This window comes from Haemaphysalis longicornis, unplaced genomic scaffold (genome assembly GCF_048455015.1).
Source record: "Haemaphysalis longicornis isolate Haplotype H1 unplaced genomic scaffold, Haemaphysalis longicornis Haplotype H1 scaffold_1, whole genome shotgun sequence".
NCBI classification, from domain to species: domain Eukaryota; kingdom Metazoa; phylum Arthropoda; class Arachnida; order Ixodida; family Ixodidae; genus Haemaphysalis; species Haemaphysalis longicornis.
Window position 1 is genome coordinate 317,812,851 of NW_027526203.1, and position 144,179 is coordinate 317,957,029.

The window sequence follows — 144,179 nt, forward strand, 5'->3', positions numbered from 1 at the left end:
TTGATTGAATAAAAAGTGGGCTGACCTGCTGTCCGCTGGAAAGCGGAAAAATTTCGCTGTGCTATTCCTTCCCGAGTTGTCCCACCGCACAGCAGAAAAGCACGCATTGTATCCTTTTTTCGGTGTCTCTGATATTTTGAGCCTGTCCGCACTCACACACACACACCCAAATTTCCACCTTCAAGGCATACTAAAAAACTTCTACACGTGCACACAGTGAAAGCGGCAGGAGAAGACGGACAGGATGGCAGCAGAACAGATAAGAGCGAAAGCGCCACCCGTCGGCGCAACAAATGAAGCGATTAAACAAATTAATAGGGTGTCAAAAAAAGTAAATAGCCAAGAACACATTTTATTTCTACACATAATAGCATCACTTCACTTTATTGCTGCGTATGTTCAAAAGATAAAGCCACGTAGGCAAAAGTTGCTTAGTTCCCGCTTGGCTACCAGCGTCATGGCGGCACTTTATTTCCAATACAGAAACTTGTCGAAGTGTCCGGCCCCTGGTTTAGCTAACCCACTAGCTGTTGGATGCCGCAGTGTTGCTTTCTTGTATTTACCGCATTGTAGTAGATGTTATCTTAACTGCGAAATAAGGCTTACGTAGGTCATGCTCCCCTGTTACAGCAAAGCTGTCTATGGCTAGGATCCAGCAGATTATATGTGATTTGATTGATTGTAAGTTTTAACGCGCCGACGCAACGTAGGCGATGAGGCGCGCCGTAGTGGAGGGCTCCGGATTAATTTTGACCACCTGGGGATCTTTAACGTGCGCTGAAATCTCGTACACACGGGCGTTTTTGCTTTTCGCCTCCATCAGAAAAGCGGCCGCCGCGGCCGGGAATCGAACCCGCGACCTCGTGCTCAGCAGCGCAACGCCTTAGCAGCAGATTATATCCGGCAACCATGCCGGCAACAGAGCGATATAAGAACCGCACACGAGAGTAGTGCCACCTTGCGGCACCCATTCCAATCTTCGAGATCGTAAAAGTGCACAACAGTGTCAGCGTGTAAAAAAAGTCATAAAAAATGTAATAAAAATGTCCCAGAGAATTCATATTTTGATATAAGACGGCTTATATTGCCCGTCGATAAATGCCTTCCCGAAAATGCCTTTGTGTTTAAAAGTGAAGTCGACTTTAGGGGCTCGGTAGTCAGTGGTAGTCACGGAAAGGGGACTACCACTGACGCACTGTCTATCCAGCAAGGCGAATTACCCAGAGTGAAGGAATATAACTATTTGGGAGTGTGTATAAACGAAGGGGATGACTAGTTAGGAACTCACGAGGAGCAACTTAGTGTAAGGGAAAGCGAAAGCAGCTATAATGAAGCATAGAGCTCTGTGGGGGTATATAACAGCTATGAAGTAGTGAGACGAATTTGGAAAGGAGTAATGCTTCCGGGTCTCACATTTGCGAATGCTGTACTCTGCTTAAAATCAGACGTTCTATCAGGCCTTGAAGTGAACCAACGAACGGTAGGCCGTTTGGCCTTATGCGCGCATGGAAAAACGACTAACGAAGCAGTGCAGGGAGATATGGAATGGTTGTCGTTTGAAGTTCGAGAAGCGCAGAGAAAAATATGTTTTGAGAAGAGGCTGAGAGCAATGGATCAACGTAGGTGAGCAGCTAAGGTTTTTAGGTACCTATACTTGAAAAGGGTGGACACGCAGTGGTGAAGGAAGGCTAGAAGGATACCGGTGAAATACGGAAAGTGCAGTGGAGAATTCAAAACAGCCAAGGCAACCAAAAAAGAGGCAAGGCAGATAGAAACGAATAAATGGAGAGAAAAAATGGAAGCTAAAACGTCGTTAGAGATGTACAGGGCTGAGAAATTGGACATCAGAAAGGAAAATTTCTACGATAATTCTCAGGGCAGCGCTTTGCTTTTAGAGGCTAGAGCAAGCCGCTGGCGAACTAAAAGCTCTGTGGGGAAGTATTCACAAAATGATGGTATATGCGTAGTCTGCGGAAAAGAAACAGAAACTATGCGGCACATAGAGTTAGAATGCGAGGGTATCCATCCAAATCTACATGAGGGAAATATTCGGCTTCAAGAAGCCTAAGGATTTAAGGGTAGCACAGAGGAAGTTAACTAAAAAGGCTGTCGAGGCGACGAAAAGAAGATTAGAATGCTGGTGGACGAAAAGCAGAGAGGAGAATATTGCCTAGAACAGTTACCACCTGTAACAGGAAAAAAAAGTACTTTGTGCCTAATACGTTTATTTGTGCATGCCCTAAGCAGTGCTGGTATTGAACCAATAGTGGAAAACATAGGTATATTAGTCCTTTTTGGTAAGATGACACGTCATCACGCCGCTACAAAGGGGAAGCCAACAGCAATCATCGATCATCATCATGTAAGCTTGGACCTTGCACGCTGGCTTTTGCACATTCCGTGTTGTACGGTGAAGCATGATATGATTATAGAAAATAGATCTAACTGTTGTGTTATCAACAGTATACTGAAACAAATTATATGTAAATTAGTCGCTAAAATCACTGTACTATTACGCCGGGTTTCCTTTACTTCTCCTGATTAGTTCACAGTAAAGTTGTAAACGCTCCAGAATTACGGTCTGCTGTTAATACATGGCCATCGACGGAGGCATTGTGGCTACAGAAAACAGCCGGAACTGCTGTTCTACCGGGACTATCCGGAAAAAAATGATGTGACAATTAGCCGCTAAGACGACTCTATCATTACGCAGCACAGCTTCGCTGGTAATCTTTCCTCAAAGGGTGGAAGAGCACTGATTTTTTTTTTAGAAATCTGTTTTATCATTGACCGCCAACCCTTGCACGGGCCGTTGCCCACACTGTTTGCAATCATCCGTAGCTGCTGTTTTCTTTCGCTAGATGCGTCCAATAAGCAGGTACTGCGTTCAGTACAAAATTTTAGTTGACAGTCAGCGCTGTGTCTATTTGTACCCGTGTTGTGTTTTGTCGTTTCGCGCTGGCTATCCTTTTAGTGGGCTAAGCTAATATAACTACATAACCAACAGAAACGATCAATTAAAGCGCTTCAAAAAACACACTAATCTAAATAAAAAAATGCGTATCCAGATGACCAAGCTTTGAAAAATGCAACCCAGTTCCGCCCAACTTGAAACCTGCTGACGCAGGGGAGCTGTGGTTCTCTTGTGTCGGCTCGAACCTCAACGGGCGCTCTCCCGAGAATGGCAGTGCCGTCTCCGCGCAGATTCTATGGTTCGGAACGATCGCCGGGTGGCGCTGCACTCTCCCCGGAGGGGGAGTACGCCGGGCCGGCGGCCTATTCGGCACGTGCTTTTTTCGCTGCGCGCGTGCTGCATTTCTCGCGCTAGGAAGAGGGCTGGGTAAAATTTTCTTTCGACTTATGAAAGCATACACATTAGCACGTGTCCAGCAAGTTCGGTTTACACGTAGAGTAGCTACTGGGTCCATTTTTGCCGGTGCATGTCTTGTCGTCTGCTAGAGACGCGTCGTCTGCTACGCGCCGCTCGAACGGCCTAGCGCCCCGGCGGTTTCACAGGATAAAGAGTGCTCTTGTGAAGCAGTCGCCTCCCGGCCCGCTCCTCCGCGTCTGGCAAGTGCACGCGCAGCTCGCGCTGTCTCCCGCACCGCCTGAGGCATCCAGCCCCCTACTCACGAATGCGAAGAAAGCGACCGCCTGCTTCGCGAGCCACTTAAGCCAGCACGTACAAAGGGCGGCGGGAACACTCCTCACTCGCCCGAAAGGAAAATATTAACTGAAAGTGAAGCAAACCCCCCATATTGTGGCATGGTCAGCTGCCACGACAGTAACAAGGCGAAAGAAGAGGATCCATTCGTTAAATTCTGCATATTCCCCGCGAAAGCGCACCAAAAGGATAGATGGTAAGCATGGATCACTGCGGTTCGAAAGGTGAAATAAGTTGACACATTTTTGTTTGTATCTGTGTGCTTTCAGTTTACATTACCCGGCTTTGAAAATGCAAACTAGTGTTCTAACGAGTCCTCCCCTCTACACTTTTTTTAATGCATGCTGCCAATGATTGTTTTCCGCTATAATAAATGAACTTCGGAGTTGTTTAGCTGGTGCCGTTCGATATCGTCCATATATAACACAATAGGTTGACATTTTGCATGGGTAAAAAAAAATAGTTTCTAGCGATTTACCTGGCTGTAGTAGCTCTGGTCCGTCTTGTCATTGTGACTTGTGTTCTGGACGGGATTTCTGCGTTGTTCGCTTTTTTCCCACATTTAGCAATACTGGTAATTAGAAGAGGTATACATCAAATTCTGTATATTATAGTAATTAAAAGTTATACGCCACAAGCTGTTCTGTTGTTTCCGCGAACTGTCACGCTAACCCATACTTGTACTCCAAGCGGGTGACAAACATTGCAAACAAAAATTTCTTCAAGGACAAGTAAAATGGAAATGCGGCGCTGTCAGCGCACCCCTTATTAGCGTGTGCCTTTCTAATGCGTTTTTATAAGATGCAGCTGATTGTTTCAAGAGTAAGAAATAACCTATTAACCATAATCAATCACGTTTATCTTACATTTCTTGCAAGCGTCAGTGTTTCTGCAGTCCAGAAAGTCCGGATGTCAGAAGCGCGAGCACGCGAAGGGAGTAACAAACAAGAGAAAAGTACGCTGTAACCAGCTGTACAGCTGTCGCTTTGCAGAAGAAAAGAGCAACCGACGACCGCCGAACAACGCGTTTCCCCCATTAAAATCGGGGCAGTCTGCCGGTCGAGCGGCGGGAAGCAGGCGGCGCGTCTGTAGCAGACGACAAGACAAACGTCGACAAAAATGAACTCAATAACTACTCTACGTGTAAACCGAACTTGCTGGACACGTGCTAATGTGTATGCTTTCATAAGTCGAAAGAAAATTTTACCCAGCCCTCTTCCTAGCGCGAGAAATGCAGCACGCGCGCAGCGAAAAAAGCACGTGCCGAATAGGCCGCCGGCCCGGCGTACTCCCCCGGAGGGGAGAGGGCAGCGCTTCCCTCGCCCGGCAAACTTTAGCTTCGCGAAAGGTCAGCGGCGGGAGGCTCCCTCCCCTCTCCCTACCCCAGTGGGAAGGAGGTTCCGTCCGTGCGAGAACATTCCGCCCTCTGTCCGTGGGTCTAGGAACCGCTGCTTGTGTTTTCGACCAATAGACGCGTGTCTGGTTCATTTTCTGCGTGTTCTTCTGTGTTGTAGGTTGCGTTGCTCTTAAACCTACGTGTTATCATATTGTCATACAGAACTTTATGCTACCCTCATCGCCATCTATTACAAGCACGCATTTATTCCTAAGCGTTACTTTAAACCCCTGAGCCTTGTCGCGCACAGCCCGAATGGTCGGTTTCGTTCCAATACTAGTGTGCCTCTCTTATTTCAAAATGTAGCAGAATTTAATAATTTATTTTTTGTTTCACCATCGGCAGTTTTGCTTGTGAATTCATTGTTTCCTTGGCGGAAAAAGGGACTTATTATTCCCATGTTGCGTCGGCTGCCATCGGCACGAAAGTAACTCGGCAAAACACTCTGGCATGATCATCTGGCACGTACCAAACGGAGTACACGGAGAAACGCCGCTGACGTACAGCTTAAAGCTCCTGCATGTGCTGGTGACGAAAAATTTATTATGACTTACATAATGTTTACTCTATCAAGCAGAACAGATTTTTTGACGGGGTTGGGGATGGATGGGAAGGCGCAATTCTTGAAAATTACTTGGGCGATGATCAATGTGACGACTGCCGTTGGAGTTCGTAGTCTAAACTTGCGAGAGCTATAGCAACAGCAGCTTCGATGACATGCATTTAACGCCAGCCCATGTAGAGCTCAAAAGTGCCTCGCTTCTTTGAGGGAGACCAGCGAATTTCATCGGATGTGTCGTAGAAGCTGGCCGGAGCAAGTAACTACCCTTTGGGGGGTGGTGACTTGACGACCACAGCAGCGGCACCGCCCAAGTCGACCTTCATACCGCCGACATTGGAAGCCACGTGGCCGGTGCCTGCAGAGGCGGCAGCAGCACCCTTAGATTGGCCCGCCTGCGGCGCCGAGCCTGCGACGGACACACCACGATACATCGCGTCGATCTCGCTTTGGTAGAACTTCTGGATCTGGAGGCGCCGTATCTTCAGTGCCGCCGTCACCAACTCCGTCTCTGGCGTCCACACTTCCTTACAAAGCAGGTACTTGTGCGGAATCTCGAACTTCACGAGCCCGGCTGTGCCACGGGGTGGAAGAAGAAAAAAGCAGGTAAATGTGGTGACTGAGGGACGCGAAACCACCAACTGTGTTGGCTAAATTTGAAGCTTCGGCACTCGCATTAGGCGAACCCAAGGACGGAATCACGCGCAGTCTTCGCTGCTGATGAAAGCGTTCGCTGACCAAAAAGAGTCTCGGTGATCTCGAGTGGGTAGTTATAGAGAAAAAATCGGGCGGTGACAAATGATGTCCACGGGAGTGGGTCAGAAAAGATTTGTCCGATAAAACTCGTGTGGCAGATCGTTGAAGAGCAGTGGTCGTCCAAGGCTGGTCTAAATTAAGCCGGAGCCCTCCACTACGGCGTGCCTCGGTGTAGCGTCCGCGTGTTAAACACCAGAATTTTAAAATACATTCTAGAGCAATCCCGTGATGCGGCCTCTCCAGATTGCTCTAGAACTGCCGCCAAGAAAGCAAATCCGACCAATGACTGTAACCTGTGACATTTCACTCCAAACTGTTATCGTTGTAGCATCCTGCAATGCAAAACGCCATGCTTCTATTGCCTGATGTCACAGCGCACACGAAACTTTTGAGTTGAATCGTACGCTCGACAACGTGATTTGCCGAAATTTTACTGTTGGCCGATGAATTTGTCAGTCGAGTTCATTGTGAGGAAGCTGAACCAAAGTATCGTGTTCGAGTTTAAGTGCCGATGTAGACCAAGATTTCCCCCTCAGGTTAAAATTCACGCCCATCAATAGCTCTTTTGTTGCTCACTGGGTTACCTAATGACGTAGGTAAAAAAGAATGTACAGTGCTAACAGGCAAAAGCGAAGTAGGCCGCAGAATGGCGCCGCTACACGTCGTTCTGTGACTTGCTTTGTCCTCGTCTGTTAGCGCGGTACCAACTTTTTTTATGAATAGCCATTTATCGATCTATCCCTCGGTACGTAAAGACTATGTGCGTCTTTCTCACGCTGCCAGAACACACCGAAGCAATGGAAGTGAAAGCCACGCCCCGCCTCGTGCGTGTTCGTCTCGGTGGGTGTCACTGGAATTGATCAGAAGCTCACTTAGACCCGGATAATGTAAGATACAGCAGCACTCTAGGTGCTTCCCCACGGTAGGCGGAAGAAGAGGACAGAGCCGAACTTGCCTTTCACACAGTGAGCCGCCAAAGATTCCGCCGCGGCATTGTTCAAGAGTGGGTCGGCGCAGAGCTGAGCGAAGGTCCCACTGTCGGAATAGTTGTGCGCCTTGGCCAACTGCCGCAGCGCCACCTCGTTCGCCTGGATCAGCGCCACGGTGAAGGTGCTGAGCGAGCTGCCGTACACGCACACGTTATCCACAAGCGAGTGCGACTTGAGCGCCGTCTCCACCTTGCCCAGCGACACGTACTCTCCGTGCTGAAGCTTCACCAGGTCCTTTTTGCGGTCTGCAATGTGCCGGTCGAAGTGTATTGAGGCTCACGGGCCGCCACACCAACCACCTCTCAGGGCTACGGGTTCGATTCCCGGTGGCACATGTATCGTAAAATGAGACCCATGTAGTAATATAAAATCATTTAGCGAAAGTGATGCCACCAAGCTTAGTAGGGAATGAGGAAAGGCACTTGGCCAACGGGGATGACCAATCACTGTCATCAAATGAGTGATGTAGGCCAATGAACTGGCGTGCGGCATTTTTTAGACCGTTATTATGATTGGCATGGTTGCTGATTTTTCATAACGGTGATCCGGGGCTATTCGTTCGAGAAATACGTAACGAGAAACGTTCAATGTATTAATCTCTCTGGCGAAAACGCCACCAGTACCGAATGCAGAGAACGTGATGGGCGCAGGAACTGGGGCTTTTCCGGGCGAAGTGCGACCAGTCGTTTCCCCGGCTGGCCCCTCGGGCGCGGTACGGGGAGGCCACTATTATCTGGTGTAACTCCCCACCCCCCTCCCAACCCCCTCTAGTCGCTTTCATAACTCCATTGGTGCGATACGCGGAAGCCAGTGTTATCTGGTGTGAGATACAGCGGCGCACCCGGCAAGAAGGCGAGCAGCAGCAGCACCGCCACGGACCGGGAGAAGAACCCAACAAAGCTTCGCTTTAATATGTGGCTCTCCCTTTAACATTGTGCAATGCAAGCTCGGTATGTTGTAGTAATGAGTAATTTCACAACGCACATCAGATTTTTAAGTCCACACATATGTTTGCCATTTTTATTCATCAACTTACACTCGTGCATGCAGCGATTGGTCATTCACTTGCATTGTGACAAAATAGATTTACGGACATTTTTCACAGCGAATGTCTATATATTTACATATGTGGAATTTCATCAGCATTTTTTCCCTATTTGATACGTTTGCGTTTTGTCAAAGCGTGAGGCACATAATAAGACAAATCTTTTCTGACATTCTAATGCTCCAGACAATTTTTTTGCATTTATCGGAATTTTATTTCTAGTAGCCTATTTGGTCTTTGGCTTATAGCTTTGTATTTGCCTAAAAATCCAGGCGTTCTTAATTTTTGAAATAACAGCATAACTGCCACGATTGAAGAAAAATAGGGTACCCGAAAGCCTACGTAGCTTCTTTAAAGCTCATCGCTTGATTTTGTTGGAGAACATTGATAGCCTGCTAAGTCCGTAGGCTGCTTTCCTCTCATAAGGTCAGCCTGTGAAAAAATTTAGCCCTTAAATATCGCTTTTCGTGCCTGTCCTGCGGTAAAAAACAGAACTTGAATACCTTGTATGGTCCGGAGCATGGACAAACTTCAATATTTGCATAAACGTTAGAACTCCTTTTGAAGACAATACTCAGAATTTATACTCTTTTTGAAGACTAATATACGGCTACGGTGCCAGGTATTTTAATGTCCGAAAACGAGAAATATGAAGGTACCCCGTATTTTTGAAGTGCAAGGCGTTCGATAGCACGAGGCGTTGGAAAACGAACGCCCCCGTGTGCGTCCCATTATTACGCTGTCACCAACAAAATCCCACCCCGATACAAACATGAACAAGACCCCATCTGATCACTTGGACATGCATTTTGAGTGGATAAGTTCATAGTAGGGAAGAGAGAGAGAGAAACAACTTTTATTGAAGCGAGCTACTACGACGTCTTCTTAGACGCCGTCGATGGAAGTGGTTCCCTCTTCACGTGACCCATATGCTTCTCTAGCCGCCTGGCCCCTGGAGATCAGGATGAGCTGGTATTCCAGGGCGGGGCTGGTTAACAAGGTTGGATGATGGCATCATTTTAAAGATCAAGACATGGATACGCTTATACGCCTCATCAGTTCGAAATGCATTTTGAGGACATTAGTCACCAATCAAGAGATTCAAGATCAGGAGAGTCAAAATAAAAGTATGGGCGTGTATGTATGTGTCTTTCATAGGTATGACCGCCGTTAACGCTCAAAAATTTGCTCATAGATTTCACCTAACTTTTGTGTCACCTCTATGCCGTGTGCTAATCACCTTCGGTTGTCATCCACCTTCACAGAGTGGAATAGCTCATGATTCTTTACGCGGAGTAATAAGCAAGGTTTGCAGACGGAAAAGGTTCATTAGAAGGGCTATTGTAACCATTTGGGGAAATACCGCTGACGAGCGACTTTCCAGCCGCAAAGCGTCAGCCATGTTCGGTTGTTTCGATCCCTCTAAAAAAGAGAAAGTTTGCCTGCAAAAGCATTATGTGCCCCATGAGGCCTAAAACAAGCCATTGCAAGCAGTGGATGGCACAAAGAACTCACGCACCGTCATCTAACCAAAAAGTCGAAAACCCCGCAGGAACGGGATCAAACCCGGAGATGCGCAGTGACAACCAGGTGACTTCGCTAATTAACCACTAAACGCCACACGAAACACGGTTTTCGGGGTACCTTAAAAAGACGGAGAACCTGTACGCTTGTATTTCTTAAGAGACTGGACGACGACGAAGTGAAGTGGTGCTCGGCCTGCTCTGCGCTCTCTGTATTATTTTATGCTATCTCAAGACTTTACACCGATAACGTGGTTATAACAGTGCTCTAAAACGTTCGCGATGCTGCCCGCGGGCTCCGCGGAACCTCCGGGGCTTCCCCATCCGCCCGCTACACATCTTGGCTGGATGGCTGCAGCTGCTCTTGGGGCGCTAGGCCTACCGCCCACTTCTGATGCTCCGCAGAGTGTGCCTCTCCAACATCCTGCTACTTTGCTCTCTACTGGGACAGCACCACAGGATGCGATCGCGGCCACACGCGCTGACATCAACACTAAACGTATATATCACATCAGCGCAATCTATTCCGAGTCTTCGACCACCATGACCTAGGAGTACGCTAATGACGGCACACTCCCATCCAACGAGAAGTTTCAACTTGTCGCGCCTCCCAAACGACGTTGAGGATGTAAAATATATCTATCTGTCATGGCAAAGAGTGCGGCTCCAAGTGCCCCAAAGCATGGCCTTACTGTGATCCTAAAGCCAATGGATTACAAAAATAATATTACTCGCTTCAATCCACTGTCGTGAAAAGAAAGCCTGGAAGGTAAGGCACCGGACGGGTTGCTGCAGCTGCGATCAAATTACAGGCTCAACCTCATGGCTGTATAGACACAAGGAATGCCGATGCCACTGAACATCTCCTGAAAATAACAGCGATCGGGGACATTCCCTTGCGTGCCAACGAACCTCGCCCAGCAAGCTGTGCTGTTGGAGTTATCAGGGGAGTACCCCAGGGCATCTCAAACAGTGAAATACTTAACAGCGTGCGGCAGAGAACACCAGCAGCACAATCGGCGTGACGCATGGGAACGTCAGAGTTTATACAGATAATTTTCCCCGCTGAATATGTCAACCTGACTATGTCAACCTGGGATACACCCGACACCAGGTGTACAACTGCGAAGAAAAACCGATGCAGTGTACGTAGTTCCAGCGTTTCGGTCATATCCAAGGAGGTTATACAACCTCCTTCGTCATATCGCACGAACGTGTAAGTGCAAGTTGCGCTGCCCCCGCTGTGGAGGCGACCATGAGCCGAAGGCCTGCACTTCAGATGAGAAGCGCTGTCCAAACTGTGGCAGGACTCATGAGGCTGACCTACTTTTGTCCAACGTTTCGACAAGAGAGAAGCATCTACAAGTACAAGAGCCAAAACAAAGTGGATTACAAAACAGCGAAAGGCGGCAGTCTCATCCAAGAATTGCTCCATGCGTCGCGACACCAAAAAAAAAAAAAAAAACCGACAGAAGAGAGGCGAAGTCAAACCACCGATTTTGACTTCCCTGAGTTCCCTCAAACCCCTCCAACTGCTCCTGTTGCCCAACGGCAGCGAGCCTGGACACGTGCCAGCCAAGATCGCATGAGCCGGTAGAGTGTGCAACCATCTACGTACTCTAACTCATCAATACTCTCCCTCGTTGACGCCGTACGGACCGTTTTGGGACCTTTCACGTCTCCTGTGACTTGTGCTATTTACTTTACTTGACAAAATTACCCCCTTCCTTGGAAACTGGTTGTAACTTCTACTGTGAGTGCTATGACTGTGACGATGCAAACTCTTCGGAATCAGGCAACAGTGTTCCAGTGGAATGCCTGCCGACTATCATCCCGGTTGTCTGAATTTAGGCAACTCATCAATAAGCACAGATTCCCAGTCATCGTCATTTCAGAGAATCCAAACTGCGTCGGGATGTGCGTCTTTCGGGATACTCTCTGTATCGTTCTTTGGCGAGCTCACAAAACAGCAGAGTGCTCCTTGCAAATCGTAATGGCTTAACTTTTCTAGTGCAGAATGTGGAGCCAGATGACTCCAATGAATATGTCGCTGCGACGGTGAAGCACAATCGGGTGACTTTCACTACACTCACTGATACATTACACCTAAGGCAAAGTTCAAAGTTAAGCGCCTGCTAGCTCTCTTGGACACTACACCGCCGCGGCACTTGCTAACAGGGGACTTCAACGCGCGCCATCCAGCTTGGGGCAGTGTTAACACGACACCAAGTAGAAATCGTCTGCTCGATGTGACCAGACAAGCAGGACTAGCAGTGCTCAACAGTGGTTGTGCCACGTTCTTTCGGGGCAGGGCTTTAAGTGCATTGGATGTGACTATAGTGTACATTTCTCTGCTGCGTGTCGCATCCTGGTATCCAGATATTGAAAGCTTCAGCAGCAACCACATCCCGACGTACACCATGATTGTTGGAGTCCGAGGCAATACCATCAAGCAGCGACTGTCGACTGTAAACTGGACGACGTTCCGAGACATGCTAGAGGATAATGTTGGCGCATTGTCCACGAACGAAGAGCTGGCGGAAGCGATTGCCAGGGCCCAGTCACAGTCAACACGGCGGAGTTTGGTGCCAAAGCGGCGGGCGCCAGTGGACGGAGAGTATTCACGCCTTCGCGCGATTCGCAGGAGAGCAGCAAGTTCTCCGCAGCCTGAGAGCAACACCGAGTCAAGCTGACCCGTTCTTTTCAATAGCTCTCCAGCGTGACGTCGGTGAACTGGACGTAGCTGACGAATTGCGCGCCAAGATTACAGGTCCCTAGAGCTCTGCAGTGATTTCAGAGGTGCTGACTGATTGGCTCTCCACTACGAATTCTACGCTCATTGATGAATTATTCACTGTGCACGAGCTAATCGCGGCGTTATCGTCCATTAACGTGCCTGCTTCACCAGTCGCCGACAGTGTTACATACTCAGCTTTGCAACATCTCGGCAGTAACGCCCTCCGGAAACTTCTTACCTTCTGCAACAATTCGTGGCAAACAGGCCGCATGGAAGCAAGCTGGAAAGTTGCTAACCTAGCAACGGTCATCGAACCCGGAAAACCGCCGACTGACATCAACTCATACCGCCCTATTGCACTACTAAACTGCATAGGGAAGGTAATGGAGAAAATGGTGCTGCAGCGACTCGTATGGGATCTTGAGGACCCAGAAGTGTGTCCCACAGAGATGTCAGGGATCATAGAAGGAAGAAGTAGCATCGAAAACGTCATTGCTTTGGTGAGGGACATTCATGGGCAAAAGGCTGCAATCAAAAGGCTAGACATCAAGGCGGCCTTTGACAGCGTTGCTCATGAAGCTATTCGAAGGGAAATGACATTTGTAGGGCCACGAGGGCGGATGCACACTTGGCTCTGTGACTACTTGCAGAATTGGTATGTCTATATTGTCACGGGACGTGGCGGACAATCCCCGTGGCGCCATGGCCCACCACCAAGGATGATGACGACGAAGAGCTGTGTGCGCGGCGCAGCTAAGCTGTGCTGGTTATGGCTGCCTGTTAATAGTCTTGTAAATACATCGCTTCATCGCCTCATGGTTCATGTCATCTGCCGCCACGTAACAATGAAGGCTACACAATGAAGGCTACCAATGAAGGCTACACAAGGCGGCATGAGATTACACAGAGCGTCCCTCAAGGCGGAGTTATAAGCCCTGTCCTGCTTAGCATGTGCCCCATCCGCATCACGAAAGTGCTACCCGAAGGTACCAATTCATATCTCTCTATGCTGATGACATTTGTGTCTAGGCTTCTGGCAAAAACCGAAGAAGTATAAAATCCAAACGGCAGAAAGCTCTCCTTGCAATTCAAAAGTACCTTAGTACTTGCGGGATGCTAATTTCCCCAAAAAAGTCTGCCGCAGTTGCCTTTACGAGGCGGGATGTATCCCGCTAATCTCTGGTCTGTCATAAATGGCACAGAAATACCACACGTTCAAAATCGTAAATTCCTTGGAGTGACATCAGATCGATCACTATCTTGGGCCCCCATATCTGTCACTTCAGAGAATGCCTGCACTCATTTATTCCCATTTTCCGTATGTTGACAGGAAAAACATGGGGTTGCTCAGTGCATTCACTATAGCGACGTTATAAGGCACTATTTCTTGCCCTTCTGCGGTACAGCCTCCCAGCGCTGATTGGTTTGTGTAAGAGAAACTTCAGAGTGCTAGGGTGTGCACATGCTGAAGTTCTTTGGATCTGATTGGGCCTTCCAAGGTGCACATCCACGAATGGAACTCTCTGCGAAGCAACGCGCATGTCAGCCCAGATACTCCAAGCTCAAGAGTTCCTTCGCACCAGCCTGAGTCCCGTAACCCGGTGTGCTGACCATCCTCTAGCACAGGTGTCTTCTTCTCACGTACGGAGACTCCTACCAGCGAACTTCGAACGCCCAAGCAAGCTTGACTTACCGTCATGGAAATTTGCACCGTGGGATATATGCCTCACCATACCAGGTATAGGCAAGAAATCATCTCTGCCTGAGCCAGCCTTGCGATACTTCACGCTGGAGAAGATCAGCTCACGTTATCTTGGCCAAGTTCAGGTATATACCGACGGATCTGTGAAGTCTGACTCGCAGCTATTGGAGTGCGGATTATGTCGGTGGAACTAACTGTGAAAGAGAAACTCAGTCACAAGGCTTCGTCCACCTTCACTGAGTTAACTGTTGTTGGGGCGGCACTCCTTCATATCACCAACAGTCCCCATCGGCAATGGGTGATCTTAACCGACTCGCGGCCTGCCTTGCAAACGCTAATGAAGCTATCCCACCACTAGAGGCAACTTCTGTGTGAGCTACACGCATTGCACACACTTGGACTACGAGACGGGCACTTCATCTCGCTTCAATAGCTGCCAGGTCATTCCGGCATCCAGGGGAACGTCGTCTTTAACGCAGCAGCGAAAGAGGCGCATGATCTTCTTGTGTCTATTGGAACCCCGTATTCCAGACAAGTTGGAGGTACGGCCGTCTCTGCACTGGGATGGAAAGTGCAGCTGCCAGCTTGGCAGAACCCTCTTAGGATACCCGTGCCTCTGCATGCGATTGACCCTCAGCGCAATTTCCAGTTTCCGCGAGGCCTACAAAAGCAAACTGAGGGTATACTTCCCCGACTACGCCTGAACGTTGCTTTTCCTCGTGGTTCTCATTTTAAGATAGGCTGGGCGGACTCAACATTGTGCTCGGTGAGAGAAGACATACAGCATGTCTTCTGTTACTGCCCGCAGCATACAACTCAACGCGAAACAGCAAAAAGAACTCATGTGCGACTGCAACGCTGAAACGCTTTAGAAGTGCATCACTTTCTTGTCCGTGGCAAAATCACGCTGACGCGGAACGAGGGATAAAGGGTTTTATTTTTTTGTCTGACTCGGGATTAATCGAGGTTCTTTAACCATGAGATCCTCAGATTTTTTTTCATAGTGCTGTATATTTTTTCTATGTTCCGAAATGATTTCATTTCCTTTTCTCTCTTATTCATTGCTGCTTCGTACTTTTTCCCCCTTTTCTTTCCTTTTTTCGCCTCACTATATTCCCCCCATCTGAAGTAGCAAGCCCCGCCGTTTGTGGGGCTAACCTCTTCACTATTCAATAAAGCTTTCTCTCTCTCTCTCTCTCTCTCTCTCTCTCTCTCTCTCTCTCTCTCTCTCTCTCTCTCTCTATCTATCTATCTATCTATCTATCTATCTATCTATCTATCTATCTATCTATCTATCTATCTATCTATCTATCTATCTATCTATCTATCTATCTATCTCTATCTATCTCTCTCTCTCTCTATCTCTCTCTATCTCTATCTCTATCTCTCTCTCTCTATTGCTTAAGATGTGGGCGCGAACTGCTGAGTTTGAGTTCCGAAGTATATATTCTGTGGACGTTGTGGCGGGGCCGGCGCTTGGCCACGTGACACCATCCATTGTTCAGCAGACAAAGCTTGCGGTGGTGACCTGGTTACGGGAGATTCGAATTTTCAACGCCGTGTAATTATACCATATTATATTTGCGAGGTGTAATTTCAAATAAGGACGCATTTCAGTGCGTTTGTCTTCGAAATCTAGGCATTCCAACGGTTTTTTGGGCCTAGCGTACATATATGCCACCTTTTGTAGCTCGTGGACGCAACGTTGGCACCAGCATCGCGACTTTGCTGCGATTGCGTTCATTCGGGGCACGATTAGCTGCTGCCGTGTCTGCTTAGCACCATGCGAGCACCGACGGGGGAGAAGGAAATTTGCTGCGCACGCGCGGCGCTTGATGAAATCACGTATTATTTTATTCTTCTCCGCCGTAGTACCACTGGCGGCGAACTTCTCCTTCTGCACGCCCCCACTGTCTTCTGGCTACCGCCGTCGTCGTTTCCGGTTGGTGGGTACACCGTCGTTCTGCAGCTACTCGATTCGCGCGTCTATTATCCATGACAGCTGCAGGCGCTGGCGCTAACAGAGAATCTCTCAATGAGCCTAGTAACGCTCTTGCGTTGACATGAGCGAAAGGGTGCCAAGAGGAGAAAACGAGCTCGCGTCTTTCGATGTCTTCCCATTAGAAATTTCTGGGGGTTCCAAAGTTCTGTAAATGCAAAAGCATTGCAGCATATTCTGGCGACTCTTTACTGCTGTACCATGAAGGTCCCAATCGTCTGCGGTCTGCTAAACAATGAAGATACCCGCCGCGGTGGCTCAGTGGCTAAGGCGTTGCGGTGCTGAGCACGAGGTCACGGGATCGATTCCCGATCGCGGCGGCCGCTCTTTTGATGGAGGCGAAAAGCAAAAACGCCCTTGTGTACGAGATTTCGCCGCACGTTAAAGATCCCCAGGTGGTCAAAATTAATCCGGAGCCCTCCACACGGCGCGCCTCATCGCCACCGTTGCGTCGGCGCGTTAAACCCCACAATCAAATCAAACAATGAAGACGACAAAAGAAAGCAGAGAAAGAGACGCACACGAGATATAGCAGCAAGCCTGCGACTGCCTGCGATTCACTGCTTAAGCCGCAGCGAATCTCTGCTATTTTTCGCTGACGGCGGTTGTGTACGACATTTCACTTGAGATCCTCGATCCACAGCGCGCCTCCACTGGTCCCCTTACAAGCTGGCTTCTCCTCGGCATGACTCTCGCTGGGGCGAAGCACCATTCGCTCTCAGTGGCTCTCTCGGAATACTTGATCCCCGACCACAAAACGGCGACGACGTGACCGGTCACACGATTAATGGAATGACAGCGGGACGCCGCAAGTAGAGTTCCTGTATATCGCCTAGCGCAAGAGTTGCGCGTCTGAATGCCACATGCCGTGGGTTTCGGTTCGACAGGAAAGCCCGCTTTCAGTGCTGCGCACAAGACCCCGTATTCAGCAGTTCTGCTCAACTGAGCATCGGTGGTTGTGGAAGCGGCGGCAGCGGCGGCCGCTCAGCTGATAAGCAGCCGACTACCGTGCGCCAGTTTTTGTCCGCGCCCCTCCTCGCCACTCCTCCTCGCCGCTGCCGCTTGCACGGCGGCCCGGCGGCAGCTCGTACATGCGAGACGGGTGGCCTTCCGGCACGACTTGGAACTCAAGATGGCGGATGGACGCGCAACTCTGCTCCCCTAGGGGAGCTACATACAGGAACTCTAGCCGCAAGGAAGCAGCATTGCCGCTGGTGGCGGAGTGATAGCAGTGCTGAAAAACTCCACCACGCGATAGCCGGAGTAGCACACAAAAGACGCTTTAAAAATTGCAGAAACGAAGACAGCAAATAAACGATAGGTTGCCTGGAGACTTTAATGCGACACAGCTGCGATACAGCTAAGGGTGGGCGTGTAGCATATTTCCATAACCACAAGAATGACGCCACATTCTAAGGCTAACTTATGGTCATTACCTCCAACTTGTGCTCCCAAGACAGAATAAACGTAAACGCTGACGTGGCAATTAAAAAATTGTGTGCAGTTAACGGTCGGCGAATGTAATGCCACAGCGTATGGTCAGCCGGCATTGATGTCACAATGCCCCTAATTCTCAAAACATGTAGTGTCATCGTGAACGAGGACGATCTAGCCAGTATCATCTCAGAGGACGAAAGCCCGCACTATGAAGCCTGCCGCGTCCTAGAGCATCATTGAATTCGAATGTAGTGATTACATTAAAAGTGGCAAAAATGTCTGACTATGTATTACGGTTTTTGTTAATATTTCCGTAGGGAAGGTTACCGTTTGAACAATGCAATCTCGATTACCAATATATCTTGGCGCACTTTTTCTGTACTTTCTTATTTTATTTGGCGCATGTATGAGTATAAATACTGCATCTATGAGTGCGTCTATGAGTATAAATACTGCGCTTCTAGAGATGCTGCAACACATTAACCACGCGAAGACGAAAGGTTCTGGAGTGTAACTATGCGCCTGTTTTATTGTGAAATGCTAAAACGACGCGAGGTACGTTCTCGTCGGAATTTTACAATCATGCATCGATACACGCGTTCTGTGTACGTTGGTTAAAGCGATACAGGGTTAAATACGCTGAAAGCGTGCTCGCACATCAAACGTCGACGCTGCGTGCAGCATGCTGCCCGACATAAAGTGTAGGCAGAGAAAGAACTGCTAAAGCCTGCCTTTACGTCTCGCCCATGCAGCCCCACCTTTCAACGGGGTGTAGCCATGACACAAGCTTCGTATTCTGGCGTGAGTCTTTAGCTTCTGAGAGTTAGTTAGAAAAGACATCCAGCGCAGCTGATCAGTGTGCGCGTAAATGACTTTTTTAATTTCGCTTTCAGCCAACTGAAGCTGCACATGGGGCGTCTTCTTCTTTTTGTCATTTTTTTAGCGGGGAGGTGCACGTGTAGTCTACTAACATTCGCCCTATTTTATTAGTATTAATGGCGTATTCGGTTGAGCATTTACGAGCGCTCTGGAGTGCTCTGAAAAGCGGCCGCGCCTTCGGTTGGTAGAATTCGAGTGCTCGAACAACTACTTTCGCAGCGTCAGCATCCATCTCGGGGCGCTCCCGACCGCTCTGACTTCGAAGTGACAGTGGCACGATCTGGCCGGAAGGACGGGTCACGTGACACAAAACGCCGCGGTTTACCACGGCCGGACTGGAGGAGCGGCGAGCGCGCACTTTCATATGAAAGTGCGCGCCCGCCGCTCCTTTAGCCCGGCCGTGGGTTTACCCGGCGGCTTCCCGCACTGGCTGCACGGTGGCGCTACGGGCGCGCTGCTCCTAGAGTTCCGGGAGCCATATAGAGGAACTCTAGCTACTCCGAGATCGCCGATGCATTCGGTTGGTACGCTGCCTCTCGCGCTCTGATTGCGAGCCGCCTTGGCGTCTGGCGACACCGAGCCAGAGGACCGGAGCGGCCAACCGAATACGCCATAAGCTTGAATAAGCCACAGCTGCCAAGACTAACTCATAACGTCATGCATGCCAACAACAGGCCCAGTGCTACGATGGCAAATTCAGTGTGAAAAACTTAACGTGCCACGCCGCCAGGCATGCAAAGGAATCGCAGCATGCCTCTACGCACCTATGATCCGCAAAAGGCCATTGGGCAAGAACTCGCCGATGTCCCCAGTGAAGAACCAGCGTATCTGGTTCTCCTCCTTGAAAAACTCTTGGGTCAGCTCAGGTTGTTTGAAGTAGCCGGCCGCTACGGTGGGGCCGCCGATGACTATTTCGCCTCGCGGCAACGGCTTGTCGGTGACACTGTAGCCGCCTATAATAGGTGCGAAACATCGCTGTACCATTTGATGCATGAAGCAAAAGCATTTTTCTTTAAAAGGGGATGGGGGGGGGGGGGGGGGGGATTTTGGGAGCACGCGTCTCAGTATTCGGAATCAGCAACAAGATCATCAAGTACGTGCACTCATATATACTCATATATTGTATCCTCTCATAAGACAGCAAGTGGATGATTATCAGCTGCGGTTCATACACAAGGTGATGTTTTCTAGCTCATATCATCTTCATAGCGTTGCAGTACTGCTGTTTTTCCATCCTGGGGTGATCATGCTACGGTGGTGGCCACTGCTCATAACCTTTGACGGTATGGTATTAAACACCAGATTTGTACCCATTGCAAAATCCACGGAAGTACTTGCAATTGCTGGGCCAAGAACGTAACCTATTACGTTTAAATACCTCATCAGCTAAAGTAACTTACTGCAAACTACCCCAAAAACAAACTACAGTTGCCGACCAATTTTTCGGAGGCCTAATTTTTCGGACATGCCGGATTATTCAGAATTGTTCCCGGAATCAGGACAAACCTTGTACATTCAATGTATTACGCAGCTCCAAATTTCGGGCACGCTAGGACGGGATGTTCGATTTTTCGAACAACGCAAGCGTCAGCCGGGCCGGCTACCACGCATATTGAGGTGTCTCGCCGCCGTTTTGTTTGTTTCCTTTTTCCTCATAGATCCTCGAAACCGGTGGCGGCATTGCGTGCCAGTACGTCCATCAGAAACCTCTGACGCTGGATTGAGGCTCTGGCATAGCGAAGCTTCCGCTTCTCCAACAGCTTCGCTGGCGGCCAAAACGCTTAAGTTTTTTAGCTTCGACTGCCTCTACGTCTTTGTGTTTCTTCGTCAGCTTATGGCGACACGATAACTTTCGCCGACGCTAAGGCGGACCTGCTCGCACGGAAGTGCAGCATGGTTCAGAAGCGCATTCATCTGTTTTTCCACCCAATCACTCAATGGTAAGCAATAAATTGAGCTTTATGAGGGCACATTTCCTTTTTCTGACTGCCTGATTTTTCGGACATTTTCTCGGTCCCTTAGGAGTCCGAAAAATCGGTCGTCGACTATTAGTTACTCTCAAGACGTGTAATTTTAACCTATTTTATAGCGACAAAAAAAGGAAACAAAAGGTTGGCTGCAAACAGACTTCTATGTATATTTTAGTACTTTTTTTGAACACTGTCCATTATAACCTAACAGTTTGAGGGCACTAGCTAGTCAATAATTCATGACGTAAAACACGCAAAAATAAACGATAAGAGATGTTATTTTCTTCGTTTATATACATTCTTGCTGCCTTTCATTCTTCTTCGGCCGCTTTCGCGCTGTTCGCATCAATGCTTAGAAACTGCTTCTCGGTAAAAGGAAAGCTATAAGCGGTTCTGTGATAACACAGTCAGAACCAAAAAACACTCACAATAGCAGATGCAGTGCAACGATAGAAAAAAATTACACATAATATTAAGTACGGAGCGCAGTGAAATAACATTTAGTGTCGTGTATGGGCGTTCTATCAGGGCGGACTATCACAAGCCGGTAGAAGCGTGTGATACGCGGCGCAGCATGATTTCACACCGACAGCAAAAGGACCCGGCACTTCCTCGATTACGACACTACAGTACGCGCTTGGGAAAGAAGCAAGCCAGCGCACCTACCCAGCGCCCATCCCTAAGAACTGCTACAAAGTGCCTTACCCTCTCTAGGGAACACTACCGGGCTCAGGTAAATTAACGGCGTAAAGGCGGGCATTTCCAGCACGGAAAATTCAGCAAGGAAGGGGTGAACCTGGCAGCACGAGGCGACAGCGAAAAGCGAAAAATTTCTAAAGACGCAGCGGACAATATTCAAGTGTGTCTCTCAGCTAGCCCGGTTTTCGATCTTGGTGTGCGACGCAAGGATGCTGCGCTGTTTCTATGGGGTGCGCCTATTGTATACGATGTTCTGCCTGCACCCAGACAATGAGCATGGCCACCCCAGAAAAACAAGGGGTCAACGCGTCAACCGTACACGAATGCTCGTGCATTTCGAGGCCCTCATCCGAAGAGTAACCACAAGCTGCAAGACGACTGATGATTTTTGGTATCGGTAGGCCAGAAATGACATTCGCAAGCTTGCTGTCAGGGCTAGTGGAAGACTCTTTTTATCGATTTTTGTTAATTGTGCAGTGTAGTGTTGTTTAGTGCTCGGCGATCATAGACCTCTTTCTGCGTCGTCGCGACAGGCCTGATCATGGGTAGGTCACAGAGCAGGCTCCGGTTTCCGATCGACTAAGGTGCTTAGATGAGCGCGCCCTCCGCCGCTTGATCGACTACAGCTTTAGACCGACGAAACGTTTTTAGGTGGGGCGTATAGCCAAAAAACTTTGAATCGACGGCACAGCTGCGACGTCTGTCGTGCGGGAAACGAAGTTCCATGATTACTCTCCCCGGGTGCTCGTAGCTGAAGTACTTTTTCGCGTGAGGCAGCTCATTTTTACCGTGCTTTCCCAGCTGTGGCTGTTAGCGGAAACGAATAGGTCCTGTGGCATACACGCTACCGCCAGTGCGGCCTCGATGAACAATGAAGTCAGAAATTCGTACCGCCGCTACAAAGACAATATCAAGAACGAGATGCAAGGCCACAATACACACCGCACTCACAGCGGTCGCGCTTACCTTCTTTCCAATCAACGAGCTTTATGAAGACGCCATTGAGCGGAGGGCCAGCCACACCGACTGTGAGGTCATTTTCTGAAAAACAGAACGCGCACTTTTAACGCACGCAGTCTCTCAGATTACACCTACCAGTTGTACAGTCTGCAGGACTGGGGTAACACACAACGCGGAATGAAGCCCACGTAAGACCGGACCGTGCTCTGGACTGGCCTATGGCGTCTTCCCTACATGTGCGGGTATTTAAACCGTGCAGTGGTCGTGTAAGGCTCTTAAGGCCCAAACGGACCCAGTTTTTACTTTTACCCCCGAACGTTTTCATAGAAGCTGCAAAACGCGATTCAATGTATGCTGGTCTAGAGTACTGCGATCTCTTTGCGACCCACGTGTATTTATACCACCAGAACGTTTCATCACAGTACTGCCACCCACTGTCTCGCAGCATAATTTTTTGTTCGATACCCGTAGTTATGATCTGCGTTGCGAGTGTAAATATCGTTTTTTGTTGTTGTTTTCTTTGTTGTTGTTGTTTTTCGGAACAAGCCTTAGTTCCTGTGTCGCCCAACGAGCCTTACACACCAGGACGCCTTCGCCACAGTACTTTGCCCTTTTTCACTCAAATGAACTGCTCGATGACGTCCTTCGCCGAATTCACCCATTAGGCCTCATTTTGGAGAACTGCGGTGAAACCCATGCGGGGTCTTCTCAGAGTGTAGGAGCGTTGGGCAAATGGACATATCCGTTCTTATGCACCTAAAATGGGTCTGCAACGTACATCCTTTAATTTTTGTGGACGTTCGCCGAGCATGTCTACTTTTCTGCAGCTCATGTTTGATCCTGTCCTCAGTGACCTGGCATTGGTGTGTTTTTTGGAATGTAACATCCACTGCACGCATGCGGGCATATGCTTGAGAAGTTCTGATTCACAAGGAATTACGATCGGGGGCAGAAAAATCGCGGTTTCAAGTCTTCACACGGTGAAACAATGAATAACGCTAGGATGAAACAAATTCGTCGTGTTACCACACTCGATGATAAGACGTTGTAATGTTGCTCAAGTAACAAACTCTTGAAAGGTGCATGGAGCTAAAGTATCAAATTATTGAAAACTATGCATCCAGCTTATTAAGAAGTAACTCCTCTATCAAAGTGCACCCGAGATCAACAGAATTTTCATTCCTTTGAAGCCACACGAAGTTCACTTTACACATGTAATTAAGTGTCTTTATCTTGATAGCCAAATTTTTCATCTCAAACAAAATGTGGATTTCAATAAAATCGTGCGCACAATAAGGTAATTGTTACGCAACCATGAAGCTAAACGAAGGTGCTTCGCCTTCTTGTATTGCTGCGTCCTGTAAAGAAAACAGTAAAAAACTAAGGAAGTAAAAGTGTGGATACATCGGTAAATTCCTGTGATGTCAGTACTTCAACCAACCAATCAACAGCGGACGGAAGCGGGATCAAGCATGGGCAGAACTGGGCCGACCGGCGGTGCTTGTCGTCTCATGCTCTGTGACAACCGCTTCGGCAGCAATCATCGAATAAACCAAATAAAACAATCATGTAAAATAAACCAATAATGTGCTTAACGTTGAGCTGCGGACGAATAAGAGGTGATGTTAAGTTAAGATCTCTGGGGCTTAACCCGTGCTTAAATGAGTTTGTCTACTGAAACATCCACCTCAGTGGTGAAGTTGAAAAGGACGATTTGGGTTTGAGGTGAAGTTGAAGTTGGTGCGGTCATTTGCCCAACTCTGGTCGACAGGGCTTTCGTGCACCACTAGCAGCACCGCCGTGTCCCTGTACACTGAAACCTGGCTACTCCCGCCTGGCTCGCCCCACTTGAACCGCCTCCGTCTTGGCCCGCTGTGGGAATGGCAGCGCCAAATAGGCGACGCCTCCCCTTTCTTGTATTTCCGTTTTAGTTTTGCCTCTCCCTCCGTCTGCGAGTGAAATATGGTTGCCGCCGTGGGCCATAGTACTGTTCTCAGAAGGATGTGGCCCACCCGAACTAATGGCGGCGCTAGGTTTCAGACCGCTGAGGTGTTTTACGCCATCGCCGTCGTGCCGAATCCCAGGTTCCCGGCTTTGCAGTTCGCGGGGGGGGGGGGGGGGGGGGGGGGGGGGGATTAACGAAGTCGCCGCTATGGCACTGGGTTCCGGCGGTTGCCCTGGTTGCATAGGCATACCGAAAGTGCCGGGTCTCCGGTTTCATGCAAACTTTAGTAAAGCTTGGTAGCGGGCTAGTTGGTTGAACTTCAATTATAGGACTGTGCTGCGAATAACACAAAACGGACGGGAAAGGACACATAACACTGCGGACACATAACACTGTAAGACTGCGCTGCGTGTTATACGCAGCGCAGCCCTACAAACGCCCTCCGGTTGCACGCGTGGTTCCCCCGAGTTTGTTCAGAGTAGTGACTGCGCGGGGTCGCAAGCGTAACCATGGCTGTTTTTAGGCATCTAGCCCCATGCATTCAGCTAATTACGCTTCGGTTGCGAACCTCCGGGCTTGCGGCCTTCCGTCGGGGAACGCGCGGCGATACCTCTCGCTGCGCTGCGGCGTATTTTGTTTAGCTCAGTTCTTTTTTTAATTCTGTGTAGTCCATGCTTTGTTTTTCAGTGTTCTTACTAAAACTTTTTGCAATACACTCCTTCAGAAGTCCAACTGTCGGTGAGTGTCTTGTCTTCGCTTCCATAATGCCCCTCCATGCCGAACACGCTACTGCAGTCGAAAAATCCAAAATTAGTAGAGTTTTAGCATTCCGTCTGTTCCGTCTGCTCCGTTCGTACCGTTCGTACCGGGACCCGTCTGCGCCTGCGCGCGCGGGCATGACGAAGAGGACACACCCCACCGTAACGAATGAGCGGGAATGGCGAGGGCCGGCCCGCGTAACTAATCCACCCTACCTGAACGAATGATGCTCCTTCCGTTTCGTTCGTACCGTGTTGACCGAGACCCGACTGGAACTTGTGCATTCGTTTCGGTAGGGTGGATTAAGTGCAGGTTGCTGGGCCAGTAGGTACTGTGGGGATCGCGACTTGCTCGCGAACCCCTTTCTGGCTAGCTTCCAATCGCGGCCGGCGTTGCATAATGCGCCTCGCTAGCACGACGGTAGCCATACGGGAGGACGCCAGCGACCGGAGGGTTCGTTGTCGCCAGGGTGGAGGCGTTGACCCTTTTCCCCTCTGCCGTACCCGAGAACCAGTTCTTCCTCCTATACTAGCGCCACCGAATGGCGAGGTATGGTAGGTTGTCGCATGACGAGAGGACGGTCTCTTGTCTTGGGGATGCGGTAGCGAGCGGACGTTTCGGCACGCCGGTCCGGACCTGGGGAACGCGCCACAATGGGACGCGTCCGGGCGAGCTGGGAGACTGCAACCACGCTCGCACGCGCAGCGCTCCGCTGCTCCGGTATGCCATCGGTCAGTCGAACCATCTCGATCTCTAGCGTTGTTTAATGCCTCGCTCACAGTGTTACCGTAATGGCCTACGATCAGTCTGTATGCAGTGTATTTGATTCGCACTTTGCAATAAATGCTGCCATTTATGTTTTGCCCTCGCCGCCTCCTGCCTTTGTCTGTATCCGCAAACAACGGACCCGTCCGCAGCCGGCGCTCGCAAGGCATGTTTTTTGAGCGCGGATGGCTGCGGGGTGGGAAATAACTAGTGTGTGAAATGTTGAATCCCACAGTACATATTTACGGAAGTTCCGCGGGCCGGCCCTCACCATGCCCGCGCATTCATTACGGTGGGGGGTGTCCTCCTCGCCGTGCCCGCGCGCGCAGGTGCAGTCGGGTCCCGGTACGAACGGTACGAACGGAGCAGACGGAACAGACAGAATGCTAAAACTCTCTATTGCCGCGTTCCCTCTCTGTCCTGTGTCGTCTGACCCCCTCCCCCCACCCCTCCTTCTCACTGTTCCCCGATTTTAACCCTCTTCTCTGTGGGGCGTTTTTCTATTGGTTTTGGTTCTACGTCGAAGCTGTTCCCTAGAAGCGCCGCCTGGCGAAACTGCAGCGGATCCTTATTGACGAACTCTTGCTGTGCTCTTTTTTATTTGTTTTTGCCCCTGTTATTTCATTTTCCGTTTAACAGAGCCTTTTTTTTCTTTTTAACTTTCGACATTTACTCATGGAAAAAAGATTCACCATACTGCTGGTGTCGCGGAGGGATATTGGCTAATAACACACTGCATCAAAGGCGTTCGTGCGAGGGCGCGTGCGTGCGTCTGTGTGCGTTCGTGCGTGCGTGCGTGTGCGTTTTGGTATTTCAACGGTGCGGCCCTGGTGAGCTGAAATCGGCCGAAAAAAGCGACAACAGAGAAGCGCACCAAAAAACCGACACCAAAAAATAGACGCCGAAAATCTGCGTGGGTTCATCAAGATAAGCTTCGAATTTAGATGCATCATGCGATTGTAATGAAGCTGTTAACGCCAAAGGGGTTGTTTGTAGTTACCTGCTCTACCATCCGTGCTTGACTTTCTCCTGAAAGAAATAACTGGATATAGTGTCAGCAGACTTGGTACTGCTGGAAGCACCTGCTCAAAAAGAACGGAGTTGCTTAGAACTTCCCTAAGAATGGGAAAGCAAAAGCCAGTTAGACCATATCTTGAACTGCCTTTGAAGTTTCTGTCGATCTTTGCGGCAGACCGTTCGGCAGCACGCTCCGAAGTTCGTTCCGCTCGCTCGTCATCGTCAGGAGCATCCCGTCCGCCCCGTCAGTACCTTGCCTCTCAAGGCGGCTCATATTGAGCGGGCGGCAGCGGCCTTTTGCGCAGCTGATTCCATTTCCCGACGCGCCCAGAGCCGTCCTTTGACCCTCCGCCCACATAGCTGTTTCCCTTTCCTGGCGCGCGATTGTGGGCTCACACTCACGGGCTCCCGCGCATTCCTGGAGCTCGATCCCCGGTTTAAACACCCCAGCTCGCACAAGTTCAACATTTTTTTAACGATTCTGCATACCTCACAATGATTTTTGTACCTCACACGTTCCACGAAACAGAAATGTAAGGCTTTCGCTTTGAAAAAAGTTTTAAAAAATGGCTACAGCTTAGCTCCGCTAACCTTGATATGCAAAACAAAAGCTTGGCTTAATCTGGTTAGTCTTGATTTCGCTCGGTTAACCTTTCATCTAGCTGTATTACTGACACCGCTAAAAGCTCTTCGGTTCCATGCAACGCTCGCAGAATTAGGCCGGGCGAACGCGGCGTTCGCCGGGGGGAAAGCGGCGTTCATTCGTGGCGAACGCAGCACCGTTCCTTTTCGCCGAGCGCGAGACGAGTCACGTTGCCCGAAACGTCCCAGCGCCGCATGCATGGGAGGCTGCGGAGGTGGTTGGCTGCCTCGGCCGCAGCGGCGGTGGCGACCGCTGTCGGCGCCCGCAGGCGCCAACAGTGGGCCCGGCGAATCACACGATGCGCTTCGAGGGGTGTGTCGCCGGAGTGTGTCTGCCGTCAAAAGGTGACCTTGCATATCCTCCACAAAATCGCTGGACAAAAATAGTAAAGCTTTTCTTTAAAAGCAGACGCGGGTCAAACAAACTTAAGCGCGTCCGTGACCGCCCGATTAAGCACATGCGTGTAGATTTCATGTCCGCCCTCACTCTAGTCCTGTGAGAACAGGCGACGGTTCTCTTGGTTTCCTTTTTGATACTGTTTTTTTTAAAGGCGAAGCTGTAGTGTCCTCACTAATGCCGTTGTACACCAATACGTCCTGCAGGAAAGCCAACTTTCTATGATGATGACGGTGAATGATCGTGGGTGAAGTGAAAGAAAGAAAACGCTTCCCGTGGCCGGAATCGAACCTGGGTCCCTCGCGTTATGAAGCCGGCGTCTATCCCATTGCTCCATTCCGCGATGGTCGAAGCGAACGACAAGCAGCAGGTACCGATTCGCGCCGTACACCCCAAACCCAAACGTTAGGCCTACGGAGTGCACGCCCTAAAGTTGCTGTGGGTATTCTAGAAAAGTGGTGCGTACATCCAGAGTATCACATACTAGCAGTGTGGAATCGGCCAACCAAAGAATCCATCACGAGAAAGCTTCGCGTTCAACTATCGTCGTCCTTAGACGGAGGTGTGCATGATTTTTTTGGAAGATGCTCGCGATTTCTGCATGAGCTTGCCTGCCTGCATTACCACTGCTCGCCCACCCTCCCCACGAGTGCAAGAATGTCAGCTGTAGCGTGCTCTGGCCTTTCGTTTCCACTGTCATCGCTGTGCAATAGGAAGTTTAATTGAGCGATGGAAAGGCAGGGCGAAAATGGGAAGAGCGCAAGGCCAGAGGCTGCAACCCGTACTGTCTTGCAGGGTGGCTCCTGCCGCGGTCTCGGTGAGGCCGTATCCTTGCACCAGGGCGCAGTCGAGGCAGTTGGCGAGGAAGCTCTGCGTGTCTTCAGACAGCGGGGCAGATCCACTCATGACCGCCTTCAGATGGCCCCCCAGGATGAGCTTGGTTTGCTTGAACACGATGCTGCGCAAATGGCCAGATGCGTTGTTTTCTCTGCTCGCTGCTATGACACTAAAAATGTACAAAGCCTAATTTCAAACAGAAGCCAAATAGATGTTAAACATGGGGTTTCAATTTACTATGGGCTATTATGCACACCACAGTTGAGGACTGCAGATTATTTAGGTTGCGCGGAAATCTAAAGAAACCCCAAAACTGCTAGGCCTATATGCAATAGCAGCTGTCTATACGAAAGCGTATTGCAGTCGCAGCAATTGTTCAATGACGCCGAAAATTCATAAAGCGCGGAAACAGGTGATGCTGCCCGTCCGCCTCATTGGGCCACGATTTGGGACGTTAGAAATTGGGCATTTTGGAGTGCACTTGGCGGGGATTGCCAAAGCTCTTTTTCTAAACAAAATGGCCAACGAATATGCTTTACTGTAAAGTGAAGATAGGGTGCAGGTGTTGAGATATGTTTATTATCATGATATTACGTTTTAGTGTGATGATATATAGAGCTTCAAATTCGAACCGAACAAAGGGTAATCACAACGAAAACCAAAGCGTGTTGTCGAGTAACCGCTTCTAGAACACCCTACTGAAACGACAAATTCTTGCAACATCTGGGCGACTGATTACAGTTAAAGTTCGTTTTTTCGAGACGAAAGTGGACGACATCTAATTCCAAATTAACGAAAATTTTAACTAATGCAAGTGAACAATAACAACAGTACACTGCGACTGGGAAGCAGTAGGGCACGTCAAGTCAATGTTCAGATGCTTTGAAAAATACGTGATTGCTACCTGCCTACTGTTACTGATGGCCGCAGGCAGAACTTTTTTCTAACGACTGAATGCAGCGGAAGCCTCCTCTTCGCCTTGTACAAAATTGTAGAAGGGACGTGCAGCATTCCATCCGGCCATAACTTCCAGGAGGGCCGAAGCACTGATGCTTCGTACTTTTCCACCCTGTCATATGTGAGCACACCACACACCACTGCACTCGCGTCCACATCGACGTATCCCCGCCCCGCCCCCCCCCCCTCCACACACACACACACACACACACACACACACACAAAAAGTCTTCCATAACGTTGAGGTTTTGTATTCGCTTTACGTGATTTTAATTTCAACATCGTTTTCTCTCCTTTCCGGAGGCGAAGCCGCCTCGTGTGCTAGCAGCGGGTGCGTTTTTCCGGCCGAGTACCAGGCGCAAAGCCGCCGGAGCGGTGGGGCGTAGTTCGAATTATCCATGGCGGAACCTACTCGCGTTCGAATTAACGAACTTTTCATACATTGAATTCTACGGAGCTTGGCCTGACCAAGTGGTACAGTTCGAATTATCCGTAAATTCAAATTATTGATGTTCGATTTAACTGGTTTTTACTCTATGCGCCGCTCACGAGCCAACATACCACCGACGCCTTCTTCGCACCGCGCCCACCTGGCCCGTTTCAACTGTCCCATAGGCCTCATTGATTTAACTCTCCTCTCCCCATTCGCTTCCCCTGTTCACACCATTGGTCCCCCGTTCTAATAAGAAGTTTTACTACTACTCACGCTCTGCATTGCTACAAAAACAACACTCTCCCAGTTCCGCTCTAGCAGCGCGACTCTCCTGGTAACTTCAGTGACGGAATTGTTCGAGTGGTCGGTTCTTCGATAGATGCACGACCAGCAAGGAGCGAGCCTTAAGCTTTCTGCTCGCTTTACCGACGTTTTATCCGCCTCCTCCAACGATCGCACATGACTGACTGATCGCCACCACCTCCTCCGCTTCCCTTCTTCCCCAACTACGGCCATGTAGTCTTCCCCATCTCAATAAATTTAATTCAATTCAATCCTCCTCCGATTTTCCTGCTATCACCATGCCCTCGGCTTCCTTCACTTTCCTTGTCGCAATCTCTTTACTCACTGCCACGATGGCGAACGCTCCGATAGATGTAGGCCTCGCACTGACTCCGTCGACTTTAGGTGGTCGCTCGGCTCGCTCCGACACCTGCTATTTCGTGTCACAAAAATAAAATATAAGAAAGACGACAGAGGAAATGCCCACAGTGTTTTTTTCTTATGTCTAAACCACTGAGCCGCAGTTTTCTCGTCGTACAGAAGCTGAAAAGCTGAAAGAGCGGTATTTTGGTAATGACAAATATTTGTTCAAGCGTATGGGTATTCCCCCTTCTTAACTGTGTTGTTGGGCTCGTCCCACATTCAAACCACGCCGATCCGTCAACCACGGCAATGCATCGTCGGGCAGCGGGGTCAACTTACAAAAGTGGGCGTGGCTGTTTGGATGCCTACCATAGCTAAGCGGCGACACCTCTTAGGGGGAGTCATCAGCTAAGAGAATCGCCAGCCAACAGGGCCCAGCCGCCAGCAACATCGACGGTACACAAGCAGCAAGCGAATGAGCGCTCGTCCCGCCGCGCCGTGAGATGGCTGATTTTGTTAAAGGGCCCTTCGCGAATGTCTTCCCTCGAGTGCCCTGTTTGGTTATTGTTATGTCCGCGCAGTCCGTGTCAAGCTGACACACGGGTACACTTGAAAATGCGGTTTATTCAGCCAAGAAGAGCACGAATTTTTCGACTGGACTGAAGCGCGGTCCCAAAGCGTTTCCCCGTTCATTGTCCATCTCCCCGCGGAGTCGGGGGCGGCGTCGGCGAGGGTAACGGTAGCCCCTTCGCGGGGGACACTAACTGGCACGCTGTCGGGAGGCGCCCACACATTACTGCGCTTCCGATGGGGAGCACGAACACAACATTTCTTCCCCCCTTAAAAGAGCGCCTGGTAGTGGTCAGGGGGGTGTCGCTGCCTTGAGGATTTGCGTTGGTCGACGGCCTGGTGTTGCAACGAAGACGGGAGGTGGCCGTCTGCGCATGTGGTTGTCGGCGTCGTAGCGGCGCTTTCCATATGAGATGCCAAGCCCTGTTGACGGGTGGTGACGCACTTCCTTCAGAAGGGGCTGGTTTGCTTGAAGACGGCCTCAGCTGGTGGAGCTAATTGAGATGCCGCCGAGTTGTCTTCCCGGAAATCTCGACAAGACACGACCGCAGGCCAATCCGTTTTTTCACGGTCGCTGGGACCCATTCCGGCTTGTGTTGAAACTGGCGGGCGAGCACGCGTTCTCCCGTTTGTATCCCCCGGCTGAGCGGTGGGTCGTGGGCATCCTGTGCCGCCTTTGAAGATGGCTCTGGTCGAACGGCCATGAGAGGCGTTCTCATTTCCCGCGAAAACATTAACCTCGCAGGGGTCTGGCCTGTGGTATTTGCACTGTTGTGTGCTGCTTAAAAAGGAAGCGGGCCCAAGCGTCCCTGTAATGACCCTGTCTCGTCCTTGCAAAGTTCCCTCTTCATTTCGGCCACGTATCGTTCGGCTTGGCCGTTTGTTGCTGGGTGGTACGGGGCGGATGCCACAGCTGTGATGCTGTTGCCTTTGTAGAACCACCTTATCTATGCCGACACAAATGCCGTGCCATTGTCCGAAACCTGCACATGTTGCGGCGATATCGGACACCGCCAAGATGTCTGCCCGCATCCCAAGAAGCCACAAGGCACGGTGCCACAGCTGTGGCACTCCTGATCCAACACCGCAACACACCTTCACTCATCGCTGCAAGCTGTGCGACGGACCCCACCCAACGGCCCACCGCGACTGCCCCAAGCGCTACCGACCCACTCCTCCACCATCTAAGAAGCGTCCGCTTGGCTTGACGAAGACCTCCAGCCGGCCAAGCACCGATGCCCCCGATTTCCCGCCGCTCCAGCCACCGCAGGCATAGCTCAACGAGCACCCTATCTGGCCTCCCCTACCGCAGGTGAGCTGGTCAGTTAAATTATTCATGCCTCCAACTGCTCCTACACTACCAGCCCCTAACCCGTCTCATCCCTCCTCCTCACCCGACCCACTCACTGCCGCCCTCGAAAAATTCAAACAATACTTCCAGCAACAACTTGACGAACTTAAAAAAACAAGTTGACGCCCTCATGCGACTCTCCCTCCGCAGCCCACCCCTCCCCCCTCTCTGAGGACCGCATCATCGAACGTGTAACTGAAATCATCAGTGCACGCATGGCCGCTCAAATTGAGGATGCCGTAGCAAACGTTTTAAATGCCCAAGCCCAAACCCATGCTCCCCTCGTCAAGAGCTTCCAGCTTCTCACAAAAAGCCAAGCCAAATTCAAACTCGCCCTCCAACGCATCCCGGAACACCTCTCCTTTTCCTCTCATAGTCCCCCCCAAGAAACCCAACCACCACCCGTAGCATGCCTAACACCCCCACTGACACCATAACTGTCTGTCAACTCTCCCTCTTCGCCCGAAACGACCCCCCCCATGCCATTGCCCTGCAGGAAACCAACACCTGCACCCCCCGCCTATTACAATACAACGGCTTCACGCAAGATCCCCTATCCCGCACGGCCATCCTCGTTCATTACTGCCACCCGGCACAACCACACCGCCTCAGCCAAACCATCCCCCACACCTTCGTCGAAATTATCTCGACTCGCCCCACACGTCCGAGCGTATACATCCTCAACATATACAGACCCCCGAACAACCACCTCAAGACCATGGAACCACTCTTTCAAGAAGCGGTACAGATAGCTGGATCCCACCCCCTTCTTGTCATTGATGACTTCAACGCCCCTCACTTGACTTGGGGCTACCGCTACGCTTCGAAGAAGGGTACCGCCCTGCTCCGGGCCATCCAAAATCATGACCTCGTCCTCCAAAATGACCTAACCGTCCCGACTAGGACCGGCAATAGCGTTAGCCGTGACACCATACCTGATCTGACCTTTACCAGACACTACCCCTCCGCCTAGTGGCACCGGCTTGACGAAAACCTCGCCAGCGATCACTGCCTCATCACTCTCCGCGTACCCTTCGTTAACAAACCCCTCCGCAGAGGCACTGCACGCCTCACGAACTGGCCCAACTTTCGCAAGGATCCCACCCCCTTACCACCCATTGGCGACAACCTAACGACTGGGCACAAGCCCCAGAACAGAGGGTTTGCGCCCACACTCGATCTATAGCCATCACAGACGCCACGCCGGCGGCTGATCCACACCTCCTCCACATGTGGGATGCCCGTCGGAGCCTTTCTAAAAGATGGAAGCGCCAGCGCCACAATCACCCCTTCAGGAAACGTATAGCGCGCCTGAACCAACAGATCCAAACGTACTCCAGCCAGCTTCACAACAAAACCTGGCGGGGCTTCTGCACCCGCCTGCAAGGTACCCTCCACACCCGCAAGACCTGGCACCGCCTTTGCTCCCTCCTGGACAACCACTCCACTCAACGTCAATCAACGCACCGCATCCATCAACTCATCCGCAACCATTCGCAACCCCCTCGCGAGCTTCTCCGCACCATCAGACATCGTATCTTTGGTGATCCGGTCAGCCATCCCCCTGCCCCGAACCTTCAATACACCGAACCTCCCAACGCCGACATGGACCTCCCCTTCACCATGACCGAACTCCACGCCATCCTTGCCCGCCTCACCCGTAACACCACCCCGGGCAGAGACCACATTACCTATAGAACTGTCCGCAACCTCCCGGGCGACACCCTTGAAGACCTCCTCACTTATTACAACAGCCACTGGGAAGCCGGCACGTACCCCTCCCAGTAGCGCCACTCAGACATCACCCTTATCCCCAAGCCCTACAAGCCCGTCTCCGCCAGCACCCTCCAACCCATCGCCCTCACCTCCTGCCACGGCAAGATCTATGAACACCTAGTTCACCAGCGCCTCGCCACCTGCATCGAAGACCGTAACCTGTACCCTCTTACCATGTTCGGTTTCCGCCAACATCTCTCCACCCAAGACGTCCTTATACAAATTAAAGAGCAGCTCCTCGACCACCTCAGCCATGACACCCCCAAAACGCTCCTCACCCTCGATGTCAAAGGGGCCTTCGACAACGTTACGCACCAAGCCATCCTCGATAACCTCCACCAGACCGGTTGCGGCCACCGCACCTACCAATTCGTCTCCGCGTTCCTGCGGGGCCGCACTGCCACCCTCCGGCTCGGCCCCCTCCAATCACCTACCTTCCACACCCCTGCCAAAGGCACACCGCAAGACTCCGTAATTTCCCCCTTACTCTTTAATACCGCCCTCCTCCAGCTTCCCAGTCTCCTGAATGCAATCCCCGGTATCCACCATGCTCTATATGCCGATGACCTCACTATATGAACTACCAGCGGCTCCAGTGGCGCGCAACAAGACGCCCTCCAGCAAGCCATCAACACCATCGTCGCCTACCTTCACCCCAGAGGCCTAACGGTGGAACCAAACAAATCAGCCCTCCTCGTTCTCCGATCCCGCACCCGCGGCCACGCCCCACAACCCACACCGGACCCAGAAGTGACCATCCACGGCACTTTCATTCCCCAAATCACCACCCTTCGGGTACTCGGAGTTCCTTTTCACTACGACGGCTCCGGCGCCATTCTCCTCCCACAGCTCCACAAAACAATCACCCAACTTACGCACCTCATTCGGCGCATCCGCGGCTCCACCTACGGCCTGAAAGAATCCGACACCTGCAAACTCATTTAAGCCCTCCCCATCAGTCACCTCAAGCTGCCCTTTCGTCAACCTCAAGATACAAGAAGCTAACAAGCTGGACGCCCAGATCCGCAAGACCTACAAAGCAGCCTTAGGCCTCCCTACCCACACCTCCAACACACGCCTCCTCCGCTTGGCCTCCACAAAACCCTCACAGAAATCTTGGAAGCCCAACGCACTTCCCACCTGCACCGACTCTCCCTCACACCGGCTGGTCGGCGGGTACTTCAGGTCATCGGACGCACGGCCCCTGCCACCCCACACGCGCCACAACGTATTACCCTCTCCATTCATCAACGCGTCCACGTCCCTCCCGTCCCCAAGCATATGCACCCCTTCTACAACCAAGACCGCCGCAACGCCCGCGTCCGATTCCTCGAAAAACGCTACGGCACGGATCCCAACACCCGCTATACCGACATAGCCCAGTCCTCTACCCGCCACAGTCCTCACCAACGAGAGCCGACTTCCCACCGCGGCCTCCTACCACCACATCCCCACGCTCACCGCCGAGTCCCTCACCATCGCCCACGCCGCCCTGACCAACTGCCACCAACCCTACCTGACCATAATCACAGACTCGCAGCAAGCCTGCCGCCTCTACCAAGCCGGCCTCGCCCAGCCAGCAGCCATTCACCTCCTTCAACGCCTCCCTGAAGATATTGACCTCTCCATTGTCTGGACCCCCGGCCACTCCGGCCTGGCAGGGCATGAGGCGGCCCACGCCGCAGCCCACGCACTCATTACCTGGGCACTTCCCTCGCCTCGCCTCGACCAAACAACTCCCCCACCCCCCGTCACCATAGTACTGGCGCTCTTTGGCCTTGATGCCCTTGCGCCAAGAAAATCTAACATCATCATCACCCCGACCCAGCAGCCCTGACACCTCTCGACCCCAAGTAGAACTCCATCCTCTCCCACCACACTAACTCCCGACGGTGATACCCCCCCCCCACACACACAACCGCCCAACAGGCCTACATCATCCGCCGACTACAGACCAAAACGTATACTTTAACCACATCATCCTATCCCACATTTCCCCTTCTTTCTTTCCACCCGACTGCTCACATTGTCACATCCCTCTCAACACCTACCACCTCGTCTTCTTCTGCCCCCAACACCCACATCCCCACCCCTCCTTTCCCCTGAGCAGTGGGAGTCCGAGCTGACCAGCTCCGCACCGAAGCGCCAGGTCGCCCTGGTGCGGCGCGCACTGGAGGCAGCCCGGACAAAAGGCCTCCTGGACTTAGGAGAGGCTAACCACGCCCTTCTACCCCTTCCCTTTGGCTCAATAAACGTTTTGCTACCCGCCCCCGCAATAAAAGTGCTATTCAGCAAACGATTTCCGCTGATCATCTAAATCTCACAAGTAGCCTGCAGCGCTTTGCGTCAAGCCTTTTGTGCGACTGCGTAATTGCGTGCGGTAATACTGCGCCACGCAAAACGACGAGCTTATCTCCCGTGTCACCGCTTACGGCTGCCACCGCGGAAGGGAAGCGTCCCTCGTGGGTGGTGGTGTATGCAAATTAAACGGGCCCATGCGAAATGGCGACACGTCGAGCCTGTCTGAGGTCCGCGCACGCCAATTGCGAGCTATCTCCATCCCAGCAGCCACCAGAAGCCTCGCGCTCGCTTGCACTATACAAGCCTGACGTGCCCTGTACTTATAGCTAACGCTATGCGCCAACTTCTCAACCGGGTAACACCCAGCGTCTGACCGTCTGCATCATGGTCGGTGGCCTGAATGGTCGTAAGATCTAAAAGCACGCGAAAAAAAAACTGCAACGGGTGCATATCGTCCTTCTTTCCCTTTTTTCTGTTCGTCATTATTGGCTGCCTTAATGATTTGTAATCAATGTATATGGTCGTTGTGAGTAGAAGTAGGGCTAGTGATTTTGTTGCCTATTTTGTTCTGACGGGATTATCACGGACGTAACCCGCCGCGGTGGCTCAGTGGCTAAGGCGTTGCGCTGCTAAGCACGAGGTTGCGGGTTCGATTCCCGGCTGCGGCAGCCGCTTTTCTGATGAAGGCGAAAAGCAAAAACACCCGTGTGTACGAGATTTCGGCGCACGTTAAAGATCTCCAGGTGGTCAAAATTAATCCGGAGTCCTCCACTACGGCGCGCCTCATCGCCTGTGTTACAATCGTTACAATCAATCGATCAACTATCACGGACGCCTTGCCGCCAATACATTTGTGGCAAGGCGCCCTAGCAGTGCAGCATTAACCTTTTAGAGCGAAAGGTGGCTGTCGACGGGAGTAACGCACCGGTTGAGGATTGGGGTGTCGAAGCCCCTCTTCTTCCAGTAGGTCTTGTAAGGCTGGGCGAAAGCGAACAGGAACTTCGCCAGGGCCCCCTTTGACTCTAGCACCACCTCGATGCCCTTGCGGATACGGTCCAGCAGGAGCTGCGGGAACAGCAAGTCACCGAGAGGAGAGGGGAGAGAACAGCGTGAGATGGTGACGGATGAGCGAAGCCTCGGCAGTTGCCATTGATGACGGCATCGCAGACACTTCGCCTCGTTTTAACTGTCACACAGGTGAGTGTGTTGAAAAAGATGGAAATTATCTAAGTGGTGGTTTCTGCGCTTCCTTCACTTTATTCACCTACGCGTCATTCAAAGCGTGGCTTTACGTGCCGAACTTGCACCTGGGCTGTAAAATAAAAAGATGACTGCGGCTTAGCTCAGCTAATCTTGGGTATGCAAAGCAAAAGCTTGACTACAGTGAACTAGAATATTCTAGTTCACTGTAGCTTGACTTTGTCTGGTTGAGGCTTGGTTTCGCTTGGTTAACCTTTGATGTATCTGTATAGCCAACCACGGCTCAAAGCCGTTCGGTACCGTGCAACGCTCACAGGAGGAGGCCCGCCGAACGCGGCGAACGCGCCGTTCCTCTTTGCCGGGTGCGAGACAAGTCTCGCAGCCCGAGACGACCCAGCGGCGCATGCGTGGGAGGCGGCGGAGTTGGTCGGCTGACGATTGAGCAGAACGACTCAAAATGGGATCTTGTGTGCAGCGCCGAAAGCGGGCCCGATGAATCACGCGATGCGCTTCGAGGGGTGTGTCGCAGGGGGTGTGTCTCCGGTCAACAGGTCAACTTGCGTATCCGACGCGAAACCGCTGGACGAAACTAGTAAAGCTTTGCTTTAAAAAACTCCCAAGCATTTCCCCGAGGGTGAACATGGTTAAGTGCGAATGCACGGGGTGATGCTATGAGGGGGAGTAAAGTTAAAATCCGTTGGCATTCGCCCGTGAGCGCGCGCGAGCCGACCCACGGAGGTCTGGCAGTTTATCGCTGCATATATAGGGGGGTACGCTGCGCCGAGCGCGCCGAGCCAGGTGGCTGAGAGAGGAGGCGAGCGCAAGGGGAGAGGGACAGCGGCGCACGGCAGCTGCAGCCGAGCGAGGGGGAGAGGAGAGAGTGTGACGTCACGTTGGAGAGAGAGGCGCGCGGCAGCTGCTGGGGAGAGGAGGCGCGCTGTGACGTCATACCATGACGTCACGGCGCGAGGAGCGGTGTGGGGAGCGGCGCGCACCCGCGCAGCCACGGCGAGGAGGCGGAGCGAGCGCGGTCACGTGGTGAAGTGACGTCACCGCGCCGTTGCTACCGACGCTCCTCTCCGCTCCACGCCATTGCTAGGGAGAGGAGGACTGCGGACGCCGCCGCCGCCGCCGCCGCCGGCGGTGGAAGGTTTGGGGTCGCTTATAAAGTGCATTCGCACTTAAAACATGTCTTGTTTACGCAATTCAGGGCCACGTTACACTGACTTCTAAAGCAAAACTTGAGCCACGGGACCCTCGCCTCACAGCCGTGCCCACAGCCCACCGGGGTGTAGCTTTATAGGGACCTTGCAACACCCTCTTCACCTTTTTTCTAAATCCTTAGTACTTTCAGAACGTAGTAAATAAGCATACCCAGTACTCAAAACAGGGGGCCACAAAGTACCCCAGCCAGTAATTTTTGCTGTATGCCCATCAGGTAACTTAGAAACTTGCTCAAAAGATTTTTCTCCCTTTCCCGTTCTTGGCGTTCTTCGAGCGCTCGAATTACGTCATTACAGTTGTGTCGTGGCCATTGGCCGGCTTGCTTTCAGTTGCAGTGATAAACGCATTCCGTAGCCACTTTCAAAAAGACCCACAAAAGCAAAGCAAAAACCGAAAACCGATCTGCTGCTACGAGCAAATCACGCAGTGCCTCTCCGTGCTGGTGATAACTATAGCTTTCGCAGTGCTTCCAGACGCGAAGGAAAGAGTGAAAGCATTTAGCAGAAGTGTTGCAGAGTCTCTTTAACCCATAAATCCCCAATTAAAACAAGTAGATTATGTGGCCACGAAAATTTACATGAGTCGTACTGGCTCTGGGCTCAGCCAAATACTTTGAAACTCGTCGAAAAGATCGGTCCTTCCCCGGGTTAATAAATCCCCGGACATCCTTTGACGCCGCAATGTGTCGCTGCCGCTTCTAATAAGAGCGCAACGAATGCTGAGAACACAGGTAAAAAGTACGGATGACGATGTTGCGGTGAGCCAACGAGAAAGTACCGTGTGTGCTGGCGGCGGCTATAGCTCTCAGACACAAATGAAGGAGCAAAAGATTTTATCTCGCTTGTAAAGGTTAGTTTAATTAAAGCACCTTAGGCAGCCTATATACAGCAATCCCTCGTTATAACGAACTCGCTTTGCTCGAAATAACGCTTTATTCAAAATTTCTTCTGGTTCCATTCCAAATGCATGCATTTTAGGCCGCATTAATCGAAGAGCACGAAGAGCTTGACCCGCTTATAGCGAAGTGGCGAGCGGAGGCGTCGCCGAGCGGCGGCGACTCAGCGCGAGTAAGCTATCAACATGGCGGGTCACCGCAAGCTGGTGTTTCCCCGGTGATTTTCTCGAGCCGGTCATGCTCGATTCGCCCCATCCGACTTTAGACGAACGGTTCAAATGCCTGGTAGGGCCATTGAATTTTGTTCCTGGACATTGGTCAATGGCGTGGACGAGATGGTGCGCAAACACCGACACTCGTTCCATAGAATCAGCAGTGTCGGCAAGGCGCCAAAGAACTCTTGTGTCGCAAGGTTAACGGCTGCACTGCTCGGGAAAAAAATGCCCAGTCATCATGCAAAGCCCCTAGTGTAAAACCGATCGGTTCATGATTGCGCTATGCACCCACAATGAGCGGTTAATCGTTTTTTGGCTCAACAAATACAACCTCACACTCGAGCCAGTGCGTTTGCGGAGATTTCCAGCGCGAACTCGCGTAGCGTTCCGCGACGCCCGCATGCCCCCTACAAAAGTGGCCACTGCCACTGCCACCTTTATGTGCGGCGACCGCAGCGTCATGCAATGCTTGGCCAAATTAGGGCAGCGGTTGCTCTCGCCCAGCAAGAGCTTGAAACAGCCAAAGCTCGCTGAATAAAGTTTTGCTTCACGGAATACATGGTGTTTTGATTCCTCACACCTGTGGCGCAATTAAAGCTCAAATACTTTATAACTTATCTCGAGTTGTCGCTTATATTGGAATAAACGCAAGGAATAAGGGAACGAGAAGTAAGCCTGAGGGAGCCATCATTTTGTAAAACATGTGCGGCATTCTCGTAGCAAGTATCTTGAAACACACATAGGTATACACCTTAAGTGCAGTTTCACGAAGCGGTATGATAGCAGTTTCTCCCAAACACAAGGGACGTCGCACCGGCCCATACACTTCATCTTTCTTGGCGATTTGTTTTCAGGAAAATATGGCAAGAGTCTATAGACGACAGTTTGAAGAACTATGGGTCTCTGCATGTTTTCGGATTCTTTGATAATTATTTTGCATTTGGAGTACACTAAATCTACGATTTTCGACGAAAATTCTCTAGCATATATTGCAAGCTTCGTTAACTTGCTACTCTGGAGCTGACCTATATTGTTATTCATGAAGCAATATACCCGTTTTGCTAAAGATGTAGGCCTACACTTATTTGCCTATATAGAGGCAAATCATCATGGTTCATTTCGCTGGCGTTGTCTGTCCGTAAGACTTATCATTATCCGCCTTTAATTACTTATACGATGGTGTGCGCTCTCGCGTAAACATTTTATGCTCATAAATACAAAATTCTTGAGATAAAGTCAGCTGCATTCTTTGGCCGGGTGGCTGAACCCAGGGACAGACAGACAGAACAAAATTTTTTAAGTACCCAAGAAAGACTATCGTCTTCAAAAGGAGTCGCCGGTCCCGCCGCTCCTCACTAACGCGAGAAACTGAATGACGAGCGGGGCTATTCCTTGGGTGAAACAACAAACTAGACTATTCGCTACTATTCCCTATTAAAGAGACACTGAAGTGATGTGTAAACATTGCAGGATTACTAGCGCAAATTGTAGTCCAGAGTCATAGACCATGTTTCGACCACTCTGAGTGCGTTTACGGGAATTTATTTAATAGAAAAATTAATTCAAAAATGCTGCCCTCCTCTCTGCATCCTCGCCCTTTTTTGCGGCGTTTTCGTGTGACGTCAGGAGTAAAGGACTAGGCTTGACTGTGCTACTGCACGGCTCGCCGACGACCTTCGGAGAGAGTCAGTCGGCCCAGCGTTTAGTCTGCCGGCCGCCGACGAGTTATCGCAATTCGTTCGCTCAGTTGAAACTAAGCCATGACACGTTTGTGAATGGAAGAATGTGCCTTTCTCTATTTTGTTAGTTTGTACACTATATCCAGCTCGAAGTCCAGGTCGCTCCACACAAGCGCTGAACAAGCGCACATGCGACGCTCCGCTGACTGGTACGCTAGTAGGAAAATCTAAGGCTACTTGAAGGAGGGAGAAGAGTCAGCGGAGTCACCATAGGTACTAAGGAAATAGAATCAAGTGATACTTTTACAGTACAGCGTGAAACTAGGGAGCAGGAAGCACTTTTTTGCGCTGGGAGAACAAGCACAGCGGTCAGCAGCACGACCACACATCTGCGAACGCTTTTCCGTCTAAGAAATGCAATTGCTAGACGTGAGATATTGTGGAAGTTTTGGGGACGCTTACTGCACGAGCGCTATACAGCAAATAGTCACCTAAGCTCCTTGAAATGCTAAAACCAAATAAAAATGTGAACTGGTTATACATTATATACCTTATATTTCCAAGGGAGACAGCGTTAGCGATTCTGTTCAATTACTCTCTGTAACTTCTTACCGCCCAATTAGTCTCACAAATGTTGATTATAAAATATACATGAAGGTGTTGGCTAAACGATTGCAAACAGTAACGAATATCATTGTTGGCCCGCACCAAACCTGCGGAATTAAACGAAGAACAATATTCACTAATATACATACAATGAGAAACATCTTAGAGTGTTGCGATGCGGATAATGGACATGTGGCAATACTTCAACTCGATCTTGAAAAATGACCGTGTTGCACATGAAATTTTGTTTTGTATTTTGGAGTACGTGAATGTGGGTGCTGCGATACTGGATGGGGTGAAAATGTGTTATCGGGATTGCTTCGCTAGTCTTATTGTGAATAAGCAAGTTACGCCAGGTATTCAGCTTCTATCGTCGGTTAAGCAAGGCTGCCCTTTGAGTGCTCTGTTGTTTGCCATCTACTTGGAACCGTTTTGTTTAAAGATTAAGAACAGTGGAAAAATAAGTGGTTATAAGTTCTTTGAGAGCGAAGTAAAAGTATTGGCATATGCGGATGATATAGCCATAGTCTGCAGCGACAAAGAAAGTGTTCGAGAGGCAGTAAAAGAAGCTGGAAAGTTTTGTAAACATACGGGTAGTGCTATAAGCTGGAAAAAGTCACTAGGTTTCTGGCACGGGGAGTGGGAAGACACGCCTGAGGTTTTTGGAAATATGCAGTGGACGTTAACTCCGGCCAAATACTTGGGCGTACCACTCAATAACTACAGGCAGCCTACCGAATTTTGGACGCTGGAAACAGAACGCGCAAGAGTTCAGACAACCCGGTGGGGTGGGAAGGATTTGTCGATGTTTGCACGAGCTACTGTGTGCAACTTATTTCGTGTAGCCAAAGTGTTCTATGTCCCTCAGGTGCTGTCCATGACGAGAGTTTCTGTTCAGAAGCTACACAGAGTGTTTGCGGTTTTTATTTGGGGATCGACTTGGGAGCGGACCAGCCGCTCGAACCTGTTCCGCGCGGTTCGAAAAGGAGGCTTGGGGCTCTGCCACTTGTTTCTGAAGCAGATTGTGTCCAGGTTTTGTTTCTTAAGGGATCAGAATAATCCCTTTCTACGTACTGTCATTCAAGTGCGCCTTCGTGATCACATACCTGAGTTTGTTGTGTCCTCTTTTGGGGGTAGACGAACTAGTCTATGTGGTTTCATGCGCGAAGTTGTATGGGCGTTCAAATTATTGAGAGTGAGATTTTCGATTGAGTACTTGAGCAACGTACCACGCAAAAAGTTATATAAGGACCTCATTGATGTTATGTTAGCCATTACCCTATACAGGTCTACGTATGCAGTGGGAAGGGAAGGTGACGTGCTCGGTAGGGTAAAGAGAATGTCCGTGCACGCCTCCGTTAAAAGTTTCTTTTTTCAGCTCCACAGTGGCACGCTTCCTGTAAAGCCATGGCTCCACGAGAAAGGATTAAACATACATTGGAACATTAACTGTCGCATATGCTTAAAGCCTGAAACTATTGACCACATTTTTCTAGACTGCTCAAGAAGTGCAGCTTGCTGGGCCAGTTGGTACATTTTGAAGGTGAAAAAACCAGCGAAATAGACGGAAGACGTAGAAGAGACGAGACAACACACACGCTGGACTAGCAACTGAAAATTTAATTGAAAAACAGAAACAACCAGAGAACGACCAAGCCTACGCATGCGCAACAAGTACGCACGTTCTGATAAAACGCTATCGAAATACACTTTTTTCCGCTCAGCTTTGTAGGAACGCGATCTCTTTATCGCTGAGGGTAAAAAGAGGCATAGCCACATTATGTTTCCGCAGTGCACTCCAAAAAAGCTGTGTCCACGCAATCCAGGAAAGCCTGGACTGTCAGGCTCAGAGGCTAAATGCAGCGGGGTTTCCCAGCACAGTGCTTACGGCAGTCGCTGAGTGCCTCCATGTTAAGCTTAAAAGGCAACAGAAAAGTGAACAAAGGCCTGATGAAAACAAAGAAAAAAGAAAATTTCAAGTGATGCCTTACCTTCATAAAGTGTCACACAACTTAAAGAAAATTGCTTCGCGGCATGGTGTGCGATTAGTGTTTTCCGCGCCATGTAAGCTGTCTGGGTTGTGCACGCGCATTGAAAACGCGGGAAAAAAGAGAGGTGCGTGTAAAACGAAGCATGAAAAGCAATTCGTAAAGTGTGACGAAAGAGTCATTTACAACATTCCGTTGACGTGTGGTAAGGTATATATAGGCCAAACAGGTCGATGCATCAACGACCGGTTACGAGAGCACTGCGCGTTGATCAGAGGGCAAGGAGCCGGTCATCTTTCTTATCACTGTCGTCAGTGCAAACGTCAGGGCAAATGTGAGGCTTTGTTTGAAAAAGTGACGATTCTGGGAAGAGGCAGGACTAAAACAGAGAGGGAAATAATTGAATCGCTCTACATCAGCCAACAGGAAGAAGGAAATTGCGTGAGTGTTTCTTCCATCTCCCTCAGCGATAAAGAGATCGCGTTCCTACAAAGCTGAGCGGAAAAAAGTGTATTTCGATAGCGTTTTATCAGAACGTGCGTACTTGTTGCGCATGCGTAGGCTTGGTCGTTCTCTGGTTGTTTCTGTTTTTCAATTAAATTTTCAGTTGCTAGTCCAGCGTGTGTGTTGTCTCGTCTCTTCTACGTCTTCCGTCTATTTCGCTGGTTTTTTCACCTTAGACTGCTCAGACGCGAGATTTCACTGGGACATCCTACAGCGCACTGTTAAAAAGGACCTGCCCATAAACCCTTTCGGGATCCGTTTTCTGTCTGTGTGGGATACAGGGGGCGTGCCATTCGACATGTTTATGTTGATCAGCATGCACAGCTTGTGGCGCACAAGGACGGCTGACAGGCATACCGATCCCAATGCGGGGCCCGCCAGAGAGTATTTCATTGAGAGTATGGTCAACATACGTGAGGTACACAAAGTGCTAAGCGAACCACCTGAATGGTTACCAATGCTTGATGACCTTGTTCAACTGAAGAGATTTTAAACTTGTGTTTATCGCAAAGGTGGCGAATGTTATAAAATCACTGTAACCTAGTTTTTCGTTTGAGACAAACGGTAATAAAGAAAAGAAAAAAAAAAGCTTGTGGCCGAGTGGTTTGAAGCGCTGCATTTGTTATTTTGCAAGTCGCAAGTTTGAATCCCCCAGGGTAGATTCGTTTTTTTTTGTAAGTTGATTTTTTTCGTTTTCGGCCGATGTTTTCTATACTGAGTTCATCATTTTTGGGCCGTAACGTTCACTGCTCCACGAGCGAGTTCCCAGAACGCGCGCAGACTTACACTGACGCGCTAGCGAGTTCTCGTTGGCGTGCTGTTGCCATAAGCACCGACTACTTGCGGGCAGTGGGCACAGGGTAGAATAAGCAGACCCTTGGCCTGGTGCGAACACTCTTTTTACGATACAGGCATGAGTGAGGTAAGCTCCAAATATGGGGGGAAAGCGCATGGCATTTGAGCGTCTGCGGTGACGCGGATGGTGTTCATCCACTGCGTAAGCCTCGGCTAGTGATTGCTACGATTCCAAGCCGTCCTGGGAGGCTTATCTTAGGCATTTTACAGCCGACAACACGGCAGAAGCGCGGTATGGCGATTACTGAGATATCGAGAATGACCATGCAACGACAACGTCGGATGTCAAGCATGTTGCTTTACAGAACCGAAACCGAACCTTGTTTGAATGCTAATCTTGGACATCGTCCAATCATGGTGCCCCTCCTCCCGACGTCACAGCCTTTAGTTGGTGCGGCCGCCGCAGACCGCGCATGGTAGTTGTTCTTTTTTCGGGCTTTATAAAATAATTACCGACTTATCAACCGGATAAACGATGAAAAGTGTGTTAATTTGAGCCAGTCTACGCAGTGCAAGCAAAAACGGGAGCTTGACAAATTCACTTTAGTGTCCCTTTAAGGGGGTGTTACGAATCGGCCAGCGCCGCCGTACTGTCCCGCATCACTCCTCGGCTGTGCGGCGAAGCCACTCGTGCTCCTTCGAAAACAGGCGCAACCATGTCGGTGGTAAGTTGCGACAAGCCGCGTCAGACGCTTCGCTCTCAGCGCATTTCAAAACTTCGGCGGTTGCTTGCGAGGCTCGTCTCCACGCTCTTCCAGGACACAGAGGCCCCGGCGATCGCAACGGAGTCCTCCTCTCTCCCCTTTCTCGGACTCAACGCGCGCCGAGGCTATGAACGGCTTACGAACTCTGGAAAGAGTGTTGCGTGTGTCTGTGACGTTTGTGCGTGTTCCAGCTTGTTTGCGTTTGACCGTTATCGCTTTTGGGTATAGACGGTTTCGCTGTTTGTAAGCAAACATGAATGCGCCGAACGGTTCGCCCCAGAAGACTTCCGGTGCGGCACTTCCGGTAATGGTTTCTAATGGTCGCGGCCGTCCCGGCGGTGTTTGCCTGTGTGTTTGAGTTTGTTGCTGCATTATTTCTGGCACATTCCTTAAAGGGAAGGTGAAGCGGTTTTAGAATTAAAAGAAAAGTTGACTAGCAGCAAGTACACATTGAATAGTTCATGTGTACGAAATATTTTCGCAATACATGCAATAGAAGCGGCGCAATGAGCAAACAAAAGTGGCCCGATGCCCCGCCCCCATCTCGCCGCGCGATGCCGGAAGACCCAAGAGCGCGGGCGAAAACCGGCTGAAAAACGTCATACCTGGACTTCCGGCCGGATCGGCCGCCTCGGCTATGCTCTTTTCGCCGTGTTTCCTTGTGAATGATACTTGTTGTTGTTGTGGTTGATAGCACTCACTTGTACAATTTTCGTGTTCAAAAAGTATGCACGAACGCCAAACGAGGCATACGTTATCATGCCGTATTCTTAAGCAGAATAATGCCACGCCGGGATGCTTGATAACATACGGAAGCGACAGCCGAGGTGGCCGTGCTTGATGACAGAGAATATACAACACTACGTTAAATACTTTGTAAACCGCTCCAATGCGGTTTTTTTTTTTTTTTTTTTTTTGATGTGACGGACGTGAATGTTCACATTAGATTCTAGATTTAGGAAGGATGGGAAATACTGCTGTACTTTGGCCGGGGATGTTTTGTTCCATTCCAGAAACCAAGTCACATTTGTTCAGGAAATACTTGTTTCATTAAACGCGTCGGTTTTCTTTCTCTATGGGCTCAGGACAGTGTTCAAAAAGGCAATTTTTTGGCGAAACTAAAACAAGGGGCCAATCCTGATAGAAGTTCTCTCCCGGCTAAGAGGTAAACAGTATTCCTAAAAAGTAAAAGAACCAAGACAACCAGATTACTTATTTTGCAAGTATACATGTCACGATAAGGTGATGTTTGTCTGGAATTAAAAAAAAACACCACTCCGAACCACCATCGTGCCATAATTTGTGTTGACTGCGGGGGCCTCATTTTTTGTCCAAGATTCCGTGTGGCTGCATATTATAACCTGAAAAGCACTTGTTTTCACTAAACCTCAAGTGTGCTCCAGTGATAGTCGGTGATATATATAATGATGATGCTAAAAAAAATAGGAGTGAAGAGTAAATATACGGCCTCTGTCCGACTAGCGCGGTAAATGCTTAAATCTAGAAATGCTGAAACAGGCCAACGATTCATTATCACAAACGTTTGGTGATTGTTACCTAAAGTAACGTAACTACAACGTAACTGCCTTGTCCGACTGGTCTGTTAATTATAACGAGGTGGCCGTAATATTGTAGCAGAATGCGCAACGCACAAGCGAAAATCAAGCCCTACTACAGCCAATAATGCTGAGCAGGCACTATTGTGCTGCAGTGTTTTCAGAATAAATGCATGTGAAGCAGTAAGACGCCACTCATCGAAGTGCAGCTAGCAATCGCGGAGGCGCCGTAGCGCCGCTGCCGAAATTGCGCGCGCGTGTGGATCTGTGTACGGGGATGAGTAACGGGGTTGGGGTGGGCGACAACGAACAAAGGAAATGCGGAAGCAGAGTCTGCTTGTTGGTTTATGCGTGTACCGGCAAGATGTGTCTCGCATATACGTTTACAGCGCATGAACGCTATTTTTTCGCGCAGTGCACGTACGTGCTTTTCGCTGGTAGATTGTTTATAAAACGCCCATTAATCTTCGGCATAAATGGTTTTGTGTATAATAAGAAACAGTTAAGGCAGTACCTAATATTAACATAAGGTATAAAATCCCCCTATGCTGGTTGCCTAATTCAAAAATATTTTGATGGAACCCACTAGTCGACGTCACAGTCACTGCTTTGGGGTTCTCTGTCGTGTAAAGCAAATTTAAGCTCCAAGATAATTGAACCAACAGCACGGGAAATTATAAAACAAACTTCCAGTCATGTGCGAAAATTAAACTGCAAGCTAAATTGCCGCAAAGGCAACCGTGCGATCGTTCGCAATGCTTCCGACAACCCGCGCGGTCGAAGGGTGTCCTCCTTTGACGTCATGACGGGCGCAACCAATCAGGGGCGCCAAAAGACGAAAAGCGCGCGTCTTTCAAACGGGGCCGCTCTTTTTGCAAGATAAATGCCACTTGGACTCATGTACGATAAATTTCAATGTGATATTCGGAATCAGCGCGCAAGAAACTATATAACTGTTAATCTAACTCAAATTTTTTGGAAAGCGCTTCAGCTTCCCTTTAAGATGTGTTTACAGCGATGTGCAGCGACTACATGACTACTACTGTGACAACACTATTAACAACGTCGTAATAATGAACACCACTTTTTCACATAAGAAGGGGTGTGTACGGTACGCCACTTCACATAAACGGAACCTACGCTTCATCACACGTATTTTAGGCTGCATAAAGCGGGCTAGTTGACACACTCAAACGTTTGGCACACATTACGATAAATAGCTTTCTACTGCGCTTGTGTCACAACGGGCAGTTTTAATATAGATCGGCGCCGATCGGAATCGGTCGCGATATAAGGTGTTCAGTGTGACTGAGATAACAAAACGTACTCATTATGTGATGACGTCAGGTGCGGCTGAGTCACGAGAACAACTATGGTTTACTGACTAGTACACTATTCATGAATCAAACTTTCAAGTTAACCCGCCTACATGTAGTCCGCGCTCACACGGAAAGGTAAATTAGCTGGGGTGCGACGATTTCCATTGGCGGCAACACGACAAACTACGAGTGAGTTGCTCGCACCGATGAAAACCCAGTCGCAAGCGTCGCTCTCATAAAAAGCAAATGTAACGGCGCCACTGTAATTAGCAACAAAACGTGGGCAACGCGACGTACGCTGTGCGGCGATTCATGCGGAGCGCGGCTACTTTGGTGTCCCGAGTGTTGCTTCAAACAGTACACATCCCTGGTAATTAAGACTCTAACTACAAGAAACACCTTTACAGTGTATTTTCGGCGTAGCATGCAGCTTTGCTGTCCAACTAAATCGTCACCTCGGTTACTGTTATGGGTGGAACACGAAGGCGTCCGACGTGATCCTTGTAATTGGGGACCTTAGACTAACGTCTGAGCATCGCCTCTGTGCAATTGAAGCACACGTTGGGCTTTACTTCCCTTTGATGAAGTGAACAGAACAAATCTGCGCGCTCTTTGTGGGAGCCAAGTTTTTCCTCTTGATAGCTGCAAGCCAGGCGCTGCTTCTGCCTTGATCTCTCGGGAAACATAACGTTCTGACTTCCGATAGCAAATTTGTTCCGGAACGCAGACTGCATCCCGGCACAACACAGCAGTGTCTGAGTCGCGAGCGCTTCATCGGAATAATTTTATCTGCCGAAATTATCGAAACACAAGCAGCTGCCGCCGCCAACGCAGGCTGAAACCACGGTAAAACAATGTAAACAGGAAGCTTTCTAGGGCACGTTTCCGGTGAACGCACAATGTTGCCAGAGAGCGGCGAGCGCTGGCGAAACCGTGTATAAATAGAGCTGCCCAAGCGTTGTAACTCATTCCTGTTAGAGCAGCGAATCGATGTTGTCGCTCTGCTCGAGTCCTGTATTGTAACCTCGCCCGTCGGGGCACATTTCTTTGGCTTCGGCTCACCTCTCGCTATGAAGTAAACAGTTACGTTGGCCTATCAGCTCTGGGCATCTTCCCGGCTGCAGTCGGCCTTCACGGTCGCAACAACTGGTTGGCAGCGGTCGGATGGCAACTTCGTAACACCTGAAGCCAGCGGTGCGAGACCCAACACCACGGACGTCAAGGCGGCTTTGGACTTCGCAGAATTCACGGCGGTCAAGGGTGAGTGCGAGACTTTTCTTCACTGAGTTTACCAGGCTTCTGAGGATAGCTGGTAGGGCGTGTGTTTTTGTCGCGTGGGTTATTCGCGCAAAACATTTTTGGAGCAGTGGGAAAGCAGTACTCTAGACCGGCCATGAATTTGAAAGCGTTGAAAAAACCGCAGTTGTTGGAGCTTGCAAAAGAGTTGCGCTTGGATGTTACGGACGCGCTGAGAAAGCCAGAGCTGATACAGGCTATACTCGCTGTTGGGGCTGACGATGATGAGCTGTCAGATTGCATTGAGCTGATCAATGACAGGGAGACCGCTAAGCGTCAGGCTGCAGAGGCAGAGGCTGAGCGCAAGCGTGAGGAGCTCGAGAGACGGAAACAGGCACGCGAGGAACGGAAGCGAGAACATGAGAAATTTTTACGAGAACACGAGGAAAAGATGGGATGGTACGCCCTCGATATCGAGCGCTTTGAACAGGAAAGAAGGGAGTTCGAGGGAGAGAGACTCCAACGGGAGAACAAGCACCTAGAGCACAAAATTCAACTCGAGCAGGAAGAAGCGAAGCCTGAGTTTGAATTGTTGCTCGAAAAAGACCTCGTTGTCGGGGAAAGCACAGTGCCAGCGCTGCTAGTAGCAGACGCTCGGGAGCGCGAGTCGGAGGCGACGGTTGCGCCCCAGCAGCACGTCAAGGTTGCTGAGAGAGATAACGACGGCGCGACGGCGCATTAGCTCGGACTGTCGGCAGAGGCGGCAGAGGGCAGTGCGTGTCCACTGAGTGCGATAATGTGTCAGCGTTTGAAATTTGGAGATCTCGGCGGAGTGTTCGGACGGTTCAAATTCGCGGGAGGCCATGGAAATGGCTACCGGTCTGATCATGAACATTTCGCGAGATAGCGAGGTTTCGCTGGAGTGCGTAAACCATGGGGCTACCGAAAGACAACACGAGTCCGCTGAAACGGAGGTTGTTTCTTCGGACGGCGGCAGTTCAGAAGAGACCGACGTTGTGGCAAAGCCTGCAGCCGAGGCAGCGAACGCTTTGCACGGTTCAGTTGGGAGTCCTGACGATCTCGCCACTGAGCAAGCCGATTCCGTCCCGCCACCAGCTCAGGTAACTGACCTCGAGCAACGGCCAGCCGAGCTCGTAGAGACTCCGATGATGCGCGCAACTGAGCCGTCTTTTGAGACGGAGCAGACTGGTTGTCATAGGCGTGCGCACAGGGGGGGCAGGGGGGGCGGCCGCCCCCCCTAATCATCTGAAGGGGGGCGCCAAATTTGCCCCATACCGTGCCGATGTAACACATGAAAGTAAAAGTTTCTGCTCAGAAATATTTCGTGTGTGTTACAATTCCATCGTATTGAAATCAAAATTTTATAACTATCCCTCTTTGCACTGCGTTCGGACCGTTAGGCCTTCACTGGGAAGAGGTGTGGAGTTGCTGTAGGGAAAGGGGGGGGGGCGGAGCGCCGTGATAAGACTTTGCCCCCCCCAAATCGAGAACTCTGCGCACGCCTATGCTGGTTGTAGTGTAGTTCTAGCAGTGAGGAAGGAGAACGGGAACACGCTTCGGTCTTCGCGTGCCGAGGCTGTCGCTGAAGGCGCGAGGGACGACGAGGTAGTCACTGTTGGGAACTACAAGGTGTCTAATGAGCACGTAGTGCCCTTGTCACTCCCAGCTGATGCTCCCGATGATAGGCCAACATCGGCTGAGCTAGTTGAGGTTCCGGTGTCGCCTGTGGCTGAGCCAAAGTCGAAAACCGACCGGCCTAGAGGAGAGAACGACGCATTCCGGCGTTTGCTTGCCGAACGCGTTCGTGAAAAGGCGAGCAAGAAGGATAGAGGGAAAACTTCCGCGCGTACTTCTGGCGCGTGTTTCAGTGCGGGCATGCCAAGGGGCAAAGCCGTGGGCTCGCATCGCGCCAGGGGAACGCCGCCTCCAAAAAGGAGTGCGCGCCTCTCGTTTGAACGTTGGAAAACCTCGTTCGCTCCTCCGCGCGCTCGACCTTTGTCGAACAAGACGACCGGTGTCATTTCACGCGGTCGCAGCAGTCGCTTTCAGAGAACGGGTGCACCTAAAGTGCGTTACAAATTGGGGAAAGCTCGGAGCAATGATGAGAGCTCGAATCGCAGCTCTCAGCGCGAGAAGTCGCTTGTAGACGCCTGACTTTCTCAATTTCATTGTTTTTCCTGGAGGAGGTTTCGCCCTTTACGATTACGTTTTTTTTTGTGTGTGTGGGACATTTCCAATCACGCGAAATGTCACCTTTCAAGTTTGTCACTTGTCTAAAGTACTGTTGGGCAAAAATATAACTAGAGTAGTTAGTTATTAGCGTATTTTATCGCAACTAAAAGCCTGGTACAGCTTCAGTGTGGATTTGTCTTCGCACTTGCTGGCGATGCGGTTCTGTCTTCCTGTGTTGTTCTGTTGCTTGCCTGACCAAGCCAGAGATGTTCTTGGGGAGCCACTACTCGTCCCGTGACCGGCGCGGTGAAGCTCCAGCACAGTGTCGTACAGCCCAGGCCTGGAGTCGAGCGTCTGCCGAGCACTTCACTTCGACAGCATCCCTTCGGACAACGGTTGAAGACCCTTATCCATCGGGATCTCGGACCCCCGGCGGAGAAGCTGTTACGAATCGGCCAGCGCCGCCGTACTGTCCCGCATCACTCCTCGGCTGTGCGGCGAAGCCACTCGTGCTCCTTCGAAAACAGGCGCAACCATGTCGGTGGCAAGTTGCGACAAGCCGCGTCAGACGCTTCGCTCTCAGCGCATTTCAAAACTTCGGCGGTTGCCTGCGAGGCTCGTCTCCACGCTCTTCAAGGACACAGAGGCCCCGGCGATCGCAACGGAGTCCTCCTCTCTCCCCTCTCTCGTACTCAACGCGCGCCGAGGCTATGAACAGCTTACGAACTCAGGAAAGAGTGTTGCGTGTGTCTGTGACGTTTGTGCGTGTTCCAGCTTGTTTGCGTTTGACCGTTATCGCTTTTGGGTATAAATAGGGCTGCCCAAGCGTTGTAACTCATTCCTGTTAGAGCAGCGAATCGATGTTGTCGCTCTGCTCGAGTCCTGTATTGTAACCTCGCCCGTCGGGGCATTGTTCTTTGGCTTCGGCTCACCTCTCGCAATGAAGTAAACAGTTACGTTAGCCTACGGCTTCTGGACTTCTTCACGGCTGCAACAGCGGCTGGCCGCTCGCATCATACACGCTACCACTCGTATGTCGGAGGCCACTGAGCTCGGATCGGGTGCCCCCGCCCGGTCGCAACAGGGGCCAGCCAGACAAAACACAAGTTTGGTTCATTCGAATGATTGCCTCGTTAGAGTCACTTTTAACGTAAACTTCGCTCAAATAAGCTACATAATTGGGAAAGAAGGGAAGGGCCATGGGACTCACTAGCTCATTACCCGCACTAGGACATATGACGTCATATGCACAGCTGTGCGATTGGCTGAGGCAGGCAAAAGCAAACGCAAGTTAGGGAGACCTTATAAGCTTGCAGAACGAGCTACTTGCGCTTCAATGTATTGCACGTTCATTTTATAGCAGTAAGAATGGTTGGGCAAACAATGGAAGTTATGAACGTACACGTAAACATAGAAGTACCAGCGCGTACTATGCCTGTTAAAGCTGCAGTGCGGCGCTTTTGGGTTGTCTCACGCGACACTGGCAGACAGCGACACTGGCAGACAGCGACCCTGCGCAGTATGGTGGCGCCATCTTGGAGGATTCACGGTAAAAAAGGCGTTCCGCAGTACGCTGCAGAGTAAACAGCGCACTAACGTACGCGTGAAGACCTGTCCTTGTTACGTCATAACATACGTCACGAAACGCAGGATTTGGCGGGAGAATCAGAATTTTAAATTAAACGCATTAATTTCTCAGTGAATAAAGCATCGCTTTATAATAAATGAATAAAGCATCACTATAAAACACCAAGTCTTTCGAATAAAACACACTTGTATTTTGACTGTATGACCCATTTAGAGGCCGGAGTCATGATCCTTGTGAGGTACACTGATAGGCCATTCAGCAGATTTAAGAACGAATCAATTTTCGCCTCTTCGAGAGGGAGAATGACGCGCCACTTTCTCGCGTTAGTGAGGAGCGGTTTGATATAAAGTGCGTTTTCTTTTGCTCGCGCATTAATACATCCTTCGCTTGCCTAACAGTTCATTCGATAGAGCAAGGAACTTTGTGTAATACTGAAGCCAGCTAAACGAGTGAATGGAAAGCGCAGAAAGACCTTCCACTCACCGGCACGGCAACCATGAGGGTAGGCTTTAGTATCGAGGCGTCTCCAACGACTCCAGGCAGTAGTGCGGTGCCCTGGTTGACGAGAAGAGCAACGTTAAGGCCATTAAGACAGAATATTGGCGCCGCAAAGGAAACCTTAGACAATGAGGCACAGCTAAGTCCTGGTTTCGCACAAATCTTTTATGCATACACCTGGCCATCTCTTCCTGCCTTATGCTGTTGAAGAACCTTGTTCATTGCATGAAGGTATTTTATGTAGACGCACCCAAAATGAAAATAAGGCTGTCAAAGCCAGGAACATCGCAAGACGCCCTACCTGTATGCTTACCTTATCAGTGAGAGTAAAGGGGCTTGAGTAGCCAATCCGCACGCCCAGCGCCATAAAGGTAACTTCTGAAACAGATGAAACGCGCACAAAATTACGTTAGTGGCAGAAAGACCCAACTAGGGCGCCATGTCAGAAAGTTTCCATTTAAAGGGGCGCTGACATTATGAGATGGCTTGTGCGGATTAAACATTGTGAGATTACTTGTTAGGAATAAAGTCTGGAGTCCGTATGGTATGTTTCGGCAACTCTGGGTGCGTCTGCGCAAGTTTATCCAGCATAAAAACTAATTCTAAAGTGATGTTCCCCTTTCTGCATCCTCCTCACCGATATTTTATGATGTTTCCTAGGCGCGCAATATTACGCATTGACTTGACTGCTCCGACTCCACGGCTCGCCGAACAACCAATGGGTCGTCATAAGTTGATCGGATAGCGAAGTGAATGAGCTTCGACAAGACTATCGCCGTGAATAATGTGGCTGCGTTTTGTCAGTTCGCACGGTGTATTAATCATAGCAAAAGTCTGTAAGAAGCTCATATGCGATCTATATATACGACGTCTCGCTAACTTAGCTTCACTGGAGTTGTAAGCTGCATATGCGCATGCGACTACTCTTGTAAGAAATATCAGGTCAGGTAAGGGCAGGATAAGTTACAAAAGTTAATATAGCTAATAAAGAATTAGCATCAACCGAAGCTTTTATCACAAAGCTTAAAACCAAGGCCCATGAAGCCCTTTTTGCGCAGTGTAAATTAGCAGACCGGTCAGCAGCACGACCACACTTTTGCTATCGCTTTTCCTCGGGAGCCTTAACGAATGGTGGTGATAAACTATAATGGCTAGGGTGCATCTTACAGCACAAGCGTTATTAAAAAAATGATCAGCTTAATTAGCTGCTGGCAATGCTACAACTTAACAAGTAAGCGGCAATGTACATCATGATGGGGTAGGCGTCCTCGTAGTATACTTGTTATTTCTACATTCCCGACTCGCTATCACTGTGCTATCTCAGTACATTTCCAGCGACAAAAAATGGACCTGCGTGCTTTCAAGCTCAGCCTGAGTTGTACGGTGAATTATGCGAGTGCTATATAACCATGCAAATTGGATGGACTCCCGAGCGGTTTTTTTAGCAGCGGAGTTCGCTGTTGCAGAAAAAAATACCAAGAAAATATGGAGCGCTCGTGAGCGCGTACCTCGCGGCGACCTCCGACGTCCCCGGCAAGCGCAGCGGTTTAAGAAAAAAAAATGGCACGAACCGCGAGGAGCGAGAAAATTCCGAGCGCTCGTGAGCGCGTGCCTCGTGCCAACCGCCGAGTCTCCGGCTCGCGCAATGGCTTTTGCAAAAAAATAAAAAAAAAACCTCCAGCCCTAGTTCTACCACGCGTATAATGCTTTCCACGAGGGGCACGACGGTATAGATGCATATGGAGATGACTACAACTAGCGCAGTTCAAAGCAATGACGGAACATGCAAATAAACAATTTAAAACATTTACAAGTGCGTGGTGATGTGTCCTTCAGTGCTCACGTATAAAGAAACCCTGCAACTTCTCTATGGTTCAAGCCTTGCACGACCTAGTGCAAGCTTCGCCAGTTGAGCTGGTGGAAGTATACAATTCTGAGGATCACTCTGAATCCACCACTCGCCGGGAAGAAGACGACGACCTCTTCGGTGCATATGACGATGATTACTAGCACCGCAACAATGCAAATAAGCAATGATACTGAAACTTAACTATGAGTCGGGCAATGCTAGGCCTACAACAGCTTCGCCATTCAAGTCTTGCGGTGAGTGCAAACTGCCCTGAATTTTTTTAACAGGGAAGCTATTCAGCAAATCGTAATTTTTCGTGTCCGCAGTTAAAAATACCAAGAAATTGCCGTGCACGCGCACATGAGCGCCGGCCTTGCGGTGACCGCCCGGCAGTTAACAAAAACGAGAAAATGCCTAGCGCTCGTGTGTGCGTGTCTCGCGTCGACCGCCCAGCTTCCCCTTGGGTACGTTCGTCAAGCTAGGCATACCCAATGAGTGAGACTGGCCAATATTGCGGCGACCACCCAGCAGTTAAAAAAATTAAGACGGTGACGAGCGCTCGCCAGTGCGTGCCTCGCGTCGGCCGCCCAGCGTCCCCGGCGCATGCTCGTCAAGCCAAGCATACCCACTTAGGAAAATTGGCCAAGTTTGTCCCCCCCCCCAAAAAAAAAAAACAGCGTTTGCCGTAATCATGGAAACACTTGCTCGGAACGAGAAAGACTCCAGCGTTCGCCGTAATCGTGGAAACACTTGCTCGGAACGAAAAAGACTGCAGCGTTCGCCGTAATCGTGGAAACACTTGCTCGGAACGAAAAAGACACGTCATATCGTACGCCCCTCCAAGGTGATTTCCAATGATTACCCCTTGCAAAAAAAAGGAGAGAAGCTCGCACTTATAACAACAATGATGCAGTAAAGGTCGTTACGGCAGCGAAAAAGCACATCGGCTGCAATCGTGGACTAGGTTGCGTACAGCTTCGCTACCTTCAAGTCTTACGCGTTAGTGTAAGCTTCCTTCATTTTTTTTTTTTTTTGGTTGGCCTTGTGTCAACGCGCCCCTTATGACCCTGTGAGTACCACATAGACGAGCCAGGTAAGCTCCGAAGGTGTGGGAGAAACGCTTTGCCGCTGAACGTCTCTGATAGCCCGGATGGCGTCCAGCCACTGTGTACGCCCCTGGTTGTCCTTATGCGCTATAAGTGGTACTATACTTGGTCACCTTGTGTGGTGTTCGAAGGCCTATCCGATCCATTCTGTGGCCGTCCACGTGGCGGATCGCGGTATGACTGTTTCTGAGGTATCGGGAATGCACGAGCAAGGATAACGTCGTACGCTAAGCAAATTGTTGCAAGGGACCGAAACAAACTGATGTGAACAATTCTCCAGAAGAACCACAAGAACTACAATCTGGCACATATGCCTGTTGCAAATATAACTAAGTTAAGATCAGGAAGTGAAGCCAACTGTCAGTTCGCTGTCAATTTCCTTCCTCCAGAACATAAAGCGCTACGACCGCTTGCGCCCGCGTGTTTTAAACAAAATAACTTCTGCGCAAATACAGCGTCCAATACTCAGATGTTTCTTACTATCTCACTCCTACCGGCCAAAAAGTTATAACGTTGCTGGATATTGCTACGATGAGTACCTCGAAACCAAATACACGTCGCCGCACCAAAACAGGTGTGTCTGAAAAATTAGTGAACCGCCAGAAATTCTAACCCCTTTTCTAGGCCATTACGTTCCCGCCACCATCGTATATATGTACCTCTAGCGCTTCGCGCGTGCATGGTGATGCCATGGGAGCGGGTTAAATTTAGGGACCATTGAGACAGCCTACATCTTTGCTTCATTCAGTGCATGTGTTTAAGTTTGACCTGTGTCTGCGTTGCCCTGTTCGGCGAAGTTGTTTGGGTAGAAGCCATTACCAAAAAAAGCACTGCTATCTTTATTTTCACAGTTGGCGTCCTCAATAATGCCGTTCAGCATTCAGAGACGGCAATGTTTGCAATCGAACAGGATCGTGGCGAAAAGCGGCGGGAATCCCGAAAAACCATGGATCGGATTATGTGAAGTGGAGCTGAAAAGGAGTGCTAAGATGCTCGCTGAAACCGGTCTTGGCGCCGTCTGTGAATCCTACAGCTGCACTGGAGCCGAATTGCGCAATGCACGAAAATAATTATGCTCAAGTTTGGGTTTTAGGCGCCGAAGCTGAGCCTGTGCTGTGAGGCGCGCCGTTTCATAGGACTACGTATTAATTTAGATTACGGATCAGGGTGTATTTAATGCGCCTATCGTTAACGTCTTGCCTGCACGAGTGGTTCGGTTTTCTGTCTCCGTAAGAAAACCGACGGCGGCGGCCAGTAATCGGACACGCGACCACGTGCTCAGCAGAGCTATGCCTTATAGTCATGCAGCCACCGTAGTGGGTGCACAGGTATAATCAAAGGTAAAAGGAAATGGTTCCTGTACTCTCAGACTCAAGTGCACTTCGCATACCGGTCAGTGCAGTACAGGGAGTAAGAAAACCGTTCGCGGAAATTAAAGTTCGCTGCTATAAAAATCACACGCATTATATAACAGAGAAAATGGTAGGGGTTCGCTATCCGTACTTTTAGATGCCAAACCCAAGCAACTTTTTTTCGTAGCATCTCGGGGCTATCTTTTAAGCACACAATCTGCAACACACACTGTTTGCAAAAGGGAAGCCATTGCTTTCAAAACAAGGGAAGACAAATCATGCCAGAAGCATTCTCGACACTGCAATCCGGTTTATATTCTACGGGCTCGGGCTTAATTTTATGGCGTCCAAGCTGGCATCCCTGGAATGTGGCAAACGCCAACAAGGCGTCCTTCTAGCCAATCAACACTAGCCCCACATTTGCTTCTTTATAAAGAGCAGTACCGCACCGTGAAATCATACTGAATTAAAATTGTCGGACTCTCATCATTTGCGGCCATAATAAAGCCCCAAACGAGAGAGAGAGAGAGAGAGAGAGAGAGAGAGAGAGAGAGAGAGAGAGAGAGAGAGAGAGAGAGAGAGAGAGAGAGAGAGAGAGAGAGAGAGATGCGTGCAAATCGCGGCAGCCTCAACCGCCACCTCAGTGACGTCCCACATGCTTTAAATAAGGTTTCACGTTATTTCAGTCTCCGGAATCTTGATACGGCCCTATTTCAGAATAATATTTATCCTGTGTTCATGCGCACTTTATACGCGATAAACGAGCTTGCAATACGGTAGATGCCGTCCAAACTCGGCTTCGTTGACGCGGTACAGTCGACGTCTCGAATCGGCGAGGGGTATAGTGCCAGGGCAGAGAACCTTTCCCACACACGTGTCAAAAAAGCGCATGATACCTGACTGAAACAACAGCACAGGGGCTGAACACTGCCAACTTAAGCCGCGTGCCAGAGTGATCGATCGAGAGTACGTGCAATGTTTGCAACTCCGCTCTGGTAATTCGGGTTTCTGGTGTTGCAGTGGGGCATTAGAGCGCTGCGTTGTACTATTGAAATTTCTCTGGAAGGAAACTTCTAAAAAAATAGTTAATCGGTGATAGCAGGGAATATTTTACGTTTGTCAACATGACACGTTGCTGTTGCGGAAATACAACTTTCCGCTGCGACCGTAAAGAGGACACGAAAAGAGGTGTAAGCATTGTCCAATGACTTTCTCCGTTGAATGTGAACAGAATGTCGCTGAAATGCAGAGTTTTAACACCGAATCTGGCTTGGAATCAATTCGCAACGTTATTCGTGAGACCATCGTAGACAGAATCAAATATCAGGAAGAGAAGCGCACGTGACGACATGGTGAAGCGCGAGAGAGACGACAGCGGCTGAGTCTCAATTTTTAAAATTTTAGCAACACTCACAAGAAAAATGACTTTCTGTCCGTAATTGGCATGTCCGTGTTCGTCACATGACCCCCCGAAGAATCGCCGTTAAAGAGACTGCTCTAAGACCACCATGAAGGCGCTAGAAGGTTACTGGCTCAAGAAATATCCATTATGAACCCAGAACGATTATGCCGATTTTTAACCAGATACGTTACATCACAAGCGCAAGTGGCGACACCAGGGACTACCATGCTTTGTGGCAGAGAAAACTATATAGTATAAGCTAACATTAGATTGATTGGTGATGGGGTTTAACACGCCGAAACTATACAGGTTATGACGCGCGCCGTCGTGGGGGACTCCGGATTAATTTTGACCACCTGGCGATCTTTAACGTGCGCCGAAATCTCGAACACATAGGTGCTTTTGCTTATCGCCTCCATCAGAAAAGCGGCCGCCGCGGACAGGAAGCTAATATTAGAGCATAACACACAATTTCCACTCAAGAAAAAGTTTTGGCTTGCACGCCCCGGCCGTGCGTCCCTAACATAAATTCCGTTTTCCAGCAGGTGACACGGCAGCGCAGTCAGAGGTAACATATGTCAGCAAAATCACAATCCATGCATCAATCGACCCGTAAAAAGACGCAATTTACCCTGAATCCATATTAACACCTTAAGAATTGGTTAGGGGAAATACTATTACTGTTTTTAGACATTTGAATGGCTTACATACATGGCAAAAACCAGTGCGAGGTTAAAGAATTTTTGAAAACACGTTATCGTCTTTCACTTACTCTAAGGTGTAGTTCCCAAATACCTATATTTAGTATACCCCACACTATAATAACCGCGTACTTCCGAAATTTCAACTCTCTAGATACAGCAGTTACGACCGACCCATGCCCTGACCGACCGACAAACCACACAACAAACTAGTGTGACGTCACTGGGGTAGTTCGTGGGGCGACCACGAAGGGCGCCTGGTGTTCACTCTGCCGGCTTTTCGAAACGAGCCAAGGCTCTACGCTTCCTATATATAGTAATATAAATAATTAAATTTCTTGCTACAATGGTACGACTTTATTCAGGCGTCTACTTCATTGTGCTTTCAAAGGGGCTGTGAAGACAACATAAGTATTACTCAGATTACTCAGCTTACTCAGTATTACTCAGTTAGATTTACACGTTCATACCTCATTAAAATTTAGTATGGCGTGAAACAATGATTTAATTAGAGAAGTTGCATTCGAAAGGGATTTCAAATTACAGGTTCATGTTCTATACCTTATAATGCAGGAACATTCGTATGGCATATTTGTGGGCAGTAAACAAAACGGAGCAATCAGTGTGCTGACTGCGTTTACTCCATAAGACGGAACCCGGAAGTGGCTTATCACCGTTTTAATTGTTGAAACGTAGTAGGCGGTTTCAACTGCGTGATGGCGTTAACTTAGGTTATGCGCTTAGCTCGCACGAAGAACCACAAACAGAGGCTTATATTCAGCTAGAACTGAACAACTTGAGCCAACCTGAACTGTCAAAGTTTCAGTGAAAAACCGGGCGACCCGACTTTTTGATTACCTTGTCGCTATAAAATCGTACCAGTTAGATATTGAAACAATTTCAAGCCTGAAGCCGACAATCAAATTTGCGCCTCCTTTTACCGGCGCCAGGTAATGCGCACAGAGTGCTCGGTGACACCACAGGTGACAGCATTCGGAAAGCGCGGCACAGGGTCCCGAGGCAACACACCCCGACTTGTTTTTTTTTTAATTATCAAACCCAATGAGATGCAGTTTCTTTTAATTTCAAAATCTTTAAATTTGTTATCCCGCAGAGCTTTTATTTGCCCCTATAAGGTAATACAGTATACTCCCGTTGAGACGAACTCGAAGGGATCATGTTCATTGGTTCGTCTTATTTGAATCCCTCCCAAAAAAAGAATCCAGATTTCCGGATTCAAAATTGTGCCTGTTGTCACTGAATACGAGCTAGTACGTCTAGAAGGAAGGCTCGACGTCGACAGATGTTATGGAACTTGGGAACATTCGATGGCTTAACCGACACAGGGATCCTAGAGTTCTCACCAGCAAGGACTCCTGAAATTTATTTAGAAACAGAAAATCCCTCGTTCTTTCCCAGGAGCTATTGTAACTTTTCACGTGCCTTTTCGGTTTTCGGTCCTTCAGAAATCACGAGGGTTCTTTGCTTGACATGAAGATTTTGCGCAACGTTCATATTTAGAGTTTCTCCTGAACTTTTACTTTTATTGATAGTGTCTACGAGGAACGTCAAGTTGGCGCACAAGCATTTCAGGGCTCCTTGAAAGCTATCCACAAAGAGGAAAGCTTCAGCTTTTCTGACTGTAGCACTCTCGTCCCCTGAAAAGCCGTTGATCACGGCCTTGATGTCCGAAAAGTAGCAGTTAATACTGAACAGCTACTAGCCATGCTTCCCAACGTGTCCCTCATGAAAATGGACGTTGAGTTTTAATAGACCCCCTATTGTGTTTCTATTGAGTCAATAAAAAGTCAATTAAAACTCATCGTTTATAGACTGTGCTCGTTAAAAAGTCAACAAACTTTGTATTGCAAAACCTCAACCAACATTTTATTGCCTTCAAGACATGGAGTTTTAATACACTTCGTATTGCGTTTTTATAGAGTGAACCAAATCTCCCATCTTAAAAATGCGGCCAATATAAAATCAATGAACTTTTTATTGCAAAAATGCAACATGAATTTTATTGCCTTCACTATATTGAGTTTTAACAAACTTTGTATTGCCTTTCTATAAAGTCGTTTGAACTCCGAATGTGTGGACTGTGGTCATTAGACAGGCAATAAACTTTTTATAACGAACACGCAGCAAGAATCTTATTACCTCCATTATGTTGAGTTTCAATAGACTCTGTATTGCGTTTCTATAGCCTACCCACGGAGGTCTGGTAGCTTATCGGTGCATATATGTGGGGTGCTATAGCGCCGCCTGCCCCGCCTCATCAATCGAGATCGCGCGATGGACGTCCCGTCACTTCGTCTTGGGAGCACTTGGGAGCGGTGGCGCCTTGGATGGCGTACATCACCGACGGAGAGTTCCAGCCCCTGCAAAGCTCCTCTGCTAAAACTTGCCAGAAAACCTGACTCACAGGCAACAGGATATTACGACTACACTCAATAAGAACTTTATAGAAAGGTAATAGAGATAAATTTAATAAAAACTCATCAGACATTCTGTTCAGACCTTGCTCATATGCAACAGGTTGTGATGACTGGGCACAATAAGAATTTTATAGAAATCTAATTGAGATAAATTTAATAGAAACCCGACAGAAACTGTATTCAAAGCTGACTCAAACGCAACAGGTTGATACGACCATGTTCAATAATAATTTTAAGAAAGCTAATCCTGGCAAATGGAATAAAAACTCATCAAAAAGGCTATTCAAACTTTATTTACACGCAACACGATGTTACGACTATACTCAATAGGAATTTTATAAAAAATTAATTGCCACAAATTTAATAAAAATCCGTCAGAAACTGTATTCAAACCATATTTCCACGCAACAGGCTGTTGATACTGTACTCAGTAAGAATTGCATAGAAAACCTATTGAATATATTTTATAAAAACCCCATAAGAAACTCATAAGAAACTACATTCAGAACCGATAAGGCCTACTGACTTGGCTCTATAGACTTTTAATTGAAACGCGGTGGCCAATTTGTAATGGAAACTCAATAGAAATATTCTATAGAATGTTGACAAAATGTTTATAGGATTCTTTTGAGCAATGTCTACAACAAGTTTACTAAATCTCGGTAAACATTTTCATGAGGGGTCCCGGTGGGCTCTGGCGAAAGGGTATGGCAACGTCTCCTTGTCCGAGCCATAAAAAGTAAATTACAAAAAAAAAAAAAAACAAAGTCAGCCTGTACGCCGCATTTGTCTCTTTTTTTTTTTTTTTTGCTCTTCCCTCTCCTTTCACCTGACGGCTCTGCGCGGCTGTTTTCCAGGAGTCGGTTGAACTAGAGGACTAGGTTGCACCCTCCTCCATGCACCCCATATAGTTTAGATTATTCAAAGTTGCCCGGTAACATGAATAACGATATCAAACTGCACTCGAAAGCGAAACTTAAGGCTATATAGTGTTCGTATCGGCGCCGATTTTGAAAATAGGTATTTGTAGGCATTTATAGGAATTTAGGCACAAAACACCAAGAATGGGGTTGGTAGGCCTTATAAAAACACAATAAAACACTTCGTTACCTCTAACTTAATTACCAAAGTGGGGAGATAGGAACGCAAGGAATTAAAGGGCTGGTGAAGAGCTTTCCAAGAAAATTTTGTTGAGAGCATTACTTTATGGTTTTCTTGACTCTGAATTCGAAAAACATGTTTATTATATGTGTAAATACCCCCAAACCATCTTTTTTCGTCAAAACGAACGACCACTGCCCGGGGGCACGGCAAGAGCCCTGGCTGTCTTTCGCGATTGGCTGGCGGCAGATGACGTCATATTCGGAAGTGCCGGCGCTGCGGTGACCACTCGGCCTGAAGAGCTCGTTCTGTTCCCGTTCATGTACGGGCCAGAAAGTCATCTGGTGAATGGAAGAGTCACACAACCTTTCCTTAAAATAGGAGAGCCTGAGGGAAGTATAAACGTTGTTGTATGGTCAACCTCCCATGTCGATTGGCATCCGCAGCAACATCGCGGGCAATGCGCGTGAACTGGCAGCGCGAGAGATTTCTAGAACAGTTCGCTCTTGTAATAAACTGGTGACGCGGAGCCCCGGGTCTGCCTCTTGCTTACGGCGTACACCTGCGACCGTCCTTAAAACATGGTGTCAGAAGATGAGTGAGAGCATCGCCACAAACCCAGCCTGCAAGGACCACGGTAAACTGGACAACGCCCAGCAAGCCACGACGGACCGCCGCAACACCGCGCCGAGTTAGGCCTTGCGGCCTTTGCCTCCATCAAGAGGAGTGACTGCAAAGCCACGGAAAACAGAGGCCACACCGACCAACAGAAACGCCTTCAGTTGCTTTTCCCAGTATGTCGTCGTTCATTATTCAGCCTCCCGATCCCTTTTGCTTTTCTTCACCCAACGAGTGGCCCAAATGGCGGAGAAGGTTTGAACGCTTCTACACGACGTCAGGCCTAAGCGCGAAGCCGGAAGAACACCAAGTAGATGCCTTGCTCTACATCATGGGGGACAAGGCTGAGGACATCTTCAGCACATTTGAGCTCGCCCCAGACGAAGCAAAGAAATTTAGCATCGTGATGGACCGCTTCGAGAAATACTTCATTCCTCGCCGCAACGTGATCTACGAGCGAGCACGCTTCAACACGCGGGTGCAAGAAGAAGGGGAGTCTGCCGAAGACTTTGCGACGGCGCTTCACCCACTGTCCCAGCATTGTGAGTACGGCAGCCTTCAGGAGCAACTGGTCCGTGACCGCTTAGTCGTGGGTATTCGTGACAAGAAGTTGTCTGCCAGACTGCAGCTCGACCCCGACCTAACGCTTCAGAAAGCCCTGGTATCAGAACGCCAGCTCGAAACGGTCAGGCAACAGCAGGCAGAGCTTCACCCCGACCTGCCAACCGTCAACAAGGTGGGCGCTACACGTCGTGCACAGCGGCAAGACACACGCAAACCACCTTCTGACTCGAGTCAAGGCAGACCCACAGCTAACACATCTCAGGTCCCTAGGCCTTGCCGTTGGTGTGGTAGAGGTTCGCACTCCCGATCTACCTGCCCAGCAAAGGACGCAAAATGCAACTCGTGTCACAAAAAGGGACACTTTTCGTCCGTATGCCTCTCCAAAAGGGTGGACACTGTTCAAGCCGCCGATCAGGAATCCAAATGTGCGTTTCTTGGCACCGTGAGTTCACCTGGCATCCACAACTGGGAAGCTACCATCATGGTACAAGGACAACCTTTGAAATTTAAAATAGACACGGGCGCAGATGAAACTGTACTCTCTCCAAAAGCCTTCGAACGACTTCAACATCGCCCCACTTTGGCCAAGTCTCAACGGAAGCTCCACGGGCCAGATGGACGGTCGTTGTCTGTACGGGGAGTAGCACGACTGCAACTAGCGTTCCGAGATCAACAGACCACCGAAGATGTCTATGTTCTCGAGGAAGTGCGCTGCCCTCTCCTCGGCAAGCCAGCAATTGAAAAACTCCAGACCTTAAGAAAAAGGGGACAGTGGTACAGGCTGCAGCCGAGCCGCGATCGTACATCGTCGACACGAAAGATGGCCCTGCCTCAAGTATGTCAGCCACACGGTCAACCCTAAAAAGGAGTTTCCGTCACTTTTCACTGGCCTAGGCACTCTACCAGGGAAGTACGTCATTCGCCTTCAAGATGGAGCGACACCGTTTGCACTGTGCTCACCCCGACGCATTCCCATTCCCGTTTATGAGAAGACAAAAAAGGAACTGGAACGAATGGAACAAACAGGCGTCATTTCTCGAGCAGATGAGCCAACACAGTGGTGCGCTCCAATGGTGCCGGTGGTGAAGCCCACAGGAGCCATACGTGTGTGTGTGGACTTCACAGAGCTCAACCGATTTGTGCTAAGGGAATGGCACCCGATTCCTTCGGTTGAGCACACTTTAGGACTTCTCTCTGGAGCAAGAATTTTTTCAAAACTGGATGCCAATTCAGGTTTCTGGCAGATCAAGCTCGCGGAATCAAGCAGGAAGCTAACGACATTTATCACACCATTTGGAAGGTTTCACTTCAATCGCCTCCCATTTGGCATTGCCTCAGCCCCTGAGATATTTCAGAGACAGATAAACACCATCTTGGATGGAATACCACGGGTCTTTTGTCACATGGATGACATTCTCGTTTGGGGAGCTACCACAGAGGAGCACAACGATACTCTTCGTACAGTTCTACAACGCCTCGCCCACGCGGGAGTCACGCTCAATGAGGCCAAGTGCGTGTTCAACGTCCGAGAGCTTATCTACTTGGGACACAAAATCGACCAGGAAGGCATTCGACCGGATGAAGCCAAAATCAAGGCTATCACAGAGATGAAAGCCCCCACGAACAGAACAGAGTTGCAAAGAGTACTAGGTATGGCAACATACCTAGCTCGGTTTGTTCCCAACCTTGCGGAGGTGTTACAACCTCTCACTCTGCTCCTGTCCAAGAAACAAGAGTTTGTCTGGGATTCATATCAACAAACCGCTTTTGACAATTGGAAGCAGCTTCTCACATCAAGCCCAGTCCTCGCTGTCTATGACCCTACCAAGGAAACAGTCGTAACAGCAGATGCTTATTCATTTGGAGTTGGAGCCGTTCTTCGCCAACGACAGGCTAAAGGGAATTACGCAGTTATTGCCTACGCTTCTCGCCTGTTGACGGACACAGAAAGACGCTACGCGCAGATCGAGAAAGAAGCTCTAGCGCTCGTCTGGGCTTGTGAGAAGTTCTCAGACTACCTCGTCGGTAAACAGTTCCGTTTGGAAAGCGATCACAAGCCGCTCATTCCAATATTCACCTCCAAAGCATTGGATGGTCTCACGCCAAGGCTGCAGCGTCTGCGAATGCGCATGATGCGCTACTCCTACGACATAACGTACGTGCCAGGGAAAGAACTTCTTGCTGCAGACGCATTGTCACGTGCACCGCTCACGGCTACAGATCCCTGGGATCTAGCGGAAGAAGTCGAGACCTTCGTACGTTTCATGACATCGAGCGTGCCCATCAAAGTGCCATGCCTGCAATGGCTTAAGGAGTGTCAACAGGAAGACAGTTTGTGCACACAACTAAGGAGGTTTTGTAGCAAACAATGGCCACCTAGAAGAGACCTGTGTCCGGAGGCCAAGCAGTTCTTCCAGTTCCGTCACGAGCTGTTTCATGAAGATGACATTCTTTGGTATGGGACCCGAGTAGTAGTTCCTCACTCATGCCGACCAGCTATCCTGCGGCTACTGCATGAGGGACATTTCGGAATAACGAAGACGCTGGCAAAAGCAACAGAGACAGTCTGGTGGCCTGGAATTTCACGGGACATCGAAGACGTCGTTAAGCGTTGTCATAAATGCGCCGAAACCACCCTCAACAGGAAAATGCCGCTCAAACCAACACCATTTCCAGAAAGACCCTGGCAGCGGATAGCAATGGATCTTTACTTCCAACACAACAAGTGGTGGCTGATCATCACAGATTATTACTCCAGATATCCGGAGATCGCACGTCTTGATCAGCTATCGGCAGCGACGGTCATAACCCACTGCAAGTCAATCTTCGCTCGCCATGGGATACCCGAAGTTGTTGTCACAGACAACGGACCTCAGTTCTCCAGAGTTTCCAGGTCAGAATTCGCCACCTTTGCTCGTGACTACGGGTTTCAGCACGTCACCTCAAGCCCTCACTACCCTCAGAGTAATGGAATGGCAGAATCAGCCGTGAAGATCATTAAGGCATCGACGTCGAAGACGAGAGACGTCTACACCACTCTTCTGGCTTACCGGACAACACCGCTTAGAAACGGCTACAGTCCGGCCCAACTACTGATGGGACGCCGCTTGCGTACTAAGCTACCCATGGCGTCCAACCTGCTGGTTCCTGAGCTGCCCGACGTCCAAACTGTCCAAAAGTTCGAACAAGCGGATAAGGAACGCCAGCGTAAAGCGTACGATCGACGCCACGGCACACGAGACCTCCCCGACCTTTTCGACGGAGATGATGTGTGGATCGCAGACCTTAAGAAAAAAGGGACAGTGGTACAGGGTGCAGCCGAGCCGCGATCGTACATCGTCGACACGAAAGATGGAGTTGTGCGTAGGAATCGAACGCACCTTGTTCCTCTCCCTCAAGATGACCCTGGGTCAACTCATGAAGCACAAGGAACTTCACTACGGTTCACTACAAGATGGAACAACTAAGGAGGAAGGTGCAACGAGATGCCAGGATACATCACATAGCCATAGCCGCTGTGGACGCTGTGTCATTCGCCCGAAGAAGTATACGGCCTGAACCTCCCTCGCTCGTTTATTTCGGAGGGAGATGTTGTATGGTCAACCTCCCATGTCGATTGGCATCCGCAGCAACATCGCGGGCAATGCGCGTGAACTGGCAGCGCGAGAGATTTCTAGAACAGTTCGCTCTTGTAATAAACTGGTGACGCGGAGCCCCCGGTCTGCCTCTTGCTTACGGCGTACATCTGCGACCGTCCTTAAAACAAACGTAACGAGTAGGCTCGCAGCGAGCTTTAGAAAGGGGTTCTCCCCCAACGGCTCAAGCTTCTGTTTCTCGGATGCAGGGAAGTTGTGCAGATACTGGTTCGCCGCTTCAACTACCAGCGCTAGTCACAATTCCTAGCACAATTTCTCAACACACCATCATCCCCTTATTCGCATGTGTAACTTAGTGTTTACATTCAGACAGGCGGTAAACAAGCTATGTGCAGCGGCGCGCGATGCGCGCAAGCAGTATCTAGCGAGCGGCCGGTCGCCGCGTCGCGCGGAGGTGCTGGTGCCGGGTCGCTGCGCGGCCGGTCAGCGGAACGTGGCATTGCTGCACACACGCAGTTTTAGAATAGAGGAACCTAACATTGGGGCCCCCCAAAAGGTAGAGGAACCCAAACGCAGCACGCTGGCCTTCGACGGCCTACCACCAACAGCTCCAGCCGGCTTGGGTTGCACGGATCGCCTCGGATGGTGGGAACTTTAAGCTTAGCACCGAGACAGATATTTGGTCGCTGCTATCTGTACCATTGCGAATGACTATCCTTAACACAGTTTTTCGCCACACTTTCATCCCCCCACCCGCCGCGGTGGCTCAGTGGCTAAGGCGTTGCGCTGCTGAGCACGAGGTCGCGGGTTCGATTCCCGGCCGCGGCGGCCGCTTTTCTGATGGAGGCGAAAAGCAAAAACGCCCGTGTGTACGAGATTTCGGCGCACGTTAAAGATCCCCAGGTGGTCAAAATTAATCCGGAGCCCTCCACTACGGCGCGCCTCATCGCCTGCGTTGCGTCGGCGCGTTAAACCCTACAATCAATCAAATCAATCACTTTCATCCCCTTTCTCGCATGTGGAACCATATTTTCACGTTGATAGTCATTCTAGCGATCAGTGCTGTGTTCATTTTTGCGCGCAGGTAGCGCCATCTATCGGTCTCTCGTCGCATCTCTTGCGCGGACAGGTGCATTTGCTGCCGTCGACGAGCCTCCGCGACCGGTCGGCGCTTCGCATCGCGATTCAAATTCGATCACCTCTTTCAAAATCGCCTTGGATGAAAATCCCTAGCGCAGTTCTTAACCACACTATCACCCACACTCTTGCACGTGTACCTTACTTTTAGCGACTGCCTTGTTTCTGGACAGCAGCGAAAAGCGGTTACTGCCGCGGCATGCGCGGTTCGAACCGCATCGTGTGCCGTACGGGAATGCACGGCCGGCGAGTGTGCGGAGCGCTCCCACACGCAGAAAACGCTTCATGCTTTCTAGCTTGCTTGATTTCTTCGTAAAATCTACCTACTTAGCTAAACTGTCGTCAAGTTAACAAAGTTGATCGGGAAAACGAACAAGTTCGGGAAACCCAAAGCGCTGCGGTCCCACAAATTTTCTAATCCCCTAATAATAATGGATCAGGAACTTGGGGCACCTCCGTATTTGTTTGAGCCCGTCGCTTCGCGTATGAAGCAAAGAGAACCCGACGACACGACCGGCCCGACTATTCGTGAAGGCAATGTAGAAGCCACCTGCGCTCGGGTAGGAAATCTCTGGTGTCTAGGAGTCGCTTTAGGGAATCTCTAAAAACACAGTGGCATAATGGTTAAAAATCAACGCCGAAGCAACTCTGGACAATAAAGATAAATAAAGGGCAGATTACAAGCCAGCTTAATTCAGAACTTCGCCCACAAAACAATTGATTGATTGTAGGGTTTTAACGCGCCGACGCAACGCAGGCGATGAGGTGCGCCGTAGTGGAGGGCTCCGGATTAATTTTGACCATCTGGGGATCTTTAACGTGCGCCGAAATCTCGTACACACGGGCGTTTTTGCTTTTCGCCTTCATCAGAAAAGCGGCCGCCGCGGCCGGGAATCGAACCCGCGACCTCGTGCTCAGTAGCGCAACGCCTTAGCCACTGAGCCACCGCGGCGGGTGCCCACAAAACGAGGACACAGCGAAGCGGCGGCGCACGCCGCTGGCCATCTTCCGAATATGACGCTACTTCCGGTCGCTGCCTCTCGGTTTCTCGCTCTTCCGGCGATACGGGAGGGAGCAGTGGGCGGGGCGTAGGGCCAACTTTACCGACGAATACCGCTGTCCCCAAGCTAAAAATGACGAAAAAAACTTCACAGGCATAAACTAACCAATGTATTAAATGCAAAAAAAAAAATATATTTTTACCCCATTCTAAAAGCACTTCAGTAGCCCTTTAATAGGCATTTGCCTAAAATCAGGTCTAATAACCGTACCAGCAGCGACTTCCATGGAGTGTGCCAGGGGTAAGAATCCGATGTACGTGTCTTTGTACCTGCAGCAGGCGAACGAGAAAAACAGAAATTTGGCAGGAAAGAGTGGTTAGTTCGTATTTCCTGTGCTAGTATTCTCTGAGCAGAGACATATAACAAAACCGTTGGACTTACGTGAATTCTCGCATGACACTTGCTATGCCAAGAACGAATGACACCAAATTGCCGTTCGTTAAAATTACACCTGTAAAAAATGGTTTTCTTTTGTAGTTGTGCGTACACGGGCTAAGTAAAGCCACTACATAAGCTAATGCAGTGGCTCCGGGACTAAAGATTTCATTTTTGAGATTGGGGTCTTTAGTACCACATCAGCGCTAGCGGTTACAGCCGGTGCGGGTAGTAGATTTCCGTAGAATTCACAAGTCTCATGGTTGCCCATACAAATGCCTGTTCATGAGCCTTAATGTATACGTTATCCGCCGACGAAACACGGTCTTTAGTGGTTGGTATTAGACAGTTTTAGTTTCACGTGCATACACAGTTCACGCACGTAAATGTGAAGAGTATACGTAGCTAGCGCGTATGCAGTTTGAAACCCATTTGTAATACGTACGCGACGTGCTCCGCGCGCAGGGCGTTTGGATGTACGCGCTCTCCACCCATTGCCGTGCGTATGGGCTTAGCCGCGCATCATTCCTAGCGCCATCTATTAACAGACAAAGACACAGACACTGCCGTAGCATAGCGTCCTGTATAAGCCGTTATACAGGAGGCCATGGCTGTAGGCACTCGTGGTCTCGCGAGCCCGTTGCTATGACGACGACAAACGCTACTTCGTCAGGCTTAAAGGGGCCCTGAAAGGCATTTTGAACACACTAAATGAAGTAGTGCAATCGTTAGAATGGGTCGTCAAGGTCATCTGGGCCAAGTATTACTCTTTTACGCGCAGCGGAAAGCTCACACTTTTGTTGCAAAGTTTGTCGCTTTTTTCTCACCCTTTCCTTCGTGTTTTTGGACGCCGCCATCTTCACATGTCTACATCATCGATTCCCCGATGTTCGTCATGAGCTAGACATCCTGCTATTGGGCGGCTTTTTCACGCACTTCCGGCAAAGAGATGAGTCGTCTGCTCAGCGTCGACTCGCCGGCTGATCTGCCAGCGTAGTGCCGGAGTGCTTGGACATTTTACGACAAATGAAACAAGTGTAAACAAACGCTTAACCGTTCGTATTGAATGCAACACGGCCATAACACGACATGGATATTCTCTTACCGGAGTACGTTCCATAAAGAAAGCGTTGAAGCCCCGTGGCACTTCTTTCGTGCAATCGCAGAGAACGCCCTGAGCCGAATGCCCGGGTTTGACGGATACATTTTTTTTCCACTTCAAAACAATCCAGAGATGCGTTTCGAACGAACACAACGTCACAACATGCGTTGCAAGTCTGAACCGCGATTGACAGACGATGGGTTGTCTCCTCCTGCCCGTCGTAAATGGCACTCACCTCGCGCGCGGTTTGCGGGGACGAACAGCAAGTCACATAACTCTGGCGCGCAAGCCGAGATGGCTTTTAGCCACGCACACTGCACATACCCCATGCGAGGTTGAGTCGTACGTCGCTCGAGAAAGATAATCCAGACCATGGGAAGCACTATCCATCCGCAGAAGCACAACGTCGCATTTCATCGCGAAACAAAGGCGTCCACAACACACACACCATCGCCTCCTGTAATGTCAAACGCATCTCACACTTCCTAATGAGAGTGAGTGGTACGTCTGCAGTGCCCACATGTCGCGAGGTGGGGCCCCGAGCTGAACCGGGATCATGCAACCGTAGCTGACCTCTGGGGCGGTTCGCGCCTTGTTGCCAAGGCAACCGATGTTTGAGATCGTCAAAGAAAGGCGCTCGCTCCAGCGCTAGAAAGCTCAGAGCCGCGCCGGAGCATGTTTTGCCAACGTTGCCGCTCTCCACCACGCGTCGCCCCAAGCTGAAGTGGTCACATGATTGAAGCGTTTTGTGCACGGGTTCTGTATCTTTTTCACATGGCGCCGGCAGGAATTGCCACCACCGCAAAATAAGACCCGGCACCAGCGGGGCCACATCTGATACGGCGCTTTTTGGATAAACAGTGCGCGGTGCATGAAAGGAACCGAGCGCAAGATCCTCCCCAGCTGCTGCGAGTTCGCCGCCGATTAAAAGTCACGTGCTGCACGGCAGCAACGCACACCGCGAAAGGGCAAGGCCAGGCCACCGCACACATGCGGCCAGATTTTTCGTTCGCTTATCCATCCTTGAGCGGAGAGCGGAATTCAGGGTGTCAACAAAACTTGCCCGTAGCAGACGGCAGTCGGAGGAGCGTAATGCGGAAGTACGTCACCGCTGACTAGCGCAGCATCATGGGAGGGAGTGCTTGCGCGCCGTCTACAGTTGAAAAGAGGAGGAAACGCGGCGCGACGATAATGCGCGGTTTTTGATTTACGATTTCTCAGCTAATACTCATCGCTTTAACAAAATTCTTGCGGGAGGAGATTGCTAATACATTGCCTTATTTGGTTACATGTACATCCATGCATCGGCGGAAGGTATTTCAGGACCCCTTTAACGACTGAAAAATTGCCCTTCTATCTGAAGAACAAAAGCTGTTTTTCGATTGAACCTTTGGGTGAGGGTAAGAATGGGCTAATTGAAGGCGAAATCAGCAGCTTAGAACATGATATCCCACCGAGGGATTAGCGATGAAGCTGTTTTCGCTGCGAAGTGGGAGGGCAGGACGCCGCCATGTTGGTAAACTCTACGTACGGCAGCAACGTGAACACCGCAACGTAAAAATTTGAATCTCACGTACGTCCGTGAGACTCACGTAGGCCCTTTGCGTCCTGGGCATGCGCACTGGCCACCTGCGAAAGTTCTGCGAACGTGGAGCTTCTTTCTACGTACGCGAAACTAAAACTGGCGATTGTCTATTAACGCTGGCCTAACGAGAAACTAAAAACTCTGGCGGCCTCACGTTCTGCACCGGATCCTCTTAACCGCTGCACGCACGGCCATAAGCAGGAAATTGCAGTTTTGTTTATTCACAGAAAATAAAACACTACGCCTCTTCTCGCATTTATATAAGCTCCTGTCGAACTGATACGTCCCAAGTGCTTCTAAATGCGTGATGACTGAGACAACCGGACAAATGTTGGCGAATGACCATTTTTTCCTATCACCGACAGGGTATTCAATTGACCGGATGTTGTGCGAATGACTCCGGGTATTGTGAACATCGTCTCAAAATACTTGAACTGACGTTATGACCAGTTGCTCATTATTGTCACCCACACGCGGTTATATAGCGTGGCTCCTGAAATATTTAGGGAGTCAGGAGCAAGAAATAGCTCACAGAGTGTTCGCGCAGGCACCTCCGATTCTCATACCAACAAAGAGCAGCGAAAAAAACAGGTGGAGCTGTCGAAAACGATACAATAGTATTGCATACTTACGCGTGCGCTATAAATTGACAATAGTGCGCCCAGAATTGGGTAGAAAGCGCCATATTTATGCCGCTTTTTGAGCCGGAGAGAGGGAAATTTTGAGGAAAAGTGAGTAGAAAAACTCTAGATTAAAATTGTGGGGCGAGTTGGATGGTTGGTATTAGGTTCAAGATTTAGTCTTAAAAAAACATCTTTTTAAACACTGTAAACCAAACTTAGATTCAGTTTCCCATCAGTCAGCGCGTTGGGAGCATAGTTTTAAACATCTTAAATATTTTGTTGTGCGCAATTAAAATGGATGTGCTCGCAAACTTCGCGCATCGAGGCACCATATATTCGCTGGCCTAGGCACGGTTGGTCCTCTGAATGTCTCCAGCAAGCATAGGGCGCGGGTTTTTAGCGCTACAGACGGCTCGATAGATTTTTTATCACTTTCGGTGGTTTTTGATTCCCTGGAGTATCGTTCACAAATATCGTTCTTGACGGATATCCTTCTTAGTTCACGGACGGATAGACGGATATCGCGCTCCGGATGCCTAGGACAGCTCCAGCATTACCACTGTACTACATACTATAGCGTTTTAACTCTGGTGGAATTTACTTGCTGTCGAACACTCGTATTCATGGTCATGTGCTTCAACTGTCCTCTGTGCCGTGCGCTTTTTTTATGCAAAAGCGCTGCTACCCTAGCAAACCGGATTTCGCCTTGCTTTGTGTGTAACTTCTGCTGCGCTGGTGGAAATAAAGGACGCTACCGAAGCCGACGACTAACATAAGTCCTCTCGGTTGCGTGGCGCCTTATCGACTATGCCACGCTGTATAGTCTGGTTGTTCTCTGTGAGCAAAGCGCTGGATGTGATGTCCGCAGCGCGCATAGTTCCAAACGCGATCGCCTTGTGCGCAGCACACCCGATTGCATATGCCCGATATGGAAAGTGATGCGGCATCCTCGCCAGATAAAGCCCAGAGAAGATATTCGTCGCTGCAGACCTATGACCAGAGAGAGAGAGAGAATAAACTTTATTGGGCCTGCAGACGGTGGGGCGCCCCTGACGGGGAGCCCTGGTGCCGCGACGCGGCCGTGACGTCGTTACGGCAGCGCCTCTCGGGCTGCACCCGGCCGCGCTCTACGGGATCGGGAGGATTGTACCATAGAGTTTCTTACAGTATATGTATACTTACTAAGAAACTCTATGGATTGTACCCCCCTCCCCGCATCGCACGCCGGCCGCTTCCGCTCGAGGGCCGCCGCAACCTGCTGGACGGCCAGTTGTTGGGTGTGGTAGTCCTCACTCCCCTTCGCAGCGTTATATTGCGGTGGGAGCGTAGTGATCTCGCTGGCCTCACGCCGTCTTAGCTGACAGTTCCATAGGAGATGAGCCGTAGTGGCTCGCTCCCGCTCGCATAGTTTACAAATGTCACTCTCATACACCTCCGGACACACATGTCTGGCCAGCACTGGAGTTAATATAGAGTCAGTCTGTAACTGTCTGTATAACGCTTCCTCCGTCCGGGTAAGCCCTGGATGCGGGGGAGACATGGTCCTTCTGTTGAGTCTGTACCACTGTAGCACCTCACGATAGGTAGTCAAGGGGTCCTTGTTGCCTTGGAGGGGCTGCCACTCCGAGACGCCAGCACCACTAGCCGCCGCGCGGTCGACCAGTCCTCGCGCGGTGGCATGGGCCGTCTCGTTGTGGTTGGCGATGCCCCGGCGGGACACACTGAAACCCATGTGTGCCGGGAACCACTTCACGAACACTGCCCTGTCACGCACTCCTGCCGCACGGAAGACACGCGCCGCGACAATTCACTCCTCGTTCTGGGCGTAGTTTAGCACTGCTGCCTTCAAGTCACTGAGCACCATGGTGCACCGAGGATCCACGATGGCCAGGGCAATGGCCACCTCATCTGCGTGCAGGGCCCTGGTCACCCGGATGCACGCTGAAGACCGGACGTCGCCCGTTGTAGCTGCCACCACTGCAGCCGTAAAGGTGGTGTGTTGACTCTGGTGTTCGGCCGCGTCAACGAAGACCGCGCCGGTGTCCTGTGCATGGAGGTCCACCAGAGCTCCGCTCTAGCCATTCGGCGATCGTGGTTGTGCTCGGGATCCATGTTTCTGGGTAGAGGACAGACGATGAGATGGTGGCGTATGCCTCCCGGGATTTGTTCTTGGGACGCGTGCAGGCCGCCTCGGGGGAGGAGACCCACTCGGTGGAGGATGTGCCGGCCCGTCCGTGTTCCAGATAGTCGATCGAGCTGAGCGGTGCGCTGGGTCTCGGCGATCTCGTCTAAGGTGTTATGGACTCCCTGAGCGAGCAACTTCTCAGTGCTAGTGCTCTGGAGAAGTCCCAACGCTGTCTTATAGGTCTTGTGGATAATGGTGTCCATCTTTTCCCGCTCGCAACGTCGCCAGTTATGGAAGGCGGCCACGTACGCCATGTGGCTGATGGCAAACGATTGGACGAGACGAGTGAGACTGGATTCTTTCATGCCCGCATGCCGCGTGTAGATGCGGTGGATGAGATGGACCGCTGCAGCGGCCTTCTTTGCTATCTTGTTAACCGTGGAACCGTTGGTCCGATTCCGCTCGATCAAGAGACCCAGAACCCGTATTTGGGCGACTTCTGGGATCGCCTGGCCCCCCTGCCATGCGTACAGTAATGGGAGTTGGTGATTGCCCCTTGAATGTGCCTCTTGGGGGGAGAATGAGTAGTTCTGATTTGGAGGGGGAACATATGAGGCCAGTGCCATCGAGCTGGTCTTCCATAGCATGGACTGCTGCCTGGAGAGTATCTTCGATGTGTCCGTCGCTTCCTCCCTTGACCCATAGTTTGATGTCGTCGGCATAGATGGTGTGCTGAACATCCGGCATCTGACTGAGGCGGTTGGCAGCTCCGATCATGACCAGGTTGAAGAGCACCGGCGATATCACTGATCCCTGGGGGGTACCTCTGCTGCCCAGTTGCTTCTCGGGTAACCGGAGCTCTCCTGCGCACAGCTGCGTGTAACGACCCGTAAGAAAGTCTCGTATGTAGTCATACGTTCGTCGTCCCATGTTTAGCTGGGTGACTTGGGCTAGGATCGCAGAATGCCGCACTCTGTTGAAGGCGCTTTGGATGTCGAGGCCCAGCACCGCCTTGTTGTCCCGGGTACTGATCACGTCGTCGATGATCTCGTGTTTAAGGAGGAGCATGGCAACTTGCGTGCTTAGGTGGCTCCGAAACCCTATAAGAGAGTTGGGGTAGAGTTCGGTGTCTTCGAGGTAGCGCTGCCATCGATTTAGCAGGACATGTTCTAAGACCTTGCCCACGCACGAGGTGAGCGAAATTGGCCGGAGATGGTCGATGCCAGGCGGTTTACCCGGCTTCGGAATTAGGACCATCCTGGCCGTCTTCCACTGTCTCGGGAGACGACTCGTGTGCCAGCACTTGTTGTAGTAGCGCGTTACTGCGGCAACAGCCTGTTCGTTGAGGTTCTTAAGGGCCTTGTTTGTCACCAGGTCAGGACCCGCCGCCGATTTGCAGTTGAGTGCTTGCAGGGCTGTCCGCACTTCCCAGACTTCGATATCCCGATCGAGGGCGTCATTGGCCTCGCCTCCGTATTCCGGGTCCTGGTCAGTGGGGGAATCGGGGAGATACCTGTCCTCGAGGCACCTGCACACCTCAGATTCGCCCCGCTCCGTGATGGCTTTGTGAAGGATACGAGCGAGGGTGTTCTGCTGATAGCCCTTAGTCTTCGACTTATCGAGCAGGTGCCGGAGCAGCCGCCATGTCCTGCACACCTCAGATTCGCCCCGCTCCGTGATGGCTTTGTGAAGGATACGAGTGAGGGTGAGTCTCGGCTCCCGGAGGTGAGCCGAGACTCACCTCCGGGACCTAGAAGCCCCACCTATCATAGACAATTATGTCTGGGAAGGTTGCAACAGGACCACAGGAATGAAGAAAGGGGGAGGTGTTGGCATGCTTATTAAACAAGGGACCGACTGGCAGAGAGTGCATGAAAGTTGTAAAGAGCATCTATGGGTAAGAGGCACCATAGAGGGGAAAAATACATGGTTAGGAGTGGTGTATCTGTGGAACGGAAGTAGTGCTAGGGAGGAAAATGAGGAAATGGTAAACTGTTTGAGAAGAGATATAAACCAGTTCAAAGATTCGGGCGAAATAATCATAGTTGGAGATATGAATGCCCATATAGAAGGTTTGGATGGATACACAGACCACAACGGTTCTCTAGTGATAGATCTATGCCAGGAAAACCGGCTTTGTAATAGTAAACACAGAAAGCAAGTGTGCTGGACAAATAACGTGGGAAAGCGGTAACAGACAGTCTAGCATAGACTACAGTTTAGTATCCGAGACAGTATACGGAAGGCTGCGGGAAATGAGGATAGATGAAAATGGAACAGACAGCTTAGGAAGCGACCACAAGCGATTTAGCTTGCACTTTGGAGGCGCAACCCGGAAAAATGCAGAAATAGGTACAATAGGAGGAAATAATTTGAATAATGAGCAGTTAAATATCATCGCTGATAAATTGGAAGATGAAATCAATAAATACCCGGGCAAAAATTGGGATTACGACGAAATGATTGCGTTCATAAAGGGTAAGATGCATGAAGCAAAGGAACGAAACCGATGGAAAGGGAAGAGAAAGCCGAGAAGCTTGTGGAATAAGGAAATAAAAGAGGCTATTGACCAGCGAAGAAAGGCGTCGAGAGAACATAGAGAAGCAAAAAGAACTGGTATGGAACCGGAGGTAGTGAAGGAGAAGTGGGAGGTCTACCGTGAGAAAAAACTAGAAGTGCAGAAAATGGTGCAAACAAAGATCAAGCAGAAAAGCGAACAATGGATGGCAGAAATACGGAAAAAGGACAAAAGCGCATCCAAGAAGTTTTGGAACCATGTAAAATCACTAAGCTCAAAAAACGATAACCATCAAAAATTCCTGATTGATGAGGAGGGGGTACATTTAGAAGGAGAGCACGCGTTGGCGCATATTCATCGAGTGATTAGTGAGAAGTTTAGGACAATAGTGGTAGGGAAACCTGCACCGATAACATCAGCGCCACAAAAGAATGCGGAAAGGGAAATAAGTTTGAGCAACCTTGATTGGAAAAAAGCAGAGCAAAAGGTTTCCCCCCAGACAGCAGTGGGCCCGGACGGAATACCAATGCAACTGATAAATCTACTTGGACCTAAAAGTAAGGAATCGTTTATGAGGGCAATAGATAAGGTGATAGAAACCAAACAAATACCAGAGGACTGGTTAGAAAGTAGGATGAATTTAATATATAAAGGCACAGGAGACAAAGCCAGTATTGATTCATACAGACCACTCACAGTAACGTCAGTGGTGTATAGATTCGTAATGCAGGCGATAAAATCAGAAATTCAAGCATGGATGGAAGAAAATGAAATACTTTGGGAACTGCAGAATGGATTTAGACAAGACAGGCGACTGGATGACAATCTGTTCGTGATAACGCAGTGCATTGAAATTGCGAAAGCACAGAATAGACCACTATGGATTACGTTCTTGGACATTAAAGGGGCATATGACAACGTAAACAGAGAACGGCTGTGGAGGATGCTGAAACTCCAGGGATTAGATGACGAGTTAGTACAGTTCCTTATAGCAATCTATAAAGACAATAGAGTGCACCTTACTTGGGAAGGACAGAAATGCGCCCAGCAGGTCAACATCCATCGGGGACTGAAACAGGGATGCCCTTTGAGCCCAATACTGTTCATGCTTTACATGGCAGGGTTAGAAAAGAAAATGGAAGAAAGTCAAGTAGGGTTTAGCCTAACCCATATGCTGCAAGGCGAAGTGGTACAACAGCATATTCCGGGAATGTTATACGCAGACGACATTGTTCTTTTAGCTGATAACCAAACCGATATGCAGCGGCTAATAAATATTTGCGGCCAGGAAGCCACTGACCTCGGATTAAATTTCAGTGCAGAAAAATCAGGAATAATGGTTTTCAATGACGCTACCACCGACGTAGTGTCTATCCAGCAAGGCGAATTACCTAGAGTGAAGGAATATAAATATTTGGGAGTGTGGATAAACGAAGGGGATAACTACTTAAGTACTCACGAGGACCAACTTAAGGTTAAGGGAAAGCGAAACGCAGCTATAATGAAGCATAGAGCTCTGTGGGGGTATAACAAATATGAAGTAGTAAGAGGAATGTGGAAAGGAGTAATGGTTCCGGGTCTCACGTTTGCGAATGCTGTACTCTGCTTAAAATCAGATGTTCTATCAGGCCTTGAAGTAAACCAGAGAACGGTAGGACGTTTGGCCTTAGGCGCGCATGGAAAAACAACTAACGAAGCAGTTCAGGGAGATATGGGCTGGGCGTCGTTTGAAGTTAGAGAAGCTCAGAGTAAAATATGCTTTGAGATGAGGTTGAGGGCAATGGATCAACGAAGGTGGGCAACTAAGGTTTTTAGGTACCTATACTTGAAAAGCGTGGACACGCAGTGGTTAAGAAAGACTAGAAGGCTAACGATGAAATACAGAAAGAACAGTGGGGAATCCAAAACAGCCAAGGTAACCAAAAAAAAGGCAAGGCAGATTGAAACGAATAAATGGAGGGAAAAAATGGAAGCTAAAACGTCGTTAGATATGTACAGGGCTGAGAAGATGAAGATCAGAAAGGAAAATTTCTACGATAATTCCCAGGGCAGTACTTTGCTTTTTGAGGCTAGAGCAGGTTGCCTGCGAACTAAGAGTTTTGTGGGGAAGTATTCACAAAATGATGGGGTATGCGTGGTCTGCGGAAAAGAAACAGAAACTATGCGGCACATCGTGTTAGAATGTGAGGGTATCCATCCAAATCTACATGAAGGGAATATTGGGCTTTCAGAAGCCCTAGGATTTAAGGTATCACAGAGGAAGTTACCTTCAAGGCTGTCGAGGGGACGAAAAGAAGATTAGAATGCTGGTGGACGAAAAGCCGAGAGGGGAATATTGCCTAGGACAGTTACCACCTGTAACAGGAAAAAAAAAAGTATTTTGTGCCTAATAAGCTTTTTGTGCCTGCCCTAAGCAGCGCTAGTATTAAACCAAAAGTGTAAAACATATGTATATTAGTCCTTTTTTTTTTGGTAAGATGACATGTCATCACCCCGATACAAAGGGGAAACCAATAGAAATCATCATCATCATCAGCCCTTAGTTTTCGATTCATCGAGCAGGTGCCGGAGCAGCCGCCATGTCCTGCCCTTGTAGAGTTGGCCATCGGCCTCGTTGCATACCTCGTGCCACTGTTGAGCGTGAAAAAACCAGCGAAATAGACGGAAGACGTAGAAGAGACGAGACAACACACACGCTGGACTAGCAACTGAAAATTTAATTGAAAAACAGAAACAACCAGAGAACGACCAAGCCTACGCATGCGCAACAAGTACGCACGTTCTGATAAAACGCTATCGAAATACACTTTTTTCCGCTCAGCTTTGTAGGAAAAATACACTTTTTTTCCGCTCAGCTTTGCTCAGCTTTGTTTCTTCCATCTCCCTCAGCGATAAAGAGATCGCGTTCCTACAAAGCTGAGCGGAAAAAAGTGTATTTCGATAGCGTTTTATCAGAACGTGCGTACTTGTTGCGCATGCGTAGGCTTGGTCGTTCTCTGGTTGTTTCTGTTTTTCAATTAAATTTTCAGTTGCTAGTCCAGCGTGTGTGTTGTCTCGTCTCTTCTACGTCTTCCGTCTATTTCGCTGGTTTTTTCACCTTCAAAATGTACCAACTGGCCCAGCAAGCTGCACTTCTTCAGTACACTGTTGAGCGCTGAGCGCTTTGCAGTGCTCTTGGATCTATTGGTTGAGGATGGCAACTGTCTTGCGGAGGCGCCTGTTAGTGCGTTGCTTCCTCCAGCGCGTTTGTATGGAGCGCTTGGCCTCGAGCAAGTAGGCGAGGCGGCTGTTCATTCGGCCAATGCTTTCGTCAGTCTCGACCTTTTGGGTCGCCTCGGCCGTGGCTTGCATGAGGGCTGCCGTCCACGCCTCGATGTCTTCGATTTCCGCACTTTCCTCAGGTAGACACCACCGGAACTTGTTCCAGTCCGTGAGCTTGTGTATGCGGGTGTTATGTGCACCCTTGGAATCCAGGAGTGGAACGCGCACTTCGAGAACATAGTGGTCGCTCCCGAGTTCCTCGCCCGTGTTCTGCCATCGCGCTCCCGGGGTGGGAGCTGCCGTCCCGATGAAGGTAAGATCCGTGCTGGTATCGCGGGTGACTGATGTACCAATACGCGTGGGGTACGCCGGGTCCGTGAGCAGCTGCAGCCCGGCTTCAGTTGCGTCTTCCAGCAGGTTGCGGCCCTTGACGGTCGTTTTCGGGTAACCCCAGTCTTGGTGCGATGCGTTGAAGTCGCCCCGGATCAGAAGTGTGCTGCCGGCGGCCAACTGGTTCGCTCGGTGCAGGAGTGCCCGAAAACGTTGTTTGCGATAGGTCGGATTGCTGTACACCGTGGCGAGGAAGATGCGTTCTTTGTGTTTCTTGACAACAATCCCCTCCAGCGCACTGTGCTCAATCGCACTGTTCTCGATGAGGCTATGTTCCACAAAAGTGAGGGCTCTGCGGACTAAGATGCACACTCCCCGGCCGGCCCCCGTGGATGTCGCACGCGCGCTGGGTGGGCATGCGTGCCCCCGATATCCAGAGAGCTGCGGCGGGGACTCACTGAGCGTTTCTTGTAGCATAATAACATCGGGCTTGCGATTGACATCCGCATGGATATCCACATGGATATCCACTTCATGAATATTCACATGGATATCCACATGGATATCCGCGATTGATATCCCCACATATCCACATGGAAAGTTGACTGACCAGATTCCTGTACGGACATCCGCGTTAGACGCATGCCCACATATGTGAATGTGACGCCCATCCCCCCCCCCCCCCCCCCTTCCCCACCTCGCAACTGCAAAGCACTTCATTAGCAACCGGTCGCACAACGGCTTCGCAATGCCGAACTCGGTGCAAGGAAATGTTCAAGTTGGTTCAAGAAACCGAGCTCCTCAGCTGGCAATTAAATCAGAGCCGCGTGTCGCTTACAGTAATATATATTATGCGAATGCCGACAATCACACTGCCCAAAATGTCCGTGCACCCGATTCATCGCAAAGCAACTGAATAATGACCAGCGTAAAGTAGGCCAATAGCAACAACCAACCCAAAGCAAATTATCCAAAGTTTAGCTGCTGAGGTGACTACATATACGTTCGAAGTCTTCCCTCAGAGTTGGTACCAGAGCTAATCATTAGTCGCTATAATAACGCAAAACTTGAAGCCGCCGCTTCCAATGCCGTTTCAGCAGCCGCACCAGGTTCGATTAAACCGCCAAAAAAAAAAGTAACAGCCTCATAGTTGTCTGCTGAAAGTTTGTCTGCTGAGATAAAACTGTGATCTTCAACCAATAACTCAGAAGTAAACTACTAGCAAAGTACAAACGATCCTTCTTTTCGCACTCATTTGGACAGCGCCAATACTAACCCTTTATTTAATAAAGCTTATCTCTCTCTCTCCGCTCATTAACCTCACAAAAAAACAGAACTGACATCATAGTCTTGCATTATAATCATATTGCAATTGTTGGGCTCTGAATCTTACATCTAAAAAAAAAGCTAGAAACCTCAGCTTCGCTGATCATTCATGTCACTCACAAGGGATGAGGGAACCCCAACTTTTTATTTATTGGAGGTCAACTCTATGAATGGTGTCTGATAGCGACGCGTAAAAGAAGGTTCTGCCAAAACAAGGTAAGGTCATCTCACCCTTGGGCTGTCCTGTCGAGCCGCTAGTGTACATAATGATCACGACGTCTTCAGGTTTCGGCCGAACCGGCTGCATATCTGCAAGAAAAAGTTCACTGTTCCTTATGTGTGCACCCCCGGAGAGATATATAAAGGTGAAAGACGATGTTCGATCTCAGCGCACGTTAAAGATTCCCAGGTGGTCAAAACTAATCCGGGGGACTCCATAAGGGAACGTTTCGTGGCCCAGGTGTACACTCTAATCCTGGTAACCCATAATATAACTTATAAACGGAAGTGACCTATAGCATAAAGGTTAGAATGGAGCTAATTTCATATTTTCTTTATCCCATGCAGTCCATTTCCAGGGTTACAGGCGTGAAGTTAAAAGCGGTGTAAGGGTTACGTCCCCGATTTATAGGTTACTTCAACAAAATCTGACATGTAACCTTTACGTTGTAACCTATAAAACGCCCAGTAACCTATAAGAGATGCTTGTCGCGCCATCTCGACAGGCAACCTGTGATTTGTCCGTTGCATGACGGGATATATAGAAATGGCGGCGCCCGCAGGCCCGGTGGCCGCGTTTTCGCGCCAGTCGAGCCTTTTTACCGCTGTGATACCCCTACGGTGAAGCGAGGATTGCTGTTATAGGACTTGTTTTTCGGCGTGAGTCGCGGAGGCTGCAGCGAGCCCGTTTGCGACTGGCAGTGCTACACGGCCCGTTTTTCTACGACCAGCATCAAGTTCGCATGTTGGACCAATGCCCCGGCGCCAGTGAAAGCGAACTCGGTGAGCATATTCCCGTAACGGCTTCCGCGTTTTAATTTGATGTATCTTTACGCAGGGGGCTTTTCAATTTAAAATTGCAGCATTCGAGGGGGATTTTCGTTAGCTGACTGGCTGCTTCGCTGGATGTTTTCTGTTGTCCGCGACGGCAATTGAATGAAATCACGGGCTTCGTTCGTTGCGTCAGATTAGAGCAATCGATCGGTTAAGCCCGCACATTGTAACAGATAACGGCTCTTATGACCTGCCTTCTGCGCTGTTTGCGCGCCTTCTTCATGTGTTGAGCGTTTTGTTTACGCTGGCTGCATCGGCCGCCCTTCACGAGTTCTTGGCCCAAGTAATTTTCAGGTTTTTTTTTCATTAAACACTTATATTATCGCGCTATTCTTTGGGTATTATCATTTTGTTTCAGCCGTCGGGGAAGTTCATTTTTCTAGCTGCATATCTTCGGAATGGTGTCTAGTTTATTGGTCTTGTAGGAATATTGTCCCGTGATGTCACGGGACAATATATCTGGTTAAACACAACGTGTGTTCTGCAGAAAAGTAGTCCACTAAATGCTGGCCGAAAGATCGAAACTCACTTTTGTGCACCACAAGCCTCTTTTTTTTTTTTTTTTTTAATGCAGAGCATTTCTTAGCCTCGCCTCTACCTGCGTCGGACGGCGTCCACAGCTCCGCGTCCGCAGCAGGTTCGCCTCTCCTCCTTCCCTCCTCTCTCTCAACAGCAGCTGGCGCGCGCATGCGTCGTAGTCAGCCCGTTCGCTCCGTCGCGGTGTTGGCGTAACAGGTGCGTGATAGCAGCGCGGTGGGGCGTGGAAGGGCGCGCGCTGCTTGCGCATGCGCGCTCTCCCCCCCGTACTGCTCTCCCTCTACTGCGCGCGCTGCAAATATAAAGCGGCTAGCGGTCGCTCGTGCTTCAGTCACTGCGTTGCTCCTTCCTTCCTTGGTTGACGCTCGCTCCACCCTAACGCGACTTTACTCTCCTCTATCTACCCCAAACCAACACCAACGCAACTACGACCCAACTACCCACCCTAACGCGACTTTACGCGGCGTTAACGACCCCCAATGCTCTGCATTTACTCGTGTTCCCCTCGCGGGAAGGCGCGGGATTTGTTTTTTTTTTTTTGCGAAATATTGCCCTATGGCATAATGAAAAGTTTTCATATGTACAACCCTCTTCATTTTTGTGATTTTTTATTTCCTTGATTGGGTGAATTTGGTGTTGGTCATTTTGAGACAGTGGGCCATTTTCACCATGTTCAGTGGGTTCATTATTCTAATTTGCACAAATCCCTCGTTTACTTATTCGCGTGGCAATGCAGGGCAAATTGTTGTTTCGCGTGATCCTATTGTAATGCAGTAAAGGGACTTTACAGAATGGTGGTATGTATGAGCCAGCATGCAGGCTGTTCGATTGTTGTTTTTTTGATGATACCGAAATTGTGACGAATTTGGTCACAGGATGGGCTGGCCAAGTTACACAGAGACAGGTGCAGGTGTAAAAATGGGTTCTGCACCCTTATCGGTTTCTGGCTGTTCGAAAAGTGTTTGCATCTGGCTACCTATGCTATGACTTATCAAGTTATCAGCACTACTGTTTTTCTTGCAGGCAGTGTTCCTTGAGCTGACAACCAGGACTCCCCTGCGTATGACACCAGTTGAAATGAAGTCTGATTTCAGTGGAAACAACGGCATGAAAATGCAATAACTAAAACACATTCATTCAAATATTCTTTGTAAAAATGACAACCAGGCCTGCACAGACAAAAGTGTGATTCACTTGTAAAAATGCGAGGACTTTCTTCAAGTGTTGTGGTGTTATATTTCGTATCTTATTTTGCCTCATGTTTAGTGACACTTTCTATCAGTTCGTTACTTCGTGTAGGTTATGAATTTACAAAACGATGTCCTCAGCATGGAGCTTTGTAGTTTTTGAGAAACTCTGGCTATTCTGTAAGATGGGTAGTTTTGCAGAGCCAACAAGAAAAAGAGCTCTTTTTCGAAAAGAGCTCTTATACCGAAAAAAGGCTCTTATAACGAAAAAGGGCTCTTTAATAAAGCTCCAGTTGTTAGTGAGTGCTTGTGTTGCGTTTTTTTTTTTTTTGTCTTGTCAAGTTTGCGGTGTTCTTTCATTATGAATGTATACCAACTGCCCAGCTGTCAAGCCTATTGCATTTTAACCCAAATAACCTTTTGGGTCATTACAGGTACACACCTCCTGGAAATTGCACTTGAAGATCGGGGCAAGTTCTAGATGGATCCACTCTTACAACACATCTGGACGAAGAAAAAATGTAAGTTGGTGGTTTCTTTTTACTAATAGCCGAGAAAGAAACCACCGATCAGAACACTTTACTGAAATGAAAAACTTTTCGGCTTCCACATGGGATCCTTGTTCAAAATGAAACTGCCATTACGATGGGGGGGGGGGGAGTAATATTTAGGTACAGCCAAAAATGTGACGCAGACGGCGTCAGCATCGTGAAAGCACGTTTCCTGGGTTTAGTGTGACGTTCGTTCTGTTGCGTGTACTAGTGATTCCACATGAAGGCGCGGAGATGTTTTTGTTTTCTCTTTTGCAAATGTATGTGCGGCACCCCAGTTTATCTCGTAGCCCAAAGTTTCTGCCTTTTCTGGGTGAGCATGCAGAAACATTGGGCGAGATAAACTGGAACACGGCACGATTAAAACGCTGGAGGGTTGGCTGGTATGACTTCTGTGGCTTCGCTTGTTCTGAACAATGCGGCCAAATTATTCTGTGCAACGATTACTGAAGTGATGTGAAATTATTTGAAAGGCCATAAATCACTCTATCTCTGGTGTAGCATTTCATCTCATTCTCTGGTCTGCGTCTTCATTTCTGTGCAATATATTTTTTGTACTTCACATACGTGTGGTTTGGTGTGAGGGGCTTATGGTTGCCCTGGATTTTGTTCTTTTTCTGAAATTTTCTGTAGATGGCTTTTGAAGGTGGGGAAATCCAAGTGATGGCCCCTCACATATACACCTCCATCTACGGCAGCAGGGAAGAAGTTATTCAGATGACCTCGGGAAATCTTCAGCGTGCCCGGATTTTGTGCCTGCTTGTGTACTACGTAAATTGCGAAGCTTATCTCTTTGAATTTTTCCAAGTACCTTTTTTCATGCAGGAAATTTTAGATCCTATTGAAAATTTGTCCAAAAGACAGCTTGCAATCGGCCTGAAAGCTTGTTAGCGATGCATAAAAAGAAGATAACTTGGTGTGGGAATCACAACTCAGGTGGAATTGCAAAGAGGAACCTAACGGGGGAAATGTAAAGATGGATTCGTAAAGACGAATGAATTCCGAGTGTAGTATTACAGACTCTGAGTGAAACGGAGAATGTAGCGAATATAGCCATAAACACCGCTTTGTATGAAACAGTGATTTTGTAATAAATGTTATTTCTACTTTCGCACATTCTGCGTTTTTTTTCTGTGCGAAACCATGACAATAACGCTGTACTGAGAAAGTGCACATCTGAGAACCATGTCCTAAATTTAGCTCAGATTAGAATTCGCCTAAAATTGTTCAATGGCAGTATCCAAAGAATTCGAAATTAATTGCATACATCCGCGCAATATTGAGGTAAAGAATCTGTATATTTGGCCATGCTTTTGAAGCTGTTCACGGAACATTTATTAAATAGGTTTAACTAGGATATATGAATAAACCGAATTTTACCTGTGAATCTAAAGCAATAGAGGAAAAGTCTAATACTCATTAAGGGACGATAATACCAGTGGGGTGGTTCGCAGCTTTGCTTTTTAATAAATAACTCACAGGTGTTTCATAATAATAAATGTGAATGTTCAAAACTACTGATGCCAAACTTCTGGAAATGTGCTCCTGTTTAATGTGCGAACATGTGTGCATGAACTGCAGTTCTTTTTTGGTAATCATGACCTGCGTTGTCACACAAGAATTTCTGGCTTAAGGCTATGTTATCACAACTTTGTGGGCCTTTTGAAGTATGCTATCAAGTGCATGTTTCCACTAAGGATTGGTTTCACTAAAGCTTAATATTGTTTAACTAAAGCTCAAATTCATGCCCACAATTTACTAAAAGAACTATCATGCATGTTTGATGCTCGTTTCTTCAACAGCACAAAGCTGATGCAAGCATCAAATTTAGTTACGCCTGTTCAAAAGAATTAAGCGTTGCCAATACTCGCGAAGATTTTTGAGTGACAACCTGGGTAACGATTACCCAACAGGTAATGCAATGCATGTATTTAAGAGAACATTTTCAAGCTTTCTGGCGCCGCAATTTTAAGAATAATAAAAGTAACTTCTTTTAGTCACAGCCGTGTGGCCGGCAGTTTATTCAAGGGACGAACAAAAGACAGCCGAGACTTTACCAGTTTAGACAGCGCAATGGACAGCATGGTCGCACATATCGTCTTCCACTAACGCAACGTTTGTTTACCACGCGGGAAAGGCGCCTTCGGCGTCTCCCCACAGCGGCGCCGGCGAAAGCGCGTGCGGCACGCAACAGGACCGGTTCCGGTATGTGGCCTTGGACGGCGGTATAGATGTCACCTATATAAAGGCATACATGCTGAAAGCTGCAAAGTAACCTATAACTAAGTAACCCTTACGCGTATACGTATATAAAAGTTACTAAAATGTAGGTTACTTTTGTAGCTTATAAATTAGAGGTTACAAAAATTCGAAAATGTGCACCTCTACTAAGGGTTACCCAGCTTAGAGTGTAGCTTCGGCACAGGAAACTCCTAGAATTTGAATTTGCGAAAGACGAACTCTCTGCGGAGTGGTGTCATGTTGAACGAATCCCTGAAGAGTTCGTGTTGGCGTTACAGAGAGCTTCACCGTCTTCGTCTGCTTTTTCGCAAACGTTCTCTCACAAATGATGACGTTTCGCTACGCGAGCACTCTCCAAGCGAGATGCGCGTTGAGCGGTTGTTCGAATATTAGGACGCCTCCGTTCTGCTCCTGCCGGGCGATACGTGTCGTGGCTGACATTTTAGAGTATGCCAACCGAGCGAGCACCGCATTGAACGGATGTTTTTGAGGGGCCGGGAGACCGTCCCCACGACCTTCGGATTGAGCGCCCGATGTCTCAGCAACTCGGCTACCTGGGCGACTGTATTCTGTAGATGGTGAAGGGGACCTATTTTTTATATCGCCGTGACTCGAGTGTCTACAGCCTGTCAAGGGCGCTTTTTGGCGGCCTAGTTTGTTGGCTTTCCTTCCGTTCTCTCTTCCTCTATACACACATACATACATACACCCCCCATATATATATATAAATATATAAAAACTTTCCAGACTTGCTTTCGTCTTTGCCCTAACGAAAGCAAGTCTCTTTACTGAAACGTTGGCAACAATCGTGGTTTCTACCTTGTTCGAAGTTTTCTTCTCTTGTGTTCTCTACCATCTTCAAAGTTTTATTGCTCCCTATATATATATGGGCGGTGTGGTCGAACCGAAAAAATACCGGTTCGGTTACGGTTCGGGTTCGGGTGAAATAATTTCGTTCCGGTTCAGTTCCGGTTCGACTAAGTTACCAAGCCTGAATTGGTTCGCGAACCGGTTCTGAAAGAATAATTTTAACTAAGTACGAAAAAGAATTAAGTTTGTAGTTCAAAGGGACCGTGCCCAAAAAATAAAAGTTTCGTTCATTCAAAAGATGGCTTTCTCTATGTTGATCTTAACGGCAACTTTAAAAATTGGGCTAGATAATCGGTAAAATAAGTTGTTGCCGTTCACCGGGCACTTTCACGCTCAGTCTTTGACTTCACAGCGACAAATTTTTGCGATTGCCAGCCACCGACCAACGCCACAACTAAGAATCATGGTGCCTCCAGTCTTGTTTTGCTGTACTACTTAATTGCTAACATGAAGTTAAATGCCTGGTAAATCTGTTTCTACACGTAGAAGTAATGGAAGTCAACTATATTTAAATGAAACACGAGAGTAAAACTGACTAATTATTTTACGTATTAGTGGAACATAATAATAAATTGACAATATATGCGTTTCAAATCATTCAAAGTGACAAGATTGTGACATAAATTACACTGGTCATATCGAACAAACCGAAGGCAGGTACCATAAGGCGACCAAAAAAAATCGGGGTAGCATTGTGGAAATATACACAGTGACACGCCATCTACCAAACTTACCGAAGTCATTAATAAAGCTACGTGACATGAAAAAGCTGTTTAAATTTTACGCTTTTTGTTCTCCCTTTCGCCACTGGTGATAAAGCCCCGGCACACCTTCCTGTCGATGCTATACACAAATTGGCAAGCTGACCGCCCATACCTCGAGTATACGGCATTTCCGTTTTTCGCCATTGTAAATAGTCTCCGCGAGGACGACCGAGTCAACTACATAACAGTTTTCGCTTTCGTACAAAGTTTAGCCAGCTGCAGGTGCTCCGCTTCAGAGCGCGCCTCGCGCCATGAGTGCGAGCGTAAAGGTAACAAACAAAAAACCGAAAGTGTTCTTATTGCCCTATACCTTCCAATTCAAATTTTTTCCGCAGTTTGCACTCTCACCAGATCATTATTCATAGGGCTACGGCGAAGCTCTATCACAGCCTGAACAGTGGTAGTTTAAACTGTACGACTTACCTGTAGCAGCAGTGGATGAGAGCCGCAGCAAGGTGCTTGCACTTCTCTGAGAGCACTGCTACGAACGAGCACTGCCCTTCCACGATTTTTGGCTCGCTAGCGAGGCAGATGAACTTGAGCGAAATGCGATGCGCGGTTCCTCGGTCACCCCCGACGTTTGCACGCACAGAGCGACGACCTCGGCGTTTCACCGCTCCGACCTTTGACCCCATCAAGGCAAGGTTGTCGGCTGAAATCGTGCGCTTTTCCTCGCCAAAACAATGCGAATCAACTCCGCAGTCTAAGAATCTTAGTACGGCAGCAAGCAAAACTGCGACGGAAGACCTGTTTTGCAGCGCCATTTTGGTTGTTTTGACTAGTTTAAAATAAGAGGAGAAACCAAAGGCCGCGACGTCCGGCTGATACGATGGTGTTTCTCTTTTACAAGATGGCGAATTAGATTAATACGAAGCAGCTCGAGCGTGAGCTGCTCCCGCGAGATGACAGGCAGCACCGATGATGATGATCTAATCGGTGCAGCGATGATGACGATCTATAAAGTTTTAACATCTTCCCCGGCCACAAAGAACCCGGGGTTGGTCCGCGTCCATTAACTACGATAAGTTCGGTGCGGTCCGATCCGATAGGGCAGTCAGAAGGTGAAACTGCCACAGGGGACGTCTTTTGAAGACACGTTCAGAATGCCGGCGCAGACGACGCAGCCAGGCTGAAATACGAAGCCCGTCTTGGACGTTCTTGTACTCTGACGCAAGTTCCTCAGCTTTCATCACTGCGATCTCCGAATAGTGTCTTGGAGGCTTCCGCTTCTTTCTGAAGCTCTGGACTCTCGTAATCAGATTGTCGCTGTTAGGTGCCTTGTTCTTCAGAGGTTTCTGCAGGCTGAAGCCCTGGACTCTCGAAATCAGATTGTCGCTGTTAGGTGCCTTGTTCTTCGGAAGGCTTCTGCAGTATATTGTTTTCTTTAACATGCATTTTCGACTACGTGCTGCGGCCATCTTCCTTGCGTGTCTTATAAAAACGTGATCCTGCTCTTCAGTTTTGTGCATCGCTTGTATGTAGGTCGATGTGCGTCTCATCTTTCTCTTTGAACATTGGCACTAGTGGTCTCATGCTCGAGACGTTCGGCATACGCAGCTTCTGTCAACGCAATGGGAGTCGATGAGCCCTTCGTTTTGCTCGCGGTCCTGTCGGCGCACTCTTCAAATTCACGCGAATGTAAGGCACTTTCCGCTTGAACTTCACAGGCAGCCAACAAAGGGGACACATTCTCTCGTTCTCTGTGAGGGAAGAAATCTGACAGAGGCGACTTTTCTGGCAACACGGCAGGTTCACCAATGGTTTCAAAATCAGGTGTGCCGTGGCATAGTTCCGTAAGTGGAAGAAACTCTTTGAAGTTTCTCGAAGAATACAATTTCTCAATGATCTCGCACTGTTCGATGGTTTCAGGTTTCTTGTCTGTCATTTGGTAATATAAACGGATCATAATATGCGTGATTTCGTCTTCATAGTCAACGTTTGTAGTAAATTCCTGGTCTAAGTCTTCGATGTCAATAAATGATTCGATCTCCTCGTTCAACAATCTCAATTCAACTTCATTTTTCCGTAGCTGGCGAAGAAAGCTCGTTAACACACCGCCAACATCAGGGATCGTTATGGACGAGTCTAATATCGTTTTCGCGTCTCAGAACAGTTCTTGAGCGATTAACGGCCTTTTTTTTCTCTTTGCATATTCAGTTCGTCAAGGCGGATCGTAGGCACAGGAATGCTTTGTTCGGGTTGTGCATCTTGCATTGATCGATGAGCTATAGAATGCCGCTCACCGTTCATAAAATTGGGACCTGGATTTATCGGGCAATAGTCGGAGGTGAGGGCACATCGTCGTCTGTCGTTCCATCGCGTCGTTCGGCTTTCGGTAGCACCACCGTCGTTCTGTGAATCAGAACAGTTCGTCGTCGGCATCGAGGGGTCCTCCTTCTAATAGGCCAAATTTCGGACGACTCCGAATCGCATAGGGCCTTTTTCCCGGGTTTATCGGCACCATATAAAAAAGAGGAGAAACCAAAGGCCGAGACGTCCGGGTGATGCGATGGTGTTTCTCTTTTACAAGATGGCGAATTAGATGAAGACGAAGCAGCTCGAGCGTGAGCTGCTCCCGCGATATGACAGGCAGCACCAATGATGATGATCTCATCGGTGCAGTGATGATGATGATCTATAAAGTTTTAACACTAGTATTGCCAATCTGCGTTGCGGAACTTGGAGTTGCGAATACGAAGTAGTCCGATATAACCGAACCCGCTTATAACAAACTTCAGTATCAGATTGGTTGTAAACAATGTGAACAGTTGATTGAAAACGTAATAACAAAAGAAAGACCATGCCGCTCACCATGAATAGTAATCTACTCCAAAAGAAATTTATTGCAAATAAATGCACATCTATTTACAGTGGCAGTGATTTTCGCCTATACATTGCATTTAGGACCATCAATGAGAATCGCATTCTCGACACGTGGCATCATTTCGACGAACTCCAGTCCACTTCCCTGTATTTTGGCGCAGTATCGTCGCAGCCCATCGGTAGCAGAAAGGGCTTCTTGCCCCATCGGGCGAGGGAGATCGTGTTCCGGCGGCTGCTCTTATGTGGCACCGGCACCAGACGCCATCGCATCAGCCACAATTTCAGAATCCAGCGGCGTCGCTGTCACAGCAACGTCGTCGTCGACCATCAAAAAGTCCTTGAAGGCAACGTTTTCTGGCAGAGCGTCTGGAGTATTGGCGAGTTCTTCCCAAAAGCATGACAATATCGCCGCCGCCTTGCACTGCACCCGCAACTTCCGCGCCCGCTTGACCGTCCAGCATGGTGAAAGTAGCTGCGAATTATGGCTCGAGTCACGCCTTGTCAGACACGACTGATCATTTCGATTGCAGGAAGGAAATTAACCTTTAATTCATCATTTACCCGTGCATTGCTCCCGCTGGTGCGTTTCACGGAAGCGGGCGCGTACAGCGCAACGGCCCGGAGGCTAGGCGCAGCCGGCGCACGAGCACGTTGGCAGGCGCTTGGTGACCGATCGCGCGCGCTCATAGTTCGATATATCTAATGTTTATTTCGTTATAAAAAAATACATTTTACAAGCATAATGCCAGAAGAACTTCGAGTGCTCGCTATAAAGCATAATTCGCTATATCCAAGTTCATTATATTCGGGTTTCACTGTACACGAGTGGCCTGTCAAACGAAAAGTTGCCTAAGAGTAGATGGGTGCACTCACTGGAAATGCTTTAAGCTGGACAGTAATAGTTACGTTTAGCGCATGCAAAGTCGCAAGTAAAGAAATGGCCCATAGAATGATATAAAATGGTTATATAAGAGTTACGACTGGTTAGAGCAAAAATTTAAAACATAAGTGGAGACCCTTCCTGCATCCTAATAGCCGCGTTAACCAACAAATTCTAGTAATTTAGAACGCTTGTCCACAGCAAATTCACGCCATTTTTTTCGAAGAGAGGGGGGGGGCACATTTAGCACCTGAAGGATGGAATTGATAAGATGTATTACGCATGCTTCAACACTTTTTTTTCACCTCTAGCTTGCAAAGTGTCCGCTGCGTACAACACAATTTGGGAAGACGCTACCATGGGTCTGTTTCGTCACCGTGGACATAGACGACTAATTACTGCGGCCGTGGCAGAGAATTTGACCCAGAAGCGACGTCCAGTATGACACTGTGGTCTGTCCTGTGTCACTGCGCAACGCAAAAAAATTCCCCCGCATTTCCCCGAGGGGGAGAATGTGAAAGTGCGAATGCACGGTTGTCGGCCCGCTTGCGGCGCTTGCGCTCGGCCCCCGCAGCCCACCCCCTCGCCGCCTTCTCTTCCATCTCTTCCATCGGGTTTGTAGTATCACGTGTACACCACGCAGTTATCAAGCCGCTATAACGCCGCTGAGTCGCCAACGCACGCCGCTGACGACGTAGTTTGAATGCGTTAAAGATATAAGGCGCGTCTAACACTGATATCACCGTCGCGTCTGTGGCTTGGTCGGTAGCGCGTCGCGCTGCGGCCCGCAAAGTCCTCGGATCGAAACCTGGCGCCGGATGCTGTTTCTTTTTTAAATGTAGAGGAGCACTGCGGACGCCAACGCCGCCGACGCCGCCGCCGCCGGCGGTGGATGGTTTGGGGTCGCTTATAAAGAGCATTCGCTCTTAAAAAAAAAAAAAAACACTTTGCTAGCATTGCGTAACGGCATTGCGAAGACCCCATTCCTGAGTCCTGTGCTGGGCCTCATCATTCGCGGGCTCTCCTTCCGCCGTGATTATTCCCTTGGGTGCGTTGTGCAGACGAAGACATGATGACAGGTCTTAAATGCTACCGTGGATCGCCTAAATCCACCTAATTGACTCATTTTTGCTGTGCCACCAGCGTAACCAATTCGGGAAATGACGGAGTCGGCGTTCAATTTGTACCAAAAATCTTATCCAACCTAGAAGCTAAGCGCAAGACGCCGCACTAGCGTCGCGTAATGTCAAAGCGCAGAAATTTTTAAAGCGAGAAATTGTAGGCCGCAACTCGCTATTCCTTAAATCTTACTGATTCATTTCAGTGATTGGTCTTTTGTCCTTTGTTTGTGTTGCGGTGAAACACGCCCCCAGGAGTGTTTGTAACCGATAACAGGTCCCATCTTGCATTTCATTTAGCATAATATTTTCATCAAAATATAGTGACCCGTAGAAAGCGTAAATATGATTGGCAGCGTACGGTAATTCACTGTATCACTGATATCGCGAGCATGCTGTAATTTAAGACAAACCGCAACAGTTTTTAATGCGCATTTACACAAATCATACGGCCTTTTTTTTGGCAAAATTACGCTGGAGACTAGAAAAAGGAGCGCTCCGACTACCCTTTAAAGTCAAAAACACATTTGTTTACTCTTCTTTGAAACAGCCCTTTTATTCATGTGTAGGGAATTTTAAAAAGTGATATTTACGAACAGCACAATTTCGGAGCGATCCAACCTCACACGGTATTCTTGTTTCGAAACACATTACTTACGCAGTGGATGACGCGTTCGAAATCAAACTATAAAGAGCCTTCACACGACGCGAAATTCTCATGCTTACTGGAATGTTATCCCTAGGAAAGACGCAGACAGTAGACAACATTGCGCCTACTTAAAAAAACGGGAGATGGTTGTTTTTACGAGTATGTGCTAAGAGGCTTGCTTAGTGGAGGGCTACAGATTATTTTGACCACCTGGGGATATTTAACGTGCTGCGAAATCTCCGCGTACGGGCTTTTTTTTTTTTTTTTTTTTCGTTTCTCTCCCCGAACGGAAAAACGACCGCCGTGGCCGGATCGGAATCCACGACATTAGACTCACCAGCCCAACGCCTTAGCCACAGAACCACAGCGACGGGTAGCGCCGGTTACTCTATGATCAATGATATAAAACCTCTTGTTTAAGGGTTACGTTACCGCGCTCAAAGAGCGCCGAGAATGATCACGAAAGGTATCATACGCTTTGCAGAGCTTTTAAGGCCCGTATTGCTATGCCTGGGTGCATGTTGCTTTGCCGTGAAGTGTTAGTCGAGAAAGTAGACACAAATGTGCCTAATTCTGATACGAACAGCGTGAGCCTTTCTTTGAAAATATTTTTGGTAAGAGAGCACGTCCAAGAATGGGAGGATGCTGTAGTACGCACCTTGTGGCGGTTTGGTGTTGACGAGCGCCTCATATGTCATCACACTGGCCGAAGTCCCTGTAGGCGGTGGTTTCGACGTGCACCTTCCCGGCATGTAAATTATAGTATTCACATTGGGAAGCCTCGGTAGCAGTTTCTGCAAGCGCCATGAAAAGGGCACAGCTAAATAATTGCCACTCCAAATAGGTGACCGGTAATTGTTTACGCTGAAGCTATTACTAGACTACTTGCAAAAGATTTGCGGCCATCTCCCGCGTCGGCATCTCCGTCGTGCCGCAGCGCAAGCACTTTTGCGCTAGTTTTATCCATTAAAGAAGGCCAGTGTGTGATTTCATTCTTGTTTAAATCCAAGCACACGAAAAAAAGAGAACATAGCATGGCAAGGAGAGAAGACAAAACTAAAGACAAAACCCCCAAAAGATTCATTCAAATTTTAAAAAACAAACTTCTATGTGCACTGGGCCTACTCTACATAGCGTTCCGGTTAATTTATTGGTTTTTGGTTCTTCTCGAGGGCCCTGAAAAATGCATTATATACGTGGCAAGAGCAGGCGTGGTATACGCGTGGGCTTGGTGCATCCCTTGCGGCAGAAAAAGAATAATCCGTAGTCGTTATTTGGTGATAGGCAGAGGGAGGCCGCGGTCACGTACATTTCCCAACCCTCGCCGTCCTCACCCTCACCCGAAGTTCAGACAGGAGGGTAAGGGGGAGGGCGTACGTGCGCAATCGAGACATTCCCATCCCTCCCCATTAGGTAAACAAAATCTAAAAATATGGCGAGATTGTCCACGCCGCCATTCTAAATGAGTACTATTTACTTTGTTGTCCGAAAATTGAATGTTTCTCATTCTATTTTTTGGTTCAACTTCACCGGCTGAGCGTAGTCATGTAAGGTTTTTGTTACAGAAAAGTTCGCATTTAGTGTTCATGAGAAGAAAAAAATGAAATAGCGAGAGCATCGTACCAACACCTTCGGAAGCAGTTCCTCCGAAGTAACGATAGTTTTCACTTCCGTTTCGTTGACGCCATGAACAATTCCTTCCTCTCCCAGCGTTGCGTAAATGGTGCACACTGCGCCAGAAATGGAACGAGCATTTAACAAGAAGGCGATGAAAGCCATGGGTCTGTTCAAGAGGCTGAATCGCAGTACGGGCTGAACAAGCTGGCGCATTTTTTTTTCTTTTTGTAAAGTTGCTTCTCTTATTATTCAGTCCCTTAAATTATTTACGCTGTTAAATTCGGCCGGGCGGATCCAATGCCCTCAGCACCTCTTTTGCTTTTAAGAGAGAGAGAGAGAGAGAGAGAGAGAGAGAGAGAGAGAGAGAGAGAGAGAGAGAGAGAGAGAGAGAGAGAGAGAGAGAGAGAGAGAGAGAGAGAGAGAGAGAGGGGGGGGGGGGGTTATTGGGTATATAAAGGACCTTTAAGGGGGCGGGGTGACCGGCGTTCCGGTGACCGCAGCAGCCCTCTGCCTGTCTATCCGTTGAATAATCAGGTGGGAGCCGCCCCGCGCCTCGACCCAGCTAGTGCCCATTGTCTGGTAAGGGGGGTAGGGGTTGTGGGGACAGTTCCAGAGATGTTAGGGCGTTTCCGCTGCTCCACCGGCAGGGCAATCCAGCGGTGGCGGGGTAGATAGAAGGGTAAATACGTGGAGGCGGTAGCGACAAGGGAAGGAGGGCATGGTTTTGCACCAGTCGCCATAGCCGTTCTTCGGCGTTGGATTAATGCGGTTGGGCAGGATTGAGCTGGTGGCGTGGGATCGATGGGCTAATGTGCCGTGGTGGCATGAAAGGTTAAGAGGCTGTCTCGAGCTGGTAGGGCTCCGTGAAATGGTTCGAGCCCAGGGCCCGCTCGGACGGTGAGCTCTCGAGCGGTTTAAGAAAACTGCGCATACGTATGTACTTACATTGAAAAGCTCATGTATACATAGCACTTTATCTTTTAAATATAATTTTTGTTCGTATATTTTCTCGCTCGAATTTTATATTTGCAGCTATTAAGCTCATAATGAGCGATAAATACCAATCATGCTGAAAATAGGGGCTAAGCCGTATCTGAAATATTGCAAGCGCGTGGAACCAGCTCCCTTCAGCCTCCCAGTCGACGGACCACAAAGAATGTAAACCCACTGAAAAATATTCACGCCAATCCACCCTGTGGAGGTGCTTGGAAAGCGAAGCTGTAAACGACATCCACAACGATTACCCATGAGACGTCACTTGAATTCACAGACGTGGCTCTACAAAGGTAAAACCAGAGACAAGTGAAATGCACTTAACCACACCCTTTATTACTTCAAATAGATTTTCTTTGCTAAGGTTAAACCAATGCGTGATTCATTAACAGTGGTTGGTTGAGGTGTATTGGTGAAGCACACGAGTGGAAACTTTTTTTATAAAATTAATGGAAGCTCAAACCCGGTGTTAGACGATCTCACTTCTCCTCAGTCTCTGCTGCGGCCGACGGAGGCAACGAGATCGGCGGCAGAGACGGAGAAGACGGGAGATGCCATGCATTGGTGTGAGCTTCGTTTAATTTTTACTAACTCCTAGCGCATGCGCATGGCGCACACACGGCCACTACACGTGCCGTGGGCGAAGCACACAGCGGCGCGAGAGATAGCGTCACACGTGACGCTATCGCGTGGCATTAAGCGAGAACGCAGAGGGTAAACCCGCAGACGTGCTCGGTCAGTGAACCGTCTGTAACCCCCCTCTCCACGTGGGCTCGTAGCTCAATCGGTAAGACAACGGGCCCTCGCTCCGTTGCCCTATTCGTTCCAGGTTCGGTTCTTGGCGGTGCCAATAACTTCTTTTACTTGTTCTCGGTCATAGGCGGAAAGGTTTCATAGGCGGAAAGGCGGAAAGGGACAAAGAATGGACTCGACCAGCGCAGGACAGGAGTGGTTGGAGCTCAGTGGGAGAGGCCTTCGTCCTGCAGTGGATCTGATCAGGGTGGTGATGGTGTGATGATGATGATGATGATGATGGTGATGATGATAACCTAAGCACGCCGACATTTGACATCTTTAAACTAGGGTGCCGGACCGTAACCGAACCGAAACAAAAACTGGAACCGAACCGATATTTTTTTCCGGAGCTCAACAAGAACCCGAACCGTCATTTTTATAGCACGCTGCACACGAACCTTAACTGAACCGAAAAAATGAATATCGTCCTTGGGGCAGCCCTACAATATATGAGCTAAATCTGCTCTTTCAGCTTTACATAGGGAGCAATATGGTCGGTAAGCTACTGGATATATCTCCAGTAGTCGGTAAGCTGCCTCTAGGTCGATTGCTGAATATTGCTGAGGAATTTATCAGGTGGAGGACACTTATGACTCTATAGGTGGTAGTGCATAACTATCTAATGATACGATTTCATGCGTTCCCTGGCCGATCTGAGAGAAAAGTCACTCACTACACGGTTGACGAAAAAGCCCGTGTAGTAAAGAGTTAAAGCCATTCCCCTCAACGTGAAAGCTTCCGGAAGTGCAGAGCAGTGATTCGCCATAATGGGCTGTAGCGCCGTTATCCGTTCACTGCTACCATCGAATGCAATTAAAATTTCCCGCCTCCGCAATGCTCGCGCCCCGTGCCTGAAACAGCGCCAGCGGTAGTTCTGTTCTTTTCGGGCTTCCTTTTTCATATTGAAACGTCAAAACATGATGAAAAAAGAACAAAATAGCGAGGACACTCCAAAATCTCGGCAAGAACACCATAATGGTTTTAAAAAAAATGGCTCCTTTTTTACAGCGAAACTGTTAATGGCTGCGGTTGCGGGGATATTTTGTGTCCGTCAACAAATCTGGGGATGGTAAAAACGCCTTGCGGCATAGCCAGCTTTATCGCGAATGCTAAACAGAAAGCGGCTGTAACACTCGTTCTATCACAACATTCCCCAAAACAATTGTATGACAATTGGCCGCAAAGGCGACTGTATCATGTCTCCGAATTTCATTTACTTGCCATAAGCAATTCCCCGTGAATTTGCTAACGTTGCATAATTCCCGTCTCCTGTCAATACACGAGCCCCTGGGGAAGGAGTATGGTAACCGCAGACGGCTGTAACTCTTGTTTTACGAAAATTTTATAACAAAATTTATATGGCCGTTGGCCCCGCTAAGACAACTTCATCATTACGCAGAATTTCGTTTTCACTTTAATAAATGTCCATCCGGCTGCTTCCTCACAATGCACAGAGAAGTCTAAAGTGTCAAAATAGGGCAATAATGATACTCAGCATACAATTGGACGCTAAAAGTGTGGGCTGCAGCGCTGTGACATTGAGCCCTGCACTCACGGCGATTTGCAGTGCGCTATAGCTCAGCACACGTCACATTTTTTAGTCTGTCCTTATGTCGGCCCTCTATATTTACCAGATTTGTACCTGCAAACGCCCCAATAGATCATTCAGGTGCATTGCGGTAAAGCAGAGCCTCGGACATTCTTTACAGTGCGCTTGTCATAATTAGTTCCCGGTGAAGTTGTAAATGCAACAGCATTCCCGTCTGCTGTCAATACAGGGGCTTCTACGGGAGGGAAACGGAGAGCCCCCTGTTTGTCTGCTAAAATAAAACTTTAGCCCCTTCAAATTTCATTAAGAAATCACAATGACATGGTCGCTACTTTTACCAAATGATGAGAAAAATAAACACGCGCACATTCTATAACCGATGTGATTTTATACAGCTTCGCTGGTCAGCCACCTTCACAGAGTAGAATGTTTTTCCTGGTGACTGTTCGGGTTTATGGAGTTTGGTTAGCGAAATTGGAAGGAGCAGAAACACGCAAATTTTCGGCGTTTTTTTTTTTTTTCTCTTGCTCACCTTTTAAGAACACAGAGAAAAGTTTCCCCGCGAAAGTTCCGCCGGTGCCACTCTGCTTCTGTAATCGTGCTGATTCGCCGGGTCAACAAATCAGCAATGCGTGCTATCCAAAGCAGGAAATTACCATTTCTTCCATGCGCGAACGTATGTTAACTGTGTGGCATTGAATTTCTCACTATTCTGCCTGAATATATAAAAGGCGGTCCAGTGCACACGTTCCTGAAAATACGTTTTCTAAAGAGGCATTTAGAGCACGCAGAACTGTTATCCACTTTCTAGCATTGTCTTTAGTGCGTTCCGGCAAAACAATGTTGTATTTTGTTTATTTTCTCGTTTATATGCCCGAAACTCGTCGGGAATGTGAAAAATCGCTCTATTCTTTAGTAATTTTTTTAATGCAGGTAAAGCCTCCAGCGTAACCAAATTAAAAATCACTTATGCCGCATTTTACGACATGTACCACTGTCAATATTAGCAGCATTCAGTCTGTTTGCGGGCCCATTACACGCTTGGCTCTTACTTGTACGGGCAAATTGATCTGTGCCCCGTCTCAAGCTAAAGTTGTAAATGAAACAGATAAAATTACCCACCTAACGTACAATGCAATTTTTTAAATTGTATTCTATACAGTTGTATTCACCACACCCTTAAGGATAACTTCAGCTGGTATGTAGTTCCGTCTTATGCTGTCTTGCGAATAAAACACGTGTTTGTTTGATCCTTAGCGGTAAACCGCTGCAGGGTCATCAGATGTACTACCTTGATAGGAACCGAATGAACCAAACGCATTTTGTCTGCATGGCCCCTTTAAGTTTATGCTCCACGTTCCCCTAGTCCCTCTCGGAGGCACCTCTTCTGATTTTTTCCCTAATGGATTGGTACGCTTTTGTTCGAGAAAAAGCAAAGGGGGCCGAGCTTTTTGGCTGCCGTGGGAAAACTTAAGCAGTCGCTATTTTTGTTTATAAACTTCGGGCGCCCTTTATATGACCCCACTGCAAGCAGCGAGGATTAAAAGCAGGCCGTATACCTACCGACTATTGCTCTCCTGAAGCAGGCGAGGGCCGTGAGCATCCACTCCACACGTGTCTCGGCGAAGATTACGATCCGCGAATAGGGCATTATGCCGAGCGCCGTGAGGCCCCCGGCGATTTTGTCCACATTCGCGTCCGCCTCCTTGTACGACATCCACTTATATTCGCCCAGGTCATACTGCAAGGACAGGTGGGTACATCAAAGCAAACAAATCAAAACAAATTTTGGTCCTTAACTATTGCTGAACAACGCGGGCATTCATCAGCAGCTTTTTCTTTTTCTTCCAAGGATGGTTATACCGGAAAATTTCCAGAATTTGCTACCGATTGTTTTGGTAAATATTGTGTCTTTAACATGCGCACAGACAACTGTAGAGTCTACAGCGTGAAAACGAAAAGTAGGCGAAAGAGCACGAGAGGTACGCCTAGCTCCATTTCAGACGGCGGAAAAAGGCAATAATGTTCCGAACAGATCTATACATATAGGCTGAATGTTAGTCAAACCGATAAAGTGGAACCATAAGTTGCTTAATATGGATCAATAATGAAAGAAAAATGCGACTGTTATCCAAGTTAGCAAAACACTCCACTCGATTAAAGTACATGATGCTTTCAAGGAAAGCCTCGAATGAAATCCAGATTAACAATGGCCATCATTTTATGCGCTTGAGGTTGAGTTGAGGTCGAGTTAGTGGTGAGGTTAGGGGTGATGTGATAGAGAGATTTTTATGCTGGCGATGAATTAACCCAGCAGTACATTTGACACGTTACGCCAGATGTCGGAAGAAATATAGTAGCAATGATGGGGAAAGATACAATATGATGCACACAAAAACAATAACACAGCACACGCGCTCAAGGTTGAATTGGAACTCTTTCCAAGTTGTTGCCTCTGGAGTGGGCAACAGAACCCTTCAGGACACACGACTCCAATTTACGGCGCGTATTACACAATTTGTCCACCTGCGTCATGCCCACAAAACTCAACAGGGCTTCCGTTGCGCACTCTTTTCCGCATGGCAACGCATTTGTGCGCATGACCACGGACCCGCAATATCTCGCAGCGCTAGGCGCGAGGTATGTGGCCCGACCAAAACGTTGCAGGTGATTGTCGGGGTGCGGAATATACCATTTTCAGACGCGTAATTAAGATGTGCTCGAATGAACGAATGAATGGTTTTTTTTTCAGCCTGTGTGGGTTCCGTTGGTTTAGGAGGCTACTAGATTGTCTATCGTGTCTCAAGGCAGTGGCGTTGTAGTACTGTGTAGACTGCGTTGAGTCCGAGTGGGGGTCCTGTCGGTCTTTACTGAAGTGGGGTTGTTTGATGTAGGTGATAGGTATTTTTTGATACTCCTGGGATGAGAGGTCTTTCATGGTTTCTTCTGGTCCTCTATTTCACTCACCAAAGAAGTGATTTTGCTCCAGCGCTATCTGGCGTTTTAAGCGCCATGAAAGTGGTCTTGTTTGGTAAGGGCCATCCTTTCAGAGGTTTGAAGAATGCCCGTTTGCGACTGCTTCAGTAGGACTTCTTCTTTGGTAAGTTGTGAGTGGGGGGGCTTAGAAAAATCTCCCGATTTGTGTCGTACGTCTTTTAGTATGAGAACTTTTATCAGAGTCAGATCTGGCGCCTACTGCAGACCAAAACACTGCTTCCCCATCACACCAGACTCCTTCGTCTTCACCCGACATTATCTCATGTAGGCGTGCCCTGAAGACCACTTCCTCTTAATCCCCACAGGCGAGCTATGGGAGGAGGCGCTGGGGAGCTCGGACTTCGGACTCGTGGAACGAGCTGCCATGGTCACCGGCAAGCTGCGGGCGTCGGTCACCCGGGACTCACCTCTACCCCCTAATCAGACTTTTGAAACTGAATTGAATAGGTGGACATTTTTGAAGGAGGTGGTAAGACGGGATGGTGGCAAGCGGGAAAATCGGAAGAGTTTAGAAAATAAAATTTATCCAACACATATTAAAGCGAAGCTTTCTTTGGCTCTAACCCGGTTTCACGGGTGAACTGCTGTTGCTGCTGCTGCTTTCTCGCCAGGTGCGCCTCTGGGTTTCATTGCACACCAGATAATGCTGGTACGCGCCCGCGGGACCAGAAAAGCGACTACTCGCAGGGGGAGCAGATAGACGAGATAAAGCTGTCCTCCCGTACCGCACCTGTGTGGTTGTCTGGAGAAGGATTGGCAAGGGGGCGCCCCAGCTCGTGCGCGTATCACGTTCTCTGCTCTTGGAGGTGGTGGCGTCTTCGCCAGTGAGATTGAGACGTTGAACATTTCTCGTCATGCCTCGTATTTCTCGACGCACTCGGCGCTGCTCACCGTTCTGAAAATTCAGCTACTGCGCCAAAGATAGTGGCACTTTAAAAAATGCCACACACAAGTTCATTTCAACCGAGGTATGCCACGATGAAAGCTTCGCCTTACGTCGATTCCCACCTCTGCGTTGGATCCGCCAGTTGTACTTCCTTTTGCCACCTTGTAGGGTGAGTTCGGCGCTTGTCACAGAATCACTGACCAATGAAGTTAATAGCGAATAAAAATGTTTTGGGATACTATTCTGAACAGAAAAATCTACGATTGCGTGTAATAAAAGTGTCAGCTCGAATTTGGCAGAAATGGTATTGCTCATCATTTCAAATGGAGTGCGGTGTTAAAAGTTGCGATCGGCCTTGTGAAAAGACGGAGCAGCTGTCCACATAAAATTATTTAAATCCATCCATCCATCCATCCATCCATCCATCCATCCATCCATCCATCCATCCATCCATCCATCCATCCATCCATCCATCCGTCCGTCCGTCCATCCGTCCGTCCGTCGGTCCGTCCATTCATATATCCATCCATCCATCAGTCCGTCCGTCCGTCCGTCCGCCATCCATCCATCTATCCAAATATCTATCCATCCATCCATCCATCTATCTATCTCTTCTAGGCGGCTGGTTGCTGTCACCGCGAGCCCAGATTGCGGTTTCACAGGTGAATCGGGTGGCTGTTTCGTTACCCGGCATCCCGGCATGACAAACCACACTGAATCTAACCGTTCCTTTTATCTTTTCATAAAGCATGCGTCCCGTGGCGGGAATTCGGTTGCGCAGAATGCGTGTGCATGCCTTTTGGGAGTCATTTGAGACAGTTTAGATGTTCAAGAATTTGGTGGCGTGTGCGTATTTTTGTACTCCTATACCAGTGGCATATTTTTCTACTTCGGCGTTTTCGGTGCAGGGACAGGTGCTTGTGGCTTCTGTGTCTTGTGTTTTGACGGTAGCCCATGCCCATTGGTTACGATTGGTGGCGTCTTTGAAGATGTGCCCTCATTTGGTGTTCCTCACATTTTTTTCACTGGATATGCTGTTCTAATATTTCTTCTTGCGTCGTATTTTCCGTTGTTCATTTGTCTCGCGACTGGTGCTTTGGTCTTTTGGTTAATGTAGTTCTAGTCGTCTGATTTCGTTTCTTCTGGGAAATAGCATGTGTAGGGGGGGGGGGTCGGCGGGGGGGCGGGGGTTGAGGAGTCGTAGGAGTTCGTGTCCCGGGATGAGGCTTCGTTGTCTAGCCAGTTTATTGTATTTATGTGTTGCTACGGTGCTTTCGCGTGTTATGTAGTGTCCTGTGTTCTGGACTTGAGCGTTGAGGGAACTTTTAGGGCGAACCTGGGAGCGCGCTGAGGTCTCATGGTGTTGTTTTGTTAGAGTACAATACAGCATGGCACATCTTATTTTGTTAGAGTACAATACAACATGGCACATCTTATCTGCGATATATTTTTCTGGTGAATCTGAGTTAGCATCGCGTTCGCCTTTCCGTCGGTGTGCGTGTAGAGTCCAACAATGTTTGTCGTTGCCTGTTCGTATTAGTTGTGGCTTTATTTTACCTAAATCGGAAAGTGGGGGGGCGGGGCATCACTAGTGGTGTACTCGTACTCGCACAAGGCTGGACTGCACTTTATTCTGATTTCTGCTGCCGCCATCTAAACTTCGTAGAGTTCTTCTGGCAATGTATCTTAAATTTGTCCTGGAGATCCCTGTGTAATCCTTCAAAGGGGCCATGTAGACAAAATATAAGTGCTTTATTAGAAAGATTTGATGTTTTATAGTGCCCCCAGCGCTTGTCCTGCACCAAGCGATGCTTTATTCGCTGATGAATTAAACAATTTAAGCCATAATTTTAATTCTTTGTGTTGACGTATCTGCGTGACGTCTGTGATGACGTATCCAGGGCAAGTACTGAAGTGCACGTTAAAATGTGTACCAGGCGGAACACCTTGTTTGCTATCAGTCCTTCTAGATGGCGCCACCATACCGCTCGGAACCGCTGTCCACCCTCGCTTTGTTTTTTGTTTGTTTGTTTTTGTTTTTTTAGGGGTTTGTAACTGGATAATGTTTGTTACGGTTGATAGTACTTGTTTTGGGAAACATTGGGCATGCTCGACAAACACAGTCAATGGTCAGTGTAAGCTCAACGCGCCGGACAGCTGCGCAGCTACAACCGGTCTAGTGTGCGCGCGCGCGCTGATGCTTCTGTTTACGTGTGCGTTCATAACTTCCATTGTTTATCCCACCATTCTTACTGCTATAAAAAGAATACGCATGAAATTTAGGCCCAAATAGCTCGTACTGCAAGCTTATGACTTTTTTTAAGTTGCGTTTGATTTTGCCGGCAGCAGCCAATCGCACAGCTGCCCATAACACGTCATAGGTTCTAGTGCGGGAAATGAGCTAGTGGGCCGCATGGCCATTCTCTTTTTTCCTAATTATATAGCTTACTTGAGTGAAGTTTGCGCTAAAGGTGGTGTCAGTGTTATTTTAACGAGGTAATCTTTCGAATGAACCAAACTTGCATTTTGTCTGCATGGCTCTTGTCGTCTGCGTGCAGTAGTTACTGAAGCCCTAAGTAGGATGTTTTTCAAGCTCTGTGGGTCTTCGGATTGGCTAGTGTCGATGAGATTACTGCTCCCTGAAGGATAACTTTGTGCGGTGGGTTGAATTTCTTGGGACTGATGGTCGCCGAGCTTGATGGTGAGAGTTCTTTATGTTTGGTAACAATTGATGGAAGCAGTTGAACATTAACGTTCCGCACTTCCTTTCGGCCAGTCGTGTAATATGGCGTCATGGGTGTTGCGAAATTCATCCTCGCCGTTCTTCGGTTTCGCCCACCCAAGCCGTTCGTCCGCCGTGTTCCCTCCACACTCATCGGCGGCGAAACAACTTAGCCTGTGTACAATCGCACTCCGCGATGGCGATCCGTGCTTCTTCTGGACGTACGCCGCGGCCACCCAGGCCCCCCGCGGCCGAATGCTACCCGAATCCCGTCCGAATGCCGAATGAGACAGTCAGGAGAGATGACAAAAGGCTCGCGCGGCGCCTCCCTTTTGCTGCGGTATGCCGCGTGTTCATGTTCTAAGCCTATGACTCTCTAGGCCTCAGTTCAACAAGTCGCCGACCGTGGGAGTACGAGAAGGGATCTCGGGTGTCTTCTCGACGCTTAGACATTGGTGGTGCCAACTAGAGCCACTAAATAAATTACCTATAGTGGCTCCAGTTTCAAGGACAGTGACCCTAGGCAGATTACCTCACCGAGGTCAACCATATGTTCATCTGTGATATAGGGAAACGTGCCCTCTCTGTGTGAGTGTGTACGCGTCAATTTTCAGTGCTATGGATTTTCCTTATTGGTACGTTCGGGACCACATCGGGGAAAAAGGGAGAAAGGGGACTACCCGAGCATGTTTATTTAACTTCGCGAGCGAAGGAGCGCACTGCCCGTTCACTCAGATCAATAACAATGTAAATCATCATCATCATCATCATCATCATCTCATCATCATCATCAGCCTGATCACGTACAGTGCAGACCTCCCCATTGGCGTCCAACCGCTCCTGCCCTGCACTGCTTGATTCCACTGTTTCTCCCGAATTTCTTTATTCCATCCCTCCGTCGGATTATTGGCCTTCTACTTCTAAGCCCATCTCTTGCAGGAAACGTAGCCAGAATGTTTGCTCGGGGAAGGGGGGGGGGGAGGGGGGAGATTGCACTTCAACCTTCGTCATATGATTTTTTAAGGGATTAAAATTATGTATAATAAATACATAACTATTAACTGATAACATGCATAACTATTAACTGTAAGGAACAAGGAAAATAAAATATTTCGCATCTTCCGAAAATTGTGGCAGAATTGCTATCACTGCTTCCAATTTTCTGTTGTCTACATAAGAAGAAATAGCACTTAAAGAAATATGTAAATGTAGAACAAATATAAAAATATACGCTTAACAAACATAGAAGTAATGAACTAATTCACCTAAAATTAACAACGCATGGAGCGGACATTAAAACGTTAAAAGCACGAAAAAAAACAACTTGTGGGTGGACGTTTTATTTAATTGTCGCTTTTTAATTCAATATTGTTTTTCTTTTTTGCAAACATGCGACGGTTAGGGACAAATCTTAACACATCTGCCTTTTATACTGCGAGCAGCTTATCAACCGTCGCGTACTGCGGATAATTGCAGCAAAATTAATCACCCAAAAATACGTCAACAGAACATATTTTATATATCAACAGAATATATTACAGAATATACGCCAAAAAAGAATACATTTTGATCAAGGCAACAAAAGTGTCACTTCCAACAATATATGTACATTGATAAAGAAAGCCCGTTCTGCATGGTGCGATTTTACCTGCAAATTTGCTGCTGCTGCGCCGCTCCTGGGACAAAACGACCTATTTTTGTAGCCGTGGCAATAGATGGTTTTCCGCACAAAAGGCGCGGCAGCAGTAAATTCGCAGGTAAGTTCGCCACCTGTAGAGAGTGGAGGGGGGGGGGGGAGAGAGACAGAGAGACGAAATACAAATTCGTTAGTGCAATGCTTTCCGGCGGCGGCCCTGGTTGAATGGAGGTACTGTAGCAGCCAGGCCTGCGGTTTCGCCCGTGAATCTCCCCTAGTTTTTCTGAGCGGCGACTCTCCTTCGCGCCGCGGAGCGCGAGCTCGCAGAGCACCCCCGTGAATGAAAGCGTTAGGCGTGCCAGGAAGGAACGGGCCACCAAGGGAGTGTAGGTGCGCTTTCCGGACAGGACTTCTGGCGTCCTAGAAATAATCCTAGGATGGTTTCCGGCGCAGGTGTTTGTTTTGGCCGCCGTGCATGAAACAACGACGAAATTTCGGGGGCTGGGGGGCTGACCCCCCCTCCTCTCCTCCCTACGCCCCTGATTCCTTGGTATTCACTCTGTTACCATAATGGTTGTTGGTTCGCCTCGTTAAAAATAAAGACTATATACTGTATAAAAAATAATTAATTAATTAATTAATTAATTAATTAATTAATTAATTAATTAATTAATTAATTAATTAATTAATTAATTAATTAATTAATCTACAGTAATGAAGAATAAGCATGCCAAAAGCGTCCTTTTCAGCTTAGGAAACGAAACGCTAGCAGACGTAAAAGAATAAAACTACCTCGGTCATATGGTTAGTGCTGACCCGAACCACGAGAGAGGAATCCGGCGCATAATAGGTATGGGATGGGGAGCACTCAGCAATTACTCTCAAATAATGAAAAGTAAGCTACCTCTGTCACTCAAAACAAAAATATAGAACCAGTGCATTCTGCCGGTGATGACATACGGAGCTGAGACGTGTAACTAGGGTATACAAGAAGAAAGCAAACTTAGGTCGGCTCAACGGGCCATGGAATTAACAGATGTATAGCGCAAAAAAGACGAAGGACAAAGAATGCACGAGGACGAAGCGCTAGCGCTAGCGCTTCGTCCTCGTGCATTCTTTGTCCTTCGTCTTTTTTGCGCTATACATCTGTTAATAATGATCGACCAACTAGCCCAACAACGTACTTTACTGGGCCATGGAACGAATAATTATAGGAGCAACACTTAGGGACAGCAAACGAGCTTCCTGGATCAGGGAGCAAACCAGAATAGACGATATCATAGTTGAAATAAAGAAAAAGAAGTGGATTTGGGCTGGTCATGTAAAGAGACTATGTTTATTCTTTCTTCGATAAACATGGTCTTGGTGACTGCTCCGGCGCGACACCAACCACCGTCCACTCTACCACCAACCATCACCAAATGCTATACATCGACCGGAACGGCCGCTGCTCTAATAAAAGATTGAGAGAGCTTCGCGGTGCTGCTTAGTTATTGGCAAGGAGCGGTAGGCCGGTACTAATAATGTGGGCCAATTAAAGCTGATATTGCGGGTATCTGAGTATCAATGTTGCGGAAGTCACAGCGCGGACGATAGCAGCGGTTGATGTGTTAACTTAGCTTTGTAGCGGAGCAAGCAAATTGGAAATGATGTTTTTTATCCTTCTCACGGCTGAATCAAATACGCGCTCCATATTATTTCTAAGCACAGAAAGGGCCGAGGTATTCATTGATCAGTGACGCGTAAAAAAGCTTCACCATCCCTTCGTAAAGAAACTTGAAAGAAGCGCGAAAGCTTCGTCCAATCCAAGGAAAGTGCGTCCAATCGATCGTCGAACCTTCAGAGAACCCAATTGCAAACGAAGAACGAATACATGCGACGATTTTTCGCGCACTAAGTAAACGCATCTACGAACGATCTAAATGTATACCGATACGTAGTTCATAAGATAAAGGTATACTTCTGTACTCCTTCTTCATCATCGACACGAGAGCCGTTCCTTTTTCGCGATTTACAAGTAACCGCTTTGACACAATGGAATCCCGGTTTCACGCACGCGTCGTGTGTCCAGAGATATCATCAGCGCTTTTCAGTCGAGCAACCTGTCTATAGGGAAACGCATCAGTGTTTTGACAGGGCGCCACCGGTCCCACTAAGAAAGCTATCGCTTTAAAAACAGCTGGTTAACCATAGCTCTCACGTTCTGCGATTTCCAGCGCAGCTGTACTCCCGTACCTGTGCCATACACCTGGCAAATGTTACGCAGTACCTCCAAACAGATTATTACAGGGCGTCAGCTATTGAAGGAAGACCTAGGAGGAATCGCCTTGCCTGACATCACGTGTTAAGTCCACTGGAGTTGAGGACTCGCGCCGACAGATACCTCTCCGAAGAGCCAGTCTCCCGTGGTTGCAGAATGGGAGGGCCCATCGCCCCGGGAACGAAAACCATTATTCGTTTGAGGGCAGCCAGCGAATCCAGTTCCCCGTATTATGAAGGCGACGGCAGCGGCTGCTATAGGTTCACAACGACAAACACTGCATAACTCTGCTGCCGTTCTTTCAGGAAACTAAACCGCAAACTTTATTATAGACCTTCCTTTCCCAATATCTACTCTCCTTCTACTTACTGCTCCTCCACCCGTTTGATAGCCTCATCCTCTTTTCATTAGTTTCCCACCTTTTCTTAATCTTCGCCTTGCCTATTCTTCACGCCAACGCGCTAATGTGCCTCATCGCAACCTCTGTGAAGCGAAAGAAATATATACCGGCATATCCGCCCTATTTTGCCCCGACGCTCTCTGACGTAAATGAAACATATAAGCGAAACGATATGCGTGCACTATTCGTACCCTCTCTAGTGCGGCTTTCCGGATCATCGCAGTTCTTTAAGAAGTGATTACTCTTGAGTTGGTCAGTGTAATGCAAATTGTTTTCCCACAACTAGCGGTGTGAAAACAATTCATACACTCATAATATTGTGGGCGAACGCTTGCTTTGTGGGCAGTTTGAAATTTAGCACGTTGGTCTTCCAAGTTCCGGAGCCATTGAAACTATCCCGTCGAAAGAGTTCTGCAAAGTACTTTTACAGTGGTCACTACCAAGTCGACCCCTTGCCCTGTGCGAAATATTACGCACTTGCCTGCAAACGTTTTGGTAGGTTCCTGCGAGGTTGGAATTTCCAGTGAGAACGCTGGGGAAAGGTGGGACATTGTAAGACGATTAAATTGATTCAAGAGGGCAATCTGACGCCGTTAAGGATCAAACGCGCGTTTTGAAGCCAACTATATCAGCAAAACCGACGATCCAGAGTACCGAAAGTACCAACGCCCGAGACTCTAAAGCCACCTCACGAAAGCAACGTCCGTATCTCCTACGCCGGTCAATATAACCGCGTGCTTGTACATTCCGAAAACCAACAATTTCAGTTTTTAATCCCCGTACACTAATTAGTACTTAGCTTAATGACTTACACAATCCATTAAATAAAAAAAACATGAGAAGAACTCGCACAACAAGGAATGCGGCGGTAAAGATGAAAGTGTGGTGCCACTGAACCGCTCCTAACAACTGTGAACCGGCACTTACCAGGACCAACCGCTTTCCGTCGACTTCTTCGAATTTTTCCTTCTTGCAAGCACGCGTGCCAAAGCAGGGCTTTACGTTGTGCATGGCCACTGCGTTCCTGAATAGTGCGTCAATTGTGTCCATTCCTTTGTACTGCGACTTCGTGACGTCGGGCGTATATCGAACGAATGGAGCGCCGATCTCGCTGGACAGAGGTCCTGCCTGCGTTGTCGCAAAAAAAACGGGGCAGTTTTCTCAGTGGGCGCCACGATGTCAATACCAGGCTGTGCGCAACAGTGGACTTCAGCATACGATGAGCAAAAGTAGCGTTTGTGGGGCAGACCAAACCTTAGGTAATGGACACAGCCCTATAATTAAGGTAACCCTGCAATACCTTTTTCGACTTTTTTTCTAAATGTTAAATGGTTTCATAACACAGTCAACAGACACATCCAGTACTTAGACTATGGAGTAACAAAGTGCCTCAGCCAAAAATTACTGTTATATGCCTATCAGATAACTTGTAAACCCGCTCAAACGATTTTTCTTTCTTTCACGAGTCTAGGCGTTCTTCGAGTGCTCGAATTACATCATTACAGCAATGTAGCGACTATGGGCCGCTTCCTTTCTGTTGCAGCAATAAACGCACCCGATAGCCACTTAAGAACAACGCCACAATGCAAAGCAGAAACGGAAGGCGGGTAGTTCTGCTGCGACGAGCAAATCACGCTGTGCCGCTCTGTGCTCATGGTAACTATAGCTTTGAGAATGTTTCCAGAGGTGAAGGAAAGAGCAAAAGCGTTTATCGGAAGTGGTGCAGGGTCCCTTTAATTGAGAACTAGTGAACGCGGTGCATATTTTTTATCCCTCAGCTGGTGGACCCGTGGTACTGTTAAAGTGCACCCTTAACAGACAAAGTCATTACTTCACATGAACAAAACAGGCCACATAAAGTGCCTGGCACTTTTGTCTGCCTCATTTGCCAATCCTTACGCCCAAAATGAAAAGCTTTAGTTCGATCCCTAGCAAGCTATACCTACCGAGCGTTAGCAGCTGCTTACCAGACCCGTCTACGTCCTAAAGGATGTAATCTCATTATAGAGTGGCCGTCCACCTTTAAAGTTAATCGGTTTCTGCCCCTATCGATGATCACGGATTTTTATAGTAGATGATTTGTACCTTAAGCCAATTCGTTCACGTTGCGTAGATATATATGTGGATAAATAAAAACCGTGCAGCTTTCAACGCGCAGTAAATGCGGGAAGGGTGCACTCTGTTTGTTTAGTTTGAATCATGAGCCTAAAAAGCTCACAGTTGAAAGCAAAAACAAAGCCATCAAGCGTGCTTGTTCCCGGGCAGTAGCTGCACAATGCGGTCGAAAACGTGCGAAAGCGAAGGTCTACGAGCCGGAAGAAGTGAAAGGTAATCTATGCAAGCCCTCCATTCGAGGCCTAATCACATAACGTCTTGTTCATATTGTGATTAAAAGAAAGCCAGCCTTTCATGCTTACCCAAATGACATTTTGCTTTCGGACACGGGCCCACGGTCTCTGCACAATTATGTAAATTGGCAGGGTGAAAATGTCGTAAATAGAGACAAGCAACCGGAATAGAAACCCAAGTAGCATGGCTTCTTACTGCCGGTGACTCTGTGTTAGAAAGTGCAAGAAAAAAAGAATCCGCAAAGAGGTTGGCGAAAAGAAACAGTGCGTAGCTTCAACAAACAAAACATGCGTCTTGTAACCACAGTATTGAACATAGAGTGGTCTTTGTCAGCCAAATATGCTACGCTCAGCTACAGATTATACCGACGCACACAGTTCAGGGTAACACAAAAGAGAAAATGAAGTTCACCTGTGCCTGAGAAAGTCGTGCACATGACGTGCGAAAATCGATCCTGCGACAGAGCAATCCTGCAAGCATGGTGACGAGCAGGCATACAAACGAACCGGCATTGCTTAGCTAGCATGGCGCGAGCAGTTTTTACCCGCCTTGGTAAGTTGCCGCGTATGTATTCTCACGAAGCCAAAGACGACGCAGTTGTCTTCAAGGAAAACAAGTTTATTGGAGCGAACTTGTGCTCCCCTAACAACTCAAAGAATACGGAGGCGGCGAAGCAGCAGTCAACAAAGTGACGTGCGCAGGCGAGCATCGGTTAGTCGAATGCTGCGGCGTCTGCTCTGTCGGCGTTTATCACTCAGTGCAAGGGTTCCTCGAACAGTCGAATAGCATACAGAACACTGTATATCAAAGAAGATTATTCTAGGATGGTGATGTTAGTTCGAAACACTCTCCCCGTCAAAGGAGATGACACATGCGGCATAAAGAATGGAACATGCGCTTCACTTGGCCCACGGATAACACAGAAAACATACCCCGGTGCAGCCGGTCGGCAAAGACAAAACACAAACAAACCCAAAACATGGTTCATGGCAGTATGTTCCCTGCTGGGTTCCAAAGATGAGGCTTTTGTTTCTGGGCATCAAATTACTATAGAAAAACTAGTGCCCTTCCACTCTGTGAAAAGGGAAGACCTGCGAAACTGCGTGCCCTCCACGGAGTTCGCGAAACAAGACAAGTTTGTTTTGTTTCGCGTGAATAAAATTTCGAAAGACCCGAACTTTATCCTAGCGGACAAACGCAGAGCTGTCTCTTTCCCGCCCATGTCGTACGCATCTTACTGTGTGTAACACGCCTGTGCTACTAACACTGAGGACATGGGACCGGTCGCATTGGGCTGTCGACGGCCCCGTTTAAACCTCACGCCAACAGAAACCTTGGGGTGCGCGTGCCCGCCCTTCCTTCCCACGTCCCTCCCTCCATTCCCGACCCGTGCGCGCATAAACCGGCAACCGGTCATGAGCGGGTGCGTAGAAATGAAAGACATGTCGCTCTGACATTGCAACCGATGGCTTTGCTGTCCCCCGAAGAAGCCAAATTCCGTATTTCTGAAAATAGGCACTCCCTAATTCACTTCAATGCACGAAGCCTTAAGAAAAACCTAGACACGATTGAATGTTTCATAGATACGCTCAACCACTCCTTTTCCTTCATATGTATATCTGAAACATGGCTCTCTAAATCTGACAGTAATATGTACAGTTTCCCGTCGTATCAAACAGAGTATTGTCATAGAATTTCGGATAGTCATGGAGGTACAGCAGTTTTCATTTCTCCTAATATACCGTATACACGCAGACATGATCTGTCGTTTACCATAAATCTTCGTGAATCGGTGTGGGTTGAAACAGATCGATCATTCCTTCCACATGGTAAAAATTTTGTCATTGGCTGCATTTATCGTTCCCCGTCATCTTCCTTCACTGAATTCTTGCTCAACCTAGATACAATCCTATGCCAGATATCACTTGAAAATAAAGACGTTCTGTTAGTAGGTGACATAAGCATTAACTTACTGGACACCGAATCTAACTTGTACGCTGCTTATACAGACTGCTTTTCTGGATTTGGATTTTAATCTCTAATACATGCACCTACAAGATGCGTGCGCAATGGTCCTCGCGCGTTAATAGATCATGCACTATCTAACATATCACCCCAACCATTTTCAGCTGTTCTTTAAACAGATATCACGGATCATTTTCCTGTTTTGCTTATTTTTGACGCTGACGTAACGAGAGTACGCAACTACCACATTACTTCCGTGTTTGACGCAGTTAGATTTAAAGAAGCTATCGTGGCGACCGACTGGTCTATCATTAATTCGATAGATAATGCAGAGGAAGCACTGCAACGTTTTTCCTGTGAATTCTTAAAAGCCGTTTCATTAAGTACCACAACGGTTAAATGTAAAAAAAGATTCAGTTATCCGCACAATCCATGGATGACTAAAGGGCTGTTAGTAGCATACGAAAAAAAGATAATCGGAACAAGAAAACGAAAAGACAGCCCTTTAATTCCAATCTAGCTAAGCGGTACAAGAAATACTGCGGCCTCCTGAACATTCTCTTAAAACGGGCGAAAAAACGGCGCTATGAAAATAATTTTTTAAACACAAAAACGACCCCAAGAAACAATGGAATATGTTGAATACCTTCCTTAACACGGCTACAGTTAAGGCTTCACCAAACATTTTCACCAAAAATTACCCACAATGGAATAACCGTGACGGAACCCACTCACATCGCTAATGCCTTTTACGATTATTTTTTGTCCGTTTATAACAATACCCGCATGTCCTTGAATGAACAACTTGGTTTGCGCCGTGCTAGCCAATCATTATTTTTATTTCCAGTTAGAGCGGAAGTGCTCTCTACGCTTGGTACGCTGAAAAACAGTAGCCCAGGTCTAGATAATATTTCTATTCGTCATTTGAAGCTAGTTTCCGATTTAGTCGTAAATACACTCAGTCACATAATAAATCTTGTCTTTAAGTCTGGCACTTTTCCATCTTTTCTGAAGAATTGATTGATTGTAAGGTTTAACGCGCCGACGCAACGCAGCCGATGAGGCGCGCCGTAGTGGAGGGCTCCGGATTAATTTTGACCACCTGGGGATCTTTAACGTGCGCCGAAATTTCGTACACACGGGCATTTTTGCTTTTCGCCTCCATCAGAAAAGCGGCCGCCACGGCCGGGAATCGAACCCGCGACCTCGTGCTCAACAGCGCAACGCCTTAGCCACTGAGCCACCGCGGCGGGTCTTTTCTGAAGAAAGCAAAAGACGTACAGCCGGTAAAAGGCTTGTCTATAACACAGCGTTCGTACTCTCAGCCCTATCCTGCCCCGCCGGAGCGGGATTTGAATAAAACTACTGCGGAATTCTGAAGTCTTAGCCCTTCGCTTTTGCCTCCGACATGTTTGGAACGAGTATGTTTCGGCAGTTTTCGGATGTAGCTGGTTGAAGTTGAAATCGCTGTTATAGACAAGCGTTTTACCGGCTGTACCTGTTTTCAAAAAAGGTGGTAGGTTATTAATATCCCATTACCGCCCAATTTCTATTCTTTCTTGTCTAAGCAAACCAATCGAACAGATATTTGCCAAACGTCTGAACAGCTACTTGAATAAATTTAATCTACTGAATCCATGGCAATTCGGTTTCCGGTCCGGACGTTCGCCCAACCTAGCATTACTTTCCCTAACGGATTTAATTAAAAAATCTATTGACTCTGGAAATTTTGTGGGTTCAGTTTTTTTTTTGGACTTTACAAAGGCGTTTGACAAGATTAATCATAATATCTTGTTTAAAAAATTGGAAGCTTATGGCATAACAGGACCACCACTAATATTTTTGAAAAACTATTTACTTAACAGACAATACTCTTTATATGTGGCGAACGCTTTTTCTGAAACTACAACATTTAACCAAGGTGTGCTCCAGGGGTCAATTTTAAGTCCTTTACTCTTTATTTTCTATAATAATGACCTTCCGGATTGCGTTAATTCTTCCCATTGCGTCTTGTATGCGGATGATACAACCATTTCTTCGTCTGATAAATCATTAATTTGTGTCCCGTCATTCTTGAATGCAGTACTAATTAACGTTGTAAAGTGGTGCCGCGACAACTATTTTGTGATTAACCCTGGAAAACCTAAATTCATGGTCTTTTGTTCTTATCAGAAACCCATCACATTTTTTCGGAATCAAACCTTGGACCTCATTTAATCACAACTTGCGACGATGTTACATTCCTTGGTATTCACCTCGACCTTCACCTTACATTTTGTTCTCATTTTTCTAATCTCAAGCAGGAAACGGCTTTCGGCATACGAGCTTTCATTAAGGCTCGCCGCTTTTCTCCTGATACAGCTTTATTATCTTTGTATTTTGCTCTCGTTCACAGCCATTACGCCATTTTCATTACGCCATTGTCTCATGGGGCAACACGTACTCTTCTCACGTTACACCTGTGCAATATATTCAGAACCAATGTATTCGAATTATAACATTTAGTTCCTGTCGCTCCTCTGCCTCAGGGCTACTGCGTCAGAATAACATACTATCAAAGCACTATTTCACTATAACTTAGGAATGTCTTTTTTTTTTGCAAATTGCTGCATTACAACCTTTCATACAACCTTATCGATGTTACTATTTTGCGCTGCAAAATCGCCACTGGGTTTCCAAGCAATAACAATTTCTTACTACCGACTGTTCACACCAATTACGGGAAGAAAACCACTTGTTTTGCAGCTGTCACATTTTGTAATAATTTAACAATGGCTATTAAATCATCCCCGTCCTTAACTTGCTTTAAAAAATCTCAGAGAATTTCTTTTGCTGTAATAAATACCTTGTTTTTTTTGTTCTTATTTATTGCGTATTTTCCTGGTGTTCTCATGGGCCTTTGTTTCTTATTTTGTTATTCACGAATTGATTGAACAACTTCTTTTGTTAGGTCCGGCTACGTTGTTGAGTGTATGTATACGATAGGGTAATTTTCCTTGTCATTTTACACTGCGTACTGATCCGATGGGCTCTTGTGCCCAATCGCTGCTTCCATGCAATGATCGTATGTATTTAAAATCGAGGGTCCCCTTTCAGTCTCTTGACTCTGGGACCCTCGTTTGTATACCAATATGTTTGTATTGCTTTTGTGAAATAAACTTTCACTTTCAAAAAAAAGCCCTGTAAGCTGAACAAGTGATATTATCCCACATCGGCGTTCCAAACGGGCCAGTTGCTGTTCATCCGGGAGGGATTCACAGCTACTCGACCAGCTGGAACTTGAGGCGGAAACTGCGGCGGCAGCGGCTTTCCGTTGTTTTTGCTCCCATTCCCGCTTTTGTTCGAGCTGACGCTTCTTCAGCTTCCGCTCTCCTTCCTCCAAACAAACAACATGCGTCCGTCCCATAGCGAGTTAATACCTCGAAGGCATCGACTTTTAGTCTAGCGGACACACACATGAGTGTCCCTTTCGTTGCCCAGTCGTAGGCATTTATTTTCTGTGCAACACATCAACCAAGGCCCAAACCACTCGATTGCGGAGGACATCTGACGGGGCGCATTGAGCCATGAGGCTCCCGCGTTTAAACCTCCCACCGCCACAATGGTTGCGTCATCAGTAGCGGCATTAAGTCATGCTGTGCGCGCATGCGCCGTGCATGCATGCTCCACCCCCGACCCGTGCATGGCTAAACCGCAACCGTGGATAAGCGCATAATTAGGCGTGAAATAGACCGGTGAATGGAGAGAGAAAGACTTTATATGCGATTAGACTAAAATCTATTATCATTCTTCCGCCAGAAGAACTAGAACCAGCTGGTCAAGGAGGGCCGCCGACGCGACAATGTCGCCCGGAATGGCTTTTAACTTTCAAGCTAAAGAATTATGTGCTCACACCGGCGTTCCAACGGGGCAAGTTGCTTTCAACCGGCAGGGACCCGCAGATAATGGGCGAGGTGGAATTTGAGGCGGCAACGGCCGCGGCTACATTCTCGGCGGCGTTGGCGGCGACTTTCGGGCGTTTTTACACCCATTCACGCTCCTGTTGATTCTCCGCAAGCATCTGATAACGGCGCTACGGCCGTTGTTGATAACCGTTGTGAAACTGAGGTCGGCGGTGGCAAGGAGGAGACCCGAAGCGGCGCCGAGAAAATTGGCTTCACCGGAATGAAAACTGGGGGGGTGAGACATATACTGCTTCGAAGTAAAACTAGCAACGACCTATATTTCGGTCGTCCCTGTCGTTGTCGCCGTCGTTGCAGTTCTTGTCATTTTCGTTGCTGTTATTGTCCTCAGCACATCGTAAACATATCCTCAACGTCACTGATTTTCCCCCTCACTCCATCGCGCTCGAAGCAGTGCATTTTCTTTTATTTCAAAATACTGCAGCCAAGATTAGGGCTATAGCAGGAGTGGGTACAAAGTAATGAGTACAGTGCAGATATAGGATAACACAGAATCCATATTTTCACGTAGCCAAGGACGTCGCAAGTTTCTTCAGAGGACAAACGTTTATTGGAGCGAACTCGTGCTCCGCTAAGAACTCAAAGAATACACAAGCGGTGACGGAGCAGTCAACAACGTGACGTGCACAGACAGGCGTCGGCGAATCGGATGTCGCGGCGTCTGCCCTGCGAGCATTCATCTTTCGCCGTGGTTGTTTCTCGAACCGTCGAATGACATCGAGAACACTGGAGATCAAAGAAGATTATTCTAGTCTAGTGACGACGGGGCTAAACACTCTCCCTACCAAATAAGATTGCCCGTGCGGCATACAGAATAAAGAGAAGGGAACACGCGCTTCGCTTTGAAAACAGAAAAGACAGCTGGGCGCGGCCAGACGCTGGCAACAAAACACACAGGTAAACAAAACAAAAGGCATACTTCGTGGCAAAATTATGATCTAAGCCGGGTTTAAACAAAAACTACAAATGGCAAATCAATACAAACCAGTCAGATTGAAGCAGAAGGTACATAGTTGTTCAATTTTAAGGTTTTGATTATTTTCACACACACCACTCACTATAACACAAGGCAAAGATGGATTGGAGAAATGTGACGGGGTGAGCACTAGCACGTCTCTGCGGCTGTCAAAAAATGTTGCTGCGGTAGCGCACTAACAGTGCCAGGCAAAGCATTTCACCACTCTAATCTGCGAGGAAAGAAACTATGTTTAAATGTACCCGTTCGGGCATATATTGGTGTAATTAAGGTTGTGATGGCTCCGCGTTGATGATAGCCTGGAAAACTTGAAGTAGGTATCGCTGCGTGGGTGATACCTACTTCAAGTTACAACGGCAAGTGCAAAATAAGCAATTCAGCACCCAAATTCAGATATCTTTAGTCATGGAGAACCCGACGACTGCCTATCTGACTGTGCCTTGCATTTGAACCGTTTGAGTTCACACAATTTATAGCCCTCTATGGTAGACAACAGGCATTAGTCCCTCACCATGCAGCAAGCAACGGACTTGTTCAAAGAAGCAACGCAACGATCCTCAGAGTGCTGAGAAAACTTTGCAATTATGTGCCAACTCCTTGGGACCAAAAACTGTGCCGCAGCTTCTGCTGTGAACAGTATCATCAAATAAGTTCGCAGTTTTCTCCTTTTGAATCGTTGCGTGGCCTACGTTATTTCCAGAAGTTTCGGTGTCCAGCAGTCACAACACTGGAAACAAAGCTTCTAGACTATCTCCTGTAACATTAAACAGCGGCTCAGTAAAGTGCACCCAAGCGCTACAACACAATCGCAAACGTTTAAATGGCCAAAGACATTGTGATGTAACCTTAAAAGTATGTTAATATGTATGCCTCCTGGTAGTTGGATTATTTAATAGGCTGATGATGTTATTATTATATTATTATTATTATTATTAATATTATTATTAATAATGCGTGCGGCGTGCAGACCTCGAGACTGAGGAATCAGTCTGGCTTGAGGTAGGCCTCAAGAGGGGCGAGAAGCTGCTCATCGGTGCATTCTATATAACCCCGGATATCTTACCTGCTGAATATAATCTCAAGCTCACATCTATTGAAAATGTTTCCAATTCACACTCCAACCATAAGCTAATTATACTTGGGGACTTCAACACCCCAGGTATTCACTGGAACAGTCTTTCATTTCAGCATAAAAACCATTACGCAGCGCAGAAATGCACCATGTTATTAGATTTTCAATCATTCACCTCCTTGCAGCAGTTCTGCCACATAGAAAACTTCTGTGGTAATGTCCTAGATGTGTGCTTCTCGAACTTGAAAAACGTACAAGTGTGTGCCTCCGAAATATCTCTTGTACGCCCCGACAAGTTTCACCCCCCTCTTATTGTCTCTATCTCTGTCGCTGCCCAGCATTGCTATGGTGGTGTTGACGATTGTGCAGTCCCGCGATATGCTTTCAAGCGTGGAGATTATGTTGGGCTCTATCACTTTTATTCATCTGCTGAATGGTCTAGTGTTTTTGATGTCAATGATGTTGACGAACAGGTTCGACGTTTTACCGAAATTGTCAGGAGTGGCATGGAAAAGTACATCCCTTTTTATAAGCCTGTTCATTCCAAATTTCCCCACTGGTTCTCTAAAGAACTTCGAAGTTCGCTTAAACTTAAGGACAGTGCCCACAAAAAGGCCAAGCGGTCTGGGCTTGACAAGTGGAAAGCGGATTTTAGTCGGTATCGCTCACTTTGTAAAAGCCTCTACCGGCGTGACCACCAGCTCTATATAGAGTCGTTAGAGGCTTCTGCGTCTCAGAAACCGGCTGACTTCTGGAGGTATGTACGCGGCCGTTCTAAGGCGTCTAAAGAACACATTAGTCTGATTAATTCCGATGGGGAACAGGTTGAGGATGTCGCCACGAGCTTTGCTCAGTACTTTCATTCTGTCTTTCAACTGCCAGATGGTCCCGACGAACGCCTATCGTTTAATAATATGTCTAATTTTAGTACACTTATGTTTGATGAAAAACTTGTCAATGATAGCCTTAAACGGATGAAACCGTCATTTTCCTGTGGTGCAGACGGAATTCCAGCAGCCCTCATGAAGGCTTACGGCAACATTTTTGTGCCTGTCTTAACTTCCATTTATAATAACTGTTTGCTTTTCGGTAAATTTCCTCGTGCATGGAAGATTGCTCGAATTTTTCCAATATTTAAGTCTGGTGATAAGTCAGCCGTTACCAACTATCGCCCAATCTCACTCCTTTGTGTCGCCTCAAAACTCTTTGAGTCAGCTCTGCACAACATTCTTGCTGCCTGCGTCAAGAACGTTCTGATACCAAATCAGCACGGCTTTTTCTCGGGTCGATCGACGGTTACAAATCTTGCAAGCTTCATGACTCAGGCTTCGGCTGCAGTTTGTGAAAACGGCCAGTTGGATGTAATTTATTTTGACCTCAGTAAGGCGTTTGATGTAGTGAACCATAAATTATTAATTAACAAGCTTACTATCTCCGGTGTTGATGCAAGTCTTGTTGCCTTGTTGTCCAACTATCTCCTTGACCGGTCCTTTTACGTAGATGTAAACTTCAAAAGGTCTAGTGTTTACACTGCAACGAGTGGTGTACCTCAGGGTTCTGTGCTGGGTCCACTATTGTTTTCTATCTTTATCAATGATGTGTCAACAGTGTTAGCAAAATCTTCATTTCTTCTCTATGCTGATGATGTCAAACTATTTAGGCACATTAGCAGTTTTCAGGACTGCTGTGCCTTGCAGAGGGATGTGTCGGAATTATCGGTCTGGTGCAGCAAAAACTGTCTAATTTTAAATCCAGCTAAAACAAAGGTTGTCACGTACAGCCGGAAAACCCATCGTCTACTGTTTTCCTACAGTATAGCGGGAGCTCCGTTGCAAAGGGTTGAGGAGATTAGGGACCTCGGGGTTCTTTTCGACAGTACCCTCTCTTTTTCTTCTCATATTAGGCTCATCACCCGGCGAGCACTCCGAAGTCTTGGAAATGTGTGTCGGATTACAAAGGAATTCTCTTCTCCAGATCCATTTCTAATGCTATACAATGCAATATGTATCCCCCAGTTAGAATATGCTTCTGTTGCCTGGAACGGCATCTCCAAATCTAGTAGTGAATTAATAGAACGTGTGCAGAAGAAGTTTTTATCCATATTTAAGCACCGTCATCACAATCACAGTTCGGGTCCTGATTCTGACTTACCCATAGTTCCTTCCATTCCTTCGTTGACCTGCAGACGTATGCGTGCAGACCTTACATTTCTTCACAAAATTGTTCATGGTGACCTTTCTTGCGCAGACCTGCTTAACTGTTTAGAGTTTAGTGTTCCACAGAGGCCCACCAGGTCGCATCGCCCTTTCTTGACCGCTGCGCGCAACTCCAATCATTCTCCTGTGCGCAGAATACAGAATTGCTACAACCGCTTCTCTGAACGCCTTGACATCTTTCAAAGCTCCTTTACAATTTACCGTACTGCTTTGTTGAACACAGTATGTTAAACATCTATGATATCTCTGTCGTTCGTTTTTCTTTTTTTTATTGCTGAAATTTGGTTTCTCTGTGGTTCTGTTTAACCACTATAGTTGCCTGTTTTTGAAACTGTTTACTTATCATGGTTGTCTTATCATTTGTCTCTATACTTTGTCATTGTTCTTGTCGTCTTACTGTTAAACTTTGTTCTCTGCTTGTTGTGTATTCATTATAATAAGCTGAGCCACAAAGGCATCTTCTTTTTCTTTTTTACCTGTACCCAGGCTCCGCCTGTGCTTTATTTCTGTAATTTTCGCTACTTCAATTTGTGTGTGTTGTCGCTTGTTTATTTCTTTCAATATGTTTCTTGTATTTTGTTTTCATGTAACTATCCGTGCGCCAGCACCCAGGCCTCTGGCTGTTCCTGGGCACGTAAATAAACATGATTGATTGATTGATTGATTGATTGATTATTATTATTATTATTATTATTATTATTATTATTATTATTATTATTATTATTATTATTATTCACCGAGCTTGTTCTTGTTCCTGGTTATTCATGTATTGTGCTGATACTGCGACTGTAATTATCGTAGAATTTTTCTTTTTCTGCCGTTTTTATCATTAAAAGTTGCCACATTCACTTCATGCGTCCATTTGAAACTGAAAATGTACGCTTCCAGAATCTTGTAAAAACTTTCTTCTTTTCACTCACCCTTCCGTATAGTTATGCTTATTGTAAGATGTCTTCTTGCAACTGACCAGACATTACAGTTTCTATTGATTGTGTAATGTTGCCTAAAATTACACTATGGCATTTTTACTCTTCTGTGAAGTTGTAGTTTCTTCTTATTTTTTGCTCACTCACTGTTCTTTTACCAGCTGTTGATGCATTTCATTGCTGTCTTATACCTTTTCTGTGCGCCAGCACGACTTGATTGTGTAAAGTCGGTTGGATTGCACTATTTTATTTCTAATCTTCTTTGCCGTTTTTTGTAGGTCTTTCTTTCTTTTCTTTTTTTTTGCTCACTGAGTGTTTATTAGCAAATTGTTGATGTACTACAGTGCTGCATTTTCCCCTCCGAGTGCTCCAGCACGAAGGCCTCCGCTGTTCCTGGGCACTATAATAAACATTGATTGATTGATTGATTGATTGATTGATTGATTATTATTATTATTATTATTATTATTATTATTATTATTATTATTATTATTATTATTATTATTATTACTCAAAGAACGTGCGCACAGAAAGATGAAGCGCTCTGGTGCGAATCAGTTCGCTCAGGAGTTCCGGCGCCCACGTGCCCTATGCAAAATATTGCACAAGCGTGATCATGCTTTGTACCTGGCGTCAGTTGAAGCTAAAGCAACTCATCAGCCGGGTGCCTTCTGGAAATACATTCATTCTAGATCTAGTACAACGAAAGAACCTATTCGTCTTCTGGATTCCAACGGCGATGAGGTTGCAGATGCGGCCGACTGCTTTGCTCGTCAGTTTTCTTCTTTGTTTGGGCTTAGCGGTGGTAGTGATGACGGCAGCGTCTCTTGTCACCAGGACGGTAACTCCGCTTGTTTCCAATTGGATGAGAACATCGTGCGGACCAGCATCAAGCGGCTAAAGCCCTCGTTGTCTTCTGGGCCAGATGGTATTCCTGCTGCAATTCTAAAAACGTATGCAAATATATTCGTTCCTGTGTTCACCTCAATATTTAATAACTGTCTCCGGTCTGGCACGTACCCTCGCTCATGGAAAATTTCTCGTGTATTCCCTGTTTTCAAGTCAGGCCCAAAAACTGACCCCATGAACTATAGGCCAGTGTCGCTCCTTTGTTCTGCCTCTAAAATATTCGAGTTATCTCTTCATGCGGTCTTGTCTTTCTCACTTAAACACGTCCTCATTCCTAATCAACATGGCTTCATGCGTGGTCGCTCAACTTCCACAAACCTCGCATGCTTCATGGAGCAGGCTGTCCCAGCAGTCGTTGGTAGAAGCCAGCTTGATGCGGTCTACTGTGACATGAGCAAGGCCTTTGATGTAGTCAACCACTCGTTATTGCTTGCCAAGCTCATTCTGTTAGATGTTCACGCTTCTTTAGTGGGTCTTATACGTTGCTATCTCCAGGAGCGATATTGCTATGTAAGTGTTAACGGTCAAACATCATTTAGATACAAAGCAACAAGTGGTGTACCCCAGGGCTCCGTTCTGGGCCCCCTTCTTTTTTCCATTTTCATTAACGATGTTGCTTCTGCCATTCAAAATTCATCTTTTTTGTTGTATGCTGATGATATGAAAATCTCCAGAGAAGTGCGTAATGTTCAGGACTGTAATTATCTTCAGGCTGATATCGTGTCATTCCATCGTTGGTGCACCAAAAATGACCTAATTTTGAACCCCTCAAAAATGAAAGTTGTCTCCTATAGTAGAAAAACTCAACAGCTGCAATACTCTTATAAAATTGCAAGCACTGCATTGCCGAGGGTGACTGAAATTAGAGACTTGGGAGTACTATTTGATTCTTCTCTGACTTTCTCTTCCCACGTTACACAAATTACCCGTCGCTCTCTTCGATGTCTGGGTGCTGTTTGCAGATATTCTAGAGAGTTTAAAGGTCCTCTTCCTTTCTTCAAGTTGTATTCGGCTCTCTGCTTACCTCTTCTTGAATACGGCTCTGTTGTTTGGAATGGAACTTGCAAGTCCAATAATGACCGTATCGAAAGAGTTCAAAATAAGTTCCTCTTTATCTTTAAGCACCGCTTCCGTCATGTGCAAGAAGACGCTAACGGCAGTGTGCCTTTTCTGAAAAGTCTTCCTTCCCTTCGGTGTCGACGAATGCGAGCTGATATTATCTTTCTTTATAAACTTCTTCATGGGGATATTTTGTGTGACGACTTGATTACACTTATCAATGTCAACTTGCCGAACAAACTTTTCCGAACATTTCGAACTTTTAGAACAGATGCTTTAAGTAGAAGACGCTCGTCCATCTGCAGAATACAATGTGCATATAATGAATATTCTGATCGTCTTGATATATTCCAGAGCTCTTTTTCTTTGTTCTCAAACGACTTGAAAACTGTTGTAGCTTAAGTGCCTTTATGTCATTGCAAATTTATGTGCCGTATTTATTTTAGGCAAATCATGTTCTTGTTTGTTTGTTTTTCACATTTCCTGGTTTTGCGTTGCTTGAATTTCTGTAGGTTTGAGTGCCAGTGCTTGTAATGCTGAGCTTCTTTCAAAGTTGAAACTTCCGAACATTTTGTTATAAAACCTTCGTTTTATGCGTATAACGTATCTCTGTCATGTTCAGTGAGTATTTCCTGTTTTTCACGTGCCTTGAACATTTCTCTGTCCGAGTGTCATGGCTTGCAACGCTAGGTCTCCTGTTTCTTTTCTTTTCTTTTCTTTTTTTTTGCTGTGTTGCTTTCTGAGATTACTGTAACTATCTTTGCTTTATTGTTTCTTTCATGCATACGGTTTTGTGTGTTGTGTTGTCTTGATTTTAGTTTGTTTTTATGTATTTTTTGTATATGGTGTACCAGTACCAAGACCCTAGGGTTGTTCCTGGGCACCGAAAATAAAGGTTGATTGATTGGTTGATTGATTGATTATGCTTACGGCAACATTTTTGTGCCTGTCTTAACTTCCATTTATAATAACTGCTTACTTTTAGGTAAATTTCCTCGTGCATGGAAGATCGCTCGAATTTTTCCAATATTTAAGTCTGGTGATAAGTCAGCCGTTTCTAACTATCGCCCGATCTCACTCCTTTGTGTCGCCTCAAAACTCTTTGAGTCAGCTCTGCAGAAAGTTCTTGCTGCATGCGTCAAGAACGTTGTGATACCAAATCAGCACGGCTTTTTCTCGGGTCGATCGACGGTCACAAATCTTGCAAGCTTTATGACACAGGCTTCGGCTGCAGTTTGTGAAAACGGCCAGTTGGACGTTATTTATTTTGACCTCAGTAAGGCGTTTGATGTGGTGAACCATCAGTTATTAATTAACGAGCTTGCTAAGTCCGGTGTAGACGCCAGCCTTGTTGCCTTGTTGTCCAACTATCTCTTTGACCGGTCCTTTTATGTAGATGTTAACTACAAAAAGTCTAGTGTTTACCCTGCAACAAGTGGTGTACCCCAGGGTTCCGTGCTGGGTCCATTATTGTTTTCTGTCTTTATCAATGATGTGTCAACAGTGTTAATAAACTCTTCTTTAATTCTCTATGCTGATGATGTCAAACTATTTAGGCACATTAGCGGTGTTCAGGACTGCTGTGCCTTGCAGAGGGATGTGTCGGAATTATCGGTCTGGTGCAGGAAAAACTGCCTAATTTTAAACCCCACTAAAACAAAGGTTGTCACCTACAGCCGGAAAACCCACCGTCTGCTATTTTCTTACAGTATTGAGGAAGCTCCTCTGCAAAGGGTTGAGGAGATTAGGGACCTAGGGGTGCTTTTCGACAGTACCCTCTCTTTTTCTCCTCATATTAGGCTCATCACCCGGCGAGCACTCCGAAGTCTTGGAAATGTGTGTCGGATTACAAAGGAATTCTCTTCTCCAGATCATGCTATACAATGCAATATGTATACCACAGTTAGAATATGCTTCTGTTGCCTGGAATGGCATCTCCAAATCTAGTAGTGAATTAATAGAACGTGTGCAGAAGAAGTTTTTATCCATATTTAAGCACCGTCATCACAATCACAGTTTTCATCCTGATTCTGACTTACCCATAGTCCCTTCCATCCGATCCTTGAACTGCAGACATATGCGTGCAGACCTTACATTTCTTCACAAAATTGTTCATGGTGACCTTTCTTGCGCAGACCTGCTTAACTGTTTAGAGTTTAATGTACCACAAAGGCCCACCAGGTCGCATCGCCCGTTCTTGACCGCTGCGCGCAACTCCAATCATTCTCCTGTGCGCAGAATACAGAATTGTTACAACCGCTTCTTTGAACGCCTTGACATCTTTCAGAAATCCTTTACAATTTACCGTACAGCGCTGTTGAATACAGTATGTTAAACACCTATGATATGTCTGTCGTTCTTTTTTTTTTCTGGAATTTGGTTTCTTTGTGGTTGTGTCTATCCAACTGATAGTTGCCTATTTTTGAAACTGTTTACTGTCATTTGTTCGTCTTATCATTTGTCTCTACACTCTTGCCGTTGTTTTTGTTGTATTACTGTCAAACTTTGTTGCTCTGTCTGTCGTGTGGCCTTTACGACAGGCAGAGCAACATAGGCATCTTCTTTTTTTATTTTTTACCTGTCTGCAGGCTCCGCCTGTGCTTTATTTCTGCCATTTTCACTACTTCAATTTGTGTGTGTCTTGTCGCTTGTTTGTTTCTTGCTATATGTTTCTTGTATTTTGTTTTCATGTAACTACCCGTGCGCCAGCACTCAGGCCTCTGGCTGTTCCTGGGCACGTAAATAAACATGATTGATTGATTGATTGATTGATTGATTGATTGATTGATTGATTGATTGATTGATTGATTGATTGATTGATTGATTGATTGATTGATTGATTGATTAATTGATTGATTGATTATTATATGTACACTCTGTCTCTATCATATGCACTGTGTATTTTGTTGTATATTTCCTTTTCTTAAGTGCCTTGAACGTTTCGCTGGCCGAGAGCCATAGCTTGCAACACTTTTTTTTTCTTTTTTTCTGAATTTCTGTAAGTATTTTTACTTTATTTTTTCTGTCATATCGAGGATTTTGCGTCTTGTGCCGTGCTGTTCTACGTTTCTTTTATTAATGTTTTGTATATGGTGTGCCAGCACCAAGACCTTAGGGTTGTTCCTGGGCACCGAAAATAAAGGTTGATTGATTGATTGATTGATTGATTGATTGATTGATTGATTGACTGATTGATTGATTGATTGATTGATTGATTGATTGATTGATTGATTGATTGATTGATTGATTGATTGATTGATTGATTGATTGATTGATTGATTGATTGATTGATTGATTATGATGACGACGGCGGCGGCTTCGGTGTCAAGAGCCCGGAGCGGGAAGCTATCTTTCACATACAACGTCCCTCTATGCCGTTTTATAGAGCAGAAGCTACCCGTCACTTCTGCGGCACGCCGTGCTTCCGGTAATTCCAACGAATCAGCAGTGGACCAGAAGATTGCCCAAGCAAACTAACAAACTATTCCGGGCACCCTGTGCCACGCTGTTATCTTTCAACAACTTTTTCCAATCACGGCTAATGCGACTGCTTCAGAAGATAGTGCTGATAATGCGGAAGTTCCTCAGTGAACTGCAACATACTACTCCCAGCGAGCAGGACTCCGTGACTCCTGACACTCTGCAAGTCCAGTCCAAGGCGTCTCGTTCGACAGCCAAAATGGCTAAATGACTACGAACTGAAGTTTAAAAGGGGCGTGGGTGACCCGCAAACTTCAATTTAAAAGGTGGTGAAATGTGAGCCAAGGATATATCGAGCTCTGCCTGTGAACCCTCTTTGGCCATAAGAGGGACAGGGTGTGCGAGTGGGGTGTGGGTGTGTGTTCGCCGTAATGGTGGCGCGCTGTCACATTGCCGCAGACGTCAGTTAACGTTTTGTTCCGTTTCATGCCCGTTTGCCAGATCTCATACGTACATATAGAATTACGCTAATTCTGTACGTACGACAACGTGAAGACATGCCGTTAAAGGGCTGTACAGTGCGCGTCAGGCTTGTCTAGGGCAAGCGAACGCACGGCTCCTAAGCGTGCTGGTTAGATATGCTGGTGGCTGCTGGGTTGTAGATAGCGTGTCAGTGCGCATGCCCCCATCTCGGACAGGATCTGGCCTGTAGACATTTTGCATGGGCCCATTTAATTTTCAGACGCCCCCCACCACATGGGGCGCTTGTCTTCCGCAGTGCCTGCCGTAAGCGGTCACATAGAAGATAAGCTCGTCTTTGACAGGGTGAAATATCACCGCATGCAAAGCAACTTGCACTAACCTTCTCAATCTCACGCATAGCGAACGAAAAGCACGCATCAAGAATGGCATGCAGCGCTTTCTGTCGAACCTTTCATGCGATTACATAACTGCCTGCAGTGATATTGCGCCGCGTCAAACGACGACCTCGTCTGCCGTGTCACCGCTGATCGCACTGAGGAAGGGAAACGGCCCTCGTGGTTGGTGGCGTCTGCAGATAAGGCCCATGCGAAATACGACCGACCCGATCCCGTCCGAGATCTGCGCACGCGCAATGGCGATCCATGGCCTGCGCGATCAGCTTCTCGCGCGGCGCCGGCAGCTGGGGCGGTATTCTAGAGTTCGTCCGTTTTGAAAACGTCCGTTTCGCGTCCGTTTTATTGTGACGTATATACCGTTGTAGATTGGCTTTGGTTTGGCTCTTGCGCAACTGCATATGCAAATAATGATGGGTACAGTGCAAAAGACAACTTCGACAAGAACGACCACGGGACGAAGGCCTTCCGCATTTCTTTTTAACTGCATTTGCCAACACATTATAAAAAACTAAACCTATTGTAAACTATCTTTTATGTGTTTATCTGAACGTATCTTCAAAACCTAACCTTGATAAAATTTTTATAGGACGAAGTTGAAAATTTTCACCACAAGGGGACGAATGTCGAAAGCTGCAGCCAGCTGTTTCCTGTGGCAGTAAAGGGTAAACAACGCTACGGCTGCTCAGTTTTGTCGTGCTTCGACCACGATTTTTATGTCCATGACAATGACCGCGTATCAAAACACTATAAGAGAGTTTTAGCACTCCGTCTTTTCCGTCCGTTCCGTTCGTACCGTGTTGACCGAGACCCGACTGAGCACTTGCGCATTTGTTCCCGAAGGTGGATTAGTTCCGCGAGCCAGTCCTCGCCATGTCCGCGCGCGCAGGCGCAGTCGGGTCCCGCTGCTGACGTGTAAGCACGGAAAGCACGGAATAGATGGAGTGCTAAAACTCTCTAGTAACCCTCTGTTACGTATTTTGGCATCGACGCTCTTGCGGCATGCTGACGCGAGCTTTTCGTTGGAATTTCTGTGGTACTTTCTTAGCGAAAACCTGCTTGAGTGGTCATGATTTTCGTTTCTTAACCACGTGTCTGTTTCGTGTCAACTGTACGAACGAAGCTGGTATGTTTATTCGTCGAGTGCCAATAAAATCGATAAATCTCATGCCGAGTGCTTGTGAAATTTCGGTTGTCTGCTCGGCAGCTATAAATCTCGCAGACGATCGTTTATTTCATTGGGTGATGGCGACGGCGTAGACGCACGGGCTCACGGAGGTGCGACAGCGATATCGTTTCTTCGTTACCGACCATTGACTGAAAGCCACCGGTAGCGAAGAAACGAAGGGCGTAATACTGCATGGCATACCTCATGGCCTTTCCACAATAATGTAGATTTCGCGAAAGTTCCACCTGTAATCGTTATAATAGCGTAAATGGAGATAATTGGCGGAAATTTTGAAAAACTAAAAGAATAAGAAAAATATAAAATAATTACGGAAAATGTCGAACCGTGTAACGCCCTGCATTTCCACAATATTGCAGATTTCGCAGAAGTAAAGTTCTTCAAAATTTCACTCGACCAATTTTCTGCATTTACGTTATTCTAACGATTACATTTGGAACTTTCGCTAAATCTGCAATATTGTGGAAATTCAGGGCGTTGCACGGTTCGCCATTTTCTGTAATTATTTTATATTTTAATTATTTATTTTTTAGTTTTTCAAAATTTCATTCGACCAATTATTTCCATTTACGCTATTATAACGATTACATTTGAAAATTTGGCGAAATCTGCAATATTGTGGAAATGCAGGGCGTCACACGCTCCTGGCTGTGGGGGTACTCGGCAGAGAACGCTACGCATTAATACCACCCCTGATCGCGGAGGCGATGGGCGAGCTGTCTCCCACACAGCAGCCACCACCAGATGACGCCAGCGTGCTCCGGCGCCGCGCGCTAAGTTGCCCTAGACAAGCCTGGCGCGCACTGTGTGCACGACCAAGCAGTTTCAGGGTGTCAAAGATATGCATCTCACTTTCTGCAGAACTTTAGGATCAAGTCACAGCGCTTTTATTTTTCCACTGTTTGTGAAGGCACTCACTCAAATTATTATATTTCTAGCCATTACTTTTCGACGCTGGAGTGAGAAGAGTACGGCTTAGTTTGCTTCCAGCTAAAGCAATACCCCTGCGCTTCGGCAGTCTTCCTTTTACAGGCAATCACCCAATTTATTATACGTCTACCTATCACCTTTAGAAGTTGGCGTGGAGTGGTGCGTTTTAGGTCACTGTGATACAGGTTGCATAAAAACATTGTTTAAACTACTAAAACTTTCCAAGCCGTGCGCACACGCTCTTCAGGTAGAAGTGCATGATGTCGTGGGCATGGCATCCACCCCCTTGCTCCGCCCTGAAAAAAGCGTGCAACTACTTACAAAAACCTTGTAAAAAAAGCTTTTGACCAACATAGACTAAAATGCGTAAAATTTGTTTTCGTGTTAGAGTGACACTTTAATTCCCGCCCTTAGTTACGCCAGCCTTAAGTTGCATAGCGGTGATGCCCGAGCGCGCGTCGGCAGAGACGCGGGTACTAAACTCAGCAGAACGAGACTCACCTTTTCCCACAGACGCTTGCCCTCGCCGACTTGTGAGGTGACCAACCTTGATCACGCCAGGCGCATGTTCAGCCTCCTCGCCGCACAGCCAATTTTGAGCGTCCCCTCAGGTGGCATATGACGGTCAAGGCCAGGGTGTCGGCGTGCCACCTTCTTCTTGGCCTACTTCTTCACTTCACTGTACTCGAACATACCCACATCGGCATATGGGACACATTCTAAGAGAAATAGCGATTCGCGTTCCAAAATTACATCTCGCTATCTTTTGCCCACAGCGCGAGCAACCGAATTTTCGAGTCTAATTGCTGTTCTAGCCGCGATACGGCTTTGGCGCAGTGCTCGCCGGGCCTGTTTCTGATCGCAACCAGAGTCCTTCAACCGCTTCGTAACGGTCGCTACATTTCTGAGCACCAGTTTCCACAGCGCCCGTTTCTCAGAAGCGCATCAGGGCGAGCCGAAAGTTTGCGGGGAAGAGGTACGGCATGCTCACGCATTTTTGCAGGCAAGCCAATGGATCTGCATTTTTTTTTTTTTTTTTCATTTCGGCTCAATAAACGTTCTACCTTTTCCTCACTAGCTCCTCGGTTTCTCCTTCCCGGTTCACCGGCTTCGTTTCTAGGCTTTATCTATCTTTGTTCTAGCGCGAGAGAACCCAGGTACACCACTTGGTTAAATCGCTTCTCGTAACATCGCAGAATGAAATCTGTCAATCAAGCTTGTGCGCGCGCTCTGAAGAACGGCGCGCCAAAAGGATTGGAAGCAGAGAATAAATTAGCCACACTTTTTCTTTCTCGTCGTTGACCCACCAATCCCGCGCTAGCGACGCGCTACACTTATCGTCTTTCTTTTTCTTTCTGTGAAAAATTGGCGGAAAGCGCGGCGCATGCCCTATGCAGGATCGAACATCCTCCAAAGCTGTAAGAAGAATTTGTTCCTAGACTAGAAGAGCGGAAGCTCAGGAGCACCAAGCTCACAGCTCGACCGAGAGCAAGAGCGAGTCGCTGCTGCTTCGTTCTCAGCGTTCGCGGTGCGGCTTCGTTGATTGCTGCCTCTTGACTGCGATGGTAGTGATTGCGCCTTGTGACTCGTACCCTCTCAGGGCGCATGCACAGTGCTGACTATACCTCGTTTGCTTGCACACTTTTGTGAGGAAGTCATTGCGGAAGCCCCAACACAGTAGAAACTAAAAAAAAAATGAAAACACTCATGTGAGTATAAATTTATGCAAAAAACCCTAAACGTGGCCAAGGGTTGAATGATGGGGGGATGACTGCGTGCAAGATAGCTTCCTTTGTCACGTTCTTAGCTCTTGCGAAGCACAGGCAAAAGCTTCTTGATTGCCTGATATGTGGGATATACAAAATCTCACTGTCGTGTAGGAGAGCGGGCATAGGAAAAAGCGGAAGGTGCCTAAACGACCGCCTCAGGGAGGACCGGTACGCCAGCTAGCAGACACAGGCGACCATCATTCTCTCACTCCACTGCAAAACGTGCCATTGCACGGGGTTTCGGCGCGCACGCAAGCACGCACGCACGCACACACGCACTCACGCACACACACACACACAAACGCACATGCACGCACGCACGCACACACACACACACACACACACACACACACACACGCGCGCGCGCGCGCGCGCATCTTGACACGCGCCAAAGATAAGATCTCACGCGAGATCATTAAAGCATTTCACATAATCATAGTAGCTGACGGGTTCGGAAGCACGCCGTCAATCTTGCTGTGCGACGAGGAATGCAACTTCATTCAGAGAGCTGGCAACAAGAGAAAAGAAGTTATCCTTCACGCAGTCATCCCCGCATGCCTTCAGCCATTGGTCACATTTAGGGTTGGTTCGTGTTTCCCTTCTTTTTCGTGTTTTCTTTTCTTGACTCGCAAGCGAGAAATCAACGTCTCCGTGTATGTACTCCTGTGTGTCCCCCGCCTTTTTGCATCATTAAACCGCTGCAAGCTTGCACATCGTCCCGTCGTCCACTACTGTCCTGTCGTATAGTTAGATCCAGTGCAATTCCAGTTGAAGTCATATCTGCTTTCTTTTGCCCCCGTCATTGTATTCTCCCTGACTACAAACGCCACTGCTTGTAGCCTTCCGCGGTGCTTTCGAGCTTCACCTGCGCAATAATCCTCAAGAAAAATCAACACACCAGCCCCACCTTCGCTATTTATGGAACCTATAAATTCCACGTGAGGTCAGGAACAAGATACAACAGGCGGGCGTTTACAAGAAAAGACGGCACTACCGACGCCGTCTATTCCGCTTACACTGAAGAGTCCCACGCAGAGAAAACCGGTGTTGATGTGCGGACGCCCGTGTGCTTCGCGTGCTTTCCGAAGGTGCCACTTTTTCTTCGCAGTATTACTAGCCTGATCAAGACAAGAGACAAAAAAAGCGCCTCGCCAATTTAATTTCCAAATGCCCTAATTCTTCTCTGCGTAAATATTTAGTCTCTGCGCCTTTATTATTAACGGCAATAGGAATTGCACATCTTGCAAGTGATTACTAGGCAATGTAGAGATTTCTCGTGAGGTCAGCCAAGGAAAGGGGGAAATCTCTCTCCTATATAGAGATTTTTCTAGGCAATATATACATCTCTCGTGAAGAGGAGTAACAAGTACGGCAGCATTGCAATGAATGCCTTCAGCTACCGAAATCATCTTGGTTAACATGAACGACATATGTATATAACATCAGAAAATTGGGCTGACCACAAGTACAATTCACCTGGGACATGTCGGTACACTGCTGGCTGGGGCTCAAGTTGTCCTGTATTTCACCTGCCGCTAAAACTGACTGTAGCAAGGGAAGTAGTTGGGCGCATTAGCTCACATACACGGTAAAAAAAAACGGTATCCCGGACGGGACAAAGGATTCAACGCAGAAATTTGGGCTAGTTGGTGAAACGACTTCGACATGGTAAAAAGCGCACTACACGGGGACAGAAGAAGAGACAGTGACACGGGACGAGCGCTAGACATCAACTGAGGCTTTACTGGCAGGAAAGGCAACATAAATATAAATGCGCAGAAACGCTAAAAAAGATACGGAAGGCGCAGCTTTCAGAGAGAATGTGATTGAAGCTGTAGATAGGCTTTTTTCTTTTGTGTGCAAAGCCAGAGATGGTGGGCTCACGAATTCGTCATTTTCCTTGATAATGCAAAACGCCTCAAAGATCTCTTTGCAGCTGTGTCCTAAAGCTGCGAGGACGCATGTTCCCTGGACAAAGGGGGAGGCTACACACACGCAGGGGTGCATATGTTTTTCTTCTTACTCCTGTCCTGCCCGTGTATTTTTTTCCTCGCTTAGGTTTGAGCGTCTTAAACAAACGTACAAAGAGTGCGCTTTTGGACAGCGCATATTGAAGGTCCAATAATGTTTGGTACCTGTCGGGATAGTTGGTGTAACATCCTTTTGAAGGGAAGTTGCACTGGGTCGCACAAAGACGGACACAGGAAAAACGCACACTTTCACGTGAAGTCTACGACTTGACGTCAGTGTACGTTTTTTCTGTGTCCGTCTTTGTCAGCATACCCAACGCATATTCCCTTTTAAAAAAAGCATACTGGAGGCTCCCCTGGATATCCCCGGTACGTGTCTAGTGGCGCGTTTCGTGGGCCTCCTAAGATTCCTGCTTCCTGCGTCCCGCTGTATACCTTTGCCAACTTTTACCATGCGGAACCACAGAAGCCGTGTAGCTGACGGACACATCAGTGGCATTGAGCGGACAGTGTGCTCTCCGTGTGGCCCGATCCGTCGTCGTACCGAATACTAAGGTCCGGTACGCAGCGTTAGCGCCCACGCTGTATACACCAACTTTGTTTCCACAGGTTCTGCTCTCTCCACCCCCAGTCCCCTCCTCTATGCTATACACGGTGGGCGCGACTTGATTTTGAATAGGTACGGACAGTGATCCAATGCAAGGTAACTGAAAATTATTTTGGGACGTTCGTGTCGAGTTTTAGCCCACATACGCCTTTTTTTTTCAATTTTCCTTGAGGTAGTGCGTGTTGATACTCATTGAAGGAAGCTACCGGTTTGGGAAAGCTATCCGTTATTAATAATGATGTACAGACGGCAACACACTTGTCAATAACACTCGGGCGGCGTGCCGCGGGCTGCGCGGACGACGCCTATCGGTTACACCCGGTTCGAGATAGCTTTCATCCTCGCGTGCGCGGCCACCCCGACACGACAAGCATGTCTTTACTCGCGTTTTTGTCCGCCGATGCTACAGAGGATGCTTGCGCCTCCAGGAGCGCTGTTGGCGGCACCGGCCGTGAGGAGCACGCAGAACGGGCGTTGCCCAGCGCCGCCGCTGCGTCATCGTTGGCCTGCTGCATCGTTGCTCGGGGAAAACTGCCGCGTCATCGTTCTGTCCATCTACTACGTCTAATCGAGCGTGGAGCGCTGCGAATTCATGCGCCGGTGTCTGCAGCCGGTCGACGGCGCCGACGGTTGAATTTCCGAGGGCTGCTTTTACCGTTCAAATGGCCATGCTTGGAAGTCAACGAACACATTGACCAAAGCGTGAGCGGGTGGTTGTTCGCGATAACGTTGTGCATTTTCTCGCACACAGGGAAAAGAGCGGCTGGAGCACAACAATGCTAATATGCTCAACTTCTTACACGACAAGAATAAATGATATGATTAGGATAACTTTGAGACAACACGAAAGCCCTTTGTAGCCCTTAAGAGTGATTAGGGCTGTGTAGCCCTAATCCCTCTTAAGGGCTACAAAGCAAATTAAGAGGGATCAATGTGAATTGTGAGGAATCAAAGTTACACGAAGTGAATAAATAAATTAAGTTGCATAAAAGTGAATTATCGGAACCAAATTGAATTATATCAATCAAAGTAAATTGAAAAAGAAGACAAAGCAAACGGTGAGAAATCAATGCGAATCAAGCGTAATGAAAAGAATAGAATTTCAATCAAAGTTGAACGGGGATGAGTAAGCAAAATTTTGGGCCTGGCTGAGGTAATCAGGTCAACTAATTAGGCGGTAACAGCATGGAGCGATTTTTGCGAGTGAAGCGACGAGCGACGAGACGGGGATTCTCAATCGCTCGTCCCAACCGCTCGCTGAGGCAGCCACATGAGAGCGACGGCGCCTACGGAGAAACGCGATCCCAGTATGGCCGCACTGCGCCCGATAGGATCTTCGAAGTACACACGGCCGCAAGGATTTTTATGTGTGCATTTATGTATCACAAAAACGGGAAATAAACGTATTTGAGTAAGCAGAGGGTCGTACTTTTCCAGGATGCACTATGTCGCCTTTCGCCCCTTCCTCTCGTTCTCTCCCTAATCCGGAAGTTGCGTCCCTTACGGCTCCCGTATTGGCTAGTCGATCAGGGCACTTTCTGGCGATGACCGATGTTTTCTGGAAAGCCAGATACCAGCGAAGCGATGAGCGATTTCCTGCGCGGCGAAAAGCAGTTCGTCGTTCGTCGCATCGCACCTTGTTTCGCTTGCAAAATCGCTCCATGTGGTTAGCACGTTAAGACCCAATTCATCCACCACATGTTCTTCAGTCACACCCTTTAAATCACTTACTCATCCGCTGTAATTGCTGAGTAATTCCTCCTAATTCCTCAGCCATCCACTTTATTGTCCTGGTACTTTTTTAATTAGCATGAATCATCCACTTCAATCACTGTCATCCACCTGAAATCACTTCGACTTGCATTCATTCACTCCCACACTCCCTTTATTTCTCCTTTATTCTTTTAATTCATTTATTCCACGTTGATTCCTCTGAATTATTCTTGGTCTGCGTTCATTTCCTTAGTCTCCCGTTTCAGTTCACTTAGATCCCTTTTACTTCTAATTGACTTCAATTACTTTGCTTCTCTTTCTAATTGAGTTCGATCCACCTTTATTAACTTTTAGCTCTCATTATTCACTTTGAGTTATCCTAATCAACTTTGATATCCCTCAATAACTTAGTCACGTGATTTAATTTACTTTGATGCCTCCTACACAATAGCGATTCCTCTTTATTCAAATTGATACGACTTGATTTCTTTTGCGCCCATCCCAGTTTAGCTGGATAGATCTTAGCTCCCTTTTGGTTGCTATTTGTTCGTTTTTTATTTACATTGATTCCATTTTAAACATTATTATATTGAATTATCCGCTTATTTAACTTTCATTTAAAATAATTAACCTTCATTCCTCTTAGGTCACATTCATTCTTCTTAATTCACTGGGTCTTCGTTTCTAAATCAGTGTGAGTCATTTGTTTCACTTTTATTCCTGTTAATTCATTTCGATCAATCTGAATTTCTCTCTCACAATTGGGGTGAGCTCTGATAACCTGTCCGAGATATATATACTCTTCTACTTGTTTTAGTGTTTCGTTGCACAGGCTGAAGATGGCGCTTTAGGCATGTTTATTCTAGAGTTCCTGTATATCGCATACAGGAACTCTAGTTTATTCACCATTAATTTAGATACGATCAGTCATATCTATCTTTAGTCCTACGGCCTTGCTTTCGGGTTGTAGTTCCTGAAGCATTTTTTGCAGGTTTTCCGCAGACTCAAATGGCTCAAGTCCCCGTTCAACCAGGGCAAAATGCTTCAAGCGAAACTTGTATTGGCTGCCTTGCGCCGTCGGTGGTGGCGTATTGCGAAACGCCTTGCGGCAAAGCAGACTTTATCCACATGCTTTAATAACAATGATGACGACGATGATGATGATGGTGACGTCTTTGAAGTGTTTCGCACGTACCGACTCGGGGGGATTGGACGTGGATAAAGTGTTGACTGTGCTCCTGCTGGGCCTTTCCTAGCGGCAAAGCCTTCCCTTGTGGCTGTGCCTTGCGGCAAAGCCAACTTCACCCACGTGCTCCTCGGGCGCAGCTCTCGCTCGCCGTTCGCAACTGGCGCGGGCGCGCACGCACGAGTGTCGCGGTAAATCACGCCCCAATGGGAGCCAGTCAGCGTCGTCGCTCGCTTCACGCCACGTCGCAGGTCGCTCTCTTCGGGCAGCTCACCTTCTAGCGCGGCATGGGTGGGCCGTGAGTGGTTCTCCACGGAAGAGCTGGCAGCCATTGAAGAACGTAAACGTTCCCGATAAGTTCGGAAGGAACCAAACATTTGCGTTCGAGTAAAGCTCAGCGATATGAAAGGGTTTGGCTTTGGTCAATCGATGGTTTTGCGTTTGCATTTGGGTCACATTGCCTATTGATCTTGGCAGAAGTGTTTTCTTTTTGTTTTGCGGCCATTGCGTTTCGATTTTGGTCGTTTTCTGTTTTCGTGCCCCTCCTGCTTCCGGAGGGAAGGGGTTATAATTAAGAACTATTTTCGATCGCATGTCGAACCACCACTACGCAAACTGTTTTGCTGATAGCGAGTAATACGCTGGCCTTTGTATATATCAACGTATGTCTTTTCGCCCTTATATTTCTCAGCTGAGACAACAATTACGTAACAAAAGCACTGTAACTGCTGTTAAGGTGCTGGTGGTCACGTCGGAAACTTCCCGGCAAAACTGACCCCGTCGGGCAACAACGCAAACACGGACCCGCCTCTTTACACCGCAGCCCGCTGCAGCACACGAGTACGTCAGAATAACGTCCATGACATTTAGTGCGGTCACTGCACTTTCCCACCGGAGCCAATCGAAGGCGTGGACACCGCGAGTGTACGAAAAAAGGGATTCACCTCATGCGTAAGACGGCGGGCAGTGCTGATTTGCTTGGCTGCGTCTCTGCTGCGGCGTCAGCAGACCAGCAGAGTACAAGATGAACGTATTGGCATTGCTCGGACGCTTGAACGACCTTTTTCGAAGAACCGACGGCGCTTGCAAGACGACGCGCAATTTGCCGAGTGCGGGGAAACTACTGTACGCGAGAAAAAGGGCCGTGAAAATTGATGTAGGAGACAATTTGAACCACTGGAGCAAACATTGAACCAGGGCGAGGCAAATTTATTAACTGACGTTCCTATGTGCCCTCTTTATTTCCGTTTTTTAATACAAACTGTTACTTTTACTCGTCTTCGTTAACGTCTGTTCAATAAAACTAAAGTACGGCCGGGAGCGCACTCTCTCTGCCGCGTGGTGCTAAAAGATCTACCGAGTTTTCCGTGGGAGTGAGACACTGAAGGGGGCACGCTTTCAGAAGATTCTAGTTTTTTTTT

The 144,179-nt window shown here is 48.0% G+C and overlaps 1 protein-coding gene across 1 annotated transcript; it reads right to left on the reverse strand.

Annotated features, from left to right (window-relative positions):
- Positions 1-5,657: 5,657 nt before the first annotated feature.
- On the reverse strand, positions 5,658-116,202 carry LOC144151073 (long-chain-fatty-acid--CoA ligase 4-like). Its single transcript, XM_077682294.1, has 16 exons — positions 116,086-116,202; positions 114,596-114,796; positions 104,331-104,508; positions 99,437-99,543; positions 98,472-98,607; positions 85,372-85,449; positions 72,277-72,346; positions 72,106-72,164; positions 55,284-55,348; positions 54,956-55,027; positions 37,636-37,775; positions 28,626-28,798; positions 22,322-22,396; positions 19,451-19,639; positions 7,331-7,609; positions 5,658-6,193 (listed from the first exon to the last, which is right to left on the reverse strand). Exons 1-16 carry the CDS (start codon positions 116,200-116,202, stop codon positions 5,883-5,885), a joined length of 2,250 nt encoding a protein of 749 aa, XP_077538420.1. The 3' UTR covers positions 5,658-5,882.
- Positions 116,203-144,179: the final 27,977 nt, after the last annotated feature.

Excerpts from the sequence above, each read along its gene's own strand:
- LOC144151073 (XM_077682294.1), bottom strand. The coding sequence starts at position 116,202 with ATGCTACTTGGGTTTCTATTCCGGTTGCTTGTCTCTATTTACGACATT. Across the intron at positions 98,608-99,436 it reads AACTGCTTCCGAAGGTGTTG|AAACTGCTACCGAGGCTTCC; the intron begins GTACGATGCTCT and ends TGGCGCTTGCAG. Across the intron at positions 55,028-55,283 it reads CCTTTACTCTCACTGATAAG|GGCACCGCACTACTGCCTGG; the intron begins GTAAGCATACAG and ends CTCGTCAACCAG.